At 39.0% G+C, this 128,741-nt stretch overlaps 4 protein-coding genes across 5 annotated transcripts; 3 read left to right on the top strand and 1 right to left on the bottom strand.

The window, feature by feature from the left end:
- The first annotated feature begins 20,475 nt into the window (after nucleotides 1–20,475).
- Nucleotides 20,476–37,158, top strand: pnoca (prepronociceptin a). The gene is made up of 3 exons (XM_063468416.1): nucleotides 20,476–20,615; nucleotides 33,399–33,529; nucleotides 35,545–37,158. The coding sequence occupies exons 2-3, from the start codon at nucleotides 33,410–33,412 to the stop codon at nucleotides 36,157–36,159; spliced, it is 735 nt and encodes a 244-aa protein (XP_063324486.1). The 5' UTR covers nucleotides 20,476–20,615; nucleotides 33,399–33,409; the 3' UTR covers nucleotides 36,160–37,158.
- A 2,879-nt stretch (nucleotides 37,159–40,037) lies between these two features.
- Nucleotides 40,038–51,298, top strand: pdpr (pyruvate dehydrogenase phosphatase regulatory subunit). Its single transcript, XM_063479755.1, has 18 exons — nucleotides 40,038–40,166; nucleotides 41,121–41,397; nucleotides 41,612–41,745; nucleotides 42,181–42,262; nucleotides 42,448–42,611; nucleotides 42,745–42,866; nucleotides 43,166–43,283; nucleotides 43,869–44,018; nucleotides 45,492–45,684; nucleotides 45,866–45,990; nucleotides 46,213–46,368; nucleotides 46,506–46,639; nucleotides 46,869–47,017; nucleotides 47,102–47,214; nucleotides 47,565–47,659; nucleotides 47,784–47,873; nucleotides 48,991–49,173; nucleotides 49,847–51,298. The coding sequence occupies exons 2-18, from the start codon at nucleotides 41,132–41,134 to the stop codon at nucleotides 50,252–50,254; spliced, it is 2,682 nt and encodes an 893-aa protein (XP_063335825.1). The 5' UTR covers nucleotides 40,038–40,166; nucleotides 41,121–41,131; the 3' UTR covers nucleotides 50,255–51,298.
- Nucleotides 51,299–54,845: 3,547 nt separating this feature from the next.
- mrps11 (mitochondrial ribosomal protein S11) lies at nucleotides 54,846–60,652 on the bottom strand. The gene is made up of 6 exons (XM_063468351.1): nucleotides 60,478–60,652; nucleotides 60,191–60,289; nucleotides 57,636–57,734; nucleotides 57,091–57,220; nucleotides 56,192–56,257; nucleotides 54,846–55,166 (listed from the first exon to the last, which is right to left on the bottom strand). Exons 1-6 carry the CDS (start codon nucleotides 60,564–60,566, stop codon nucleotides 55,059–55,061), a joined length of 591 nt encoding a protein of 196 aa, XP_063324421.1. The 5' UTR covers nucleotides 60,567–60,652; the 3' UTR covers nucleotides 54,846–55,058.
- Nucleotides 60,653–61,115: 463 nt separating this feature from the next.
- mrpl46 (mitochondrial ribosomal protein L46) lies at nucleotides 61,116–68,621 on the top strand. 2 transcript variants are annotated; one of them, XM_063468274.1, is made up of 4 exons: nucleotides 61,116–61,413; nucleotides 64,548–64,749; nucleotides 65,148–65,318; nucleotides 67,880–68,621. In XM_063468274.1, the coding sequence occupies exons 1-4, from the start codon at nucleotides 61,138–61,140 to the stop codon at nucleotides 68,122–68,124; spliced, it is 894 nt and encodes a 297-aa protein (XP_063324344.1). In that variant the 5' UTR covers nucleotides 61,116–61,137; the 3' UTR covers nucleotides 68,125–68,621. The 2 variants fall into 2 exon arrangements, with proteins under 2 accessions (XP_063324344.1, XP_063324297.1); XM_063468227.1 differs by having other exon boundaries at nucleotides 61,119–61,413; nucleotides 67,877–68,618.
- Nucleotides 68,622–128,741: the final 60,120 nt, after the last annotated feature.

The raw sequence follows: 128,741 nt of genomic DNA, 5'->3' as shown, positions 1-128,741 counted from the left end.
TTATAAGGATTGTACCTAATATAATACTGGTGGGGTTGTTGTCTTCATTTAGATGCACTCCTCTGGCCTACAGCTCCCATAGTAAGACACCCTGTTTTAAATGTTTTTAGATTTTAGTCAGTTGCTTAGGTTGCTCATGGGCATGGGGATAGTTGTTACTAAAAATCAGGAGGGCATTACACATTCTTTCTCCCTGTGCAGGGTGTGATAATGTGATGTATTAAATGGTTCACGTACTCTGGACATTAACCAGTTTTTCTTGTTTCCTGGGCTGTCTGCAGCAGACATCTAGCACTTGCAGCAGGTTACAGGAGCCAGCTGGTGATTGGAGTGCTGCTGGGTTGAATTCCCAAAAGAGTCCGGGAAGTCCAGGTGGGATAGAGACATCATTGAGTGGTACTACCCTCCAGCAGTGAACCACACACATGAGCACGCACTCTTTTCAGAGCTTTTTTTAAATGATGTTTCACATTGAAAACTGTTTGTACTTTTTAGCCCTGAGGCGAGCTCTAGACTCACTCAATTAAGGCCGAAATAAAGGCTGTGTGAGACTCTTGCTGCGTCAAAAACCACTCCCTCGTTAAAGTGCACTGCGTTTATCGATTTTATTTCAGTGTCTGGATCATTTATGTGTCAGTCATCTGCTATATAATGCCTTAAAAATTAAACTATTAAAAATCAAGTCATGTCCTACTTTCTGTGAATGCTATACAGTCCTCAATAATGACAGCACCAATTTTCAGTGATAATGAATGATAAATTTGCTAGCAGACTGTTTAGTGTTGTTATAAAGAAAGTAAGAATAGATGAAAAGCAATGATTTTGGATATAGCCATGTATACTATGTTGTCAGTGTTGATAAACGTCTGAATCATCTGACATTTTGGTTAACTCCATTCAGTGAACTAGTGAGAGTGGATTATATAGAGAATATAGCATATAGAGAGTGAACGAGTGGATGGTCTCAGACATCCTTACATAAAGGGCTTTAAGTCCACATTATTCTGACACAAACCAGTTTTGGCTGTCACGTCCAAGCTCAGGAAGCTCAGGAAGAGCATTCAATGACGTTTAACATCCGGACACGACCTGACCTGGAGTATGTCCATCTGCAGACAGTCACGACCTGAGAGATGTGATGTCAGTTACACGTGGCAGTGCATCAGAGCCTCCCACACTTTGCAAACCCAAACCAAAAGACTCTAGCCAACCAAAACTTAATAGGGTCTCAAATGGTCGCTTAATATAATTGTCTTTATTGCCTCTGTGGAGGCCACGGTGGATGGTAGGGATGCAGTTATTGCTGGATGTGACCTAATGGGTGGGATGGGTAGAGGTATGAAGCTAAAAGCCGAGTTCTGGCAGGAGACATCAGAGATTGCACTTTATGGCCTTGGTGGCGGGGATCCATGGCAGAAGATGGCCGTCCATTACAGTGAGCTCTATTAGGTTAATGACTTTAGCGGTTTTATGGGCATGAGCTCATTACTTAGACAGGCCAATCTAATCATCAGCCGCACCAATGACCATGGACATAGCAAACTGGTTTGTGGGTAAAAATGGACCCGAGGGTGTTCCCTGTACAGCCTGGGAGATATTGTGGTTTCTGTGTTGTAGCTCTAGCCATAATTAAGTTGATTCACCTGTACATACATACATACATACATCCTGTACTGCATTGCACTTGTATGAGGCTTTATAATATCTTTGATACCTGCATTCTAATTTTGATCAACTCAGAACCAGATTAAGCCAATAGATTTATTCCAATACACTGAGGTCAGTAAGTATTTGGACAATAAAACCATTTTTCCTCTGTTCGCCATTATAGCAGATGTGATGGGAGACCAGAACATAGATTAAATTAAAGGGATTTAATAAATGTATTGCATTAACTGTTTGGGGACGTTGTTTAGGACATTTTCTGAGGCTCAAAAGTTATTAGATATGCAGTTTCATGTTCAGGGCAGGGCTGTTTGCTCATTATTCCACCACAAATTAAGCAGATAAAAGATTAATTTCAGGTGTTGAATTTGTGTTTTGTTGTTGTTCGCTGGGAATCTTAAAGTTCCAAGGGGATGTCAATGCAAGTGAAGGAGGCCATCATTTGGCTGGAAAACATAAATAAATGAATAAATAAATATGAGAAATAGTAAATCCTCTAGGAGTTCCCAAATCAGCAGTCTGGTACCACCTTAAAACAAATGAATGCACTGGCCAGCTCAGCAACACAGAAAGACCTGAAAGGAATTTCTTTCTTTGGTTCATCTTGCCAAATGAAAAAAGCTGTCAATTAGGTAAGCACGGCATTGCCAAAGTCTACAATCAAGGCAAAGAAATAAGATACTGGTCAACAGTCAAGTCAGTCACCTGATCTCTAACCAACAAAAGATGCTTATGAGTTACTGAAGACAAACTGAAGACCCACAAAGAAACAGCAACTGAAGGTGGCCACAGTAAAAAGCATCAGTACAGCATTCGGTGGTGCTGCTGAGCCCTGGGCTTCAGGCAGCCTTTAACTGTAAATGATTTTCATCCAAGTATTAGAAAAAATTATTCCAGTTAAGAGTGTCTCTGGAGTACCCCTCTAAATATAAATTTGATTCAATTTGCATTTTAGACAATTCAATAACATAATGAAAAAAAACAACAACAACAAAAAAGACAGTTGGTTTATATGCACTGGCTTTGTGGGTCTTTTGGATGTATACATGTCTATAATTGTGAGTGGATGTGTTTTGCGTAGATGCCCATGAACAGGCAGGCAGACAGTGATGAAAAACAGCAGCAGTATCATGATCAGCTCTTCCTGCATTGACTCATCAGGCCGATGCTTCCTGGGTCTGCAGTGTTCAATAGGGAGCTGCAGGAGTTTGTTTGGTTCATCTCACACATCAACCACTGACAGGGTTATTTTAAACCCACGGTTTGATGGTACACAGTGGTCTAGAAGTTACGGAACACGCATGTGGTGGTCAGGGTAAGAGTAGAGCGTCACAGCAACTGATTTAATCTAGAACCACATAAAGTGGGCCATTTAGCGTTTTGGCACCTTGCATTAAAAAGTAATTAATAAATGTAATTGGCAGAATGTTCTGTTGTTTCTTATGCTGCAGCCTGTTGTTCTGTCCAGCTGATGCCATAGAAATACAAAGTGGCGGCTTGACAAATGATGCTAATGCATCAGTATCAAAAACTGCAGTTGATTGAATGGTGGCTAGAAGTATCACGGTTGACGCTGGCCAACCGTGGGGATGTGAGGAAGGAGGACCCAAATGCTGGACTCTGTGTGCTTAGCAGTGCGTTTATTTACAGTGAAATGGAAAATAACAATAAATCCTCAGTGCGTTTCCGACTCCCGTGACATGTCCTCTTCCCAGTGTCAGTGTTCCTTGTCCCCGCTCCTCAGTGTCTGAGCACCCTGTGCTCGCTGACCTCTCGTCTCCACGCTTCTCCTGGGGGAGATAACAAACAGGCAGCCGTAAGACACACACAATGCGGCAGAATAACGGTACTGACTGGCCGAGAGACTAACGTGAAGTCACGCAATGATCCAGCGTCGGAGAGAGCTCCACCGCACTCTTAAGAAGCTCCTCCGACGAGGCTTGATCAGCTGTGTGATGGTCTTCAGGTGTGGCCAACCACCTGGCAGGTGCTCTCAGAAACACCGGCATACAAACACACACACACACACACCTGCAAGCAGGGAGAACGAGAGACAACACATCAAAAACACACATGTCCATAATTGCTCAAGAGGCTAGTTCTGGAATAGAGTCCATCACCACTTCCATATTAAAATGATTAACTTTAGAGCCAAAAAACAAGCAAGAAAACAAACAAAACCTTTTTGCAACCATATACAAAAAAAGCTCAATAAGGATGACGTTTGGGTTTTTTTTTTTGAGTCAGTTACCTTTTTTCAGAGCTTAAAGTTATAAATCATTAGGGGGATGTCAGCTGTGAATGATGACTGTGGTGATTGTCTATCAAACCTCACCTCAGCAAAATCTTTTACCTGGAGTTATGTGACAAGCTATTAAGACTGCTGTGAGGTTAATTTCACTAGCAGTCCAAAAGTCTGCTTTATACAGTTCAGGGTCATAGGGAGCTGAAACCCATACCAGTGGTCATAGGTCAGGAGGTAGGGTACACCATTGGCAGGTCACCAGTATAGAGCTTCGATCCTATTCTGTTGTGGACACGGACACAAACAGCGAGACGTGGAGATTAAGTAGTCTTTCCTCTTATACTTATTTGAAGTTTCTTTTAAGTCCATTGCCTAGATGATGTGTCTGTATCTTCACAAAAACAGCCAGGCATGCAAACATCTGCACAGATATTTGCACTCATGCAATGATGAAATTTATGCCACTCACGTCCAAGAGGAATCACAAATGACAATAAAAGATTAACACACAAAAAGAAAGACAGCGTTCACAGTCACATTTAGACATTCGTTTAATTTGTAGTTAAAAAACACACGTTTTTGGACTGTAGAAGTAAACTAAACATGCACGGATCAATGCCCCCAGCTGGTTGATGAATTTGAATCAATGACCTTAACCTCCTAGGACCTGGCAACCACATATGTGGACATCACATTTGGGTTGTCTAAACCAAAATAGTAATTTTTGCTCTACAAGGGCCTGATATCCACTTACGAGGACATTATACTGCCTCTGTTCCATCGAAATTTAAAACAAATAACCTCATATGTGGATCTCATTTTTCTCAGAAACAAAAATCAGGTAAAAAAAAAATCACGTAATTCTTTGTTTTTACATTCATCAGGTCTCAATATGTCCAAATATCAAAGAGAAATTAAAAATGCATGCCATGGAAGAGTTTGGGTCTTAGGAGGTTAAAGCTGTGAGTGAAAAGTGCTAACCTCTACATCAATGTGCATCCTATTTCTAGCATTTACAGTTTAACTTTTTTTGCATTCTATTTCCCACCAATTATGTGCCTGTGCATGCAGCCCATGGATTCTACTTTGCAATTCAAATAGGGTCACTTTTGAAAGAAAAAAATGAACATGCTGATGGCTAAAACGCTAACGCTGAGGCTTTAAAACGAGTCCATGAACCAGTGGGTGATACCATGTTGTCTACATCGATCTTTCATTTACTTGACTTGCTGTCACATGTAAATTTATAAATATTTTAGCAGTAACTTCATATTGTGGAATATATGCGTAATATTTGAAGGCTGTGTGAGTTTGAACAGCATAAGGCAAAGTCGTTTACAGTACTGTTGTAACGTTTATAGTAATTTGACTGATTTGTCACTGTTAGATTAAGGGCAGTAGTCATTAATATGAATTTATCGATAATGTTGTCTTCATGTATTACTTGCTAAATTTCACTTTTATACTCTAGTGAGAAGTTGGAAAGCCATGACATCTCATACAACATTTTCTATAATGAGGCAGTTGGGTTGCGGGGGATGGCGCCTTGATGAGCTGTCACAGGGAAAGACAATGGGCACACCTTGGAAATAGACACAGAGACACAAATGGACTAGCTATATCCTCAGTCATCCACACCTACCACCAATTTAGAACCACCAGTTATCCCAACATGAATGTTTTTGCAGGTTTGTTTTGGTACAAAACTGGAGTAAGCCCACATGATCACCAATGTAATGTGCAAAAAACAAATTCTGACGCAAACTTTTAAACCCAGAATATTTCTGCTGTGAAGAAAAGGTGCTAACCATTGCACTATTGTCCAAATTAATGATTTTTACTACAATTACTTGAAGACATTGTTTGAGCTTTAAAATGCAAGTCAGTTTTTCATTTTAGACTGTTTTCATGCTTTAAAGAGGCTTTAACTGTAGATTAGGTGCTCAGTGCCGCTTACCAAACTCAGGCTGTGGCCGCTATGTGTGCGTGCATGTGGGAGTGTGCGTACTTGAATCTGTGCATGATTGCAAGTCAGTGAGTGTTTTGCGTGCGCGAGTGTGTTAGACAGCAGAGACATGACAGAAGTGAAGCTTCCAGGGAACACTGGTAGATAACAGAGTGTTTCTGTTCTCCGCTCTACTGAATACCAATCACTTTCCCTTTCAGATAAAACCCAGAGGAATGAAAACAGACTAGAGAATGTGTGAATGTGTGTGTGCACTTATAACTCCATGAAGGGATGTGTGACAAAGAAGCATTTACTATTTTAAAAGTATTAAATATTTCTAAAGTATTGCTGAACCAGCTGTCCTTGAGTCACTTTTCTCATTTTTATTTGGATTGACCCTCAGGTAGAAGTAAAACCCTGCAAACCACTAGGTTGTGTATCTCTAAGTCCCTGATGCTTTGGCCTTCTGTCCACATCCAGATTTCTTAGCTAATGGTTATGACCTCTATTAGTGCCCCTTTTCCTCACAGACTCACCTCTTCCATCCTTCTTCATGTTTCGCTCTCCTCCCGTTCTGTTCCCGGCTCTTCCTGCTTCTTGAACGAACACTTGCTTTTCAGCTATCTGCTCCTCCTTCAAGTGCATGAAGGATAACACTGAACCTCATTTTGCCAACATCAACACAGCATCGAGAGCTTATGACACAACAGTGAGGTGACAAATGGCACATAAGATTTTGTAGATATAACTTTAAAAATTGCAGCATATCATGATGTTGTTACAAGAAATACGCTTTTACTTTCTTGAGCTGTATCTGTAAAGCTGTAAAGTCCGCAAGATGTCATCTAGTAGGAAAAATAATTTACAATACTTATATAATATTATGATAATGGCTGGGAATAATAGAAAAAATGATGTGTAAGACTCTAGAATTGTTCCTCCTGGCAAATAATTCATGTAAGAGCATGTTTTTAACAGTTGGCCAAAAGACAGAGGTCAATTAGAAGCCTTACTGTTATGATTAAAATTGATTTGATTAATTTACTGAACCCAAATCTTCCCCAGTTCTATCAGTTAACATATCTAAACTTGAAAGAGTAGCCCTCTCATTATACTGTTTGGTGTGAAAGAGAAAAAGAAAACTAGAAGAGAGGAAAAAAGTAATTCATAGATATGGTCAAGGAAATGACTACAAGATCACTCTGAAACAGCCTCAAGTCCCTATTGCCAATTCTACAGGGTTCATGGTACCCTTCCTAACGTCTTTGTGTATGGCCAAAAGCCAGAAACTGATCCAAAGTGGCAAAAAATTGAGGAATAACAGTGGATCATGGTAGGATTTTTGCTTTCTGAACAAAATTGGTCACCGTGGAGAAACTGGACTCCAGAAGACCCCATTTTTGAGAGACACATATGACAAAGCCTGACTGGAGTTTGCTGAAATGCATCTTGACAAGTCGCAATGCTTCTGGGAGACAGCTTTCAAAGAAAGGAACATTGCCCTCAACATGAAATACTATGGAGGCAGCTCAAAAGACTGTTTTGAATATGTGAAGGGCTCAGTGAAATCAGACCATAGAGAGAGAAACATGCTCCCCAAAGCTCTGACCCAATCAACGACTGTGGGAACATGAACCAAAACATAAGTGTGAAAGGATCCAAGAACTGATGGGTAATGAATCGCCTCAGTAAATGACTTGCTATACATCCTGATCTGAAAATGCATAAAATGAAAAGATCAAACCTGAGAATTTTTGTAGTTCATTGAAAAACAACTACTGCTTCTGTCAATGGATACTTCATTTCACTTTTAAGAATGCAAAGTGCTGTACTGTAACTTTTCCCATAAAAAAAAAAAATCACTTTTTAAAAAAAATGTATCTTTTATTCCTTCCAAATTGTGCATTCATGTACAGAAATCATGTTTTCTTCTTTCTTCTCCTTTTTACATTTATATTTATGGCGAAATTAGTAAATATATTACCAAATAAACTAAAATGAATCATTTTCAGTTGTTTAAGAGGACATATTATTTAGTTATTTCCTCACTCTCTTGCTTAGACTTGCCTCCTGGGTTGAGAACTGCTGCTGGTCAGCACACCACCTCAAACTTCCACCTCAGCCTATTAATAGAGACCTTCAGCTCTATCACTGATCTGTCTCCATCCAGATAAGGAGCTCTTTGGCCGGGGAGGGAGCAAATCAAACCATTTGACGTAAATTTCCCGGTTGGGTCCCTCAAGCCGATTTATCTTGGAACTGAGGTGTGTGTTAAATTCCTTCTCTTTCTCTGACTAAGCTTCCTCCTTTTATTCATCTCATTTTCTGCATTACTCCTTAAATGAACAACCTCTGGCTAGATAATTGACACTCTGACCATTGACCAGCAGATGACTTTTTGCAATGAATTATGGGTCTTGCATTTTGTTTACAGCGCTATCACAGCTCTCAGTCATCTTTAATTTCTTAGATGCAATGGGCCATCACAAGACAATGATGGAGAAATATATTTATTCAACCATCTGCTCGTGAGTTCAACCCGATGTGGCCATTACGGTGTGGCTTTTAAAGGCTGATAAATCAGCCATTGCAGAGAAGTGAAATTGAACTCTAATTGGCCCCAACCCTAATATCTTCTGCTAAATAAAAGCCAGTCACCAAAGCTATAGGTGGAGTTTTCATTATCATTTGTCCGCTTGTCTGTTTGTTTGTCTGTCTGTCAGCCAAAACTACCACGACACGGTTGGTGAAAGTTAGTAGAGAGGCGGAGCTCACTAGCAGAGGCATTGTCAGAGCACCCTTTTAGTTCAGAATTACTCAGAAATTTGCAAAATTTCACTGAAAGCAGCTGAAATAAGTCTAGATGCCACGATTTGGCTACGTGGCAGGTTAGGCAGAACTCACACTAGAAAACACACTACCACACAGCGTGAGTGGACGACAAAACAATGAGCAGAGGAAGACTGACGACATAAATACACAGAGGATATGAGGGAACAGACCACAGGTGGAAACACAGCTTAAACTAGTCTGACTGATGAGAAAACTGAACACAACGCGCACAGGACGAAAGACTATGAAAGTAAGACAGGGCGTATACAGGGATATAGAGACATGGAGACAAACAACAGACTGGAGAGACAAAGAAATGAAGCGGAGAGAACACTCAGAGAAACCAGCCATACAGAACATTAACAGATGAGTGAGGCTCAATCACAAAACTCATGATAACCTAAAAAATAACATTCAGACATGATCATCTCCTCCTTTCAAAACAATACAAATCCAGACAAAAAACAATCATGACACTGGAATTATTTTAGCTAAGCAATGGTTGTTTTCTACTAAGAATTATTTAATAAATTATGTACACCAGAGGTTTTTGCAGTGAACAAACACTTGATCAGATGTAATGCTGGTAGTGGCAAGAGGACCATTAGGCCTAATAGAAAGTGTCTAAATTAGACATGAAAGAATAGCTGTGGTCTGCAGTGGACAGGAAAGGGGCAGTCTCGGTAACCTTTCTGACACATTGGAGGGTAGGAAAATGACATGGTCTGACGTCTTGCAGAATGAATCACCTCTGTGACATTTGGTCCACAGAGAGGTTTTTACATGTGCTGGCTAGAAACGCCCCCGGAGCGGCAACTGAACAAAATCATGGCTTGGAAAAGAAGAGAAGAAAAAGTTTAAGATTGTTTTTAACCTCCTAAAACACAACAGCTGCATATTTTACTGTTTGCTACTTTACCTGGTTTGGGAGCATAAAATCCATGTGCAGCCTGGTATTATGAAATGGTATACAAGTAGCTACTTAGCTACTGTCTTAGCTAAGCATTTTCCTATTGATGAACAACATGCTAACCAATTCCCTAGTGCAGCACAAACTGAAACTGAGCTGCGTTGCCAGGAAAAATCAGTAAAGTGTCATTTTATGGCTAATATGTGGGGCCTAAAAGAACACGCGCACACGTGTTGTTTTCATTTGGCTGGTTTTAATCTCTTTTAAATAGATTTAAAACTTTGCTCATTCTATACGCTGATGCCCTGTTCACCCTTCACCTAATCGATGCATTGTTCCTTCAAGACACAAATTTTTAACAAAAGAACGTCTCCCCTCCCTCATGAACCTATTTCCCACTGAGGCTTTTTGCGTAAAAGTCGATGAATTGTTTTAACCAGGTCTCGATTGGATTGGGTCTCTGAGCGTCTGGCGGGGAGAAGATAAGACCCGTTATCTCTTTCTGCAACCTCTCTCTGTCCTCCCCATGAGTGGACAGGTAGATGGGAAAAGTGAATAAAAGAGATGGAAGACAAAATCAACAGAGATGTAGTTAATAATGGTCTTAATATTAAAAAGCTCTCGGTCTTATGAGTGCTCCACTGGCTGAAGTTAAGATTGTGCTTTTTAGTGGCCTACTCAGTATAAGTGAACAAGAATGCAGACAACGTTGTTACCAAGACTTCCTGTTGCCACTTCCTGCAAGAGGTCAAAACATTCATTCCAAAAATGGACATTTAATAATTTATCCCAAGCATTTTTCTCTGTCACACCAACACTCTGCAGGTTCTCCTTGATGTGTCAATGCCATTATTTTTTGCTGATAATGTAACTAGCCTTGCAATGCATTCTGGTACTGTTGTATTTTATTTTGAGAACTGGATAGTCTAGTTGCCTACTTAAGTGGTTCGCTTGCATAAAGTGGAGTTTTAGGTAAATCAGAGTTATCAGGTGTGACTTGAATGAAAACAGATTTAGCAGTTGCACAGTTCACCTAACCTCACCTTTTGTTTTCAGAAGGAGGTTGGAGTTTGAATAGCAGGACTTAATGTAAGACAAAGTTTAGAAAGAAGCTTCTATCTTGGAGTTGATCTGAAATCCAGGGAGCAGAAAGCCTATGAGAGGCATTTGTCCAAGTGCAACAATGCGACGGAGAAGCCGTCTGTCAATCACCTATCATAAGCCTCTCTAGTGGCTTCCCTCCATTGGATGGTTGATCCAATGGAGGGAAGCAGTACAATCCATAGAGTGCAAAACACACCTGTGGACAAGTATCATTACTTACATGGCAGAAAACATCACATGCATTGATTTCCTTTGGAAGGGCGATGGTGGGGGAAGCAATTGGTCTATTATCTAACATAGAAGTAATAAAAAGATAAAATACCAAAGCTTGATACTACTAACACACTATATTGATCTAAATTTAAATCTGTTTATTTGCAGCATTAAAAAAAAAAAAAAATCACTATCTCCAGTAGATAAATACATTTTTTAAATTTTCATAAAATCCTATAACATAGACAGGTGAGGCACACAAGGTTTTTTTTAACAAGTAATTATGTGTTACTGCGGGCATGCTTACAGGTGATTAGCCTATTAGGTATGCTCTATATGACCTCACATGTCCTGTCGAAGAAATGCAAGTGAGCTTAGCACAGGAACTGGTCAATAAATAATCATTTCATTTCAGTCACAGCAAGACATGCTAATGTAAGTGACTGTTGTACTTTAAATGATTCCTTCCCTCTTGTTGTTTTGTAGCAGGCTAAAATAAGCATCTGTTGTGGTTCTGTCTAATTTACTGTTTAGCTATCAGCCATTTCCCTCAGGAAAAGTCTTAACGAGTATTTAATTAATGACATTGATTCATTTGGTGGAGGAAAATGTGCTTCATGATTTGGACACTGAGATCAGACACAATAGTGACTTTAATTGTTTCTCAGTCGTTGTCTTCATTTGCCACCTTGTGTTTGACAATACTCTACCTTTCTTTAAATCTCTCAGATTTCTTCCGCACAGACTCATTTGTTACCTTTCATCCTGTTTGGTTTAATTAGTGGTCAACTAGAGGCACTTGGCTCCACAAACAATCCAATTGCCCATTTAACGTTTTGTGTCTCCTTTCAGATTGTCAGAATACCAGAGTGTGTAATCAAGGGTGGGCAAATAAGTCGGCAATGTAGACCATCACTGTGTCGCAGAGGTTTATTTCCTCCATTTAGGTTAGACGAAGATGGACAAGAGTGTGACTTTGAAGTGAAGGAGATATGTATCTGTTGACTCTGTCTGCTCTCATTATTACATACTCTCTGCCCTCTGTTAATGTGATTTGTGTGTGAGCTGATTCAGTATTGATTTGATTTGAGCTAAGCTTGGCCGAGTTGAATCAAGTGAAATTATGTCATTCTTTCTGGCATTTTTCTGACAACCTAGCTAGCGCCGCAGCCTGCGTCAGCACTAATTACCACTCTGTCAGTTTTTTAAGACCATCTGGGGAAAATTTCATTCCCTTCTCTGTGATTACTTCAAAAAGTAATTATGCAGGTAATGACAAGGCATTAAAAAGTGCAGTATTTTGCAGTGAAGTCATGTCACTAATCTACAGTGAACTTTAGATGATCACGGTCTATATGAATGAAAGAAGAAAAATAATATTACAGAAATAAAATTGGTTATTTGGCACTTTGAAGTGTGTCATGATACAGTGCAGTACAGTGGATGGAAACATTAGGGGAGTTGGCACTGTAATTTGTGTTTTGATAAGAGAAAAGTCTTTGACCAAGCTGCTCTCTCTCCTCTGATGGCTATCTACTAATGAACCTCTGAGTAGAAGAGACAAACACAATAATGGCCTATTGACCTCCAGAAGACTGCATTTACTCCCGCAACAACCTCTGTCTGTCTGTTGGTTTGTTGGTACTCAGATTTTTGACTTCATGCTACAGAGCTGGGATTCTTGCATCAGTAGCAAAACAGCGTCATTCCCAAGTGATCCCACTGTCAAATGAGTTAAGGCAGCCTTTTAAAATGCGGGGTTAATGTTGGCATTTCAGCCCAAATTACAATCCTTTCCTAGTCACAACCAGCTCCTTGAAGGAACACAATGAAGCAGTGCGTGAAAGTTAAAGTGATCCCTGAGTGAAAACAAAATACAAAATAGAAGCCTCGTAAACTTGTGATTCACCCTTTACGCGTACTTTGTAGCTGCTGTTGCTGTCCAACATTGTGTCAGCTGGTGCATCAGTGCATGTCTGCGTGACGCCTGTAGCTTCTGATGAAATGTCACAATTGGGGATGAAAACTAGTTAATTAGAGACGGAAGCTGGAGCCAAGACTCAGTTATCTCTCTGGCAACTTTGACCAATACATTAGGCCACATCTACTTAATCCGTATAAACCTTTTTTTTCCACCTCAGACTGTTTCTTTTTGAGCTTCCAGAAAATCTGCATTTTATGGTATAATGCCTTGCCATTCATATTAATAAATAAATTAGATGCTATAGTATGTTTATTGTTGAGTTTTAGATGTACTTTAAGACTTTTTTGCATTTGGGCAGATTTGGCTTGGCTGTTTCATCATTCTTTATGCTAAGCTAAACTCAAAAATGAATGAAATGAAGGGTATTTTCTGCCTTTTAAGCTGTCCCTTTAATAACAAACAGAAATGTCTATCCATCAGAAAAGCGGGGTTTGAGCGCTGCAAAATCTGGATGCATACAAGGATTGACGAGACACACCCTGCTGTAGCTTTTAGATTCCATCTCACAGGGCATTTGTTGACTCAAGGAAACCAAACGCGATGGACCGGAGGCAGGAAACGTTCCAGAAACAGTAAACCAACCCACTAGGTTGACATGGATCCTCATAAGAAATGATCACTTGACAAAACCTATTTAAGCTGCTTCATTTCCACCCAAATTGACCTGAGCTCCTATTCGGTTCCATGATTGACCCTAGCTTTTGTTCAGTGTTAGATGGAGTACACTGTATCCTTTCATGACCCCTTAAAAGGACCGGTAGGCATATGCTTTATGGTACTTGAAAGTACACATATTGTTGAAACTCATGTTTTTGTTATTATTTTTTCTAATTTGAAGTTCATGTATTGACTGCAGTGTCGAATTTAAATATTGCACGTCTAATATAATGAGGTGAATGAATGTGTAAGTAATTCTTCTGAGCCAAAAACTGAGATTTCAGGCTGCTCTAAATACTCACATTCAGTTTATATTTCTACTCTTGGCTCTATGTGATGTCACTGAGATCAGACATCTCTTATATTGTCATCTTAGGTAGCTCTGGCTGGCTGGTTGAACAGCAGAAGCCTCATACATCTTCTGTTTGAGAGAGCCGTCCAATCCGACCAAAGTTTGCTTAAAATAAGTGTGTGGGAGCTAAAGATGAGTAAGGATTATTATAAATCAAGCAAAGCTATTTTAGTAGACTCAAAGAATAAAAGTTTGGTGGTGAAAAGGACCTTAATAGTCTACTCTTTAAGCTTTTGTGGCAACTTGCGGTAGAAAAATACCTTATTTGAAATCCTTATTTTTATTAATAACAATAATAGTGAGCATGGCTCAGCACTGAGTTAAAAGTAGTATTGTTAATTAAAAAAGTCAAACAGAAAAGTGCTACAAAAGGGATTAAGATAGTTCAAAAAGACAGGATTATAGGGCAGTTTTTTTCTGTTAAGGACACCAGTGTGTGAATGAGAGCGTCAATACATCACAGAAGAAGGTCCTAGCACTCATAGCTCTGAGGCTGCCACTAGATCTATTGATACAGACTGCAGGGAGCAGCAGGGAAGGTAAGTCTGGAGGAGGTCAGGGAGATATGTAGCACAAAGACTATGAAGAGCCTTAAATGTTAATGATAATTTAAAGTTAATTTGTTGCAGTTCAGAGAGTCAGTGTAATTGAATCAGCAGGGGTGTGATATCAGTTCTGTTCTGTTCTTCCTGTAATCATGCTGATCATAAAGAGTGTGTTTTTGATGGCTGCTGTCTGCTTTTTGTTGGTTTCTGGAAAATTGCGTATTTTTTAAACTCAAAATATTTGAAGCATACAGCTTTTCTGTTTCATGATGCTGGTTTTGCAATTGTAATTGTCATCCAGTGGAAGCAATTATACTGTATTTTATGTTTGGCATATTTATTATTATTGTTTGATTTTAGTTTAAATATTTTATATTTTGCATGATATTAATGAATGTATTTTATGCATTCCTTTATTGTACAAATTTCTTGTTTTGATATTGCTTTACTTCCTACTCATGACACTTTACATCTGCTTGGTCCAGTCCCACAACAGAATGTGATTTCCAGCCAATCAAGAAAAGCCTCCCTTAGGCTAGGACCATTAACATAGAAGACATTTACCTGTCCAAATTTATTAGATTGCCTGTTATAAAAACAAGAAAAACACAAATATTTTGGAATCTATCAAAATCTTGTTTATAATTTAAAATTATATGAAAAACATTATAATAATAAAAAAATTATACCCAAATTTAAGCCAGCACACTGGACTTGTCTGAAATGTAAGAAATAATTAAAACACATCATTCAAAAAACATTTTTTTTAAACAAGAATGCAAAAAAATTATGGTAATCTTAATGAAAAAAATACAAATGTGCTTCACTATTATTTCTGATTTTTTTTACTCAAAATTCATGAATAACAACAATAATTTTATTTTAACATTAAAAATAAGATAAGATACCTTTATTATTAGTCCCACGAGTGGGAAATTTCATGTTAAGGCTGCCGACCTATTGCACGCAATGGCAGCGCCATCTTACCCTCAGACCATACATACATTACACAAAAACATCACATGGGGAAGACAGGTCAGAGAGGTATAACAATGGAAAATGCACCACATGAGGAAAGATAAGGAGAAAAAAATAATTCCCCCCAGACTGAGCTCCAATAGGGAGATCAGTTTGAGAACAGAAAAAAACACCTCTGCACATAGCACATGAAAAACCTCTTAATACACCAAAGAAACACATGACAAGCAACAGGGGTGGGTAAAGGGTGAGAGACAGCCAGTGTAGACAGTGCATCCGGGCCTGCAGCCTATGCGCTGGTCTCCTTGATCCACCATCAGCATCGGAAGGGAATAAGCGTCTAAGGCGTTTGGAGGGGGGATGAGTATACATCTGCATGTGTATATATATGTCTGTGTGCGTGTGTGTGTGTGTATGTGTCCAGAGTTCAGCTGAGACAGTGTCCTTCGCCCTGCCAGGCTAAGTAAACAGTCTTCCAGCCAACCCAGGTGGCCTTGCATAGAATGGGAAGAACAGTCTAAGCACAGTCTGTTATCAGGGTGTTTTTGTTCAGCTCCAGCCTTGAGCCCACAGCTGGTGCCGAAGGGATAGCCGCATGAAGTGATGGTGGTTTTTACTTTAGTGCGAACAACTCATGAGAATTTCAAAGCTGTTCTAACAGTCCGACACTGGTCTCTCAATCTCCCGTTGGAGAGCCGTGAGCTTCTCCATGATGTTATCAAACTTACGCTCCGTGATGTTGTCATTCTTGTGCTCAAAGAGCAGATTCTGAGAACTCACGACCGCAGTGAGCTTCTCCAAGATGTGATCCAATTTGCGCTCAGAGGTCTTATTCTGAGTATTCATGGCAGCCGTGAGCTTCTCCAAGATCTTATCCGTGCTGCACTCAATGAGCCCATTTTGAGAACTCACGCCTCGTCCCATCATTTCAATCCCAGGGGGCAGCCTTGTGGGGGGTTTGAACAGCCGCTTCCGCTTTCTTAATTCTTCGATAAGCCAGGGCCAAGCCAGCTCCGATCAGCAAGAACCCTGTTATCATGGTTCCGAATAGGTAGATATCTTCAGCGTCTTCGATCGACAGTCCCACCAGGCACACGATCCTCCAGTTCTGCCACCTGTCCATCGTGTATCCGGCAGGGAAAGTACCTCCAGGACTCTCAGGCTCACCCGAGCCCAGACTTCTCGTTGAGAAAAGGGTGTCAATTGCATTCAGAGACCAGTTGATCAAATCCATAATATCATTCTGATTAAAGAGCGTGTTCATGCTGGTTGAGCAACCATTACAGAAACATGAAAAATGAGTTTGTAAACTACCTAGATTGTTAATTTAGGGCAACACTGGCATACACATTATATTCGGTGGTAGACTAATATGCTTTTTTAACCACAAGTGAAAAGAGATTGTGAAAAGCAAATATAGTTTGGAGGACAATAAAAGAGGTTGAACCAGAAGAAATGTCTTGGAAGCCACATAGATGTTTTTCCAAGCATCTGGCAGAATTAAGCATGTCCAGCGTGGAATCCATGAAAATCTACAATGTATCATGGCAAGAACTACATGTTCTTGATAGCCTACATTTTAAGAAAGGCCATTTTTAATTTATCTAAAAGCTCTATTTACCATTGGGACTCTGTAAGATTTTTGGCAGTTTTAATTGGTTTTATCTCCTGTATTGTTGTAGGCTTTAAGGATGTGTTTACCTGTTAAAATTATTTCTATACCTGAGGTTTCCAGCAGAACATTGCTGACTAAATAGCACTGTGATATTGGGAAACCAGGCATCAGAGAAAGTGAAAGAAGTAAAAGTTTTATTGTAAGTAAGGAGGTGCTTTCTCAGCATCAAATATTGGCTAGATTGAAGGTTTCCTACAGGGCAGCGCATGGCACCTTAAAATGCTTTGCAGAAACTGGATCAGTTGCATCCAAAGCACGATCAGGCAGTGCAAAAGTAACACACTACTGGAAGATCAATACGTCAAGCTTTGTTCTCTCAGAGATAGAAAAGTAGCTTCATCACAGGTACAGAATTTGATAAATTAAGAACATAAGACTTCGAGCAGCAAAAGTACTGAGAAAAGAAGAGGCTGTGTAGTAGTGTCTCAGAGGAAGAAAAGGTCCATGAACCACCTCACATTAGAGGAAACACTAGGGCTGCGTTAAGGTATACAAGTATTTCACAGGCTTTTGGTTCACACACAACCACAATCTTATAGGAAAATCCCTATCAGGGCGAAGAAATTCAAACGTCCACAGTATATTTGTGTGCGTCTGTGTGTCATCTAAAGTTCTTCAAGGGATGACTGCCTCATGCAGTTATTCATTACAAGTTATTACAAGAGAAACAAGGAACAAAACTTATATACAAATACAAAAATACAAATCAAAATCAAATAGGAATCATGAACCCATAAAAACCCAAAGTCCTGGGTACAAAACCTGGGGATGATGACAGAGAGCCACATTTTAATTTCTACACTTAATGTGGATAGTACAGTCCATTCTGATAAAACTACTTAAAAAGATTGCTTTTCCCTGAAAAATATGGTTGAAAATGTTTTTCACCTGTAAAGTTATACTTGATGATGAACATGTCCAGGCCCTGGGCTGTGCCTCTGAGTACAATTACCTACATCTTTACTAAAATGATGAGTATGTTGAAAATAATCATGAACCTCTACCGCACAACACACAACTGGCTCAGGTTTTTCACAAATTAGCTGCTGGTGGTCTCTTTGAGGGGCGAGACACAATACCCTCAGTGGGTTAGTATTCAGGATTCTTAGAGCGCTAACTCGCTAAAATGTTAGGGACAGCCCATGCTGTAGCAGCCTATCAGTCACAAGATAGGCCCAGCCTAAAGTAAAATGTGCTTTGGTAATTAGATCTGAACTTATATAGCAATTTTCTCAAAGCGCTTTTTACTACATTTTGTTTAAGTCTTAAATTGACATTTCTAATTTCCTCTAATTTGGCTTCCTGTGTTAATGTAAATCCTCACTCCCTGTGCTAATGCAATATTTTGATTTCATATTAGCTTAAAGGTAAAGCACAGCTTCGGTACTGCAACCTGCCTCTTTCCGTGTCCTGCATTTGATTGGTCCTTTCAGAACAGTAACCCTAACAGTATCTTGTTTCCTCACTTGTTTATTTCTTTATTGCGATACTGTGTTTCATTGTGTTCCATCCTCCATCGACAGGCGAACGCATGGCCAAAGCAGAGCAGCCCTAATCAGAGAAAAACAGGACACATCCTCCCCATAATGAAGGCCGGACAGACACATAATAAGTAACTCTCAAATACACGCTTGTCGTGATTCTTTTGTTTTCAGCCCAGAATATTTTTTCTTTTTTTGAGCAGAGTGACAGTAATGCAGTCCTGCCACTGCCTGAAGAGAGGTTGGAGGACATCTGACTGTCACTCCCACAACATAGTGGAGGAGTGACAGTCACATGTCCTCCAACCTCTCCTCAAAGCAGCTCTGCACATTAAATATGACGTTTTTTCTCTTTTTATAAGAAAGTAAGAGTACTTAGGTGGTGTATGAGTTCATTCATATAATTATAATAAACAACAAACAGCTCAAATGAAATATTAAGCAAGACTGTTTGGATCACTATTTCCCTGTGAATTACTTTCTTTGTATTTTATGTTATAGAAATAGTAACATGTTACAGATTTTTGGCTTTGGCTTAAATATTATATTTGCAGCATTGAAGTGAGATAGCTTGTTGGTCAGAAAATGAGACCTCTGATCCCTGCAGCTGTTGTAGCTGGGTTAAAATAGATCTAATATGCTCTTGACTAGCTTTGTATTTTTTACTCTTGCACCCTACTAGAGAAGCTTTGCATTATTCATACTTCCTTATTAACCCTATATTGGCCCTCAGTGCTGCCCCTCACTTCATGCTTTGTCTGAAACAAGCCATTTCTGCTCCAGTCCTTTTAAGGCTTTTCCCTTAAGTCAGGTTTCTTCTGACTGGCTGCTCCCTGCAAAACCAAAGATTTGAAAAGCAAGTGGGGCTTATGTTCTCACAGCCACAACTGTATGCCTGAGATAATTGGTTAATTAATATCACAGATCCAAGTCTATGGAGAAAAAACGTTTGAAACACAGTGTTTAAAGCAGCCTGAGCTGTTGGTTCACAGAGATTACTTTTACATATGTTATTTGAAACTGTGACTATGTTTAATACGAGAATCAGTTAATAGTAACAACTATATTGGAGGATGAAGTGCAACCTGTTGCACAGTGTGATCGGCATCTGTGCCCTAAAAGAAACACAAAATGACTAAAAAAATTGAAAAAATCTGAACCAGCTGAATATGTATGTGCGAAGACATCAGAATAAGAGACTTGGGGGCTGTGTCCACATTATTTCATTTGTTTAAGAGTTAAATATACACAGAGTATGTAAAAAAGATTTTTATTTGAAGCCACCATTTATGGAATTCATCTTGCAGAAGTGTGATGCAGGCATGGGAAGGATCACGTTCACATATACCAAGGATGAGCCCTCGGTCACACAAGATGCCTCAAGCATCCAGCAATTAAACTTTTGAAATTAACTTTTTATTCATTTATTTTTTTTAATGAAGCAGTAGTAGTTGTAATTATAGTATCAATTAACTGTAGAATACCTTTTGAAAGAAGAATATTATATCTTTTTAATCTCTGAGTTAAATTTATTAGTATTTTCTGTTTCATTAGTATTAAATGTATTGACGTCAATTTTCTGAAAATGACAACACAGCAGACATATGTCTTCTGTCCTTCCTCTTAACATCTTCCCTTCTTCTCAGCTTTGTTTGCCTCTCCATCTTCCCACACACGTTGTCCATTTGTTTTTTTTATCTACCATCTCTCGTCTATCTTCCTCTTCTCCTTGCAGCCCTGCTTCTACCTCCTGACTCCTCCTTGCTCCCCCATCTTCTGCCTCCTCCTCCCTTGTCCATCCCTCTCTCTCTCTAAGTAATGAAAGAGGGATTTCTGAAAGAAAGAGAGTGAGAGAGAAAGAGAGACAGCAGAAGGAGGAGGTTGAAGTGGAGGGGTGGGTCCCTATAAGAGCAGCTGCCTCCAGCCTCCACGTAGCCAGAAACACCACACTGAGACAGAAGAAAGGAATCATACGCTGACAAACTGCATTCACCCAAGGGACCTCCTATTGGCAGCCCCAGAACAGGTAAGGAATCCTTGGCGAGCAGGAGGGAGTAGTACAGGAGGAAAAGAAACTGCTTGACCTCTGACCTTTATATAAAGAATTTTTTCCTTTGTATTTGTCTCAGTATTGTCATGCACTAACTGTTTGTTGTGTGTATTGTTGAAGAAACCCCATAGAAACTATACATTTACATTCATTTGACTCGTCTTAGTTCCTTTAAGGGTGAGTGATGTTGCATTGCAAGCCCTGTTTAGACAGCCCAAAAGATAACAATGAAATCTAAATTTAGCAGAAAATACAAGATAAACAGGAGAAAGAAGAAACCAGACTCATATTTTCTTTTGTGAGTCCTTTTTAAGAGTAAAGCTTTATTATCCCAGTCAGTACGTGTCTTCATTGCTACTCTGTCACCCACACCTGCTGGAGTCTCCCAGGATAATTACTTTAATAATTACTGAGTAATAATTACTTCTGTGTCGTTACCTTCTGACATTTGAGCTTAATCTCACTGAAAAAAAAAATATAAAAAATATCTCAAACTATACGTGACAGTGTGAGTTAACACAGTGCCTCAGGTTAAACACTTTGTGTTCAATAGAGTCAATGCATCTGCTCTAAAAGAGCAGCTACAGACCTCAATGTTCCATAATATGTATGATTAAGAAGTTAGCTATTAGTGTTGATTAAAAAGCAGAAAGTTATGTACAGAACACAGAGCATGACGTGAAGAGACTGCATCTGAGGAGTACACATGCATTTTAATTTGTAAGCACATTGGCAGGTAGCAGATAGAAAGGTCATAAATTGCTGGTCATGATTTGTCATTAATCATCAAGCTCTGATTCACAGCTGATAGGATCCAGGAATGAAAGGGGAATCTTTGCAGGAATATGTTGTTCATCTGAAGTAATGATAGGTAATTTGGATGAGCGCATGTTGCCTAATGAGGGTAAGATTTTGCAGAACTCCCTTCATCAGAGGAATATTTTTAGATTTTTTTTGACGCAGTTGCCTGAAGGTTATGTTGTTTTTAATGACAGCTTCTGCCACATTCTTCATTAAAGTAAAAATACTTTGGGTTAATTATGACCAAAACAATTACATGAACATTAACCACTATGAGCTCTCATGTAGTAGATACTTATAGACTGCTCTCAGCTTATTTTGAGTCACTGGTGTAATTTGGAATGAACATTGCTACTTTAAAAGGTAGCGGCTCAGAAATCAAGGGTTTTACTGACAACAACTGTGAATAAGTCTCAAGCTTGTTTTGTTGTTGTCATTCAGAACCAGCTTTTCAGCTCCCTTTATAAAATATAGAGACATAAAAGGTTAAATGGAGTAATATAAATAGATTTTATTGACATGTAAGGCACCTGGACACATCTGGCCCATCGTTTTGCTCCAGACCTCAATGCTCTTTATAACCCTGTTCAAGAGCTGGAATAATGAATCAAGCTAAGTAGGATTGATGAGAATGGTTGGATCTTTTATCAAATTTATCAAATGACAATTTGATGACACATACATCATCCATTATAGTTTTTAATGTTTTTTAATTAATGAATCATGTTGTCTAAATAACAAATGTAATAATTCATTTATTATTAATCATTATAACGAATTAATTTATCAATTTTAAACGTGAATCTTATTTTTCTGTCATTTATTTGCATTAGTAGTACTAATACCTGTAGAAGTAGAAATAGCAGCAGCCTCCTTCTTACATAGTTTATTAATATTATTCTCCCTGTGCCTTTAGGCATTTAATAAACTCATTACTAAGAGCTGCATTTATTCAATCTCTTAAAAAAAACCCTTTATAAAGTCAATAACAAACTTGAATATATCTTTTTTTAATATTAATAATTAGCCTAAGGTTATATTTAGCCTGGGGCACACTTTTCCTTTGACCTTCAAAGAAATTGTTTAAACAAAGGCAACACTTATGATGGAATTTCCTGTAGTAAACTTTTGTTTAAAGACCTTTTAAACAACTGTTAATCCCTGGTCTTGTGTTAGTTTATATTCATCTCCAGGAATATTTCTACAGACAGTGCTTTTAAAAAGAATAAAACTAATAATAAAGAAGGGTCTGCTTTCTTACACTTCACAGCAAAATTTCCAGTGGGTACAACAGATCAGGGTACAAGATGTTCCTATAGCTGTCTCGTTGCAGGAATTTTGCATTGACTGAATAAAACCAGATAAGTAATATCTTTGGTGAGGCTGCATGAACACTAAATGACACTATGAAAGTTTAATGCTTAAATTTTGAGGAATACTTTGAAAAGAAGTTGAGGATTTGATGTGGGTGGTTTTAGGTAAACACGCTTTTGTATTCAGAGATACTGATGTATGCAAAATGAGGTTTATATTGTAGCTCAGTTGTACCATTGTGAAACACATAATCTTGTAGTGACGAACATCCTTTCATTTTGTGGGTGATTTCATTGTGTACCTGCAGACAACCTGACAAACACTGCCAAAGTGACAATGAGAGATAGTGAGAGAGATGGGATTTCAAAACAAACTGTAATTGCAAACAAAATGTTTGAAACGTGTAAGACAGCTATCTTAAACATTGTAGAATCAGTCCAAAGAGACAATAGAAGGATCACCCACGGAGCTCTGAGTTTTTTTGTTCATGACATAGCTTGTCTTGCAAGTTTAATTTCTCAGTTTTTTTTCAGACATGAAAATTTCTTAAATTTCTTATCCCTATTGGAACTATTTTCAACTCACGCCTTTAGCCAAATGCATCAAATATAATGCTTCTCCTGGCTTGTAAATCCCTTCTAATCCACAGTTCTCTTCGTATCACTAAATACATTCCACAATATCATTATTTTTATAGTGAGATATTTATATTTTATTCCAGCACAGTTTGCGTGAAGAACCTACAATTTCGTTGTACATTTTCTTTCCTAATTCTATTGTATTCTATTGTATTCTATTCTATATGGATAAACCTCGTTAACACTCACAAAACATTCTCATTTAGGGTAGAAGGGGAAAATGGAATGAGGAAATGATTGCTGGATCACAGGTCACACGGCATAGTGGCGGGGTACACATCTCTGACAGCAGCATTGAACTGCCTGTGAACGTGTGGACTTAATCCAAAGATACAATGTTCCTAACACAGCAGGATCTCCAGCCATCCTTTTATGCTTATCTATCCTTTCACAGACCCCTCTCCTTATCGTCTTGCTGTGTTCCACTTTTCCCCTCTGTTTCAACACCAAATAGAAATTATTCATGTCAGATACAGTCTGTTGAGCAAGAAAACCCTACTTAAGGTTACTTAATTTCTTCGATATCTACTCAAGAAAAACCTAGAAGTCATGATTATTGCTGTCTAGATACAGTCTCCATACTTTCCCTCTGTCTTAACACGTGGATATATTAAGAGACCTGGATGTGACCTTCTTAGTGGCAAATGATGAGCCTACTCCCTTGAAATTGCATGCTTCCTCAAACTAAATTGCAAGAGCAGAAAGGCATAAATGCAATTAGATTTTTTTTTTAAATCTATTACGGCAACGACAAAGCTTTGATCATTAGTGCATTTGGCAGGCAACAAATAATTGTTAATATATTTACTATTCAATCTTGCATTGCAATATTTACTTGTAGTTCCTGCTACATCTGTTACTGCTACATTTTGATATGGGGAAGATTTAAAACATGATACGTTTCTATGCTCTTATGCATGACGCTTGTACAAGCCTCAGGCAAAATAATTTATTTTTATATTTGTTGCCTAATACTAGCCAGTGATGGGAGGCAGGATGTGAAAAATGTTTTTTTACAAGAAAGCTGAGTGCTTTGTATGTCTCATATCCACCTCAATCACCTCCTGCAGCCTGTTATACCTTTTGAATCTGTCAGATTGTAATTAATCTTGTAATTAAATTAACGTAGTCATAATAATATAGAACAAGAAAAGATTAAAAATGAATAAATAAACAGGTAACCACTATACAGTAAAAAATGTTTATTATTAACAAATGATAAACATTTGTTAAACTTATTAACAAATCATTTTAACATTTAGATTTTTAAAACTTTTCAAACTACTACTACAAATTGCTGTGAAAGACATCATGCTGTAGTAAATCGGTAGGCAGTGAAAGAGGGAAAAAATCTGGTTTTGAAGGAACTTGATCTACAGCTTTGACTTTACAGATCAAAGTGTAAATTAAGTTCAAGGGAAATTATGTCTGGCATATCCATGTTCCAAATCAGGAGTTAGTAATTTACTGAAACTTAGTAATTTACTGAGGAAATTTGGTGATAGGGCGTGCAGTCTGAGCCACAACTTGACCTGTTCATTTCAGTCATCTGTCAGTGAATCTCTGTAATAACTTGAAAAAAGTGCAATAATATCAAGAAAAATCATTGGGAAACCAGTCTGGTGTGACCTCTGTGTAAGTATGTGTCAGTCACCTCTACAACGTCAATTGACTTCAGGTGATTAGATGCATTGAGAAAGGAAATTGATTTAGCTTAGCGTGTCTGCCGTTAATGGCTTTAGCTGCTACGTCGCACTCAGCCTGATTGACAGGGAACATGACCCCCTCCCCCCCAAAAACCAAATAAAACAAAACTTGAGGTCTTTTTCTAAATGTTTCCTCAAATCTGAGATTTATTGAATCACAGATGCATCAATCACAAAACTATATGAGTAATGGTGCAACTGACATGACCTCTGACCACGAAGGAGAAAGTTTAAAGAAATAACTTAATTTAGTGTTAAACCTTGTTTTTCACACAGATGAGTTATAGCTTTTGGAACATCGATACTGAGACATACATGCAGAAAAAGTAGAGGTTGTAGTAGAAATGTTGTCTTGTTTTGGTGGGAAACAAAACAGTGCAAGTGAAAAAAATAGCAGCATAAAGAGTGAAAAGAACAAAAGACACTGAAACTGCATCTTAAAAGAAAAGAAGAGTTGATAACAGGGGAGTATAAGAGTGCACGTAGGCATAAGGAAGAATCATGTATTGATGTGCAAGATTTATTTGCTCTCCTGAAACGTGTCACATCAATGACCACACTGCCATTTTGCCAGTTAGACATCAATATTACAAGAAAGAGCACAATGTATTTTGAGTGGGCCTGGGACAGGTTGTCACTCACAGTCTCTTTTCTGACAGAAACTGTACTCTGGCTGCAGGCAGAAGACTAAATAACATTTAATTACCTGTCAAATCGACTCATCAGCTTATAAAACCAACATCATGATTTCACTCCAGTTATTTAATATTTCTTTGAAATTGCTCGTCCTCACTCCTGCAAGAGTTGGAAGGATTTTACTCCTTATAAAGAAGTCATTTGAGCTGCCCATAAAACAATCTGTACATAACTAAGGATTCAGAAGAGTGTAAAAAAAATGCTGTAAGCAAATTTAACGTGACATATTACACCAGTTACTATTTTTAAAATGTACTTTATTGTCCCTTAGGAGAAATTCAACATTCCTCAGAGATTTTGGTCTATATTGACATAATAGTGTCACACAGTTGCTGTAGATTCATCAGCTTCACATCGAGGATGTGATAAGCCATCCATCCATGAATTAAGCCTCGTGACATGGCACGTTATCCTGCTGGAAGCAGCCATCAGAAGATGGGTGCACTGTGGCTGTAAAGGGATGAACCTGATACAAGGCAGGATGGTTCCATGCTTACTCCAAATTCTGACCGTACAATCCGAATGTTGCAGCAGAATTTAAGATTTATCAGCCCAGCTAACATTCTTCCAGTCTTCTGTTCTCCTGCTTTGCCTGTATGAACTGTAGCCTCAGTTGCCTCTTCTCAGCTGACAGTAATGGTACCTTCTGTGGTCTTCTGTTGCTCTCAGCTTCAAAGCTTGATGTGTTGTGGGCTTAGAGATGCTCTTTTGCTCTTGTGCTTGGTTGTAATGGCAAGTTATTTGAGTTTGTATTGCCTTCATCTCAGCTCAAAGCAGTCTGGCCATTCTCCTCTGACCTCTGACATCATCAATGCAATTTCACCCAGAGAATTGCTGCTCACTGGACAGTTTTGCTTTTTCACACCATTTTCTCAGTAGATCAGCAGTTCTAAGTTCAGCACATCCAGAATAATCTTTTTTCCTCATTCTTAACAAGAGTTTAAAATTCATCAGGTTATTTTCACTATGTCTACATGCCTAAGATTCATATATTTATAAACATAAATATAATAAATTTACATATGTAGAATGAAATAATAAAACATGATGAAACTATTCACTACAACTTTGTTTTGCACCTGTGTGCTTTTTTTTTTTTTTAACAATAAAAGCAGCCAGTGAAGTAGCAGAGTAAGTTAAAGAAAGATAAGACGGGGAAATTCAAGGCAGGCTAAGAAAATTATATTAGAGAGGTAGCTTGTGACACTTGGATTTGCACGAACTGTCTATGCACTGTCTTCCGGAGGATAGTAATCTGTTTTATACTCATACAATTTTGCTGCCCCTTTATACTTATGGTCCATCATCTTCCTCAAGTCAAATTTTTACGTTTAAAATCAAGTGGCGGTTGTCACATCAGTTTATAAAATGAGCATTGTCTCTAGTAGAGACTCAGAGCCAGTCATTACCACACAGCAGAGTCATTGCAATCATATCATCAGCATCGCATCATCATTTGGCAGACAACAGTTAAACTCACACAGCCTTGTAATGCCATTTGTGCATATGCACATCTACAGTGTGTCTGGCATCACAGAGGAAACAAAAAGTGAGGAAAGTTACAGCCGAGCGGAGGCCCTGACGTGGTGCACTGACGCAAATTTGGCAATACTGTGGTCTTTACATAAGTTACCCAATAATCTGCAGCTTTGCTTTTAAAAAAAGATGCACTCCAAGACGGATGCACATTGCCTCCCGATCAGCCACGCGTAAATAATCCGGCTTTAAGCCGTACTTCAGGCTGGGAGTAATTTATTTTTTATTTCCTATTCTTGATGAGAAAATGGCAATAATGGGGAGAAACACTGGTGGAAACAGTCGATAATACGATGTGAGACAGTTTGAGAATTTCTGAGGGCTGTCCTTATAGTGAGGTGTATGTGGCTGGATGACAAGACCAGAAATTAGACTGGAATGTACAGTTAAGCCTTTCTTTAACCTTAACAGCACTTATTTCTAGTTTCCTGGATGTAATTTCGAAGATTCTGAAGATTATAGATTTAAATAAATGTACACACAGATTTTCAAAGTACAAACTTATGTTCCTGTGTCAAAATATATTTATTGATTATAGAAAATGAAAGAAAATGCATACCATTACATTTTTAATTACATAGAGGTTGCTGAAACAACCACACAGTGTTTATTTCCTCCTAAAAATGTTTTAGCTTCACTTCATAATATTCCTAGCTCACCACACCCCAACCTTCATTGGCTTTATGACCCACAATTTGAGAACCAGTGAGAAATAACAGGTTTGGACACTAATGAGAAATGCATTTCGTTTCATCGGGGGGCTGGACTTATTCATTTTGACTGCAGACATCCATCAGTAGCGCCTCAGCACAGTGCCACACAGTAATGACTTAATTAACTGGTTTATTTAGTGGTTAATCAGTTAATTAAAAGCAGAATAATTGAGTCTTACAGGCACTCAAGAGAACATGGCAGACTTGAGAATAAATCCACACTGTGCTTCATTTTTACAGAGCTTTGAACAATTTAGAAAAGAAGACAGAGATATAGATAAACACTACCTTCAGGCCTCCTCTGTGTGCACACATATCTGTACTCCAATATCCTGAGTGAGTGCTATCAGGCTGTGTTCGTTCTCTTCTGGTATATTCTGGATAGCAAATCGGGCCTTAGTTCTTTGCCAATGAGAGAGTTAGCCCAGATAGGATAGTCATCTGTTCCCTAAAGTGTAGCACTATGGCTGCTCGTTACATCTCCAATGACGGCTGCCCAAGCATATTTGAATTTTTACAAAATTAAGAATACTCATCATATTATTCTGACAGGGCTAGCCAGTTGCCTTATTTTGTCTGAAACTTGTGAAAGAGGGAATCATCTGAACAAAAAGCTTTTAAACCTTTCCAAAACACAGACATTTGACTTAGTTGAAGTAGTAATGTATAGACGTATAACTCTGTGACTGTTCTGTTGGTCAGTCAGTCTAAAGTGAAATATTCTACCAGTAACTGGAAATTGTGATAAAAACATTTAATTGATCGATCTACGTTTAAACCCTCAACTGTGGTCATAGGTTCTAAGAAGTGACCAAACGAATGAAGTGGCAGATTTAAATGGGCAAAAGGAGTTTCCTCTTAGTGTGACTTGACTCAGCCTGAGAGATACGGTATGGTGAGGAGCTGAGACATCTAGAGCCTAAAGTAAAGCTGCTGCTATGATTTCAAAAGGATCCAATTGATCGGATTCAGGCTTCTCATCAGAATGCCTTCTGAATGCCTTTGGAAGTTTTCCAGGCACGTCAAACTGAAAAAAATCTCGTCTATCTAGACCCCAGAAGAGACACCGGGGCAGACCAAAAACTCACTGGAGGGATTATGTATCTAATCTAGACTGAATGTGTGAGAATCATCCAGAAGGACCTGGAAAATGGTGCTGGTTAGAAGGATATTTAATTAGCCTGTTACCACCATTGCCCAACCTAGAATAAGTGGAATAAAATAGACTGAGGCATAGATGGCTGGAAGCTCACCCTCTGACTTTCAATTTAACAAAATTAGAAAGTTGTGATTCATAAATAAAATAAAATTACAATAATATTAATCCTTAATTAAAACATGGAAAATTGGCTTGAAAAGCAATGCAGTCATTTGGTGCAAGGATAACTACTCATGTTTAGTAGTAGTATAGCGGTATAGTATACTAAAATATTAAAACTGAGATAGTAAAGGCTCAGCTCAGAAAGCAGCAGCATGGTTTCACCCTGATGAACATGATTTAACCAGATGTGATTTGTTTAAAGGTAAAAGCTCACTGTTTTCTTATTTAAATTATTCCATCTGGTAATATTAATCTGTGTGGTAGAGAAGATGGATTTGTCTGAATGCGACCATTTTACAAGCAAATAAAACATCATTTAAAATCCAGCATTACAAAAGGACATGCATTTGTATTCCTAAAACAGAGGCTAGATGTTGAAAGATGATGAAAGCTTTTTACCTGTTTGAGGTAAGAACATATCCACCACACCGTTACACCACCGCCAGCAGTTGGCAGGATGTATCCATACCTTCATGTTGTTTATACAAAACTATGACCCTGCCATCTGAATACCACAACAGAAATCGAGACTCATCAGAACCTTTTAAGAATTTTCTATTGTACAGATTTGGTGAGGCCATGTCAATTGTAGCCACAGTTTCTTGTTCCTATATGATAGGATGCCAGTTCTGTGTGGTCTTCTGCTGTAGCTCATCTGCTTCAAGTTGGACACACTCTGAGATGTTCTTGCACTGGCCTCTGGCATCAACAAAGCATTTTTGTCCAGAGAACCGCTGCTCACTGGATAGGTTTTCTTTCCTGACCATTCTCTGTAAACCCCAGAGATAGCTGTGTCAAATGTCAGTAGATCAAACACTTATGAAATAAACCAACAACCATGCCACGTTCAAGATCACTTTACTTTCCCTTTCTGATGCTCAGTTTGAACTTCAGCAGGTTGCACCGGTCATGTCTACATGCCTAAATGCACTGAGTTGCTTCCATGCAAATGGCTGAATAAATGAGATAACTGAGATAAAACCAGGTAATTAGATAAAACCAGTTTATCTAACAAAGAGTACGTCTTTAATTATCTTCACTCACTGCTAAATTAAGGATATGTGGCTCACCTGGGTTTTCCTCTTCTGACCACATCTCAGTAGAGAAATGTGGCCATCTTTGCACATTATCCTCTTGCTTTTGGAAAACAAGCAGGGACAGATTCAGTGACAGGAGGATGGAGAACGAGATGTATTGTGGCCACATGAATGCGCACAAGCTGTTTGTCTAAATCCAGTGCCATCTGTCTTACATTCCTGCCTAAAACAGCTGTGATGTTCTTTTGTCCTTCACTGACAAACCCGCCCTCTTTCCCATCAGATTAAAGACTTGACACACACTTTTATTGTTTGCATACGAGAAGGCTGATTAATTTTGCAGAGCTATTGTTTTTCATGGGTTGTTAGAGACTGGACTGAACTGTACTGCAATTACATTTCTATCATTTTTTAATTACCCTGAATAAATTCCAGATTTCTAAGACATTAAAAAAGTTTTTCACTGAAGACAAATTAGTTCAAAAATTTTTTAAGCTGTTTTAATAGATAATTTAAACCAGCCGTTAAAGTTGCATTTTAGTACTGTCTGTTTTAATGTACTGAAGTACAGATACAGTGTGGACATGTATGCTTGTGTGCCGTATAAGTGTGTGTGTGTTCCACTGTTTTGTGCATATGAGTTCAAATTTGTTTGTCATCAAGAAACAATGACTCAACAATGACTCAGTTTGTTGCCGGAGGCATTAATTGAGGCATCAATTAAAGGAGTTAACGAGTTTGTTTAATGAGACGAAAACCGTAATTGTGTTTCTGACGTCAGACTTGCCAGACTCTTCCTACCAAAATAAGGTCAAACTGTTTTATTTTGTTTTTGTCCCTGTCTGTATGCCGTTTCATTTATCGCTTAGACTCATTCAGTATTTCTTTTTTTCATGTGGCTGTGTTGTTTTTCCTCTTGAACTCTTGTCTGCCCTACATAGTATTTAGTGCAAATCACACATTGATGAGAAGCTAGTAAAAGTTTAAAACAGCCATCCATTGCTTATCCTTTTTCGGGGTCACGGGGGTGCTGGAGCCTATCCCAGCTGGCTTAGGGCGAGAGGCAGGGTACACCCCGGACAGGTCGCCAGTCTGCCGCAGGGCTAACACATAGACAAACTAACTGGAGTACCTGGGGTGAACCCACGCAAACTCCACACAGAAAGACCCCTGATGGTGAAATTGAACTCAGGATCTTCTTGCTGTGAGGCAGTAGTGCTAACCACCGTGCCACCGTGCTGTTAGTATCAGGTCAAGCTATTAGTATCAGTAATAATTAAAATGTTATTTAAAAAGTAATTTGTATTAAAAGTGACTTTCAGTTCTATGTATTATTACTGTGATATTAATCGAAAGTATTTAGCACACTAATGATTGAATAGTAGCTATATGTTTGTGTGACATAATGACACTAATTGCACAAATGGCTGGCTTAACCTCAGTTGATAGAACAGCAGTGGTGTGGTCAAGGACATCAAGGACATTCTAGTAATTCTTGAATGTTTATTTTAAAACTAATTGTCAAATGTAATGCATCCATGCAGTATGTGAATGCACCTTTCAATCCTTACAGGAGATAACTATCCTCTCATCCAAATATGATCATTTCTGGCTCAAAAATCAATACTGTCATTACCATAATGCCAAACTGACAAGAAATGCCAACATTATTATTGATATAATACATAGAAAGAAGTGTCACTATTAGAAAGAACACAGATTGTAATATAGAACAGACCAAGTGAAATGTGTGGGACTACAAGAAAAGGTGCATATATCTGTCTGCTACTTCAGCTCTATTGCTTTATATTGACTGGTATTTTACAGCTATGATGGGAACTACACATCCTAACTTAAAGAGTCAGTGAGGCAGGCTAACTTGTTCAACTAAACAAAACCACTTCTCCTGTACTTTTTCGGGGATGGGCAGAGGTGAAGGCAGGTTGACTGAGGGATGCAGTCAGTGCTCCCTCATCCCTCATCAACTGCCTACTGAGGTTTTTGTCAGTGTATTTAGCTGAATTTAGAATAATGAGCTTGGCAAGCTCAGTCCAAGGTCTCATCAAAAATATATTTGAAAGTAAAAAAGAAACCCCAACCTAAAACTCAATCTAATTTATAAAATATGACAGTAATAAACAGCTTTGTCTCATGCTAACTTCTCTTATTATACTATTATCAACTATAGCAGATATTTCCATAGAAAACCCTGTAAAAATGTGTTGGATACTTTGTACAATATCTGCGTCAGAGAGACACAGTTAGCACCTGAAGTTAGAGGGAAATTTCAAAGCTAGATATTTCCCCGAGGACTTTGTGAGAAAAAAAAACTACCATTGAGACAAAAAACAGAGCTAAATGAGACTGAATATTACAATTACATTTGCCTCGTGGCCAGAAACACGAGTCCAAATTTATGACAATGTTGCTCCCTAACTGTTACAGTAAAGACTCTGTAACAAGCTTGTCACATTAGCTTAAAACATGTGTTCATACTGCCACATACTATGCTGCTAATTGAAAATGACATTGTGGGCTTAACAAGCACAAAGTACTTTTTAAAGACTACACTGCATGCTTGATTTTGGATACCCTGATAGGTAATGTAGCAGGACACAACAAATAAACAAAACTTTGTTGATAGACATACAGTTATGATTTTAGCAGGGATTTGTTTCCTTGTCCCTTTCTTCAATTATTATTTGGCTCGCAGAAATTATTATTGGTGCCAAGAAAATAAGGCAAACGATGACATATCAGAAGATACGGACTTAATCACTGCACATTTAGCTGAAACTACTTTTCATAGCATTTTGACGTTATATTACATACAAGTGTTATATTACTCTGCTATTCTGCAAAGACGGATAGTGTTTGAAAATTACACACTCACCAAACACTACAGAATGTAAGTTACCCGAGGAGATATATGTAGTTAGTTCAGTATCAAAGTGTTGGACTGAACACGTGCCTTTGCTCTGTCCTGTTGTGCAACAGAAGGTGGGACCATGAAGACCTTGGTGGCTCTGCTTCTGCTCTGTCTCTGTGATCCTGGACAGAGTGACTGCCAGGCTGACTGCCTGTCTTGCAACAACATCCTGCCCAAACAGCTCAGTTTTAACACCATGGTAAGGGCTCAACACACATCAACACACACACGCTTGTGGTTATAAGAGTGGAGCATTTACCCATAGTCACAAAGGTGAAGGCAACAGAAGAGTCAACTGGGAGCAGTTAAAAGGTAGCTGCTATTCTTCACTTTCACATCAATAATTATTAATTATTTGCCATCAACCATATAATCAGTAGTTGATGGTATTATAATAATCATTTTTCAACAATATCTTATTATGAAACTACTATGAAGCTCAGTTTTGCTGCACATCAACTATGAAATATTAATAACGTAATAATACACAGCAGATATGTCATGAAGACAAAACTGGTCTTCTCTCACATTAATAAATAAGCTAACATATAGTGCCAAATAAATCTCTTCAGTTGTATTCTTTTCATTTAGTGAATAAAAACTGGAAACTCCTCACTCCACCTCCCTGTATTTATCTCATCCTCTTAACAGCTCCCTCACTGACTGACTCAACAAACTACCCTTTTGGCATTTGAGTTTTAATTTGTTGTGGCTAATTGATTCCTGGGGATAGATGTGTGTTTCTCTTCGTGTTTATGCCTGGTGGTTGTTTTTCTCCACTTAATGGCATGTCTGCTTCTAAGTCAATTTTGGCAGGGAGCACACTATAAGACATTCAAGTCCAAATGGCTTAAAACATAACCTTTTAAACTGTTAGTGTTAGGTACTTAGGTCAGGTGGGGTATTTAAAGGGACCTCAAGTGAGCCTAGTGCTTAAAGACAAATTGTTATTTAAAGCTATGCTGATCACCTTTTCCTCCTTTGCTAATTTAAATGTTCAATTTCTTTCAATTTCACTTGGAAATCTTGCAGCCCTCCAAGCACCTCAGTATTTCATGCATTACATGTTCGAATCCTCAATCTTATTTTGACAGATGCAGTCCAGTAACACAAACCAGCATACCAGTTACAGAATGGATCCGCTTCCATACTGCATCAACACATGTCATCTTTGGTGATGAAAAACAGGTTCCCTATTCAACGGTGAAGATGTGATTTAAGGCTTAGGGTTTGGGCTGAGGTGAGCATTAGTGCTTGACATGTAGTAGTTTAGGTTAGGGGTATCTTAGAAATTAGTGTATGTCAGTGTTCTTTGAGAGACAGACACCCAGGCAGGCAGGCAGGCAGACACATCACAAATGCCCACTGAACAGCTGAAGTGGAAGAAATAGGTGATAACAAGGGCAGAAATCCAATCAATGTCCTTTTGTCTTATTGATTTTGGCATTTTTTGAGTTAAGGACTTTCCACTCAAGCAGCCCTAGCAAATCAGGTGCTTTAATACTGCAGCACATGTGTAAATGTCTGCGCTTTTAATGCGTAGACGTGTTCAGGACTCAGATTACCCAATCACAATGCATTGCATTTTCCAGTTTCTCAGTCGTATGTAATAGTTATATTTCCTAATTTTGTGTGTCATGGATTTCTCAGGAGCCATAATGGGAGAGACACAGCTTCATCCAAAATGTATCAATTTAGTAATCAAATAGTCTATGTTAGTCAGTGTCATTAGCGCGTCAGCATGAGTAGGTGTATGGCTTTGTATGGCGCAAACCAATGACTATGATTAATTTTAATATTTGTTAAGAGCTGATATAAACAGCTCAGCCACAAATAAACAGATCTGGTCAAAAACCTTGTCCTTTCATTTTGTGGACATCAGCTGTGTTGTCAGTTGTATGTCTGGGAATCAGCATCAGTAAACTCAGATATCAAGTGGAAACTGGTAAATGATGTAAGTGTGTGACTGTCAGCCAAGAATACTGTGAGAATGCCTTCAGTCTTCACTGTAATTCATCTTTGGTTAATATTACATTGCCATCAAAACTAATACAAATTTGCTTCTATTTATCAATTTTTTAAATGCAGCAGCATTATTTATTTTGGTGTTTTTATCTGAGAGATTACCTTATGTGCAAACTTTTGTCTGTTACAAAGATCTCCTCTGTTGGGAGCTGGGAAATTAAGATTATCTCCTGTCTTTGTCTTTGTCAGGTGTGTTTCATTGAGTGCGAAAGCAGCGTTTCCCCATCCTCCTCATGGGACCTCTGTCGTGAAGCACTGCTGTCACCAATCTTGTCCCCAAGTGGTTCAGTGTGGAAACGATCTCAGGAGGAGGTGGAGGCTCTGTTTCCTGGGGAGGACGAGCAGATGAAAGGACGTTTGTTTCTTCCTATTGCACTACAGAGGGTTGATCATGTGACCCATGGACTTGATGCAGAGGAGAGGGATCTGGGTGGGAAGGGAAATCACCTCAACACTGCCTATAATTCCCAGAATGCGATGTCCCTGGAGGATGAGTATGCAGAGGAGGAGGAAGGTCAGGAAGGAGGAGACCCTGATGTGGCAGCAGGGCAGGGAGATGCAGCGCTAATCTCCAAAAGGTTTGGTGGCTTTGTCAAAGGGAGGCACGGCCACAGGAGACTCATGTCTCCAGGAAGATCATACCAGAAGAGGTATGGGGGCTTCGTTGGTATTCGGAAGTCAGCCCGCAAGTGGAACAACCAAAAACGTTTCAGTGAGTTCTTGAAGCAGTATCTGGGGATGAGCACTCGGGCCACTGAGTTCAACAGTGTGTCAGAAGACCTCACTCAACAGAATGAGGTCTGAAGTCTTTTCATTGATCTGTTTTGTAGTCCGGTCACTAACATGTCAATGTTTGTCTGACATCATCAAACCTATTAAATCTAAGTAACCAAAATGAAGCCCATAATTGGAGACTTCTGTTGGAGTTCCTTGATGTTCTGAGATATTTGAAGTGCTGATTCTGTTTTCCCATTCCTTGTATTTATGTTATCAAACTCTCCTTTGAACTCTCATACAGTTTGATCCTCCAGTGGAGGTTTTAGGCCCTTTGAAACTGCATATAACCTGGCATGTTTCCCACCTCTTGAAACTCTGCATTTTTCAGACTTCTCATTCTGTTCCCTTGATCGAATGTACCAGTTTCATTTGATTGGCATTTGACTTTTGAAGGAAGCTTTTAGTTTTAAAATCCATAGTAGTCCTGCAATGATTTACAGTAAAATGTAGATTTATTTTACTGTTTTATACAATCTGGCAGTCAGATTACCAACAAAGGTAGCATAATCTTTGCTGTTCTGCTACCAGGTATTATATGATTATTTTAACCAATAATTTTAGTATTATTTCAGTAATGCTTAAAAAGCGTGCATGCATCCTTAATGTTGAATATGTGTAAGTTCCTCTCGCTTAAATATACCACTATCTTGGAGCAGAATGCAAAAGTCAGTCTCTTTAAAATGACAACATCATTTATTTATTAATTTATGGTTTGGGTAATGTCAGCAGTAATGTAAAGTAATCTGTATGTAACTTGTGGAAAATAAATGGAAAAAAAAATCAGCTTAAATCTGTTGATTTATCACTGTGCCAAAATACACCTGAGACAGGGCTATTGCTATTTCATGTACAAGTGAGCAACATACATAACTGGCTCTTGAAGTGCCAGTGTGTACAAAAAGTGTTGGGTTCTTGAACTGTGCTAGTGTGGAATATTTTTCTTGCTCATTATTATAACTTGTAAATAGCTGGATTTAAACATGTCAATAAATATAGTTTAATATTTCCTTCGTGGCTTGTCATGGAGCAACTGATTCTGTGTCTTGAAGTGTTTTTTCCTTTGTTTTTATAAGACAGATGACTATTTGAAACTACATTTTTTTTGGAAGAGCAGAAAAAATTATTTGGTCTCTCTATTAAATTATCAAGTAGGCATACATGTAAGTAATCTAGTGGTAGCCCATGGCTTTAACCCATAAGCTTTAATGATAGAATCTTTATACTGATCCAACCAGGGAGGAGCTGTAAACAATATAGATGGATGGAAATGATTTAGACCTTCCAGAGTTTCATTGTGAGCTTTTCATAAAATCGAACTGGAATAAAAGCCCCATATTCAGGATGAATCTGCTATTGCTACATTTTTATTTTTAGGAACAGTTTATTGATTCCCTCCTCGGTCAATCACGGCACTTTCCCCCTAGCATATTAAATGGATTATTACACAAAGTTTTTTTACTTAAACTAAGCAGTATTTAAAATATGCGACTTATCTAATTATTAAGTGAATTAAAAACAGGGAAACACACAGAGATAAGCATGAATGTGTTTTATGAAGAAAAGATTACATGTAAATATACTATTAACAATTAATGGGAGTAATTTAGTCAGTTATTTTCCACTAAAAACTCAAAAAAGGTTCCTTTCTTTTAAAATTTAAAAGATAAGTACACAAATAAAATAAAAAGGCACTGGCTATTTTATATGTATTTAGATTAATTTGACACGTGACTGAAAATTCACCAATAAAGGGGATGTGGGGCATTTTACTTTGCAGTGCAACATGTTAAAAATACATTTAGAAAAGCTGATTACAAGAATGATTATTCTGTGTGACCCCCATACACAGTGGACATGGTTTCACCTATTTACAAATCCCAGTTTAACCTGATTACCTGTGAAATCTCAAAAGAACTTTGTTGCCATGCATTTAATTTTTCTCTCCCTTGTTTGTGTGAAAAAATGTGAAACTGAATGAGAAGGCTGGACTATTGTATAGACAATTTAAGGTAAAACAAATTAACAGTAAAATTAAACCTGCTGAAAAAGTTGAATTACTTATAGAATATTCTTAATTGCATTATAATATTGCATTTTGACCTTCTTGAAAATAGGGTAGCAGTAGTAACAGGTTTACTAACCCTCTGGGAGTTAATTTCACTAACATGAGGGAGTGCTTCCTGAGAGTAAGTTATATTTCTACCTTTTGTGAACATGAATATTAATTAGGACTAGAAATAGACTGGAACGCATATTTAGTACCCTTTGTTTTACTAGAACGCTGCAGCCACAGAAGCATGCAGACAATACTTACAAATCCTGTAAAGAAGGTTTTTGGCTCCCCTCAGTGGTTACCTCTGTGCAGGCCCAGCTCTATGCTATTGCAATATACACTTGCCAGCCCCTTCTTAAGTTTCCCAATTCAACTGCTCATCAACACAAATGTGTAATTAGCCAATCACATGGCAGCAACTCAGTCGTCCATTTAAGCATGTAGACACGGTCAAGATGACCTGCTGAAGTTCAAACTAAGCATCAGAATGTGGCAGAAAAGTGATTTACGTGACTTTGAATTTGGCATGGTCATTAGTGCTGGGCAGGCTAGTCTGAGCATTTTAGAAACTGTTGATCTACTGAGATCCCACACAACCATCTCTAGAATGCTTATTGTTGATATCAGAAGTCGGAGAAGAATGGCCCAACCTCTGGCCATTCTGGGCACACAAGTCAACTATTGAAGCAGAACTACACTAGCATAAGACCACACCGAGTGCCACTCCTGTCAGCAAAGAACAGGAAGCTGAGGCTACAATTCACATGGGCTCAGAAACATTTGACAATAGAAGACTGGAAAAATTACCTCTGGTCCGATGAATATAGAACTGCAACATTCTGTTAGGCTTAAACAGCGTGAAAGCATGAACCCATCTTGTCTTGTAACAGTTCAGGCTGCTGCTGCTGGTGTAATCATATTGAGGGTATTTTCTTTGCACAGTTTGGACCCCTTACCACCTGAGCATTGTTTAAACCCTACAACCTATCTGCGTATTGCTGGTGGCCATGTCCATGTTCCTTCAGAGTAGAGGCGGCTTCAAAAAGTTAATGCACTTGATGTTTCTTGAACATCACATTTAAGAAACATCTAGTGTATTACCTGTTGGAGTGAGTTCACTTTACTCAAATAGCCTCCACACAGTCTCAGATCTCACTGCAATAGAGCACCTTTGGGATGTGGTAGAACTGAAGATTTAGATCATGAATATGCAGCTGACAGATCTACAGCAACTGCGTGGTGCCATCATGTCAAAATGGACCAAAATCTCTGAGGAATGTTTCCAGCACCTTGTTAAACCAATAATAAGAAGATTTAAGGTCGTTTTCAAGGCAAAAGAGTGTCCAACCCTGTACAGAGTACCTAACACCGTAAGTATGCATAGACAGTTGTGTTGATAAATCCGACTTTGAGAAGTTGAAAAAAAAAACAACTTCGATAATGAGCTACATTTTTAAATATTCCTGATGCTGATATCTTTAAGAGAAGAATAATTGTGACCTTAACAATTGCAACACTTTTTGTGACATAATTCAGCAACCTAACATATTTAAAAAGTCACACTGCGAAATTTAGTATTAATCCCATATTGGGGAAATTAATTTGTTACAGCAGCACAAGGGGCAGGAAGAAAAGGTGAATTCGAGATATAAAACAAAACAAACAAACAATAAAAAACAAACAAACAATAAAAATAGAAAAAAATAAGTTTTAGAAAAAATAATTTGATTCATAATAAGTAGGTTTGCAACTTTCTAGATATATCCTAAGTATTTGAGTTGGATGAGTTGAATTTTTTCGCTGATAACCGCTCCACCGCTAATGGAGCCATTCTAAAAAGACGCAGACGTAATTTATTTTGAAGGGTTATACCGGAAGAGGTACCGCTTAACTAACGGGAGTCTCTGAATTCGGCTTTCAGTTACACCTTAGTGACTATCCTTCTGTTGAAATATCATAATCACTGGACTTGACTAAATCGGTGAGTTTAATGTAGTTGTGAAAAATAAATGTTATGATTAGAGAAGATTTTCTGCCTGGTTTAGCCGTCGTGTTAGCAAAAATAATAAACATTGGCTAGCTTTTCGATAGCCTAAGCTGTGCTATGTGACTAACATTATCAATAGTGCTAGCTTTAGTAGTACCAACACATACCCCCCAAATGTTAGGAACTTTGTGCGTGACTTTGGTCATCTACACGTCTGCTAGGTTTCTGCCACTAATCTAAATGTGTTAATCACAAAGATACCGACATGCTGTTAGCTAAAGCTAGCTGTGCTGCTAAGAATACAAGTAAAGCTGAAGCAGTGCTTCAAGGCTAACAGCAGTCTTTATAATACAAGCAAGACATTTGAAGGACTGTTGTAAGTTCACCTTGCTGATTTCCCAGGCCCTATTCAAAGTGTTTAATGTTGTATTTACTTTGGATTATGTCTGGTTAAGCTAAATGTAGCAACTTAAGTTTAGGAACAGCAGTGCATCTTTATGTAACCTTATGGAAACTAGCGACTTCCAGTGTTGACAATTTAATCTGGCTTATAGTAGACACTTTTAAAGGCCCTGACATAGCAACTTTAGAACGCAAACTAATCCATGCTGTTAGCAGAAAAGGTCAGCAGTACTGTCAGAGATGTATAGATTGTGGTGTAGTAATAATTTTATTAGTATCTACCTAACCAAATTAAAATGAAACTGTGACATTGACACAACCATATCTACAGCAAATATCAAATTATCTCAGATTAAAAAAATACAGCAACTTAAAATAATAAAAGAGGTCTATATCACACCCTGCACACTGTAGAAAACGATCATATGTTATTGAAATTATATCAGGATATTTGTAAAGTTAGGGTCATTGTTGCTGTATTCACTGTGGTACTGTCCTCTGTTTAAGGTTATAGAGTAACTTTAGATCCTGTGTCTCTTATTGCAGAAAGCACAGCTATGTCCAGCTGTGTGCGGAGCTCCAGGGCTCTGTCCCCTGTTATGCTCCCCCGGCTGCGGCTGCTTCACCAGACAGGGTATAGATTGGTAGGCAGGGGTCTCTGGACTTCCCCTCGGTGTTTGACTGTCAGTGGAGACTCCCAGCTGCTTCCATTGCCCAGGCAGGCCCGGGTTGTCATCTGTGGAGGAGGTATTGTGGGAACATCAGTGGCCTACCACCTGGCTAGACTGGGCTGGACTGATATTGTACTACTTGAGCAGGGCAGGTGAGTGTTTCAGCTCAACAAATTACAGATAAGCCGTTGTGTTTGTTGGCTTAAAATTAGCATGAAGAGAGAGATGTTCTTTATGTTATTGACTCAGACCACTGATATTATATGAGAGTGGGATAGCTTGAACATTAGGAGGTGATAGTGGAAAGAAATATTAGATTTGATATTGTTGTGTTAATACTTTCTTGGCCATTATTATCCTAACCAGACTTGGTGCAGGAACAACAAGACTGTGCGCTGGTATTGTCAGCGTGGCCAAGCCCATTTCCATCGAGTGTCAAATGGCCAACTACTCCAGTAGTCTTTACCATCAGCTGGAGGAGGAGACGGGGGTTAAAACAGGTGAGATGATTTACAGAATTTGGTTTTTGTCATATTTAACTTTTTTAGTTTTTTTTTAAAACTATTTTATTCTTAGAAGGGTTTGCTGTTTCACCATTTTACTATTGGTGCTGATAGTTAACAGTTCCCACATGCACATCACCACATATTTTTTAAAATGTTAATTATTAATTTAGATTATAGAACAGTTTGCATTTGTATCTTCCCAGATTATAGCTTCTAAAGCATAAAACAGACAAGAGAGCAAATTGTGACAGCATACTGCCTTCTGTCTCAATGCATTTAGAAACATTTGCATGTAACACAACCAGATATTTTTTGTTGAAGTCCGAGATATTATTTGATGTGCACCAGCAATAAGCAAGCTGCAAAGCTAGAATACTAATTCTAGATTTCACCGACTGAGTCATATGTGGTGTGTGGTATGTGTTGCAGGTTATGTGAAGACAGGGTCCTTGTGTCTGGCTCAAAATCAGGATCGCTTCATTTCTCTTAAGCGCCTCGCATCAAGGCTGAAGTAAGTCCTGTAGTTAGTATTTAGACCACAGCTATGTGGATTAAGCTGTAAAGCTCTAGTAGCTTTGTGAGGACAAGCTTTTGGGGACTCACAAGTTTTTGTTTGAAATAATAGTGCCAGCTGATTGTCCCTTTTCACTGATTTAAAAACATACATGACTTTTGACCCTTTCACTTCATTCACAGGGTAATGGGGATCAATTGTAATATTATTAAACCTAAAGAGGTGGCCAAACTCCACCCCCTTGTTAACATTCATGACCTGGTAGGCGCACTCCACCTTCCTGAAGATGCTGTCGTGTCTCCACCAGATGTTAACCATGCCCTTGCCGTGGCTTCAGCTGGACAAGGTAACACAAACTTGCAGTTTGGTTTGGTAGACCATAAATCGTGTATTCTGCTGTTGCTGGCCCACCCTATAATTGTAACCTACTCTTTTGTCCTTCGTTTCCTCTTTTTTTTTCCCCCTTTCTTCTCCTTCAGGGGTTCAGATCATGGAGCGAACCAGTGTTCAGCAGGTTCTGGTAGAGAAGGGATGTGTAACAGCTGTAGAGACTGACCGTGGTTCCATTAAGTGTGAATATTTTGTCAGCTGTGCTGGACAGGTAGATCGTTCTGTGGGAGATGCATTAATAAGACTGAAACTATGAGAAATGGAATCTGTGACAAAAAAAACCCTCTGTAAACATTTTGGAATTACTTTTGTTCTGTGGAAATTCAGTGTCATGCTTGGTCAAAAATATCTAAGCAATAATAATACTACTAATAATAATTTAATTCTATTTCATAATCTTTTTTCCCTCTGAAACTAGTTGAAGCAGTTGTTTCCTATGGTGACTATAAGTATCTTGTTTCTACACATTGTTCTAATTGTATTTGGTTGCTCTGACTGTTTCTGCTCCAGTGGGCTTATGAGCTTGGCCAGGCTAGTGAGACGAAGGTGTCAGTTCCCCTCCATGGATGTGAACACTTCTACCTCCTCACCAAACCTCTCCAGGAGCCACTTCCACCCAACACACCAGGTCTCACATATTAAAAAGCTAGGAAGTAACCTTTGCAGTAGACACTATTGAATTTCAAAGTCCAATTTGTGTAGCCAGCTGAATTCGTGTCTGTATTAAAGAACATTCACTTCATGATTTTTTTCTGTTTTTTGGCAAATGAATTAACTAATTGCAATTTATATCAGATCGACAATTATGTCTAGTCCATTTTTTTAGTCCCATAGTACAAAGAAAAAACTACGGCACAGGCTGGACCTTTTTACTTAGCCAAATAATGTACTTACCAATATGCAATAATGTAATGCAGGGGTCCCCAATCCCAGTCCACGAGGGCCGGTGTCCCCGCAGGTTTTAGATGTGTCCTTGATCCATCACAGCTGATTTTAATGGATAAATTACCTTCTCAGCATGTCTTGAAGTTCTCCAGAGGCCTGGTAATGAACTAATCATGTGATGCAGGTGTGTTGACCCAGGGTGAGATCTAAAACCTGCAGGGACACCGGCCCTCCTGGACTGGGATTGGGGACCCTGATGTAATGCCTGCTGAAAGGCTAAAAACAAGTCCAGCCAGGCGATGTTTCTAACTATGTGTCTCTTTGCTAGTGGTGATTGATATGGATGGCAGGATATATGCACGGCCGTGGCAGGGAGGCCTTCTGTCAGGAGGCTTTGAGAAAAACCCCAAACCCATCTTCACTGAGGGTCGCAACCAGCTGGAGATCCAGAACATGCAGGAGGACTGGGATCACTTTGGTAAAAAAAAAGGAAGGAAAAAAAAGTATTAATGTTGTATTTTTATTCATTAAAAATTGTCCCCCCCCCCCCCCCCCCCCCCCAAAAAAAAAATAAAAATAAATAAATAACCACAGCTTTAGGAACATGGTTTATCGACCTATGTTCAATGTCAGGTTCTAGTAACAGCTGTATCTACCGCTTTCATGTAGATTGCTGACCCACTATGAGCCTGGCTCTGCTGGTCTCAGCCTGTCAATTGGATGTTTTCCTACCAATCTTTACTGAATACTTGCACAAATTGAGTTACTATGTTGTTGGTGTTTTCTGTCTAATATTGCAGGACTTTAACCTTACAATACTAGTTGGGCACTTTACAATACTCTGCTGCTTGCCCAGCGACAGCTGAAATAGTCTTGCCTGCAGCACTGACTTGTATAATGTTAATGGCTGGAATAACTGAATAGGAAGGACACTTGATCAACTCTCCTGTCATTAATGTAGCACAAAGGCAAGGTGTGTTTAGTTTTTCTTAGCTGTAAAGTAGCCACAGTTGTAGACTGCGTCTTAAAATGTTGAAAATTATATATGAGGTTTGCCTCTCAAATAACGACACAAAGTCAAACCTTCATTGGTTTCATTTAACAGCTACAGAAGACTGAGGAAGCAAGCAAGACTGGCCATATCTATTTTTATCCACCTCTGTTTAAGGCTACCTTAAATGATTTTGACCCACCTCTCTGTACACATGTAAAAATACACCTGACTGTTTGCCTTGGCCTTAAACCAGTAATGTGAGATTTCTCATACCAGGCTGCCATAAAAACAAGAGTTTATTATAGCAGCACACATCGCCAAACCAGTCTGTGATCGACCGCTCTGAAGCCCTGTTATTTTTCCATTTATTTTATCTTATAAGTGTAGGGGTTGAAAAGGTTGTTGAAAGAATCCATCACAATATATAATGTTAGAATGTACTGTATTTTATGAATGTATATTATATTAATGTATTGTAATAGATATTGTTAGAACTGCAATTCATTTGATTATTTTGTTAATCCATTATTAAATTTTTAAAAATATGTCATCTTAATGGGCAAAAACACCTTGGTTATGGATTCTCGAATATATGAAGATTTGCTGCCTTTTTTCTTATGTGATACTAACCTGGATGTCTTTAGGTTTAGGTTTTTTTGTTGTTTTTTTTTTCATTTTCAGCATTTATTTTGGAATAACATGTTGGACTGTTGATGGAACAACATGGGTTAAGGTTGCAGCTGGAGCCTTTAGACTCTTAGATGATTTATGGTGAGAGGTGGTTCAGGGTTTTTCAGTAATTGTACAACAATAGAGGTGGGCAAAAGAACAAGAAACAGCACTGTAATATTTCTTGGTTACGGTGTGGTTGGTTGTTTAAGTTAATTAGAGTAACCTGTATTAAATCATCATCTGCATTTGCTACATTTTAGAGCACTTTTTGTTTTCTGCCTTCAGAGCCGATGCTCAGTGCTCTGCTGAGGAGAATGCCCAGTCTCGAGTCAGCTGAGATCCATCAGCTGGTCAACTGTCCGGAGTCCTTCACACCTGATATGCGCTGTCTGATGGGTGAGACCCCAGGTGTTTCTGGGTACTATGTGCTGGCAGGGATGAACTCCTCAGGCCTGGCCTTTGCTGGAGGGGCTGGAAAGTAAGAACAAATATAAGTGTATCTGTTAAGACTAGACGTAAGCACGTGATCAATATTGGGTCACCTGAAATAATTCAGCCATGGTTTATCAGTTGCAGCGATCAAGACTGTGTTGTGGACGTGCTTTTTTTTTTGCATTACAAGAAGGGATAAATGGCCTGTTGTGTGGTTTGGTATCCAGGTACCTGGCAGAGTGGATGACCTATGGCTACCCCACCGCCAATGTCTGGCCACTGGACATCAAACGCTTTGGCAACCTGCAGAGCAGCCGAACCTTCCTGAGACACAGAGTGATGGAAGTCATGCGTGAGTAGTGAGCCCTGTTGGGTGTTTGGTTCATGTTTTTAAGTAGACAAAGGCTGTATAGTCATCTGAACCTTGGTGTACTGTTTAAATAATTAATTTCTGCTGTTGCTTTAGTTAAATTACTATAAATCCTATAGGTGTTGGATATTTATTATAATGTGTAGTATATTCTAATTCTTGCTCTGCTGTCTCTCCTTCTAATATTTGTGTGTCAATGTTCAGCCCTGCTGTATGAGCTGAAGGTTCCCCGGTGGGACTTCCAGACCGGACGCCAGCTGAGGACCAGTCCTCTGTACGACCGCCTGGACACTCAGGGGGCTCGGTGGATGGAGAAACATGGCTTTGAAAGGCCCAAGTACTTTGTTCCTCCAGGAAAAGGTTTGTCCTAGTGAGAAGCAGTGGTACAAAAATACTTTAGTCAAAGTCTTGGAGTGCAAATGATTTTGATGGATTTTAAGGCAGTTTTGTCTAATGAATTAAATTACTTGGTTGAATTGGACTGTTTCTCTCTGTAGATCTGCTGTCCCTGGACCAGAGTAAGACTTTTTATAAGCCAGACTGGTTTGACATAGTTGGAGCAGAAGTGAAATGCTGCAAAGAGGCCGTCTGTGTCATTGACATGTCCTCCTTCACCAAATTCGAACTGACTGTGAGTCATGAATCACTTTGGAAAACTTAGAATTAGAACTGGGTTACAGAGAGGGGAAAATTTTTTGTTGTTGTTGGTTTTTTTGTTTTTTTCTTTAAATTATGCAGGTCTTTGTCAGCTGGAAAAAACCTGTGCAGTTACTTTCCCTTTTAAATAAATCAATTTTAATTAATGCACTTAGCTTTAAAAGTATTCAGGTTAAATCCTGTGCTCTGTCCTGATGGCTCAGTCAACAGGTGACCAAGCCTTGGAACTGCTGCAACATCTCTGTGCCAATGACCTGGATGTTCCCGTTGGACACATTGTCCACACCGGCATGCTGAATGAGAGAGGTGGCTATGAGAACGACTGCAGTGTGGTCCGCCTCAGCAAGAACAGGTTTGAAACATCTGTGCAGTGGCACTGTAGATACTAGTACATGGCAGATTTTTAAAATTGCTTACTTTCTCATTTGCTGTCCAGCTTCTTCATCATCTCTCCGACGGACCAGCAGGTCCACTGTTGGTCCTGGATAAAGAAGCACATGCCTAATGACCCACACCTCCACCTAGAGGATGTCAGCTGGAAGTACACTGGTACGCATGCAGCAACTGGGGTTTCTGCTCTGATATCGCCATCTAGTGCTCATATAACATTTAAAAGGAGAAACAATGCAAAAAGTCAAAACAATCCACTGTCGACTCGTAACCCAGTTATTTAAATAACCTTAAAAATCAGACACCAGAGGGATGAAGTCTGTGGAGGGATGGCATTAATTACATGTCTGAAAGTAGATCTTGTGGATTTTTAATGCAGTCATCTTAATTGTGTAAAATGTGAGCAACAGTTGTACCAGATTCTGTTTTTGCATGTGTAATATAACATCAGATGTGGGCTTTGTTAACCAGAAAGTCTGTTAAGTGTTTATAACTCTTATTCTTCTCAGCTTTAAATCTGATTGGACCTCGAGCTATGGATGTTCTTGCTGAACTGTCATATGTTTCCATGACACCTGACCATTTCCCCTCCATGTTCTGTAAGGTAGGGAAAGCTAGATACAGCAAAGCTGATGGCTTGTTTTTTTAAATTACCTTTTCATCAGTCTGTCTCTTCACCCTGCCAAGAGGAGTAAACTGACCATGTTTATGTGCATGTGTGTTTACAGGAGATGAGTGTGGGCTATGCCAACGGGATCAGAGTCATGAGCATGACTCACACTGGGGAACCAGGTTTCATGCTCTACATCCCCATTGAGGTGCAGTCCTACACACACACAGATATTTAATAGATACCTCGTCACAAGATGGTTGATAAAATAACAACAACCCATGAGTATGTTACATGAGTTGTTATTATATATATATATATATATATATATATATATATATATATTTTACAATTAAGCACACAACTCCCTGATATTCTTCAACATTTAGTTTTTCTATAACTTGGGTTTTATCTTGAAATGCCAAAGATGGAAATAAGTATTGTTTTTCTATTGTTGTTTTCCAAAGTGTGGGTGACAACAAGTCATTTACAAAAAACAACACTTCTTGTTTGTTTTTTTTTACTTTCACAGGAAATTAAGCATAGCCATGGGATTAAAAAAATGAAACATTATTCAAAATTTTCTGACAATATCTTTTGATTCTGATCTTTTTCTTGTAATACATCATTACTGGGAAAGAACTGAAAAAAAGCTTTATTAGTTGGTAGAAGTAAAAGTGTATTAATAAAGAATCAACCTTAGACTGTGAGAAGATAAGGATGAATAAATGAAAAACACAAACAATCAAGGGTTTAACTTGTCCTTTTATGAGGATCAGAGTTGTGGCTGAAAGTTTTGGTGGACCAGAGAAGAGTTTCAAATTTCAAAATGGATGATTGCAGTGTAAAGTTCAGGAATGGCTGAAAGAGGAGTTTTTTTTATACTACAACGATCATTTAAAAGCAGAAAAATGGTGTAAGGATGGATAAAACATTTATTACACAATTATACTGTCAAATTATGTCCCAAGAGAATCAAAGTGTCCTTAGCTGCCTTGACTCTGTTGTTATAAAATACAAGTATCTTCACAGGACAAACTTCCAGAGGAAAATCCTAGAAAATATCCAGTTTCTTGTAGCAATGGTAGGAAAGAGTCACCAGGACTCTAGGACTTAAAATTGTGATAATTCAGTGTCACACATGTGTTGTTGTGTTTTTATTGTTTATGGTTAAAAGTGATATGATTTTTGCATGGCTTATTCTGTCTGATTACTGAGAACCTGGCATGTATGATGGTGTTTAAAAAACAAAAAGCACTCTCACATTTCAGTGTACAGGAAATGCCATATAGAGTATAAGACACCTGTTCCTCTGCTCTCCACAGTACGCACTGCACGTGTACAATGAGGTGATGTCAGTGGGTCAGAAGTACGGGATCCGTAACGCAGGGTACTACGCATTGCGAAGTCTACGCATAGAGAAATTCTTCGCCTTCTGGGGTCAGGACCTCGACGCATTCACCACCCCGCTGGAGTGTGGACGAGAGTTCAGGGTCAAGTTTGACAAGGTCTGTTGACAGTTTTAAACGTATAATATCTGATCCTACCCATAGTGGAGACTTTGTTTTTCATTGTACATCGAACTGCCTCATCCTAATAGACTGATCAGTTAGTCAGCTACATTTTTACTTTGCCAACATGATAGAAATGCATAAGATGCTTTATTTGACTCTACTTATTAAGTTTCAAACCTTCCCTCTTTTGCTTTAAAATGGTTGAAAGATATGAGATGAAGAGTAGAATAATTAAAGCACTCAACATCTTGGTGCAGTCTTTGTCATGATGCAGCAGGGAATTTGTCACCGGGCTGCACCTGCAGGCACAACAGGTGGCACTTTAAAGTAGCAGGTGTAAAGTTTACTGTCTGTCTCATTTTGAAAGGGTGGAACATCAGGTGAGCTGTCTGCTGCTTAGAGCAGTGTCAGCGCGGTGCTGATTAAAGGCATCTACAGTTTAACGCTGGTTTCACAGACTGTTTTAAGTTTTATAGTGTTGTTAAAAAAAAGGTGGGTGACTTTAAAACATGGTGGTCTTATGCTACTCCAGCAGAGCTGCACATAGCAGGGCCATTGTGTTGTTTACTCAAGTTGATCTTCACTAATTTAGTGAAGGTTCTTAGGGCCTAATTTCCTCTATTTATCCTCATCTTCTTCACACCCCCTGCCTTTTTCTCTCCATCAGGACACAGATTTCATCGGCCGTGAGGCATTGCTTCAGCAGCGTCAGGACGGTGTGACACGACGGTTTGTCATGCTGGTTCTGGAGGACCATGACACCGAGCTCGACTTGTGGCCGTGGTGGGGTGAGCCCGTCTATCGTAATGGTCAACTAGCGGGGACGACCACCAGCAGCGCCTACAGCTACACCCTGGAGCGCCATGTTTGCCTGGGCTTTGTGTCTCCACCCCTTGGCCCTGAGGGGCTCCCTACACCCATCACTCCTGACTTCATCAACCGCGGGGACTACGAGGTGGACATTGCTGGTCAGCGCTATCCGGCCAAAGCCAAGCTCTACCCGTTCAGCTCCCTCTTCACCCAACAAAAGCGCCGCAAGGATGACATGGAGCTCAGCAACCTGCAGGGGAAGTGATGCAGAGTAACGCAAAACTTTCCTGTGACACTCCTCCACCAAATCCACTCCTGCTCTTACCTTGCAGTGCCAACCTTTCTTTCCTTTTATATCTCCTAATGAGAGGGCTTTATGCACAATCACTCCTCGTAACTCTAATATTTAATCTCCCTGTTGCATCTCTCTCTTTCAAAGTGCAATATTTAATACGCTCCAGATGCTTTTGCTGCATTAAATACAAAGCTCTTGTCTCATCAAATTCTGCCGTTGTTTCTCAGCCCTGCCCAGCTTCACTCTTAAACACAGTCTCATGGCTGACTGAGACACTCTCTGGTTAAGTGCCTTTGTTAAGGCAACATCAGCAGAAGATGCTGAAGACTTTTTCCAATTTGTTCTCTGTAACCTATCCAGAATGGATTTGACCGACAATCTTCTCCAGTACTGTTGTAAACTTCCCACTCTGCAGATGGCTACAGTCCATGTAGTTGTTGACTCTACTGTCATTTTACAAACCATATATTTGCTGCTGTAAAGATATGAGTGATGTGATGTAAAGAGTGGCTTAATTCAGACACTTTACAACTTTGTCAGCATTACACCTGACGATGAAAGAAATGGTATTTTCCTGAATAGAGGAAAGCCCTGGGAAGCATAAAAAATCCTGGGATAATCATTAGTCTTTTGCCCATTACTAAACTTCCACTCCTGTTAAAAGGATTCCCAGGATTTCCCAGAATTCCTTCATTTCCCTTGAAAGTGTCGTTGTCATCAGTTGTGAGCTTATTTTGCGGTGTGTGTGGAACCTGTTGTAATGTACTTTCAATCTGTTATTTATGTTCTGTCGTTATGAAGCATTGTTGCACTCTTTGATGTTTATGCTTAGTTTTGTTGATGTTTTGCTGAATGTGTGGCTGGTGAGAGAAGCCAAGATGGGACAGGAACTCTGCGACTGGAGTCTATAATATCTAATATCTTACATTTGTGGTTTGACTTTTGCCTGGTTCAGAGTTTAGATGTTTGTGTAAAGAAACTGCGACTCAAAATAAATTGTATTTTTGTATAACTAGTGTGTACAAAATCTCTATTTTTAGTCATGCTTTTTAAAAATATGATTTATAATTAAATATTTGATCTCTAAATCTGACCTTCTGATTGAGACATAATTTCGGATGTTTTTCCAAAACCGTATTTCTTTCTTTCGTTACTCAGAACTATAAAGCACCGGGTCCAGGGCTAATAGGGATTTAGTTTGTCATTCAGTGATACTTCAGCTGTAGTGTTGATTGTAAAAAGGAAAGCAAAGCATTTATGGACTCACCTTTAGTACAGCATAGCATTCATTATGTAAATTATTGTCTCTTGTAGGGTAAAACAGAAAGCAAGGTAGGGTATGCTTTAGAGTGGGCCTAACTGACACGTCATTGCTGTATGAGCATCCAGTGTCCTTTGTTTCTCAGTCAAAATTCCAACGTTTTGAGCCTATGAGCAACAGCTCATAGGCTCAAAACTTTTTTAATCAACTGATGACATCATGGTGAATACAACCTTTTAAGACTTTTTATTTGATCGCATACAAGGTCTTGAATAATCAGGCCTCATTTTATCTTAAAGAACTCGTAGTTCTGTATCACCCCAATAGAGAGCTTGTGGTTTAAAAGTAGAATGGGAGGCAGAGCCTTTAGCTTCCAGGCCCCTCTTCACTGGAACCAGCTCCCAGTTTGGATTCAGGAGGCAGACAACCTCTCTACTCTACTTTTAAAAAAGCATATAGTCAGGGCTAGGTCAGGTGATGCCTTGAGGAAAAAACACTTCGAGGCAAATGTTATGATTTGGTGTCATAAATAAAGATGAATAGAATAAAGAATTTACACTGTTGTTTCTGGTATTCAGCAGAGCTAAAATCCGAGGTCATGCAAGCAGAGCCCCGTAGAGACAAAATCCACTGCTGGACTCAAATGTTCCTTTCTTTCCTTTGTGTCACAAAATTACTTTAATCAAATTAGAAAATGTGTGATAACCAGCATATGTATCCCTAATTTTATTAATAGATTTGGTAGTGTCTTGGTTTTGGAAGATCAGCCTAATTACAAGATTTATTCATTTATGCGTTCTAAAATACATGCAGTGTAATATAGTTGGGGGCTCTTGCAGTACCTTCCAGTTTGGATACTGCAGCTGCTCTCTTTATAAAAGAAAAATCTAGAAAGTCATGTTTTATCAGTTTGGTAACACCTCTAGCGTGTATGAAATACCATGTGAAGGCAGATGAATAAAATATTTAGCTTGCAGATGGCATTTTAAGAGACCTCTAGGTGGAGTCTGTATTAACAGCAGGACAATAAGTCTCAGTTCTGTTCCACATTTTACAAAATGGCTCCCATTGTGTTGTTTGAAATATGCAGCGATGAGGTTTTTAACCTGAGGCAGAGCGGGAGATTGTTGGTAAAAGCCAAGTTTTCTTCATCCATCTATTTTCTTAAATACGTACCCAATTCAGGGTCACCAGGGGTCAGAGGTGGCATAACAGGCAGGAAGCCACATGTTATAGTAGTTTTTCTTTTAATGAAATACAATATTTGTAGGTCAAAAGCATCAGATTAGTCTTCGTGTATCTACTTTTATTTGTGATACTGTATTTTTTTTCATCACCACTGTATCAGTGAGGCCTTTAAAAAGCTTTGAAGCATTTAGACTGGAAACCCACAAACACATAACCCTTGTAAGTCATTTCATCTGTTGCAATCTATTTTTGTCAAAACCGTGCACTGACTATATGTGCACTTATATGGTAAAACTGACTAACTGACTAAGTTAAAAACATTTCCACTTAATTAAGGGAGTCTGTTAAGGTGTAAAAAATTTTCTGGGTGTGTCTCAAATGTTAAAAATATCCAGAAAGGTTAAAAGAAAATCTTGAAGAGATGTTGAAACACAATAAAATTGATGGTACTTGGTATATACTTGCTTCCATTTCAACATTTCCCCACTCAGGATTGATCTTTCAAGTCGATATCTTGGCTTTTGCAGAGACCTACACTGATGTGCAACACTGTGCAAAAGTCTCAAGCTACCCCACGCATACATTTCACTTTCAGTTCGCCAGAATTTTGTCATTTTTAAAGTGGTCTTGAGCAACACTTCTCCAGGCGTTCTGAAAGGCTCTAAAGAATTTTCTTTGAACATTGGGTGCCTTTTCATTCATTTTAAGTCCAGTCCTTGTATTTGAACATTTTCAGATCAATTTTTTATTTTGTTAAGGCACCTAACACTGATCTATGAATAATTCAAGCATAAAAATGCACCTAATTCAAGGGTGAACCAGTGTTCTATCTAAGCATAACTCAGAAAAAGAAATTAATTACATATTTAGGCACTTTGTTGCTAGTAGCTTGTTGCAAAAACATAATTTGTTCCCATTTATTTATCAAAATCTACAAAATAAATGCCAAAGACTGTTTAAGAGGAGTAAAAAATAATATTTGTACTTTAAGGGGAACTGAACTAAAGATGAAGTGGGAGGAGTTAAAATACTATGTAGAGCAAATGAACAGATCTGAAAGTGAATCCCTTAAGAAATACGACAAAGCTCAGCAAAGACCTGACACAGGACCAAAGACGTCTATCTGGCCTCGAATTGATCCATCTACTGTTCACTGAAGTCTCATCGTGGTCTCAGTGAGCGTGTGGATGTTACAGAGCCATTCTAAAGGAAATGGAAACAGATACAAAAAGGCAGAGGTATGCCAAATTACACAAGAACTGGACTGGCAGCAGGTCTTATGGAATGACCAAAATAAATTTGAACTTTTTGGTTCAAATCACTGTCAGCATGTATGCAGAATGCTACGGTCAGATTTCTATCCAGCATTTAAGCCATCTGGAAAGCATCTGACTGGCAACGGCTCCATTTTTGCAGAATGACAATGACCTCAAACACACTGCCAATGCAGTAAAAGCCATACATGCATGGAAAAAACACAGCGGAGAACTATGAGTCATGGACTGGCCTCCCAGAGCCTGGGTCTCAACACTGTTCAAGCAATGTGGGATCATCTTGACAGAGAAGGAAACAAAAGGCAGCCATCAAAGGAAAAATGTTGGCTGTCATTCAAGATGCCTGGGGAACTGTTCCTGACGGCTGTTTAAAGAAATGACAAGGTTGGCTTGGAGAGTTCAGGTTAGGTTGAAGAATAAAGGCCGTCATATCAAATATTGACTTTCAAGCTCATTAGAATGATAGAAACTGTTTGTGCCTTAAATCCTGCATTCACATGTATACTTGCATGTTTTAAAAAAATCCATGCATTTCTTTCCCATTTTCCTAGCAAAATGTAAAGAAAAGAAGAATGGAGGGGGGAAGAGAGGAGACTTTTGTACTGATATCATGTTAAATAGATGTGGGGCTGTCTAATGTGCTGAAAGTTGACAATATAAAAAGGCACACAAGAAGGTTAAACTTGGGCAATCTTGCATCAATCTGCAGTCCTGTAGGTTCAGTTGTGTAGCATAGTCAGGATCAAGGGTTCCTGTGGCTACTAGTTGTTCCCACGCAGAGCCGTTTCTGTGCTGTGTACAAACATCAGTCTACTAATGAACATAAAAGCGCCTGCAGTGAGAATGAAGGTTTATTCATCTGCCAACAGTAGCAGCAGAGGACTGAGAAGCCTGTTCTCTGCTCATTAATAACACCCATCTGCAATTATTTCCCCAAAACGCTTTTTGTAAGGTCAGCTCAGAGCCAGAAAAGCTACACAACAAAACTCTTTATTAGCATAATTCAACACAAAAGCTTCCTCCTGTCGCAGTGCATTCTGGCACACAAAGATCACATCCTTCTGGCTTTCCGTGGGCGGCATCCATTGTGTGGCACGGGGGTGTTGTCAGTGATAGATACCACTTCCAGGCCTCCCATTGTCAGGCCTTTGATTGCAGACTGCAGAGCAGAGAAAAATGCATTCATTCATTAAGAAAGCTAATGGGAACAGATCAACATGTCTGCAGCTCCTTAAATTATCCTCATTATGACAAGTCTGGAAATAATTAGAGGACCACTTCTTCATGCTGTGACAGGTTTGCTGGTATTGACCGCCCACTCGCATATCGGCACAGAGCAGGGTCAGCGGAACAAAACACAAAACTAGTTTCATTTTCATCCTGTTATCCTGCAGTAAATTTTCCTTCTTCATACAAATGGTTCCTTGATTTTTTTTTATCCTTCTTCAAACAGTGCAGATAGGGTAACATAATAAACAGGTAACACAAATAAAAGACATTTTATTTTAAAATGAGATTAATGAAAAGGAAAAAGTCAATCTCGTGCACATTTAAACAAAATGCACTCGTACCATTAACTTTAACATGATGTCTTTGAAGGCTGCTGTACTAAAGGCTGCTCCTCCGATTGCAAAAAACAATAGATGGGTCCTGGTGAACTGTCAGTGTAGCATTTTTCTACTTGTGAAAATAACATCAGCAATTTCTCACCCCAATGAGAAAGCAGACAGATGGGAGCATACTGACCAAACAACCAATGTTTTCCCAGAGTACAGCCATCAGAGAATTTGCTTCAGATGTTAAGGATCTATGTAATGTTACAGTATGTTGGTAAAATTACATATAATATTAAGAAGTTTCAGTTTCACATGTTTGCCTGTCCAACCGTCTGAAAATAAGCCACTCTTTTCATTGGTTGTCTTATTGGGTTATGACTGTATGCTTGCCTTTAACAGAAATATGACAAATTTCGATACCAAACTAAAGTACGAGTACAAGTTTATCATCTACTAAGCCAAAACTATTTTTTAAATAGGCTGTTTTAATGAGGCTTCCATCCCTGTTAACTGTCTTCAGTCTGAAGACAGACCAAACAACAAGCTACAAAAATAATAACACTAATTAAAAATAAATCGTAGTTTTATCTGGAATAGTTTTAAAAATTTCTTTATAGAAACTACTCACCAAACGCCCAGGACCAAGACCTTTGACCACAACACGCACAAAGCTAACTCCTTTGGCTGTGGCTTTCTGTGCAGATGGACAGAAGAAAAATCTGAGATGAGTGGCATCCCTTTGACTCTGGTGTTCAGAAAAGTCCAATAAAGCCAACAAATGAAATCCTCTCCTGGTTCTGAGGCTAATAGATGTGATTAGTAATCTTGACTAAAAACACAGTTGAGGAGCTTTAGAGCTTTAGACACACCATTGCTCTGAGTCTATGGCTTTTTCTCTGCTTTGCCACTTCTAACATGTTCAGAATAAGCAGGTCTCCAATTAATGTCATTCACTAGAGTCTTAAGATCGACTTCAACAAACAGTAACTGCAGCTTTCATTACTTTGTGACAGTTTCGCGGCTTAGCAGCCATTACAAGAGAAAGTAACCAGAGGTATTCAACTGTTAGTTTTAGGTATGTATACAAAGAGGCTTAATTGACAAAGAGGTAAACAAGAATTATTCTTTAAGATTTCCACCCCTCAAAACCAGTAGAAAAGACTCTTAATAAAAGTGTACAGCTACTTTTAATTTTCAATTGTAGCAAAAACATTTAAAAACTGATGAGAGGAAAGTATAATTTAACTCTACTGAATATGGCAGCATTATAATAAAACTTAATTTATCAACTATGCTGATTACAACAAATGAAAAAGAAAATCTGACCATAACTTTGTTAGCCTGCAGCCTTTATAAAATCCTCAGAGAAGCCAGTTTGTTTCCAGCAAACATTTAATATTCATGAATTAAGTGTTGCTGCACAAAGTGGAGAAGCAGCAGATGCTGTAGTCTCTAATTTTAATTTAATTGGAACAATCTTCTGCAGGGATAACGAGGTGGCCCAGCGTTGTGTTGTATCGAACTCACCGCAGCAGCAGAGATGCCCGCAGTCTGAGCAGCGATCGGCGTCGACTTCTTGATATTTTTGAAACCTTCTGTTCCGCAGGATGTCCTCACCACGGACTGCCCTGCGCTGTCTGTTAGCTGGATGTGAGTGCTGGTAGAGAACACAGCGAGTTACTGGGTCGCAAACTGCCGGGCATTTTTACAGTGAGGACAAATCAGCAGTCGCGAACTCTAACTAATATGTGGCTTTTAGCAATGGCCACCATGACTGTTAACAGGAAATTGAAATCATAGCAGAACATCTGATTTCACTGAATTATGATAACAGATCCAAGCAACAATTTTCCCTCTGAAAGCAGGTTTCATGGTTACTTAATAAAATCAGAACACTACGGCAAATGGGTCTGAAATTACAAAGAGGAAAGACTAAAATAATGAAAGTGCTGACTGAATCTTGAATATTCTTTAAGAGATATTTTCTGACACTTACATTGCAACAAAGACAATTTGCTCCTGTCAAAATATGACTATTAAAAAGCCAAATGTAAGAGTTTGCTTTCACTTACTTGTTGTATGTGGCTTTAATGTGAACAATTGGTAAGTCTTCAAACTTCTTCCCACCCCATCCCAGTGCGCTGTCATGTCCAGGCAGTGGAGGTAAATAGCTGTAGGATTAAAACAAAGATTAGCCATTAATCATAATACTGCAGCAGGCTGTGCTTCTATTTAATGGAGCTTAGTCTGCTGACAGTAGACAGTGAAACATGATGCTGACAGGTGTTAAATTAAAGAGAAAACATGAATAAATGAATGAAGACAAGCATCCTTTCACATCAATCCACCACATGATAAAGGTAAGCAATACAGTCATGCTCTGGGACATGTATGAAAAACCCTGTTAATTTGGGGTTTGTATTAAGATGGTGGAAGGAAAAGATTAAGTACACATCACTGAAGCTTCAGTCATAAAGACTGCTCAAGCAGACAATGAACATTTAAATCTACGTGAAAGCCATCAGTAAACAGTGTTGGAAATTGTGGTTGACAGGGCGCAGATTTGATGACTGTGGTGCACATGTGTTAGGAATAACAATGAGAAAGGAAAATAAAAAAATAAAGACAACTTTTTTATGTGACTGGAAATGTCAATACAGGCCACATTAGCAAGAACAAGCAGCTGATATTTTTTTTTAGTGCTGCAGGAGATAAAGTAGTAGTGAATGCATTAAAAAAATGAAACAAAAACATACCACTGAACCTCCTAATAGATGCAGCTATGAAAATCCTAGGTAACATCCTTCTCAATTTGTTGTGTTCATAAGATTTTCAGAAAACTTGACCTTTGACCTTGATTTGGACCTTAGCCACTATGCCTATGGTATCAGTTTGAAATTTCTAGGTGACTTTCTTTTTGAATTATGACATTCACAAACAACACCCAATCAGCCTCTTACAGCTGTGCCCCCTCCATCCCCCGCTATACATGATTTGTGCCAATTCGTCCGTACCCCATTAGCAGTAAGTTTAGGTTCTTATTTTGATGTCAAATATTCAAACTGAAAAATTATTTCATATATCTATAATATATTACTGAGTATTCAAAATAGATTGTGACATTTTACTAGTCACAATCTATTTTGTGACACTGGGATATTAAATTAAAGATAAAACCTGAACTGCTGACTGCTGAACAGTGAGGACATCCAGGGGGGCTTTGTTATATTATCACGATTTGATTTAACTCTCCTTTTGCTCAGATTGTCAAATTACAGACCCCGGAAAACAGTGTGACACACACACAAAAAAACTCAAAAAACATCGAAACTGATTTTATATTTTATAACCAACTAACAAAATAACTTTCAAATGGCAGTTTCCATTAAGTGACAGGTGAGGAATGTCTCCCTCTCATTTTTTCCTCTTTCATTTGCCAAACCAATTTCCAACTGGCCCCATTCCATTAACATATTCACCTTACACGTGAAAGCTCCCCAGTTCAATTCCATGAGGAGACGCATGTTGTGCTGCAGGAGACCAAAAGTTTGCATAAATGGCAGGGTTGTGTCATAAAGGGCATCCAGCATAAAAATCTGTGCCAAATCAAATATGTGGATCCATCTGCCGTAGCGACTCCTTGGGAAATAAGGGAGCAGCTGAATGTACCATTTGCTAAACAAACTTCCATTTGTTTACTTCATTTTGGAAGTACTTTAGCAAGGATACCCAGCTGAATTTCGGAGAGACTAAAAGCCACAGCAGCATAAGGGGAAGGAGTGAGTGTGACTACTGTACTATTTGCTACCAATTACATTTAAATTTTTTTTTACATATATAGCGAGACCAAGAGTGCATTCCATCAATTCAACTGGAGATCCAGAGGCCATAGCACAATGCCAAAAAGTGAACAGTACAGACACAATGATATATATATATATATATATATATATATATATATATATATATATATATATATATATATATATATATATATATATATCTATCTATCTATCTATCTATCTATCTATCTATATATATATATATATATATATATATGTGTGTATGTATGTGTGGGTATAGATAGATACATACTCTCATACATACATACAAATGGGTTCAATACCAAAAATTTCAGAAAATAATATTGTGGTCAGTTATTTAATGTATACTTTATTGATCCCCGTGGGGAAATTCCTCTGTGCATTTAACCCATTCACTCTGTGAAGCAGTGGGCAGCCAGTGGGCGCCCGGGGAGCGGTGTGTAGGGACGGTACCTTGCTCAGGGGTACCCCTGAGGGCTACCTGGATGGGCCACCTGGAGACAGAGTTACTGCAAATCAGTATATAAACTTCTTTCCATCCTAATGGTACCAGTTTCTTCCAGGATGTCAAAATGCCCCATCCACAATATATTTTGCAGTCAACCCAGACGCCTGTGAACTTTTCTGGCGTTCTTCGTTGCTCTCAAATAAACTAATTGCGCAATATCTTTCTGGAAAATGATGGTGCATCCCTCCAGAAGAGTTCAAGAAGCGCGTTGGGGCGGTTTGAGCTGTACATTTTGGCACACCTTGCTAAGACTTTATGTTGTTTCATTTCATTTGCATGTACATTTGTGCCTGACCTGAAGTCCTTCGCAGTCTCTGCGCTGGAGGATGCTTCTTTCTCCTGATGCCTGATAGCACTGCTGCATATTGTCCGCTGCAACGCTCTGCTTCCACATCTGTACACACGCAATTTAATTAGCAACAACTTTATGAACCTGTCATATTAAACATAATCTGCTATTGATATTTTAATCATAATTATAAAGGTGTCATCTAAAATAATATTTGTTATCCAAATGCTACAGCCTAGAACTAGCCGTCAGCTAACATAAATGCTAAGAAAACATAGCCATAAAGCACTTACAGAGAGGCCGTATTTCCGTACAGAGGGGCAGACAACTGTCGACATACGGTACTCAGTGAGCTAAACAATATACAGCTAAATTTATTCATGTTCCACACACTTATAAAAAATCTTGCAGCCAGACGTTAAATAATTTTACACACAACAAACGTGACATTGAAGGAGCAATCCAGACCAGACCAGTAACACCCCCGGAGGTGTGCGGGGGTGGCGTCACGTTCAAAAAAATAATATATGTAGAAGCTTCACTTATACATTGCTTATAAACCGTTTTCATTTAATTAAAATATAATGATAATATTTTAATATGGCTGTATAAGTGGCGTGTTATTGTTTTTTTAAATATATTAATTTCATTTCACACCCACAGTTATGGGTAAATAGATCGTCCGTTTTCCCGCATAGAATTGTGGGTCGAGAACGGAAATGGTGCTTTCAAGTACTTAAAAAACCCTCGATATTATGCCATTTTGTGTTTAATAAAAACGTATCTTCGTCAACAAAACATTGTAGCGTTTTACTTAAAAACAATAAATAATATAATTGCTCTATAAACTACTATCCGCAGAGAAATTACGTAAAGAATCCTACTTCCATTTTGTTTTAATTTGCATTTTCTAATGTTAGGATTTATTTATTATTTTTTTGCTTGTACGTTGAATGCAACAGAAAAAGATGGCTGCGCCCTGTGGAAGAATGGCAAGTCGGCCTCTCCTACAGTTTATGTCTCGTTTCAGCAGATCTCCCGTCGGAAACACGGGCTTCCGTCAGTTTTCCAGCGCTACTATTTGCCGTGCGGCTTTTCAGATCAATGAAGCGGCGGAAAGAGCGAATTCACCGTGGACTCTGATGGCAGCGGTGTGTCTGCAAAGGCTGCCGGTCATCTCAGCGGACTGCATCCCTATCGAGCAACAGTTCAAACAGATGCTTCACCAGGTGAGTCTTCGTATCATGGAAGGGCTGAAGACTATGAGTGAAAAGAATAAACTGTTTTTGTTTTGTTTTTCTTAGCGTTCACATTTGAAAAGAAAACACACATTTTGGTTCTAGGCAGAAATATATGATGCTTGGGGGATGTTACAATTTATATTTCACAGCTATCACTATATCAAGGCTAGCAGTGAGAATATAGAATCCAGTGATTTTGTGATACACGATGCAGTGCAAGACAGTCCTCCAAGATGAAAACTGGGCTGTCCCAACAAAATATTTATATAAATATGTTTGTGGATATCAGAAAATAAGTATTTGGAGAAGAGAGTGCAGGCAGGGTGGATTGGATGGAGACGAGTGTCAGGGGTGATTTATAAGAAGTTAGCAGCAAGAGTGAAAGGTAAGGTGAGACCTGATATGATGTATGTTTTGGAGGTGGTGGATTTTCATTGGGATTGAACAGGATGGACAAGATTAGAAATGAATACATCAGAGGGACAGCTCAGGCTGAGGAGTTTGGAGGCAAAAGATAGAAAGGTAAGGTGGGGATGGTTTAGCCATTTTCAGAGGAGGAATAGTGGGTACTATGGGCAAAGGATTTTGACGACGGAGCTGGCAGGCAGGAGGGAAAGAGGAAGAACTCAGAGGAGGTTCATGAATGTAGTGAAAGAGGACAGCCATATAGATGGCTGGTGTGACAGAGGAGGCTGCAAGGGATCGGGTGAGATGGGAGCTGATGATCCATTGTGGCAACCCCTGAAGGCAGCAGCTGAAAGAAAAAAAATAAAAGTATTGGATAAATTGGATGAGGAAAAGAAAATGGATGTATGGATATTAAAATCTGAAAAATGGTCAGGCCACTCACTCACATGTTATTTGGCATTTTGAAAACTGAGGCAATATTTGAACATGAGTATCTCAAAAACTATTAAAGGTAAAAGCCTGAAGTTTTCATTTTATATCCGGACTCTGTGCAGGCCAGTCAAGTTCTTCCACACCAGCCATATTCTTCTATGTCTTTATGGACCTTGCTTTGTGTACTGGTGCACAGTCATGTTGGAACAGTAAGTGGGCATCCCCAAATTGTTGCTACAAAGTTGGGAGTGTGAAATTGCCCAAAATATCTTGGTATGCTGAAGTCAAGGCCCACACCATAATCGCCCAAACTGTACACTTGGCACAATGCAGTCAGACGAATACCATTCTCTTGTCAGCGGACAAACATATCACACTAACACGCTTCACTGAGCTCCTAAGAACGACCTGTTCTTTTACAAATGTTAGTAGAAGCAGTCTGCATGCCTAAGTGCTTTATTTTCGGTCAAACAGAAAATTTTATGATTTGAGATGGAATGATCCACCAACCAGTTTATAACCACCAATTAACCTAACATCCATGTCTTTGGATTATGAGAGGAAGCTGGAAAGAACCCAAACATGGATATGGAGAACATGCAAATTCCATGCAGAACATCCCCAGCTGGGCGGTAGATTCTTCTCTGCTGTGCGGCAAAAGCACTAAACACTGCAGTGTGCTCCCCATTTTTTTGTCATAAAAATATTTTAGCACATTTTATTCACTCTATTGTGGCACTTGAGGTGGCAAGAATCGTCACCGTTATGTTTCGTCAGTATTGAAGTCATTATTATTTAACAGAATTACTCATAGATTTATATATATATATATAACATAACATATATAACACGTATGTTTATTTAAGTGTTCTTTCTGGAATTATAACTGATAACTAATATTCAGATCTGCCACAGTTGTGTGAATTAATTGAAATGTATGCACAAAGCAAGAAAATTATTGCAGAACACGGTGGTATTCATTTTTATCTCTATTATCTTGCTGTAATAATTGTTGGAGGCCAAATTATATCTAGACAAATCAAAGAGCTGCACAGCTCTCATTTAAAAAAAGTTATATGTCAAGTATAGACTTAAAACAGAGGCAATGGCAAAGTTTTAAGCAGAAGTAATGTAACTTGTTAATCAGTGGTTAATCAGTTCAAACCAACTCAAGAAGTCCTGACCTCAAAATTCTTCTCACTTTGTTTGCTGTCAAATGCATGAGGAAGCAGAGATGCAGATGGAGGTTTACTGTGTGGTGTTGTGTGCTGTCTGAATAACAGATGGTTTTATAAAGAAATGTTGGAAAAAATGTTCAGAGTAGTCTAAAGCCTCAACCTTTGGGCTGCTGAGATTATTTTAACTCAGATTTACTTCATTATTTCAAACTTTGGCCAAATTTGATGTGAACCTTCAGCTTTGTAATATTATATACACGCACCAGGCAGTTTACTTTACTGGTACTCTTTTTTCCCTTCGGAGCTGCTTAAATTCTTTGTGGCAGCAAAGGTGCTTTATTCCAAAATTCCTCTACATCCCTGAGGTGCTGTATTGGATTGATGTCTGGTGACTGTGCAGGTCATTTGAGTAAAGAAAATTCATTGTGAAGTTCAAGAAACAAGGTTGAGATGATTTGAGCTTTGTGATGGTGTGTTATCCTGCTGGAAGCACCCATCAGAAGATGGCTATATTGTTGTTATAATGGGATGGATGTGGTCAGCAGCAATGCTCAAAAACAATGCTCCCACACTATTGCACCACGACTATGAACCTGAACTGCTGATTCAAAGCTGCATGGATCCATATTTGATGTTGTGTTTGCCAAATTTTGACCCTGCAATCCAAATGTTGCATTTTTGAAGACCAGGCAATTTTGGTGAGCATGTGCAAATTGTAGCTTCAGTTTGTTGTTGTTAGCTGACAGAAGTGACACCCTGTGTGGTCCTTTGCTGCTGTAGCTCTGCTTCATACTTTTGTTGTAACAAACATTTGTTCAAGTTATAGTTGCCTTGAAGAAGTCTTTTTGTACGTCCATGAAACAGGAAAAGTTGGTAAATTATAGCTAAATCCCCATGTCTTTAAAAAGTACTAATTTCTGTTGTAAAATATCAATTCTGAATAATGAAAAAAAAAGTTGAATTTTTCAGCTCTAGTATAATGTTCATCTGGGGTTTGGGGATGGTTAAAGGGTTGCTCGCCACAGTGACAACATGAGACTCGGCAGCAATGCCCAGACTGAAAGATGTCCTTTTGAGACACAGGCCTCTTCTGGATTCTTTCAGATCGAGCTGGAAAAGAGCGTTCTGTCGGACCACGAGCTGCGCCTGCTGGAAGATGCAGAGAGGATGAGTCGTAAGCAGGCGGACGACTACGATTCAGATGAAGAGGACAGCCACGGGGACCAGGAGATAATGATGGCTCAGGACTTGGAAGACATCTGGGAGCAGAAAATGAAGAGCTTTCAACCAGCGCTAAGGGTCAGAGGTCAGTTTAGGCAGTGTATGATCAGTAAAGGAGTAGACCAGCATGCACACAGTATGAAAATATACTCAAGCACTGCAAATGCGCCTGATGAAATGTCTATAATTTAATGTGATGTATTGTAGTATTCAGCCTTTAGTGGTGCTCCAATCATTAATCAAGTAAAACAGAATGAGAATGAAAATTAGATTATCTGAAGGAGTCTCACAGAGCTGGATTTAAATGAAATTACCAGAGAGCGAATAGCCTTTAATGTATTTTTTGATATTCAGAAAATCTATTTGCTCCGGAATTCTAAATTAGCATTTTGCTCCCTGTGACATTTGAAAAGTTAGTGTGAGTTTTGCAGACAATGACAGAGCTGTTGTGAAGCTGCTGACTGCCTCCTGTCTCTGGTTTAGCTGATGTAGATAAGGACTTGACCTCAGCAGAGCGCTGCTTGGCCGACTCCCTGGTTCTTCTGGCCGAGCAGGAAGTGGGTGATGAGAAGCTCTGGCTGCTGCCTCAGACTCGGTGGCAGGAGGGGGAAACGCTGCGACAGACGGCTGAGAGAGCTCTCACCTCCCTGCCAGGTAACTTAAGTTTTCAGGCTGCTAAGCACCAGAATTATTTAACAAATTTAGTTTCCTAACAGCTTCTTATGGATTTTATAAATTAATTCAGGTGTACTTCAAACTTGAATGGGTCTGTGACTACTTTTTTTTTTTTGATTAATCTGCCCTTATTTTCCTGATTAAATCATTTTTCTCTAAACTGTAATTAGTGCTGGTTTAAATCAGAGAATTACTAAGGCATCAGCACTACGAACACAGTGTTAGTAGATAAATTTCCCATTAATAAACGAGGATGTAAACTGCGGTTAATTCCCTTCATATTTGATGCTTTATGATGGAAAATACTTTATTTTCATGATTTTTGGAAAGCCTTCATATTTTGGCTAATTGCAGCCCACTTTAATATGAAATGAATTGTAAATTCTAAATATCTGAACAAATAGTACTTATTTTAACCCCCAAATATTTTCAGATTTTGTACAGCCTAATCAAACTACACTAATTATACATAGAGCATGTCCCAGTACCCACATCCTGTCTAATTCATTATTTCTTGTTCAGTTTTCTGGGATTTGAAACATTTGTCTCTTTAGTAGTATTCTCATGTTAAGAAGGATGAAAAGAATTTTTAGATCATATTTTATTCAAAAAATGCTGTGAACAAGGCTTTGCCCCATTTCTGATTTCAAGGTCAAAGCCTTAATTATGCCAAAGCTGATTTTACTCTGGACTTTGACTAGACTGCTCTAAAACCTTTATTTTTTTGAGGCATTTAGAGGTGGACCTGCTGAAGTGTTCCCAATCACTGTGCTGCTGCATAATCCAAGTGGGGCTGAGCTTCATGGCATAAACTGATGGTCGAACGTTCTCTGGAATTTCTGGCAGAGAGCAGAATTCATGGTTGCATCAGTTTCAGCAAGTCTTCCACAGACCCATCATACTGCTACCACCATGTTTGTTGATATGTCATTTTTATGAAATGCATTTCACGACATAGCAATGGGATGCAAACCTTTCAAAAAGTTCAACTTTTGTCTCATCAGTCCAGGGAGTATTTTCCCAAAAGTCTTGGGGTTCAACAATGGGGTTTATTTTTTGGCAAATGTGAGACGAGCCTTTGTGGGGTTTTTCTGGTCAGCAGTGGTTTTCTCCTTGGAACTCTCCCATGAATGACATTTTTCCCCAGTCTCTTTCTTGTTGTTAAATAATCAATTCTGACCTTAATTGAGGCAAGTGAGGCCTGCAGATCTTTAGATGTTGTTCTGGTTTCTTTTGTGATCTTGTGGATGAATCCTGGGAAGGTTCACCATTGTTCTAGGGTTTCTCCATTTGTGGATAATGGCACTCACAGTGGTTCACTGCAGTCCTAATGTCTCAGACATGGGTTTGTAAGATTTTATAGACTGATGACTTTGTCAGGAAGGAGGCACATACTTTTTCATAGCATTGTACATGGGTATTAAGACAGATCCAGTCTTTGGACAGCCTTATGTAGCAAGTGAAGCAAAAACAAATTAATCTGCTGATATTTGTTAAATATGTTTTTATCAGCTAAGAACTTCCCACATTTAAACAAGTACCCCAAAGTGCAAGTGTGTGTTGGATATTTAAGCACATTTTAAAATAAGTGTTAAGGGCAGGATTTGAGGTACTGTTAATATCCAAAATTATTGTCCACATGCTTCATTTGCTGCATTCTTACTGTATTAGCATCCTGATCTCTTTTGTTATAATGATCCAGCTTTATCCTAAGGATCTTTAAAGTCTGATGTGATCATTCATAAATTCATTATCCACAACAAGAGGTTTACTGTAAATCCCCTCTGAAACCCGTCTCCGACAACTCATTTGCATACACCTCGTAGAGCAGTGCTTGGCCCCGAGCTGTCATCTCCGCTAAGACGTCCACTGATCTCAGCCGTAGATTAGAGCCTGTTTCGGAAATAATAAGCAGACGATTTAACCAAAGTTAGGGGTGAGAGGTGAAAGCTGATGACTAATGGCAGAAATATTCCCAGTCACCCAGTAATGAGCCCTCACATTAAATATATTAACTGTCTGATTCTCAACTTGTTTCCAAGCTTTAAAGCATTTAAATAAGAGTCCACAGACTGACTGTACTAAACCATTTCACAACATTTCTCAAGCTATTAATGTGTCAGCTCCATCAATCACTTCCTAAGCCATTCCCCTGACAATAACATTTGGTAGAGGATTTTATTTAAGGTGTCTTAGAGGAGCAGAAGTTGATCCATTTTTAATATAGCTGGACTCGGTGAGAATCTCTAACATGGCCGTGTTGTGCCTCACTCTGCACATTGAGCCAGCAGGGACCGTGGGGATTTACACGACATGACATTAGATTAAAAAGTGGGTTGTTGTCGCAGCACAGAAGAGAAACAGAATATGAGGGTGATGTAACACTTTAATTAGAGGAGTCAAACACTGATGATCAACAGGAATGCGACAACATAAAGCGGCACCATTAGAAAGTGTTAAAAGCTGCATAAAGGTTAGCAACATCTGCACTTTTGTTTCCATCTGTATGAACTCACAGCCTGTTTTCCTACCTGCAGCAGCTGGTTTCAAGGCGACTTTCCTTGGCAACGCCCCCTGCGGAGTGTACAAGTACAAACTGCCCAAAGCCATTCGGACGGAGAACTCAATCGGGACAAAAGTATTCTTCTTCAAAGCCGTCCTGGCAGATGGTGCCCCTCCCAAAACCAAAAAAGCTCCTTTTCTGTGGGTGAAGAAGAGTGAACTGCAGAAATACCTCAAACCAGCGTACATGATGAAGGTCGAACGCTTCATCCTAGACTTGTGACACTTAAAGTTATACAGGAACACTGACTTACATTTATGAGCCCCAGAAAGTTACCTTTATTGCTTATCTGTCATCTTGTATATCAAAATATCTTGTGACATGTCTGTATATTTCATTCTACAAATAAAGTGTTTTCTCACACCTGAACCAAAGTAATATCTACTTGACTGTAATGTTGTCCTGAGACTGTGTGATATTTTTGTCTGTTAGGAGTATCTGCCTGGGACAAGTTTCAAGAAGTTTAGGGTAGATGTTACTTAAGTTAATTTTCACTAGATATACTACCTGATCAGGAATGTCATGGGAATGGAGGTGCTAGGTGGCAATTTACTGGAAAAGTAATGTAAATTTACCCGCATGGAAACTGACGCTATGTGTATGATATTGGCTGTCTTCATGGTTCACCTCGCTGCACACTAGCATCATCTGTGGGTTGTCAGTGCCTACAGTGCCTATACATCATGCCATCACCAAGAATTTTTTTTTCTTGTATTGGTCATTCTCACAAAAGTAAATCATGTACGCCCCAGACAAATCTGAATGTGTTTTCTGTCGGAACATGGTGAGATGTCCCGGATGCAGTATTTGAGATGAATCTAATATGGTTGTCTTGCAATCACCAGTTATCTTCCAAACCCAAACTGTCACTAGTACTCATCTGGATTGGCTCATTTTGTGCTCAAAGAAATGCTCTTAAGAACGGACCTAAACATAGACCAATGAGATGAAAATATCCTTTTCTTGGTTTGATTCCTGCCCTACAGATCACAACCTTCTAACCATCCCTCTAAGTAATACTATGAAATCAAGGCAAAAATGAAACTTAGGGGAAAAAAACAATCAAAAAAGCTCGAAAGTAACACCTGAAAGCAACTTTCAAAACAAAGTGCAATTCTTAAATGCTGATGCAAGTATTAAAATGAGGGCTATGATCTACCCACAGTGTCCTCCCTTAAGTACTATATTAGCCAATAGTAGGCCTCCAGAGATGATGTGTCATATCATTTATCACAGCTTGATAGCCTACACAGCTACAGACTGTCCTAATTAAGATTGCCCGTCATTCAATATGAAGAAGAGGATAGACACGGATTTCGTGGGTGCTGCAGGGAATATTTAGAGGCCAAACATTTGTCTAATAAATAAGCATGAATGCAGTAGAAGACTTAGTAGAAAGTCTTTAATTTTCACACTGCCACAAAGTTTGTCAAAGAAGCAAGAAATTCTCACATGGGGCCCTTTCCTGTTTTTCAGCAATGTGTTTATTATTTTTAAACTTGAATATGAAATACGATTTCATACAACCACTAAATCTTTTGGGGCAAATGTAATTATCCCCGCTACAAATACACAGACATGCATGCACACATAGTGCTGTGCAAACGTAGACAGGTGTGTGGAAAAAAAAAAAAATGGAGTTCAAGAAGGACATTTATCTCAAACAGTCTCAAACCAATAATTTCTTTCAACCATTGGGTGAAATTTTCAACTTTAGAAGTGTTGTTTGCTTGGCTGCTAAATCATTTCAATGCAAGCTTGCCTCTTTTTCTAGTTTAGAGCTTTCTCAATAACACAGTTTGGATATTTTTTCTTTCAAAATCCATCCCAAAACACACTCGTGGGATTCAGTCTTGTGCAGAAAGTTTTGAACGTGAGCAGAAATAATGCTGAAACACATCTGAGCTATTTAAGTCCAGAGGGTTATAAATTAATTAAAATGAATTTATCAATAGTGTGAACATGTGCCCCATGCATATTTAAAGAGGTGACTTCTCCAGACAAAAGACACAAAAGAGGACAGAAGATTAAATCATGCATGCATGTGTGTTGACTCATTAGTGATAATATTAAATGAGATTTTTTTTAATCAGCAAGAGAACAAATATTTGAAAAAGAGAGCAAAACAGGAGCCTTTCTTTAATATATTCCTTTACAACAGGGGTGTCCAACTCCAGCCCTCGAGAGCTACTGTCCTGCAGATTTTAGATGTATCCCTACTCCAACACAGCTGAATCAAATGACTGGATTACTTCTTCAGCATGCCATCAAGTCTGGCAAAGGCCTTGTAACAAGCAGTTCATTTGATTCAGGTGTGTCGGAACAGGGATGCAAGCTGCAGGACAGTAGCTCTCGAGGACTGGAGTTGGACATGCCTGCTTTACATAAATGATAACGTGCACCACAAAATTTACCAGGATGCACAAACTGAAATGAACTTCCTTGCAGAAGGTTTCTCAGACGCTCCACTTAATGTTTCCTCCTAATGTTAAAAAGAAACCTAAGCCAACTCTTCCAAGTGAAAACTTTCCTTTCATTGTGAAGGTTCTCAGTTATCCAGGTCATCGTAGTCTAAGTAGTCTATGAATTTTCCTTTCATTCGTTTTTATACAGACTACATTTTTAAAATATTTAGACTCATTGTTATTTTCCAATTGTGAATTTTACTACTCATCAACTTCCATCAATCTGGGCCGTGCTATAGCTGAGATTCAGCCTTTGATTATAACATGTAAAACCATTTAGAACATAATTTTAATATTTCATATATACATTATACATACTCACTTAAAGTTTGACTTTAATCAACTTCACCCAGTGCGTATCATGACTTATTCTGTATATAAGCATACTGATATTGAACACTGATATAAGACAATATTCAAATCATGACATTTTTTGCATTGCATCTACCACAACTAGTCAGAGTGGTAATTAAAGATAGCATACAATCAGACAGTCAAAGAAGTTTTATTTTAGGTTACGCATGACTTTAGTTTTAATGGTCAAACCTAAATTTAAGATGCTCAGAACCCCTTAACTGTAAAAGTGCTATTTTCAACATTTAGTAGTCACAGATGATTTGTAATTCAATCCCTTCTTCCTTCAAATTGGCAAGACAAACATTCAAGATAGCCACAAAGAAATTCTTCCTAGTACAAATCCTGACACTTTGTCATTCACATGTGTTCAGCTTCCAATTTCAGATGTCCATAATTTCATTTTTGATATCCAGAATGTTCATTCTGACTCATCATTAATGGGAACAACTCTCATTTCAGATATCTACAAAGTTTCACTTGACATTTTACTTCATATATCAAAAACGAAACATTTCTCCAGATATCTGTAATGTAATCTTGAATGTTGATAATAGACAATGACTAGTTAAAATGACATTAAAAGGGAAAACCTAAACCCTGTGAGGGGGATCCAGTGGCTCTGTTATGCTGTCATGGTTTTGGTTCACCCATCCCCTGAGTGGAAAGGGAAAGGGGCTGCAAATCAATACAAAGTGGTTCAGACTGATTACCTTTATCTTATAATGAAGCATTTCTATCCTGCTGCGAGTGGTTTCCAGGACAACCATACTCTCAGCCATAGATCCACTGATGAATATAAACACGATAAAAGCACATGCTTTGTTCTTCAAAGTCACTAGATCACAACTCAGCTGAACATCAAGAAATTTTGGATTGATATTATAGACAGCACTCTTCACCATCATCATCATCATGAAAACACCATATGAGGGAATATGTTTTGGAAGAATGGTCTTGGAGAATCAGTGCCAAAACTTACTTATGTAGCACATGGAGGTCCAAAACCTTATTAGGACACTTTATGCTGCTCTTTCCTTTAATTTCTCATTTGTCTGTACTTGGTTCCTGTGTCTTTGTGTTCTAGGGATGATGTATTGTTGCAATCCCATTCGAACTAATAATTACATAGTTATCTTTTTGGTCATGTCTGCACTGCCTGGACACTTTGCTAGTTACAACTTGCTAGTATCAGGTTGGACTTTGGATAAGCATGCTTGGGGTTTCCATGATGCACTGAGTGTTTCTTCTTCAATTAATAAACGAAATTACATTTAATTAATTCATTATTCATATATTTAATTAATTGATTGTTGTTTTAATTTTGATTATTAATTAAGTACACATTTAATGAATTATTTAATGACATGTTTATTTGATTAATTTTGGCACTTGAGGCCCTCCTTATCCCACAGCGTTCTTTTGTCCTGTCTTTGTCACAGATTTGGCACCATATAAATAAAGTTTTGCCTTCAGAATGGCTTTAATTCTTCATGGCATTGACTCAACAAGATTCTGGAAATACTCCTCAGTGATTTTGATCCTTATTGACATGATAGCGTCACACAGTTGCTGCATTAATGTCTCCTTCCACTACACCCAAAAGGTGGTGCCTTGTACGTACAGGGAACTGTCATCTTCAAATAGCCATCAGAAGATGTGCACACTGTTGTCAGGAAAGGATGGGCATGGCCAATAAAAAATTATGTTTAATTGGTTCTGTGGGGCCCAAAGTGTGTCAAGAAAATATCCCCCCACACTATTATGTCCCCACCAGCAACCTGAACCATTGATACAAAGCAGGGTGGATCCATGCTTTCTTGTTGTTTACGTCAAATTCTAACCCTACAATCTGAATTTTGCAACAGAAATTAAACTGATCAAAAAGAGGAACTTTTTTACAATCTTCTCTTATCCATTTTTTAAAAACCTGTGCAAACTGTAGCCTTGGTTTTTGGTCTTTAGGTGAAAAGAGTGACAACCAGGTTTGGCCTTCTATTGCTGCAGCCCATCTGCTTCAAGGTTCAGTGCTGTTCTGCATGCCTTCATTGTAACCCTTTCAGCTTGAAGCAGTTTGGGGATTCTCTTTTGACCTCTGACATCAACAAAGCATTGAGAGCATAGAGAAGTGCCTATCCCTGGATATTTTGTCTCTCTTTTTTTTTTTTTTTACCGTTCTCTGTAAACTATAGAGATGGTTATGTGGGAAATCCCACAGATCAGCAGGTCCTGAAATACTCAGACCAGTCTTTATGGCACCATCAACCATGCCATGCTCAAAGTCACTTAAATCACCTTTCTTCCCCATTTTTGATACTCAGTTTGAACTTTAACAGGTCATCTCCACGATGTCTCCATGCTTAAAAAAGTGGCCAGTGAGCGTAATTTGATTAGGCTGGGGTTTTGGTGCCAATCCCATATTATTGAACTGTGAGTAGCTTCTCTCTCAGCTGGGTATCCTAACCTTGTTAGGAAGCTACTGGAGCAATATCACATCAGGTTCTAAGTCCCTTAAGGATTCCACATTCTAAGTTGTAAAAATAAGTGTAAAAGCCGGTGGGAGTGACTTGCAGTTGGCCGTTTTGCAGAGGTGGACACACATTTCCCAACAAAGACAAAATGTTTTGGAAAGATATGATCAAAACACCCACACAACATGAAAAAGCCATGACATAACAGATTCAGTTTAAATCAGTTTAAATGCCTACTCACATCGGTAATTTGTTCTAATGTTCACTTTTACTGCATTCATGGCACCTATTTTTAAAAAAGGGTTTGACATGACACACTAAAGACCTGCTACTGGCTGACTCATGCTGTGTTCAATTCAACTCAGAGGTCACAAATTCCAAAGTTAGACATGCCAAATTTTGAGCTCAAAGCTTTTCACCGCTTATTATGCCAGATGAAAAAATACAAAAAAAAAATTAAAAATTAACTGCAAGCAGCTTAATATTAGTTGAGCTACATCAGTAGATTTTATGCATCAACAAAACAGAAGAGATTATATAATAGCTCTAAGAGGCTGTAACACACTGCAAACACCATATTTGTTTCAGATATGCAGTATACTTATAAAGCTTAGCAAAAGTTCATGTTTGGCATGTGGATGCTGTCTGCTTTTTGAAAAAGTGCAGATGCATCAAATTGGCCTTTAATTATTGGGGTCTGACTTGAAGAGCTGTTTCATTGCATTTTCTCAAGAGGAGTTCAGAAATTTCCAAGTTGAATTGAGCACAGAAACATTACTTAATTACAGGGTATGATTCATGATTTAGTCCTGCTGTGTTCACAGTATTTTTTAGACCTTTTTTTGTCAGGCCCAGCCATCATTCAGAAATTCACTCATATGTTTCATAAATGCTTAAAAACGGGTCCTTGAAAATTGAGCACTGATTTGTGTTGCTGCAGTGTTGAGTGCACTCTTGATGCTGAACTGTGTGGGTCTGAAAGGCCTGCTGGAGATAAACTGATGAGCTTCAGATGCAACCAGGCTGTTCTGTCTAGCAGTAGATGGCAGTATTTGCACATCAGCCTCTGAGATGACTGTGAGAAGCAGTGTAATTAGGCCTGTGTGGTGACCTCAGAGGGGGACTGCAGAGTTTTTCTGATCAGTTTGGCTTCCTCTAAAACATACTGAAAATATCCATCATATCAGGCTAATGTTCCTTTGGAATAGCTAGAACAATTCATCTTAGGTAAGAGCATTCTGATGTTCCCGACCCATTCACTGCCTGCAACCAGCCTGTTCTTTCTATTTGTGTCTACTAGGACGGGATGTTATTAATGTTGTAGACATTGCCATTAGATTTTTCCATCTTTATTTTCAGGATTTGTTGAAAGCCAGCGGCCTGAGCTGTTTGTGAGAGTGCCTGAGTGCTATGTGAACCCGCTCTGACAGTCGAGATGAGGGATGCGAAGGTCAGGGCACACTAAACAAGGCCGTTTCTAACTGTTGGACAATTCAGTTTGCACACAGAACCTTAGTGTTCTGAAGGACTGACAATAGCCCACTGCTAGCCTCAACCCAGTTGTAGTATTTGATGTCATATCAATCACAGGCACAAAAAGAGAAACAGTGGATGCTTTAATCTCTAAGGGGAGTCACATGAAAGATCTTTATGCTTTTTGTATTGAAAAGCCCTTAGAGATCAGGAAAAGCTGACTTGGGAATCAAAAATTGCCAGTCTGAATCCAGAAACCATCAAAGCATTGCTAGTGACCATAAAAATCTTTTAGTCACTTATGAGTCATTTTTGTTCCCCAAACAATGTCAAGGTGCCCCCAGACTAAAGCAGTAAACTACCACTTGCTGTTGAGGCAGTCTGGGACATGGATGAACTCTGAATTCAAAACAAGTTGGGAATAAAGGGCCAGCCCATCAGTTCGTAACCATAACTGTAGGACTGAAAACCAGGATGTGCCTTCTCCTTCAATTTTAGAGATCCCCAGCTGTATGGAGGTGTAGAAGAACACTTCTAGGGGGCACTTCTTTCATTTTACACTAGCCTGAGTTTGCAAAGTGCTACTGAGCACAGTGAAAACAGCTGCATGATGTCTTCCATGTTACTGGAACAATCACTGGAATTAGGGTGATTGCTGAATTAGGAGGGCCTGGGAGGATCTAACTAAAATGTAGAACAGAGGTGCATTATTTAAAGTGTACAAATAAAAGTCTGAGTATTTCCACCTCGCAGAATCTTTATGGAAGCATAAAAAAGCTTGGGAGCTTCAGGAAAAGGATTTGAATATTGATCAATAATTAATCAATAAAAGGAATGATTAATAATACATTTTCCAACCTCTCACAGGTATTATTAAAAGGGTACTCCAATATGTAACACTGAAGCTGCCAGTATTGTGTTGAGCCCTGTCATGCTATGGACATTGACCCTCTGAGGTTATCATATAAATTTGTAACACTGTTAAGTTGGTAGTGGATACTTTGGGGCCTGCAGGTTATGATGTGGGCCCTCTGTGGGTCCACCTGGTGCATCAAGCAGATGGGGATGAACTAAGAACTGGGGTGTCGAGGGTCACTCAACATTTTTGGCTGTAGTCAGGTTTCTTGAGCCATTCCTGATTAGTCTTTGAAGGGTGAATGGCACGTTGTCCAGCTCGAGGAGAAAGCTGCCGTGTGTATGTGTGGTTGATGAAAAATGTTTAACTGATAGATCAGATCCACATGAATACCGATGACCAATGTTATTCATGTCACCAGATTTCAAAATGATAAACAATGAAGAAAATGATTTTTAACAGTACATTAGGTTTCCCAAAACTTTACATTCCCACTTGCACATTTTCCTTGCCTGGTTAATAACCATTTTTCTCACCTGCCACACCTCAGTTCGTAGGTTACTTGTTCTAATTTGTAGTCTTTAAAACTAATTTTACAATCCTGTTCACCAGCATCACTTAAAAATTCCTCCAGACACAAAAGAGACATTATGTAACTGCTTTCTAAGGAAGTGAGTGTAGTAGTTTCCACATTAATTAATTGTCTTGTATCGTATGAGACATGCAAATGTCAGAACACCTAGAGAGGCAGAGGTGGAGGATCATAACTTTCCTCCACTAAAGAGTCTCACTTCCTCATCTTGCCAGAGGCTAGCCAACAGTCTTGCTCTTCATCCAGACACAAAGATAGCACCGGGATAACAAAAATCAAAGAAAAGGTCTTGCAGTTTTTCACCACTGGAAATGGAAAAAGAGAAGCAGAAAATGTAGAGGATGAGGTTCGCATCTCAGAGGTGGCCGATGGCAGCTTTTCAACCTCTGCTGCAGGTTTTGAAACTGCTGCACACAGAGCAGGAGATGTTACTACTGCCGCTACACTGTTATATTCACACTGGCCTCGTTCTGACTGGGGATTTCAAACTGATTCTAAAGCAGCCGCTGAATTTTTTAACCTTATTCTTTTGGTCCTTTGAAGTTCAATGCACAGAGCGAAGCACTGCCAGGCTGAGGGGCTCAGATCCATTGGGGTGACCTGGTCTAATAATAGTACACTTACTTGTGGCACTTTCAAGCACTATCAGGGGTAAAAGCCTCCACAAAATGACATACTTCATCTTTATCTTCAGTGACACCCGTGGCAGATTGGATGTGACATTATGCTTACGTGTTGCACAACAATACTTATTTAAATAACTGTGAAAAAAAAACCATGTGCAGATAAACTGCCAGCAGTTTGGCAGGGCAGTAAAAATGTGCTCACAGCAAATAGCACACAGTCAAACTTCTCCACTCTGACTCGTCAGTGTCATCTCTAGTTATAAACAATGCCTGGCTCCAGAAGACAGCAGCCATCTGCGGAAAACAGAGCAGCTCTGGAGTCAACCTGACTTAGTGAGGATAAAGGGCAGCTTCACATCTCCACTCAAATAAAATAACAGCAACCCTCAGCTGTGTTTACACACTGCCGCCTTTTTTCTATTTTATGCAAATCTCTTGTGACTGAGTGGGATGTAAGCAGACCAGTCATTCACAGCAGCTTACCAAAACATTTGATAAAGAAGCTTATTAAGACTCTTTATTTAACACACAATAAAGGCACAGAAACATGAAGGTAAAGGAGTGTTGCCCTGAGCAGGGCTTCTGGATCCCGACTGAGATGGACCACCTTAAGCGTCTTAACCACCACCCTCCTTCATTCCGCTCTCCCAGCATGCACCTCTACCAGCACTGCACTGTATTTCTTACCCTTAATCATTAAGTGACAGTCAGCTAAGCACACACTTCTAGCCCCATCCTGCTTTGCCTTTATGCAGCTGCAAACAGTGAATCAGGCGTCTGCTGAGGGAGTTTTTCCTTTTTGTTAACCACCATTAAAGTGCATTCACTCACCACTGCTTACCTAAGCATCTTATTGAGTGGTGCAAGGCATACAGACATAAAGATAAATAAACTGACAGAACTTATACATTAGTCCTCCACTGGAGCCAGCCAGGCCACTTACTGCCCTGAGAACAATCCACTATGAACAAGTGCGATAATGTGTAATTTAAAGAAATACACTGCTATTGAACTAAAAAACCTCCCAGGTGGAGAGAAAAATGACCTGATAACATTTCTTGAAGCCAGTATGAAACGTGGTCAGGGTAAAACAATATCTGACCTTGAAACTAACAAATGTCAAGGTCCCAGCTTCTTTTTTAGGGTTTGTGAAGTTGTGGTTCCTGTTTTGATTTTATTCTTATTCTTTCTTGTGCTTCCGGCGTCCTCCGATCCTCCTCTCCGTGTTGTTTATGTGTTTTCATCTTCCTGCGCTTCCTGTGCACTCTGTCTTTATCTCCTCTCCTTTGTGATTGCTTGTCCTGCATTAATTGTCTCCAACTGGGCCCCGTTCATGCCTGTCTCCCCTCCTGTTATCAGTCCTTTCTGTTATTATAGTTCTGTCTTCTACTTTGTCAAGATGTCTGTTTATTCTCCCTGCGTGTGATCTGGATTCCAGGGCTCTGTACTATAAAACAAATTCAACATACCCAGGGTATCTTTTCATTATCTGTGATAATCTTAACACTGGATATTAACTTGATAAGTCAACCCAGGGTTTTCCCTGTGTGTTCCCATGGAAGGGGTAGTGTTAACAGCATCTAACCAATCACAGGCATTAATGAAAATACTGCAGCTAATTTTTCAAAGATACAATAACTATAATATTACAGAAATATGAAGACGTTAAACACACAATGCAGACTAAAAGCAACAAAGCAGCAACACTACAAACAAAGGAGTGTGCATTAAAAACGCTTTCTGAAAGTTTGAGCTTGAAATGTTTTAGCCAGTAAGATTAGAGACAAGCCACCATACTAATAGTTTAGTATATTTGAAGCTAGCAAGAAAAGCCAGCAAAAATGCTGACTGTAAGTTGACAGACTTGCCAATATCACAGCTTTCACATTCAGACAAAAGAGAGACTGGAAGATAATTTAATCAAGAATTTCATTAAATAAATGTTTAAAAGACAGTTTTAAACTTTATTCCTTCAGCTTTAACCTCAGTAATGTTTAATGATCTCAGAGTAGAGAATAAACTTAAAAACAAACTCAAAACATAGACTTGGACTAGGCTACATGTTAATTTGAAGTCCACAAGTTCAAAAAGGTGTCCTGCCTTGGGGTCATGTATTAATACTTAGCTTATGGAACAATACAACTGTTGTGAAACTTGTTTGCAGCCAACCGAAGTAAAGTTACATATAAGAATCTATATATATTACTGTTGCTCATTGGGGAAAGACAAAGACATTAGATGTTATTAGAAAATGTTATTAAAAAAATGCCATGAACATAACCTGCTCTGGAGCAGTTACCATGGCGATCTATGCTGGTAAAAAGTGATCCAACTTCGTCATCCTGAAAACCCAGGGTTAACCCTGAAGTTACCTGGACAAGATGAAATCCTGCTTCGTAGTACAGGCATACTAGTACATTGCTTCCTTATTCCCTGTTTGTTTACCTGTTTGTGGAATTTGTGTTTCCTTTTTTTTTTTTTTTTTTTTGCTACAGGCCAGTAAAAGCTCATTTTTTAAATTTACTTTGCCTGCCTCTGTGTCCTGCATGTGGATCCTCTCATCACCTCATTTCAAATGAGGTGAAAATCCATGAATGAAAATTCATGGAGCTGCACTAAAAGAAGGATGATAAAAGGGAGACTGGGTTTCAAAGTTTTGATGATGCAGAACCAGTTTAGCAAGCTGGCGTATGATTTAGGGCAGCATGAATCAAGCAGTTTTAGTCTGTGCTTGTAATGTGTCTGATCAGAGGTTGGCGTATTTACAGAGTGCAGATTTCTAGTAGCAGCAATATTTATCAGTGTTGGGAAGGTTTAGTAAGCTGTTCTAACCAGAACAAAAGACATGGAATTGAAGAGAATTGCTCCCCTCATCCTGTTATTATGCTGCTCATAAACTGTTGATAAATGAAAGATTTGGTTGAACACTTTTTTCCCTTGTTGTGTTTGCAGGCGACAACATGTTTCTAGGGGCCATCACTGGCCTCTAGGCCACACTTTGAGAACCCTAGCTCTGAAAAATTGATTTAACTATTTTTCTTTGATCACATTGCATATTCCAACCCTTTACAAGTTAAAATGAATTCATGTATTTGTTAATAAAAGAATAACACTTGCAGGTATAGTTTGATCAGACTTGATTCACAGTGACTTTGGGAGTACGTGACATCTCTGTTCTTCTACCTGTAATCCATTCACTTCAAACCAGTGAGTGAAGGCTTAAATCTTTCCTGTGAAAGAAGTGAAGCTGGTCTAACTTTGGCAGAAAATGTCATGTCATAGCTTACAGTATGAAGCTGATTAAGAGAGTATGTAGGAACACCATAAATCTGGACTAAAGGTTTAGACAACCTTGACAAAAGACAAATACAATACACAATAAAGCACTTGTGTCATTAAAATTATGAGACGGCATGCTTTAATTTCCTCTTTTTTTCCCCATTTTAAACGGTCATTTTTGTCAGGTGTTTCTACTTCAGCTGTCAGCTGACAGCCTCAGCTATTGACTGCAGCTCAATTTAGACAATATGAAACGAATGCAGTAAGCACTGTACTTTTTTTAACTGCCAGAATGGCAGACTGGGGGAGGAGGAGGAAGAGGTGGGGCGGGGTGTTGTAGACTGTGATGGCTAGAATCTGTGAGCGAACGGGAGGTGATGTGAGCCATCTGAACCTTTAGTCTACCATCCATCAGAGCCAGAGAGACACCAACAAGGGCAAGCAAACAGAGATAAACAAAGAAATGTATTGTGCGCCGACCCTTTGCTCTCTCTACGGTCTGTCCTGACGCAGAGATGTGATTTCTCTCCATCCAGTGGCTGGGAAAGCATCTTCATCTCCAATCACACACATGCCGTCAAAGTAGAGTATGCTTTCCTGGATGAAAAGTCGTGGTGTTCTTCAGTGTGGCATAAGTGATTGTGCGGCTAGTCACAGCTTTCATCCCTGAAACAGACCTTTACAGGATTTGATGTATATTTGAATAACACACTGAAGCCCTATCTTCTTCTTTGTTCTGTGTAAATTATATCCCCATTTTGCAATAGTACAAAGAAAATGCATTTTAGAATAGTATTCAATAAGATGAACTGTTTGATACTGGGACAACATAATTTTCCTACGAAAAAAGATTTATATTTTCATATTTTATAATATCAGATTGCAGATCAGGGACTGGAAAGGATCATGCATCCAAATCAAAAAACAGGTTTTTGCTAACATGTGCACCATTTATGTTTAATAATGTTAGCTAGATAGTGTGTAACTGACATTAATCAATGCAACCGCACAGAGATTTCATTCATTTGTAACTGTTATGCCTCTTCCTAGAGTGGCTGAGATTCAACATGAAAGTAACCCACCTCCCCTAAGAAGCAGAGCAAATATAACCCCAACCAAAATCATGAAAAATACAACTTGTCTCTCCGCATAAAATCAAAAAGAAATGGCAGCTCACCCTACAAATTCCTGAAAGCTAACAAAATCCCTTTTCATACATGCACACCTTTTGTTAATGTGACAGCATCTGATCCTGTCAGGTTTGCGCCTAAATGTGCACCCTTGTTACTTTTCGCAGTGGAAAATCTCCCCAGGTCAGACCAAGCAACAATTACGTATCACTTTAAGCACAATGCAAGTCTGAATGCATGCAGTGACATTAACAGATGGGCATGTACAAGATTACGAATATGCGCGTCCCTTCTGCATCATTATTTGTTCAGCTTACTAAGCCAGCTGTATGAAAAATATACAGGTGGACACAGAAAACACAAATTACACAGGTACCATGATACAGCTATATCTGTCGCAATAGGAACAGTTGCTTTTCCAGGTGTAAGGAAAATTGTTGGCAAAAATAAAGAATAAATGAATGAAAAGCTACATTTATGAGAGGCATCTGAGTCAACAGGAGGCGGCTTGGATGGTGGGTGTAAGAACACAATGATTCTCACACCAGAGGCTGGTGTTTGCAGCCATAGATCTTTTTACGGTTTGGCTTAGACAATAACAATCAAGGTAATGCTGAGGTCATTACAGTTTTGCAAGAAAACATAATTGTTAGTGATCACTGCTGAATCAGTATCTGTGTATTTACACGTATCATTATGTTGATAGTAAACAGAATCTGGCTGCAGTTATGTGTCTTTCTTTTCTCCTACACAAATATTCTTCATTGTAAAAAAGTACAGAGGACACTAGAACTATGAAACAGCTTAAGTAGAAATATGTTTTGGGAAAAGACAAAGTATGTTTTATATTTTAAATTTGGCAAAGTAGCCACTGTGTGCCTTTACGACAGCTTTGCACACTCTAGTCGAAAGTACACAGCTGGAAGTGTGCCGAGGTATTGTTGGCATGAAACAAAAACACCCCGATGCTGTAATAAGACATATAATAGTGGTGCTCAGCTGAGTAAAATGAAAAGCCAGTTGAAAATATTCAATAACTTTAGTTTTATTTTTTTGCAACTACACTTGAAGAAACTTCAAATGTAGAACTATGTGATGAAACTGCCCGAGGAAAGGAAGTTTCAGAAGTTAATCAGAATTAGGGGCCCCAGAAATAATTAACACCAACTCAGCCTTCCTAGGGTTCAAGCAGCAGGCGCATCTCAGTATTCGATGTAGGAAACAGTAAAGAGGTTTGTTTTATGCCTAAGGTTCCAAAAAAGGAAGAGCTCAGCAGGTGGGACCTCTGTGGACAGGGGTTGTTCTGCTGCATCAGATGCTTGAATGATTTGGGATTCACAGAGTTTGGAGGCTAAATCACTTTGTTGTAGGTGTTTTTTTTGTCTTCCTCAAGCCAGTTCTGAGCAGTTTTTGCAGGGTGTTGGATGCTACTTTAGTCTGTGTCATTGCCAACGATGTTTGGGTGGGTGGTAAATGTCAATGTAAAATCTTTGTTTCCCAGAAGAACATTGCAACACTGCAACTAGGTGCACAGTGTTGTTCACCTTAGCTGTCACTGGTATTAATGTGGTTCCGGATCAGTCTCTATAATCATAGATCATATGAGGATCAAAAATAAGCATAAATTTGGTTTTCTTCCAGACCATATTTCTTAAGCTATAAAGTGCTTGTTTTTTTAAATGAGGTGAGCTTAATATTGAAAAATGCAAATGTGCGAACATAAATTTATGAGAAACGATTTAAATGCCACAGAGTTAGTGTACTGTGATGCCTTTCCTCTAGTTGAAGCAATGCATTAAATTATCAGATTAAATGTTTCATATTTCACTTTTGGCTGTTCCTGCTTTGTATAAGTCCAGCTCGAGTGAGTCTGCATGTATCAGGAAAGAGTGAGAGATTGTCGGAATTGAACAGTTGGAGACGGCAGACGCTCCTCCTGCTTCCTCCTGTCCCAGTCTCCACTCTGCAGGAGGAAGCTTTAGTCCTCCACACCTTCGTCTCTCTTTCCTTCTCGCCCTCCCTCTTCCCATGCCTTCATCTAAAGCTGTGTTTTTGTCCCTTATTTGCAATACAAATATTGTCTCCTCTGCTGTGACTTTGTTAACCCTGCACATGTCATGTCATTTGTCTTTTCATATATATGTTGCCATTCATACATCTGAACAACTGTTGCTGTAAAATGGATACATATTTGATAAAATATTAGCATCTTTTCCACTTTCCATTTTTTTTCTTCTGTGATTCCTTATTCATTTCTTCCCTCTCATCCCTCTCTGCCTCATCCCCTATACACATACACAGAGATCCGTTCAAACTGTGTCTGGCAGGCAGACCTCCGGCCCGCAGGGCGAGTCCTCCTCCCCTCTTCCGACTGTCTGGATCTGCCGCCTCCTTCGTATTGCCCAGATCCTTCCCCTTCTTCCTGGGAGCTGTCACTCCAAAACAGACTGTAGAGTAGTTTTGGTAGTGTGGGGGTGGCAGTAGAGGATGGATGGACGGATGACAAATGGGGTGTTGGGTTTGGAGGCGGGGTGAGGAAAAAGAGAGTGTGAATGGACAGCAGGAGGTTTAAGGTCACATCCTGCTGTTCGGTAAAGATGGCATCGTGTCAGGGAGGATGACCCCTTTCGCTGACTTCCTCCATCACATCATCCGCTCACAGCACATGTCCTCCTCCCCTTTTCCAGCCTGCAGGCCCTTTGATTGGCTGGTCGGGTTAGCGGTTCACTACCACCCACCAGCTGGATGAGCGTCATCTCACACCCAGGTCACTGGTAGCATATGGAAAGAAGGCTGGAACAAGTTCATGGGTTCGGTGCTGTATAATAGTGTATAAAGAGAGGAGGAGACGGCAGTTGATCAAAAAGCTACAAATGTAGAACAACTGCCAAAACAAAATCAAATGAAACCCAATCAGATAAGTGGTTTACAGTTTAAATATTAATATGTGTATGTGCATATCTGAAGGTTTTCACACATACACCGACATGCACTATGTTCATTGATTTGTGTGGGTATTTTGTTGGCAGTGGCCTGTGAAGGGGCGAGTCCCCTTCTAAAGACCTTTCTGATGACGATCAATGGTCCCTGAGGAATTTCTGAGCCAATCTTATTTGGCAGCAGCAACCATCCCAAGTCCCCTGAGATTGGGGGGACAACAGCTGTTGCAGCAGGGCCAAACATCTGGCAGAGAAAGGTAGGAAAGTCAAAGCCTTGTCCCAAAGGTTGTTAGGAGAGTTGGTGGCACTGCGGATCATGTAAAATGGAGCTGTCATTGTTAACATAGACTGCAAACAGCAAGGCGCACTACTCCCCAGACGGAGGAGTCATCTGCATCTTTCCTTCAAAGTGCTGTTGAACATTTCTGCAATGATGAAAGACACAGCAGATTTGATAGGAAGGCCTGAGGGACTATGTTGGACTGCATTGCATAGTGCATGCATAGTGGCAGCCGGTGTATAAGACCCATTTTTTAAACTGTCTGTCTGCTGCACTTGAGCTACAATACCGTTTCTCAGTTTCTTTCCCAAGAGTAATCAGGTAATCAGGAAGAACAGTTATGTACTATTCATATGTTTTAACTTCAGTAAGGCATCTATGCCTTTCAGATCCTTTCCGAGTCAATTAGGTCACGTGAGAGTCATCACAGTTACAAGAAGAAAGGCGTGATTTGTTGTGAATAAAACCTGTGATGGCATGAAAGAGGACTTTTATGATACACTTGATCGTTGAGAGAAGCACAGTCTCTGATTGTGATTCAGTCCCTTGAGGAGTTTTGATTAGGATGCATGCTAATTCAGCTTGTCCTCACAATATCTGCCTGAATCTTTCCCATTTCTACAAAATACTGCAATTTTTCAAATCAAACATAAAGTGTGAGATAATAAACAAATGCACAAGCTGGTAGTTCAAATACAACCACATGTAGAAAAGAGCTTTGAGAACACTTACACATCAGCGACAGAAATGCAATGAGTAAAATGCTGCAGGTCATGCATAGAACTAACTTAAAATAGAACAACATCATTTCTTCAGTAACAGCTGAAGTGGGAACTTCAGGAGTTCAAAAACGAACACAACATTAACTCATGTTATGATTTGAGTCGTCTAATGCAAGCCTCTATGCTTCACCTTAGGTAACTGCAGTCATTGAGCATTGAGCAGAACTTGTCCACCTTTTGTTTGTGATGCAGGTGCCTTTTGTAGCATTTATAATGGAATTATGACAGTTAACATTGCTTAATCTTCAGTTTGGACAGGGACTAAAAAGAGAGATCATATTTGGTTCTCTTTATTGACTACCTGTTAAATTCAGAATCAAATTCAAGATTCTGTTCATCTGGACATCGGATTTTCAGTGGGAAGAACGTTTTGTCACTCATCAAAGTGACTTCTTTAGTGTGAAGAAGACTGCTGTCTTAGACTGTCTTAGATACTGTCTCCATGACCCTGATCGAGATAAGCAGCAGAAAATGGATCGATGGATGGTTTAATTTAGTGAATACATGCCTTAATTTTTCTTTAGTTTTTAATTTACTTTCTATTAGTGTAACCAGTGGAGACTTTAATAGCGTTTTGTCTGTTGGCATGTTTTCTTAAGATGTAGGCCATTAAACTCTGGATATAAATGTTTAATTGGATTGTTACATCACAGAAAATCAAAAGCATTTCAGCAGCTAAAGCCAAATAAAAATCAAGCACAAATCAAATGATTTTTGAACTAGAGTGGAAAAGATTGAGTTTTTTCTTTTCTTGCCCGCAAGCTATGTATCTCAGTTGACTTAATTTCAAGTGACCACAAGTGAACCAGTTCTAATTTAATATCTAAACTAACCATCTTTATTCACATTATTTGTAAAATTGCACGGCATGAAATTACAAAGTTACCTTAGAGACCAAGTTCCATTTATTTGAGCTAACTGTAATACAATACAGTTAGTAATAATAATAATAGATAATAGTCTTCTAAGATCTATAATTGTTTGCCTGGCATTACAGTTTTTATGACAGTATTTTATAAACAAAAAAAAAATGCTATAAATTCCCTCACTCTGGGCATCTTCACGAAACTCCTTTGTGAGATCCTGAAGGGATTAATACTTGTTTCTTGGCTTCGCAGAACTTTAAATGCTCTGAGGTGAAGCAACACCTCTTGCAACACCTCTGCTGGCAAAAACAGCCTGGACCAACTCAAGACATCAACTTTACACTTTGATGAGGGTTTCAAATCCCCTTTGTGGTGATGTCAGTGTCTTTTAGCTTCCATCCTATCATGCTCTGTGCATTATTATAGCTAGTCAATACTTCTCCAGTCATTTTTATTTCATTTAGTCTTGTCAGTACTTACTCCTTCTTACTCTGATGGAGAAGTTCCACAGGAGGTTGCTGAGCTTACATTCCTAACAGAATCCCTTTTCAAATTAAATTTAAATGACCCCCTCAGCTCATAAGCAGAGGCTCTCCTGACAACTTAATTCATAATTCAGTGCTGAGCCAGGGCCTTGAGGGCCATAATGACGGCCTAAATGGAGGAGAGATGCTACTAAATGGGCTGTTTGTTTGCACCTAAACCTCTTTACAGGCCACAAGTCCACAGCTCAGCAATGTGGTGAGGAGGAGAAAGCGAGGTGGGGGGTTGAGTCAGTTTGCTGACCAGTCACTTCCATGTCTCGGGTCGCCTTTCACAGCTTGACCACACTGAGGTTTGAGGTGGTTTAAGGAGCATCTTGACAAGGCCAACAGGTAGAAGAATGAGTTAATGTGAGGGAAAGCCTCAGTCTGTCGCACAGTACTCAACCTGTACCTGCGCAGTATGAGAGGAGGGTGAGAAACATCGGGAAGAGAAGGGCATTTTGTGAAGAAGGTTATGGAGGAAGCTCATAGTTGGGTACAAACAAATCAAGGCTTAGAAAAAAACTAAACCCTTCTGAGTCAGAATTCTGTACCCTAATGAGGCCGTCCAACAGAAAAAAAAACATATAATGCAATATATGCAATGCAATAGTGTAATATATATACATATATATGCACATATATACATATACATATACATAGACACACATATATGTATACACATATACATATACAGACAGTAATGAAAAAGCCAATTACATAAGCACCTTGTCAAATCTGAGGGAAAACCTGACTCTCAGCATCCACTAGTCTCAGAATAAATGCCTCCAGCTACCTTCAAGGCCACATAGGCGAGGTTGTTGCCCAAGGCCTGACTGAGGCACTGACATCCCGCGGCTGGGTCTCGACACATTAGTCTGCAGTGTAGTTGACAGTTCTACAAATACTGTGAAGAACACTTAACTAAACAACTGAACCCACGTTCAATGCTTTAGGAAGTGGCCAAACTCCACAGCTGGTAATTTGTTTCCCGTTTTACTGTTTAATTGCCTGTTTACCAAATGTGGAGAAACAATAATCAAATATATAACAAGGAATCAGTGCAGTCTTTAAAAACTAAGTACAGTTCAGTGGGCATATTAAATGCCATTTAAAGTTATGTGTAATCTCCAAATTCTTTTCATTTTAATAATTTTGACTTGTTATTTTATATTTTTACTGAACTCTCTTTTTCAAGGAACATGCAAAGGTAAAAGGATGACAATAGTTTTTGTTTTAAAAATGTTTGCCTTTTTCCTAGAAAGAGAAGACCGATCTGGCTGAAGCTCAGGAAGAACTTCACATGCTCCTTCTCACGCACGTGGCAGATCACCAACTAGGTGGGACACTCATCAAAAGGACAACATAAACACAACACAAGGCCACCTCAGTCAGTGTTGACAAGAGCCCTTGAATCTATGGCTGGAGTTCACTGTTCTCTGTCTGGTGAATCAGACCTAAGCGGTGTGTACTAACCTCAAGCCAGAGCAAATCTCTTTAAAACACAGACTCCTGTTGTGTACAACACACGCACACACACACAAAACAAACAAACAAAATAACAAAGACATCAGTCACAGCATATCTCGATGCTGTGACCCGCGAAAGCACAGCCCTCTTGGTGTTGCAACAAGGGGCGATCCACAATTTAAGACACAATACATCAGCTCAGATAACACAGAGGCCAGCAAAACAAGAGCAGTCACTGAAAATATGGAGGCAAAACAAGACATCCTCACCTCATAGGATTCAATCAGAATTGAACTGTTTCAACACTAAGCACACTGAACAGGAGATCAGTCACTGCGCAGTCCCCTGCACTTATTTTAAACCACTAACCGCAAAACACAGCATCATATACAATGCATCAATTGGCAGAGTTTTTGATCAAATAAATGCTGAAGGATCTTTTTATCCAAATAGAAAACGTTTAAAAGCCTAACATAGAAACAGGTGAAAAATCAAATGAAAAATTTGAATAAATGCGGGGGAGAAACGCAATTATTCTAAATGCTTCTACACAGGGGCACAGGTTTCAGGCTTTCAGATTCACACCATTACCTGTCTGAACATCCCCAAATTTCTGTACGGAGTCAACTACAAGCCAATATCTACTTTAAGCTTGAATATTTTTTTCAGAGTCATTGCATTTGTTCCCACGTTCCACAGAAGCCTTGAACATCTCCAACAACCAAGCTGAGAATCATTAATGCTATTAAGTTTAGGTTTTAGTCTAGTGAAACTACACATAAGTTAGAGACTAAATCGGAAAACCATTCTTAAATATCACGATCCCATCAGGCCTTCTCCTTTCTACCTCCCTCTTTCTCTCACTTTCTGTCTGCTCTCAGGTGGATTTGGGCAGGGTTGGTGCCTTGCCCCACCTTTGGGTGGTACTTCCTTGCCTTTGATCCAGCCAACACACTGGCCACTAACTCATTACTTCCCAGGAATAAAAGGCCAGCTGAAACCTCCACTCTTTGCCAAATTGTAGTTACCTTTATGGTGGAAATAAGGCTCTCAGCCTGTGCCTTCTGTTACCTGACCCTGATCTCAATGTCTTGTAGTACATGCCTTGGTTTGCTTCAAGTTATCTGCAACTTGAAAGATTTCATTTGTTGTTCACCTGTAAAGGAAAGACTGACCTGCAAATCAAAGCTAGCCATCTCTTGCCATTACTCACCTGCCTGCCAATTTTCCACTAACACTGCCTTCTGGAACCTTCTCCTGCCTCCCCCACTTTCAAAATCATAAAGGAAACACAAGTAAAGATTCAAGTCAAATATTTCACAAGCAATTTACCCGAGTTAAACCTACCTGTCTCCTTCCCTTTGAGCCCTATCAAAATAAAAGCAATTTAAACTTGGTTAGGTCTTGCAGGTTCTGTTTTAGTCTATTTATTACTTACTTTCTTTTTGATTATTTGCCTTATTGCTGTCTCCTCTTCTGCTCTTTTAATTCCAAAACTGACAAAGGTTTCATTTTGATTTTTACATTAGAGAGCAAGTGCTAATGCTTATTTGTGGTAAACTAAATTTAGCCTGCACTATACCTCTAAATTCTCTGGGGTGCATGACTTGGGAGCTTCCATCCCAAATGATCAGTGGAGTGATACACTGTGCCCAGTGCAGTCATTACTGGCATATGCTAAGTTTGGCTGTCTGTTCCTACTTATATAATTTTTGCACTAGCTCGCTCAAGATCCCACTGCTAAATTTGCAGGGGTATTTTCTGATAAGGATGATGTCTGTAAAAATGATGGGCAATTGATGCAAAAAATACATTTTGATATTAACTGAAAACTGCTGCTGTTCAACTCAGATCTTTGAAATGGCTTCAGTGGTTTTTGGCTTAGTCTTTGGCTCCTTGGCTTATGCTAGCATTTAATCTCAGTGTCCAACTACCAAACAAATTTTAGCCATTCGATGCATAGGAGTTAGGTGCTCTTAATCAATTCTTGTGAATGGTAATTGCCAAACAGTTAAATGTGCCATTGAAAATGAGAGAGAATTAATACTTGAAGACAAGAAGCACTCACGCAAACTGTTCCATTTTAAAAAAATCTTTTAATAGCCGTTCAAAAGTTTAAAAATCACAATCATGCATTGCAACAGTTATCTGTAATCTCCAGCTAAATGCCCACATATTTTGTACCTGTCTATGCCTGAATGACTTTTGGTGCAACACATTGTGTTTACAACACTCAGATGGACCCTCAACACAGCTATGAACCAAGTTCCTCTAACAGCCTTTTTCTTTTTATAATTTAATCAGACAACACCATCTGCAGTACAGCTTGTGTTGAGTTGTTCTGTTTAATAGAGAATCCAATAAAACACAATGAAAAACATATTCTGCAAAGTACATTTTATATGGAGTTTTTGTGAAAAGTTTTTTTGCACATTTGGAAAAATAGCTGATGTTGTAGTCTCAGCCTAATTCACTCTATACAATTACAGCTTTTCAAAGGCTGCTGCAATAGAAACCTTAGTCAGCAATGCAGGCAATCGACATTTTTATTTTTCTACTGAAGAAAAATATCAAGAGTGACAAGGTAGAGACTGCACTGGAACAGTTTACTGAGAGACGTATTGGCTCTCACAGGGACTGAAAATGAGTTCACAGATACTCAAATCTCGGTGTCACTTTATTCACTGCCCTGCTGTCTCCTACTGGTAATGAAAAAGTGTTGGTGACAAGCTCTAATCGTGTCCCAATTTCATTTTATGCTATTGCGTGAACATTTTGAATATGTAAGAATAAAAATCATCTTTACTTGTCAAATACATTACACCTGTACTGCATGACAAATATCCTTGTGTAGATTTGTTTCAGCTGAGCTTATTGATGCTGCCTACTCACACATTGGTTGTGCTGATCATTAATCTCTGGTAGGCAATAAACAGTCAGTGTGGATGTGAATGCACTTGTTATAGGACACTTTGACTCATTCCAACTTCTAAGTTAAAATTGAGATTTATCTTTTGGGATATTCTTTCAGATTTCGATTACGTAGAGTATGTTCACTAGCACTCTTCCATATACTTGATGCACTGTCAACTATTTTTGTTGTTTACTGATTTTATTCTTTTCTGGTCTGTTTTTCTGACATGCTCTCGTGTGATCATCAGTTTGACAAGCTGAATATTTTAACTAGACAAATTATCATGAAATTTGGGTGTGTTTGTAGTATAGATAGGATGAATCCTAAAAAAACAAAACAAACTAATGACCTTGTTTTTTTTTTTAATCAGACTGGGCTTATTAGCTCTAAATATTCCAATTTGCATGTTAACATGCCAAGGGATCGCCACAGTAGATAGATCTCATGTTGGATTTGGCACAGATTTTATGCCAAAAACCCTGACAATAAAATTTCTAAACTTTAAATCCACTTTACATGTCAGGCACATGAGCTCTTACACACAATAGTCGAATTACCAAGTTGTCAAAAACAGACAGTTGGCTAGGACCCCCTGGTGTCACATATTAATGCATGCTGTAGCCCAGAGATATTTGGGGGCTGAATTTTATTTCTAATGTACATGTATAGATGAATAGCTCTGTTTACTTATTCTCTGTATATCCATATTAGTGGAGATAAAGGTTATTTGCAAAAGTGCTTATTTATTTTGGAGGGAGAGGTCAAACGAGGGAGGAAGGAGAAAGCTGAGGCACAAGGGAAAGGACGGAGATGGAAGAGCATGTGGTTGGATGTAGCTAGCATTAACCAGGACATTGGTGAGGGACTGCGTGGATAAGACATCCAGCGTTCACAGCCAAAGAACAGAGCAAAGAGAGAGGTGGGTTAGTGCAGCTCAGCCATTACATCTCTGCCTAGAAAACCAGTTACCGGCTAGCTAACTAAGCAATCAGAGTAAGCTCCAGCTGCGAACTTCACGTATTTCAGCAAGGACTGCATAGGACTGGCGAGGCTGGAGACTCGGCCAGTTAGATTGCAGCTCCGTTGGAGTATACTTGCTGCTCTTGACAGTGTGATGGGGCAGAGAAGGACTCCTCTTGCACTTGACCAGGTTCCTCCATAGAAGAGAGGCGCCTTTTTTTTCCTATAGTAATCACAAACAGCAATCCAGGCCTGCAACGATTCAACTTGGTGATTCAAGGCAGGTGTGAGTGTGTGTGAGTGGGGCACATTAAGGTAAAGTAGTGAATCAAATCAAAAGTTACTTTGGGACATTAAGTTACTTTTTTTTTTATTCTACTGAGTTTTCAACACTGCAAGTGACTGTGTAAATAAATTTAATTTTGTTTCTCGTACGTGAACAAGTTTACTTCAACTTGTCTTGCTGCATTTTAATGTTCCCTATTTCCAGATAAGTATATAGTAAGTAGTTATTTGTGTGACTAGAGTTGACTGAATTTATAATTAAAGTGTGAAACTGTAGAGAAATTTTATTAGAATATTTCAACATAGACAAAAACAGACACCTTCAAACACGCAGTTAACGTTGTCTTCTTCTTCTTTTGACTTCTCCCTTTAGATGTCAACACAGTGGAACTTCTACCTCCATCTCACCCAATCCTTAGCATCCTCTTCTCTCACATCAATCCTCTACACCATTACATCCATGAACATTCAGTTCCTCTTTTCCTCCTGCTTGGGAGCTTCACATTTAACATTGTTTGTCCAGTATATCCACTCTCTCTCCTCTGCATGTCTAAACCATACAAGCCTTGTATGACTCATCCTGAGTGGTTTAATCTTGTGCATCCTGTTCACTTCAATGAAAAATCTTAGCATCTTCATCTTTGCTACCTTCAGCCCTGCTTCCTGTTTGTTAGTGCCACCATCTCTAAATTGTACATCTTGTAAACCATCCCGTTGACTCAGCTGTTGTTGAACAGCCATCGTATTTATTATTGTATGTGAACACAACCACTCTCAATGCCTGAAATATAAATGGAGGCATAAGGTTGAGTTTCAATGCCAGCCCATTTCATTTCTTACATATATATTCACATTATTATCTTCTCAAGGAACCTTTCCGGTGGAAATGACAGTTTTTTGAATGGTGACGAAAGGCCAAGGTTGATTTTTCAGAGTCGCCAAACACAGTTTTACTGATATCTACTGCAGATCTGTGCTTTGCATGAGAAAGATACCCATACTATGTGGTTATGGGGTAATAATCCAGTAAAAAATCATGGAATAATTTGGAGAGACAAAACCTGCGTTCCCATATCCAAGAAAAGGCACATCACTGACATGTAGCTGTCTTCACTCTAGCTCATATTTGTCACCTGGACCTTCATTTATTTTGGATATACTCATAGAAAAAAGGACCAGCGCTCAGGAGAAGCCTTGCCATCCCCTTTCTTTGACAAGAGTTCATCATTATCAGTGTATATTTTCTTATAAAGTTCTTCTCCATAAATCTTTATTGATTTTTGAAGATCTCATCCCTAGTTAGCCTGAGGACTGTAAAATGCAGTACTTAAAAAACACATTGGCTCAAGTTTCATGTGATAATTCAGACTGCTTTCTTTTTAATTTAAAAAGATTTAATACAAAAAAAGCTCCTCAGGTTGGTTGTTCTAAAGGAGACCAACTGATTGGGGACCCAGCAGCAGAGAATAGCAGATCACATGTACAGAGAGCTGCTGCTACCTAAGGGGGGCAGTTGCTTTTAAAGAGGCCGGGCCACCCATGTCCTGCTGTGCCATTACCTGCTTTAACAGCAGTGATTTGTCGGTGACTCTCACTGGCGCACCGTGATGTTGGTTTGGGAGTGAGCTCTATTAAAAAGTCATTAAAGCTGAGAGAAAGCATGGTGGGCTCAACCCTCTTGGCGAAAGGCGCCTCTGGAAATTACTCCATCCATCATAATTACACCAACTGGACACTGCTTCACAGAGGCCAAGGGACACAGATCCCTCCATGACCTCACTGAACCAGAGTGTTAGGTTATAGGGGGAAGAAAAGAAGGAACAAATGTATAAAAAGAGAGAAGGTGTGAAGAATGAAAACTCAAAAAGATGGAGGGAAGTATTGGAAAGATAGAGGAAGTGAAAGAAGCAGAAGGAAATGAGGAGGGTTTCATGAAATGGAGAAATAAAGATGTGACCCTGTTTTAGTGCAGCTTAACTGTGAAGAAAGGCTGCTGTCAAAAATAGATAATAAAAAAAGAACAATATTTCCTTAGTGTCTGACTGTGGGTTCTGTTTCGGTGAATCAGTGAATGTACAGGGAGTGGCGAGTGATTTTTGGTAATTTTGAGGCCAGAGGCAAACAGTACAGCCGGAAATTGGTTTGGATTTAGAGAAACACATTATCTGTGGGTCTGGCATCAGTCATGACCAATCAGATAAGTACTTTTCTTCCTTTGATACTTAGAAAATTGTATGATGTAATCATCCAGAGCATCACAAATGCTTCTCTTGAAAGAAAGCTAACATCCTTGTGTGCAGAATTGCCACAAGTGAATATACTGTTGGGTACCTTAAATAAACTACTTACGGCTGTTGATTGTATTTGTTTTTGTGGCCATAGGGGAACAGTTGCCCAGCACAGGAAATGATATTAGGAGAAAAAAAAAACAATCAAAGTTTGGCAACAAATCACAGTGTTAGCCCACACTATTGACTGCAGACTGCACATTGTTTAGAGGAAATAAAAGAAGCTGTGATGACCTGTCAGTCCTTTATGAAGCTAACAGAGATAAACCCATGCATATTTAAATTTCACTGTCCACCGTAGAGCTGGTATTTGAGTAGATCAAATTTAAAGTCCAATCACTTATTGAATCCAATTAATTCAGAATTTGCAAGCAACTAAAGAGCCAATAACTCAAACTCGATGAAGTGTAATCAGGTGTTATTGGTTTAGATGCCACTACAGTTCTGCTACAGTGCTCACCAAATTAATGTACTTTGCTGTAACTGCAACCCAAATTCAGGTGGACAGCGCCAGTGTTTGTCCAGTATTTGCTTCTGATTCACATGTATGAGGTTGATGTCTTAAAACACTGAAATAACCATAACAGTTAACGGAGTCCCAGAAATTGCCCAGACATAGGTCTGAAATACTATCTGCTATACCAGCAGACAATAGCCAATAGGTTCCCTGACTGATTGCCAACCAACTAATAATAAAGGATACTTTTGGCTGCTACCTTGTCACAAGGGATCCCCACAGTGGGTAGTATAGGTAGCCTTGGGAGTTTTACATCAGTTGCCCTTCCTGACTAAATAAGATCCCTTTTTAATTGCTAGCAAGTAAAGGGGACACAATGAAGGAAGATCATCTTGGATGGACTCACAGTGCTGGGTCTGACATGACAAACTAGGGTTTTTAAAAATTTCCGACTGTTTGGCAGCTGAGAAAGGGATCCAAAAATCCAACAGTGAAAATAGTAATCACACTCCGAGCCCCAGTGTGTAGAGCAAAAGAGACTCAAAGGAAAATGAGACAAATGGGAAAAGCACACAGAGAAGATAAAGATGCTTAAACCAACCCAGTCAGTGCATACAGTTGAAGACAGCCCACTAGCAATCAAGTTTACACTCACTATCAGGATTTATGTATTTGTTTTACATGGTAATATAGCCAGAACCAGATATTGTCAAAACTTCATGAGGGGGCCAGGGAAATCTTTTCAAGGGCCCCCTCATACACTTCCTGGTGGTGTGCTGAGTGGCAGCTTCTGTGGAACCAATAAAGATGATTTTCCTTGCTCCCTGTGTTGTATGCAAAGTTGCTTTTGTTTTTCAAGTCTTGTTTGTTCAAGTCAAATCTTGAAGTCTTCTCCTCTCATTTTCTTTGCATTACACTCTTGGCACCAGAGAATCTTCCCAAGCTGATCTACAGCTTGCATTTTTATGGCCTGGAGTGAAGCCTGTAATCTTAGAGGAGCTACAGAGATTTCAGTGTTGCAGACCTGGAGCAAAGAGCAGGGTGAAAAGAAGAAAGTGTTCACTGTGTATGCCAGTCATCATCATGGGGAATGTGAGGTCCTTGGACAATAAGATGGGTGGAACACTTTGTGAAATTTTGGTTTCAGCTCTGCTGCACAAGGATATCTTTCTTGCTTGATATCATAAAACCTGCATTTATTTGTTATATTTTACTTTTTATTGTGTTACAGTAAGACGTTGATATATTGAACTTTTCACGTTTTTCTGTTTGACTAAGCTTGATTTTCCTTTTTTGTGAAATTGTATTTTTTTTTTTAAGAGTTATGCTGTTTTTTCATGTTTGGTTGATGTGACACAATAATTTAGTCTCATCTATAAAAAAAAAAATCACTAGTTACTGTGGACAAACAATTTCCCCATGGCTGCCAGCTAACTAGCTTGCTTATAAGTACAGCTGTCATGAAACCAGGTATGATAAGGACTCCCTCGCTGGACACAAGGACTCTTGATGCAATGATCTGGCAGTGACTGAGGGATTTCTTAAGCCATAGCAGCAGGTGATTGCGGTTTGAATCACAGGTGAGTTAATCAGTTAACAGCTCCCAGGTGTGTTTCGTCAGGAGGGCAGCGCAACAAAAAGAAGGACCAACTTTGGAACACACACACATGCATATAGACAGAGTAGAGGGAGAAAGAGAGCGCACATGATAGAGCGAGAGGGAAAGGCAGACCAGCACAGAGATACCAGGTGACAATGACACAAATGTGTGACTGTGTTGTTGTCCTGTGTTTTCATAAACCACAAATTACCTCTCATTATATCTACAGGAGCTACTCAGCTGTGCAAACCCATGCCACGAAGCTCCTTGTGCACAGCTTTTATGCTGGTGTTAATGCTAAAGAATGTCTAAAGCTCTGTATTCACTGAGTCTGCATTGCGTTGGCAGTTTTATGCACTATCCACCTTAGCACTTGGCATTCCTATTCTGTACTTGGCAACCCCACTATGCAACTTTACATGGTTTGCCATTTCATCACTGAGTTGCTGTTGTTTCTAAACACTTGCACTTTGCAGTAATACCACTTACAGCTCATTGTGGAACATCTAGGAGGGAAGAAATTTCCCAAACTGACTTGTTGCATTGTGTTACAATAGCACCCGTAAATTCAGTGAGCTCTTTAGAACAACCCATTCTTTCACAAATGGAAAACCAGACTGCATAGGTATAAATGTGTGGCATTGAGACTGAAAACACTTGAATTCAAAGATTAAAAGGTGCGCAACAATACTTTTGTGTATTTGCTGTATTTTGGTCAGTAACATTTGCTTGTTTCTATTATTATGTTTGGAGATAGTGAATATATTGGACAAAGGATGTTAAAGAGGGTGCTGCCAGGCAGGAGGAAAGAAGAATGACCACAGAGGAGATTCATTCAGAAGGAGGTCATGCAGAGGGTTTGTGTGACAGAGGAGGAAAATGCTAGAAATAGGGTGGGATGGTGACTATCTGGTGTGGTGAGAAACTGAAAGAAGAACAAGAAGATTGTGTTTGTTGTTAGTCTTTAGCTAGTTCACTTATGTCTTACTTCCTGTATTTTCCACCCTCATCAGTTTTACCTGAGTGTTATTGTTTCCACCTGTGTTTCCTTCCCATGTGTGCTAGCCCCAACAGGGTTTATCTGTTTGGATTCTGTTTGAGCTTATTTTGTCTCGTGTGCCCTTACTTGCCTTCTGGACTTTTTGTTTTTGTTTTTTTTATTTGCATTGGTCAAAAAATGTTTCCCACCATAAAGCTGTCATAATAATATCAGAGTTTCTATTGACCTAGAGATAATAAAGGAGGGAGTAAAGGGGACCATATGTATGATGTATTAGTAAAAATGGTCTGCAACTGGATATATGCACTTTTTAACAACACATTACAAATTTATGATTTATAGCAAATTATTTTGTGGATCCCTTGCCTACAGGTCGTTTCATAAAACTGCAGTATAACTAATGGAGTTTTGCCTGAACTATTCAGTGGCAACATATTGTAACTGACAACAAGTTTAAACCAATGATGAAAACAACAGGAAGAGCAGATACTGTCTTTCTATTAATAGTGACAGGCAGTGTTTGATTTCTAATGAGACACTTGAAAAGTGTCCCATTCAGGTCATGTATTTACTGCCTTTTGGTAGTTTATACCAAAAAATTTGTTTTTTTTTGTTTTTTGTTTTTTTGTTTAAAAACCATAACATAATGTAAAACTGTTACTAACATGTGTGCTTTCTATCTGATCTTTATTGTCTTCTTCAGTAATCTCAGAACATACATGATGTGTTGCAGTGTGCAGTTTTCTGTCTGAATTCAGCTACCTGTGTGTCTGGGCTGAGCCAAGTCCACACTCTCTCTGCGTACTGGAGCCTGAGCCTGGCAGCACTGCCAGAAGACTGGAGGAAACATCAGCTTAGAGACACAGAACACAGGCAGCAAGAGGGACTAGGGTTATTAATGATGACTGCTGGAGCTTGGTAGAATGACAAAACAAGGGAACAAATAGCGTGTGAAATGCACACCTGTCTGCTGTACTGACATGAGCCTCAGAGGTAGAGGTGAGGGAGAAGGTGAATACTATTAAGATGGACGAGAAGGTGTGCTGCACTCTAGAGGAGGAGGACAAGGAGTTGCAAAGGCCAAAGGAAGAGTAGGTGGTGAAGGATGCATCACAGAAGGTGCTTTAAAGCAGGAGGTGCAAAATGGAGGAGTGCAGAATGCCGTGGAAACAAAGGAAAATCAGTTCAAAAGAAGGTGTAAGTGTCTGCAGAGAAAGAGGATGGTGTGTACAATACTAGAGAGAAAAAGGGAGAGGGAGGTACAGAATACAGAAGAAAGGAGGAGATGTATAATAGTGTTGCAGAGCAGGAGTAGGTGGAGGAAGAGAGCTGCAGAGGAAGCTCATTCAGCTGTATTTGAGTCTGGAATAGAGTCACGTCTGCTAGGTCTGACAGAAAAAAATAGGGGAGAGGAAGAGACAGGAAAAGGAAAAAGAGAGAGAGTGCGATGCTAACCCATATTTCTATCACGATGTGGTGTCAGTGGTCAGTGTGTGAGGTTTCCTGTTGCTAAGTTACTGTATTGCAACAGCAGCACCAGTGTCTGTGTTTGTATGTGTCATCCTCCCAGTGGTGGGTGTCTGCACGACTCTCCCACTGCTGCCGCCAGGTCTGCTGCTTTGAAACTTTACAGCTGTTAACAAGAATCAGTCTGCTGGCAGACAATTTTCACCCCCAGCAGTTCGTACGTATAGGCGCCAGACCACCTTGCTACGTATTCTGCTCTATACTGCCGATACTGGGGAGGGAATAGCAGTGCCCAGCTGGCACTGAGGAGCCAACATGCACTCCCTGGACGAGGCGTGTGCACTGGCCCAGGTGCCCTGTCATAACCCCGACCATCAATCAACACTGGCTGACAGCCCCGGCTATGGCTCCCGCCCTAAGGAAACGTGAATCGCCTTTTTCCCCCTTCAGGATGATGAATGAGGATGGAGCACTGGGCCCTAAAGGCTAGGACTCTATGGAGTGTGAAGCAGCATGGAGATAGAAGTAAGCAGAAGAAGGAACCCAGGGAGAAGTTACTAAAGAACAAATTGAATCTTATTGTAAGCCTTGAAAATCAGATTTCTCAAAATAATTGAAAAATGCCTCAGAGTGTGATATTAGCAGCAGTGCTACAATGAAAAAAAAAACATCCACTATGTCAGGTTTATTTCACTTGTTTGAGGGAGAAAAAAAACTCAAATGAGAGGAGACAGTAGGAGATGAAACAAATTCTTGAGATGGAAAGTTTACATAACAAGGCTGTCTCTAACTAAGGATGAGAAAAAAGAGGGTAAAGGTGCAGCACAGTAGTAACCAGTGTAGAAGTCCACCACCAGCTGTGACACAGCACTTTGGTGCCTTTAATATGAATGGTTGAAGGCCGTTCCAAGTTTGACTTTTAATATCAGAGAGCGAGAGAGAGAAAATATACTGTGCTCAAGAGAACAAAACAACCAACTAAATTCAGAAATGTGAAAAGAATACTTAATAAATACACACAACATAAAGAGTACATCCCTAATACTTCCTCTGGGAGTTCCTGTGCCACTGAAATAGCCTTGAACCAGACATAGAACCTCTGGGTGTGGTGTCTGGCACCAGTATGTTGACAGTAGATCCTTTGGGTCCTGTTGGATGGAAGAAGGTTGGGGCCTCTGTGGATCACTGTATCTCGCAAACGCTCAGCTGCACTGGGATCAGGGGAGACTGGGTAAAATCCTCAGTAAATGAGCTGTTTCTGAGCAAGTTTGAAGGTGTGACAACACTGTTACCATTAAGAGGGAGTGGGAGATTGACTGATTAGGTAGGGTGGTACATGGCAAGAGCTAAATAAATGCCAGTTCCCATGGTTTTTTAGGAGAACATTGCATTATATTGGCTGATCATAGAATAATGCAGTGTATACCATAGATATGCCAACAGTACAAAATAGTCCATCATCGATGGTTCAAATTGAAGAGGCCAACAATATTACAGTCATAACTGTGGACTTGTATAACCAGACCTGTGGCTTGTGAGCTGATTTTTAACCAGGATGTGTGCAGACATGACTGAAAGGTGGAGTCTCAGTATTGATATGTGAGCCAAATGGCTCAAATGTGACATCCTTTAAGTTGCCCCAGGTCTGTCATGTAAGCTTTCTGTATGCTTAGTATTTTTTAGATAAGTTAGCAAAATTCTTTGCCTTTTAAATTGTTTTTATTCCCAGGCTTTGCTAACTATAATATTAACATCAACTTCCTAATTGATTTAGTCTTTAAAACACAAATTCAGCTTTATAGTTTACTGCTTTAGTTCTTTCAAATAATCAATCTCCTAGTTAAGGAAAGCCACAGCGGCTCAGTTCTTAGCACTGTTACTTGGATGTTCCTCTGGGATTTCCATTCTCTCTTGCCATGAAAAACTCCAGTCCCATAACAATTGTAACACTGAAATTTAATTTTGTGCTTAACGATAGTCTTATCTTAATAAACCCATCCAGACAGCTCTAATGGATCCCAGAATTTATCCAGGCTGCATTACTACAAACAGTTCCACCATTTCAAACTGAAACCTGTGAGTAAAAGCTGAACATGCCTCATTTATTGGGAGGAATATGAGCTCTGCGACTTGGATCAGAAGATGTTTACTATAGCAAGGGCAGGACAACCAGTCTGGCAAAAGTGGATGAGGTCATTTATTCCTTGTCTCTGGTCAGTGCAAGTGACTCAATACTATTTCAGCAACAAGGATCAAATCACACCAGAATCTCAGGCTGAACTGTTGCATTGTGGGACATTGTCCAATATTGTGCTGACCCCTTCCTCTCTGCACGTTTCTTCCTTCCTTTGTTTTCCTGTTTGTGTGTAGGAGGTAGGCAAAGCCAGTCCTAAAAGGTAATAGCTTTATTTTCTATACCCTGCAGGAGCACATTCATTTCGGTTTAGTTTTAGTTTTGTTTATCCTAATTTGTTGGAGACAAGGCAACTTGCATGCTTAGGTGTTTTAGAGAAAACAGGGAGCCCCAAATGTCCTCACAAAGCCGGGTCAGCATCTTGCATGGCAACTCCAACACTCTAGGTGTGTGCAAGGTAAAAGGAAGAACAGATAGTAAAGCCATTTGTAGAACCTAGTTATAATTAAATGGTGACATTTACCATCTTCTCTTTTATTACATCTGGGTCTTTCCTAATATTTGGTGCCATTTGAGTCCCATACTTTCCATGTCAAGTAGTAAAATAACTGTAAAACTAGGAAAAATGTTAGCTTATCATAAAAAAACTTTATTTCATTTCAAAATTGTGTGTGTTTGCATTTTTTACTGTGTCCTCTCAGTTACAAAAGTCATGTGGTACTGCTGCAGGAAATGTCACTTCATGAACTGAATGATATTAAAAACCTCTCAAAATATACATCTATTTTCTAAAATAGCTATTCTTTTGATTTCATAGTTTCAAATTGTTTTTAAAAAATTTCATTATAATTTTCTTTAATTTTTTACAAGATTATAATTGTCTTAATCAGGTACAGTTGGGAATCACCAGACACCTGATGATATGATATTATCACAATATTTCACCCAAAGTACAACACTATTGCAATTTTTATATAAGGTTTTGCGAAATTCTGATTATTGCAATAACACATTGCAAATTTTCTCCATTTTCATCTTCAAATTTGTGTCTTCAAAGTTAGACTTTGTCAATGTCAGTTTTATCCAATAAGATAAAATGTTCTCACTTCAACTGTTTTTGCTGCCAAATGAGATTGTGAAAAATACCAACACCATCACTAAAGGCTGCCATAAATGTCATCATAAGATGAAGTCAGTCTGATATTAGTCAGCAGTTGAATGGAGGAAAGTTGGCAATTACATGGGATCTGTTTCTGATAATGCAGCAATTAACTGTGATAAATCCTCAAAAATCACATATGTATTAAGCCATGTTTTGAGGAAATTGCTGTCCTATGTAACCCTTTAATGCCCTTTGCATCATATTTGATACATGAGTTTCTGAGACCTCTATCTCATCAACATGATCAGTACTTGCCATCATTTCAAAATGTTATGGACAAAACTCTTTTGTCTAAAATTAACATCGTTGTTAACAAAAAGTTGCCAAAAACACCCAATGTATCAAATGTGATACAAAAACTATATAATAAATATATAATAAAATATATCATACACAACATGATATAACAAAAACAAACAAACAAACAAACACACAAACAAAACTGTGTGGTTTTTAAAAAAATTTTTTTTTTTATAAGGGTTAATAAACATCTCATTTCCAAAAAAATCAGAATTTTCTGGTTATGTTTTGATGGGTTGGGTCTTACAGGGTTAAATTTACAATAATGGATTAGACAGCAATGAAAAATACATTTCATTACAGTAGATGTCTTTCTGAGATTGCTATAACTTTCACATTTATGCTATAATTAAATTTAAGGATATAATTTCTCCACTGTTACCTTCATCAATTCAGTTTGCCACCACAGTGAAGAGGAACTATCTATTACTGTAGGGTCTCTACCTTACAATATAAAGTGCCTTGAGTTGACTGCTGTTATGGTTTCACGCTACGTACATCTGAATTGAAATCAAACAGAATTTTTGCTCATGTGAGCCATTAGCTTGCTTTAAATTAGGAGGTGGCTTTGCCAAGCTAAGCATTTTCAGTGTTAGATGGCTTTTCGGCTCAGCTGTTTGAATACAGTTTTTTTCTGCTAATGTTATTTCACAATGGTAATGGAGGGGATAAACCCTCTTGTTTATAATATTCTCTCTCATGTAGTACTGTGTGGCAGGCAGAGATAGGACCCACACACAAGAAGCAAAATACAAAAACACTAACAAAGAAAAGGTAAACTACTGATAGGGAACTATAAATGGTAAATGGTCTGGTTCTTATATAGCGCTTTTCTACTCATCTGAGCACTCAAAGCGCTTTACACAACTTGTGCATTCACCCATTCGCACAAGCACATCTTTCTAAGTGCTTTATAGCTAACATTCACACACATTCATACTCCGATAGATGCATCGGAGAGCAATTTGGGGTTAGTATCTTGCCCAAGAATATTTGGCATGCAGACTAGGAGAAGCCAGGAATCTAACCACCAACCTTCCAATCAGTGGATGACCTGCTCTACCACCTGAGCTACAGCCACCCCATAGGCAACTCAGCCACTACAAGGGAAGCTACAGGAACAACAAGCAGCAGGAGACTGAGGACTTAAATACACACAGGATAATGAGAGGATGAGAAGAGTAAAAACATTGTTAACTTTGTTAACTTTTTGTTAACAACGATGTTAATGGGACCAAGAAGTAGGAATGACCCATCTGCATTTCCAAATATCATTGGATGTATAATAAATCTCTGCCTTACCTTATCCAGGTAGCCCACTAAACGCAGAGTTGACAGTTCACTCACCTAAGCCTCCACATCCCGCAGTGGTGCTGGCAGGATAAATAACAGTACGCACATAACCTCATTTAGCAAAGGCATGCATCATAAAAATCAAGTAGGCACAAAGACAGTATCAACTAAATGCAACAGCAAGACCAAACCGAGCTTCTACAATACAAAATCAGGTAGATGAGAAAAAAAGTGAAATAGCATTCATACCAATTTGAATTTCATTCTGCTCTCCCCATTGTCAAACTAGTAAAATGGCCTCGACATCATTTCCAATGTCAGGATAGATATTCATCACTTAGTTCTTTGTCAGTCATGATATTCTTGAGATATGCATTGAAGTGTCATAAACAGCTGAAGGAGCTCTCAGTCCTGAAAGTAGATATGGGCACCATTAAGAGAGTGGCAGATGTGCATATTACATTGCTGGCAGCACTAACTTTTTATAAACAGGGTCTTGGCTGATGAGGATAGTTTCTGATTTTAGAAGCTTAAAAATGAAGATTTATTTCTGTATATTTCTGCATTATTAATTTCTAAGTTATTCGTTTTCTTACTAACACACATCTATCCATTTTCTTCCACTTATCCAAGGGTCACGGAGGTGCTGGAGCCTATCCCAACTGTCTGGGAGCAAGAGGCAGAGGTGTATCCTGCCTCTCGCTCTGGACAACCCTGGATGGGTTTCCAGTTTATTATAGAGAGACAGCCAACCATTCACGCTCAGAATCACCAGTAAACCTAGCACACATGTTTTTGGACAGTGGGAAGAAGCCAGAGTACCCAGAGAAAATCTATGCAAACACAAACATCCAGGAAAACATGCAGACTCCACAGAGAAAGCCCCGAACCAACCAATCTGAAACAGGACCTTCTTGCTATGATGTTACTCTGCCCTTACACACCAGATAAGTAAAATAAATAAAGAAAGTGCCATGCAGATGACTATATTGAGTTAACACCAATTACTGGTGTCAAATGTGCATCAAATGTGCATTTTTGTGCACATTAATCAATTAAAGAATACAAAGAACAGATCAAAAAAGTGCACACAGGAGCTGCTGATGACAGGTGTGTGAAAAAACACATTGTAAAACGATTTGTAGATTAAAAGGCACTACACAAGTGCAGATTATTTACCATCTGCACTTTTATTGCATCTGCATTTCCAAATGCCAGCATATACACAGATCTGTCCACACAAAATAACTGCCCTTGGTCATCGAGATCACTTCCTTTTTTTCTTGTGTATACCTTGTGTTAATGTGTCTCTGAAAGATAAGAGGCGTCTGTAAAAACACAAGCACTCGTGAGGGCACTGTCTCACCTTATCTAAATGGAAACCTCTACAGTATATGTCTGTGCATTTTCACGGTTGCTTCTTTTTAACGCACTCATAAAACAACATATGATATCTCTCCCAGAAGACACTTTGTCCAAATGAACAGTGACAGCTGAGAGACTCAGTCATGCTAATAAATGTGAAAGAGATGAATAGCTGATTTTTGCTGCTGCTCCTCTGTTAGTAGAGAAAATGATGAGAGTGAAATTAGGGCCGTATGAGTTGATACCATTGCGGGCCATCTGCAGCACTGCTCAGATTATGCAAATACATTTAATGCCCTATCCTCCAAATAAATAGTTGCCACCAATATTTTTCCCAACTCATGTTGAGCTGTGCTCAGATATCCACTTTGCTCCATAGACTCCCGCAAAGTGGAGTGAAGAAGATTTTCCCTGTAGCATGTTGAAAAATGAGAAACATTGTCTTGAACAGCGTAATGGCTATAAACACAGGCCTTCTACTGGAGTTCTGCTGAACATTAACTGCTTCATAAATGAGCTGACTTTATTTGGACCCTATTAGGCGCGTCAGTGGAATGATTTAGATGGAGAGAAACTCTTAGTAGCGTAATGAGATCCTCTTACAATGGCCTGCTTTGCATCTCAACTGTCCAAGTCTATGTTAAATATGGAGGACCTCATCACAAAATTAGAGCTAATTGCTGTAGATTTATATGTAATATTTTAAGCTTTTATGTGAGACATTTTCAGGCTCTGTATTATTTTGTCTAACAGGGTAAAAATGTCAAAAATAGAGTGCTTTTAGAGCATTTAATAAATTATTTAAAAAAGGGGGCAGGGTGAAACTGGAGCATTACTATAAGTTTTACAGTGGATGGCATGTAAAATGAGCTTTGGCACCAAAGAAACCAAAAAAATAAACCAAAAAGTCCCCTTTGAGGTATAATGCAAATCACTTGAACGCAATGTGTCATTGAGCAAATTGCTAACACCCAACATGCTCACTGACATTTTAAGTTGCTAATGGGACTTTTTTTTTCTTTTTACTAGACCCTGTGTCTGGTACAGCTGTCGTTTTACTTTTTACAGTAAAACACATTTATTTTTCTGTATGCTTTACCAAAAAATTTTTTTATTTGCTAAATGTGCATATTACAAAAACAAAATGCAATTGTGGAAGGGTGTGGTCTATGGCCCGGCTGTGGGGGGAGGTGGACACACCTGAGCAGCATCAGCTCAAAGTCTGTACATGGTCCTGTTGTTGTGGTTGTTATGTGCAGGACACTGCTGAAAACCTGTGTTTTAAGATGACAACCAGAAATAAAAATGCTGAAAAGTGGTGAAACGTGGTCCGTCCTATATCTTCTACAGCAATGTAATGGAAAATTTAAAACCTACTGTCATGGCCCGTGGTCTGGTCCCAGTGTTTTGAGTTGCTTTAGTTTTTGCATTCATGTTTATTCTTAAGTGTTTTCTTTTTGGTTTTACTTTTTTTAACTGTACAGTGAGCCTTAGGGTGCAGTCACACAGAACTAGACAGTGGTTTGTGACCAAATGGCAACCAGTAGTTTCAAGGAAAAGCGATTTGATACCAACCAGTTAGCAAGCGGTTGCTGCAGGTCTAGAGATGGATCAATGACTCTTGGAAACCAGTTGCTAAGTAAAAGTGTGCATTTTGCAGGTGGTGAACAAGGCTGCTGGTAGTCAATAGAAAAGAGTTCGAAAAGAGGTATGTGGTGCTGCTCACACTCCCCTCCATAAAATAGGGTTCTAACCACAAATCAGTGATCTTAAATACAGTAGGTTATATAACTATAATAGACATCGAAATGTTACTATATTCATTGCAAGAATACCTTGCTCAACTGGGAAATTATTTGCAAACACAATATATTCTGTTACCCACCTCCATTGCTGCTTTGCCTCCACCCCTTCAGTAACCTGGAAGTAAAGAAATCAAATTAAGAGGGAAAATGAGACAAAGCTGGAACCAAATAGGTAACACGCATAAGCGTTTGGCACCATTACTGATTAGGAGTGCTAGACAATGGATCTGAGCCTTTGATTTATCCATTATCTAATCAATACAACTACAATAACAATGACCATCTTGCCAAACTCTGGTAAGATGGTCATTGCGTTCTGACAATGCAGAGAGTTTAGAAAAATTAAAGAATTGTGGTTCGTGTAGACCATGACAGATGCAATACCTGCGCTTATATAAACATCAAAATATCTTAGGCTCAATATCAATGCCAGCACTTTTTATATGCTTCAATAATTTAAGTGTTAAGTGCTAATTATTTTTGAGAAGAAGCATACTGGTCTATCAACATCAATGTCATGAGCTTACTCAAGGATATCTCCTGCTCCCAAAGGGTAGATCAAACTGTGGGGCTGCCAATACTAGAATAGTGCACAACAGCTTCTTTCAAAAGCTTGCTAACAAGCAGGAGACTGAACAAAAGTCATCTTTCTTTTTAGTTAACAACCAGTTAGTGGTGGTGCCACAAAAAAGTTTCTGCAGAAACTCCTGTAGTATCCCAATAAAACTAGGAACTGCATGAGCACCGTTTTTAGGGCAGTGTTCTATAGTTTCAACTTTTCTTACATTGGAGAAACTGTACCTTTCCAAACCACCTAACCCAGGTATGGCACTGTGAGATGTGTATCCACCAGATAACTGAAATTAACATGGATATTCTCTAAATGTGTGGATCAGGGACTTGAATAAACCACATCATTATCTACATAGACTATATATCACTCCAGATCCCCAGTATTTTAGTCATGAGCCTCTGAAACTTTGCTGGCAGTAATGGTAAGATTTGGTCTCCAGCAGTAAATATTTTAGTACTGAGCATGTTGATCAAATAGCCTATCCATCTTACTCTAGCAGAAGATAAATTTTTCTTCACCATTTCCCAGGCTGCAAACAGTCTATACTTAAAGCCATTGAATAAGATTTTTAGGGGATTCCGGTCCTTTCAACTGCTCATGCGATAAGTCCAGTGGCCTACGCATTGTATGCCCAAACACTAACTCATTAGGACTGAATACAGCTCTCTCCTCTTTGACCTCCCTAGCAGCCAGCATCAACCACAGCAAACCCTCCTCCCAGTCTCCCTCCATTTGAGTGCAATAAGCATAGGACTTCTGTGTTTGATGGAAATGCTCCTAAGCCCCCTGAGCATGACAGGCTGAAGCCATGTATTGCTGGACGTGAAGTTGTTTAAGTGAAATCAGATCAGAAGAAAGTTTGAACCTTGGTCAATCTAGATGATTTCAGGACTTTTACTAAAAAAAATGGAAATGAACTGTGTAGGACCAGACATGATAGATCTAGCAGTTACTGTGTGCAACAGGTACGCAGCTGGATAACCCGTACTCTGAGGAGATAAGTAGCTCCAGACCTAGAATGAAGTAGTTGACCTACACAATCAATTATCAAATGTTCAAAAGGCTAACACTACTCGATGATATGGGAAACCAAGGAGAACGGCTGAGGTTCTGTTTAGACTTATGAGTGAGTTGGCACATGTGATATGTCTTAATATAAACAACATTATTCTTTTTCAACTGTGGCCAGAAAGAAATATGCAGAATCTGATCACAAGTTTGTTTTGTTTTTAGCATTCCAGTATCCCCAATGTACTACAGGTACAAAAATTCCCCCAAATCATGCTTATGTGTCGACATATAGTCATCTGTCAAAGCTGCAGCTTCAGCAGCAGTTTTTACTTTTTGATTGTTGACATGTGTTATAATAAACTTAAAGATTTAATTTTTCAACTGCTCCAAGACTATTAGGCCACACGGCTTTTCAAAATTGGCAAACTTAAGGGTTGAAATCCCTTCACATTTCTGTGACTGAATGTGGTGAAACAACTCAATAATAGTTCTTAAAGAATTAAGAAAGACTAAAAAAATATATAGGAATATTGCTATCTGCAGTGCATAATGTCAAAAAGAAATTTTGGTCTACAATAGACTGAAAACCAAAAATAAATACCAGTGATCTTTGAGCCCTCAGGTGGCATAGAATAAAAAAAAGACACAGTCACAATCACTGCACAGGACCACAGACACTTCTGAAAAGCATTGTCATTCAACACAGTTTGCAGTTGCATCCATAAATGCATGTTTAAATTCTACCATGCAAAGACAAATAGAAACAAGATTTAGAAATACTGCTGTCATATCCGGTGCATTTAAAATGAGCTGAAGTGAAGCAGAAATCTGTTCTTTTGTCTGACAAACCACAATTTGAAATACCTTTTCAACCCTGAACTCTATGTAATCTAACTCAGAGACTTGCTGGTAGAAAAGACTCCTTTATGTGATGCAGATAGAGAAAATGTGGTCTCTTGGACACGCTGCTGCTCGCCACAGAGAGAGGAATATGGGAAAATTGAAAGTGACAACGGCCTCCTGACAGAAAACATGCTGGTTATGATTTCATAGTATATTGCCTTAGTGCGCTAGTCCCACAGATTCCTGGCTCAGCAGCACTGGTGTGACATGTAGTAAGTATTCTCTGTTAAGATTTTCAGCATAGTTTTTTTTAATTATATATCAATTTCAATTATTTAAGCTCGTAACGCCTCACAAGAGTGAACTTTTTAAACTTCTTGGTACTGAGCTGCAGGACTGCAAAAAACACATTTATATCAGGGAAATGATGAGAAAATAGCCATTGTAAAGAAAAGAACTACTGCATAATAGTACAGGGATGAAATACATGGATATGGTTGAACAACTCTTTTAGTGCAGTGCCTAATGTTTTAAACCAATACCCCCCTCAAACCTGACCGTTTGAGGGGGGTATTGGCAGTAGGGTGTAACCCTGTGACAGTTAATGACTACACTTCACTTCTGGTTCAGGTTAGAAGCGAGCAAGCCATTTGCCATTAGCTGTTGGTGTCCTGACAACTGTTTTGTAGATGTCTACGAATATAGACGTTTTGTCATTGCAATAAGTGGCCACAGGCAAAGGTAAGCAGCAAGACTGCAGTCACATGTGGGAAAAAAAAAAAAAGTTTTCTGGGAGTGGGTGTCCAAGCAAATTCACCCCAAGGTCAGGCTGTGCGGTGCTTAGAGAATCTGCACACAAAACAAAAAAAACCAAAACAAAAAATCCAAGAACTTCATTCCAGATACTACCAGCCTCATTTAGGATGTTCAAGCAAGTTCACTGCAGCACAGTCAGAAAAAAAAACTGTACGACTTGTTTGGAAGGGTTGCCAAAAGAAAGCCTCTTCTATCTAAAAAGAACATGGAAGCACAGCTTAGGTTAGCAAAATTGGATCTGAAAAAACCCCAAAAGACTTCTGGAACAATGTGCTTTGGACATTTGTCCTAAAAATTCCCTGAAAACCTTCAGTTGATCCAAAATCTCATCAGGTTGCTGACTGCTTGTTGACAGGGAGTGGAAAGATATCACCCCAATAGAGCACTTTAATCTCAGACTCCTGGCTTAGTTGTTGTTCCTAGAATATTTAAAAGTAGAAGTAGAGCTTTCAACTTTCCAGCCCCTCTTCTGTGGAACCTGCTCCTGGTTGGTAGACAGACACCCTCTCTACTTTTAAGACTATAACTTTCTTTTTTGACAAAGCATATATTTAGGGCTGCATCAGTTGACCCTGAATCCTCCCTTAATCGTCCAGTGCTTTTAACACGATCAGACCATCACTGCTGGGGAATAAGCTCATGGAAATGCAGGTGGACGCCCCACTGGTAGGTTGGATTACAGACTATTTAACAAATCGACCACAGCATGTCCGACTGAAGAGCTGCCGCTCAGATAACATCCTGAGCAGCACAGGGGCGCCGCAGGGGACAGTCCTATCACCCTTCCTCTTCCCTCTCTACACATCTGACTTCAGGTACAAGTCTCAGTCATGTCATCTGCAGAAATTCTCGGATGACTCTGCCATCGTGGGCTGTATCAGGGATGGACAGGAGGAGGAGTACAGGAGTGTGGTGGACAGCTTTGTCGAGTGGTGTGAGCTTAACCATCTACAACTTAACATCACAAAGACAAAAGAACTGATTATGGACTTTAGAAAGCAGGCTCCTCCTCCTACCCCTGTCACCATCAGAGGGGCTGATGTGGAGATCGTTGAGGACTACCGGTACCTGGGGGTACACTTGGACTGTAAACTGGACTGGACCAAGAACACCAATGGTGTCTTCAAAAAAGGGCAGAGTCGGCTTTTCCTACTGAGGCGGCTCAGGTCCTTCAATGTTGGTAGGAAAATGTTGACCATGTTCTATCACTCGGTGTTGGAGAGCGTCGTGTTCTTTGCAGCGGTGTGCTGGGGAAGTGGGGTGAAGACAGCTGATGCCAACAGGCTGAACAAACTGATCAGAAAGGCTGGTTCTGTCCTGGGTGTCAGACTTGAGAACCTGGAGGAGGTGTCTGAGAGGAGAATGCTAAAAAAGCTTCTTTCTATCATGGACAACCCCTCCCACCCCGTGCACGCCCCCATGATGGACCATCGGAGCAAACGCAGCAAAAGACTCATTGCCCCGAAATGCAGAACTGACCGCCACAGGAAATCCTTTGTATCGGTGGCAATAAGACTCCTCCTCACTCTGTAGGTGATTTTTCCTGAGACTATTACCAATGTTATTCTGTTCCCTTCCAGACCGTGCAATATTACCCAAGAGTACTTATTGAATATTTGTTTCATCCCCCCATCATACGCTGCTACTCCCTTTTATTCTATTGCACAATACTTTGTCACTTTCTAGAATTGCCTGCACTGACAGTTAAGTTATTTATTCACCAGGATATAGCTATGTATATTACTTCGTTAGAGTTATCCGATACTATGTCTTGCACTATCCTACTGTATATTACTGTACACTACTATTCTTATTGTATATATTGTATATCTTATTTATCTGTTCCTCTGTCTCTCCTGCTGCTTTGAGCATGTACATGACAAAAGAATTTCCCTCGGGATAAATAAAGTTGTTCTTAATTCTTAATTCTTAAAATTATAGTTACACTGCAATAGGCCTGCTGGCAGCTTCCCATGATACGCAGTATTTCTTCTTCACTTGCATTTTTTCACTCACTATGTGTTTATAAATGATTTTGTATTAATCGATAGTTATTATTAATTTCTGGCTCTATTCACACCATCCCATCCTTCCCGCTCTTCTGGTTTTGTGCAATAAAAGTGAAAGTAATCTCCATGGTGTCGACCGCATCGCTATTCACTTCCTCCAGAACTGAAATCAGTGGACTGTTGTGCAAATGCACATAGAGCCAATAAGCAGAAACGATAGGCAAGAAGACTAGAAATTCGAGGGAACTGAACTACTACGAACTGGTTTCTCTACAAGAACCAGTTCTTGATTCCCTTCTCTGTTACTTTGACCACAAAAATTCTTCCTGTTGTATGGAAATTCATTTGAAAATGGCCCTTAGCTACTTTGCTCTCTGTCATAGCAAACACTTCAGTGTTTGGGCTTGATTGCTACTTTCAGTTCATATTCCATAAAATACAAAGTGCATTTTAGAAATTATGGTTAGCTAACAACTTGTCAGTCACAAGTCATTAGCCAGAAAGCATGAAGCGTTCTCAGTTTCACAGTCAGAGCCACCCCTTATTTGTCAGGTCTCCTTTCAAAAAAACTAAGCAAACATTAAGTCACAGCTTGAAACTTTATGTTTGCTATGTTAACATTTTACACAGAGCACTGATTAGAGCATGCATCAGTGACTACTGACATCAGAGTGATGTCATGGCAGAAATGAACTAATAGCACAAAGGAGATGGTGTGGGTATGAAACACAGCTTACAGAGGAGGAAGTAACTGTGAGAAGGCTGAATCAGCTTCAGTAGTGTGCCCTGTATGAGATTTGTCAATAGAATACACAAAAGAGCATCAGTATCTGCCAGGATCAGTGGCTGAGGTTGACTCCATGGCATCGTAAAGCTATGCCCATTTCGATACCACTGAAGTTTGTATCACCACTGTTAGTGCTCTTTGACTCTCTTCCTAAAAATGTCTGCTACATCAGTGGTTCACACATAAAGCAGGTCAACACATCACACCATTTGGCAAAAATACATTTTTATTGACATGAATGTTTAGCACATTTACTTTAAAAATAAGTAATCTGGGAAGCATTGGGTATTACTGGCTGGAAGCGTCATGGTAGTAATAACATTCTACTTTATATAGCTTAGAGTGAGGTCAGTGTAAACCAAGTGCAAAGTGAACTAGGCTAGATGAGATTGAAATGAAAAGGTCAGTCTGACCTTATCTTAGGCCTAGGACTGAACCTGCAAATGCTTTAGTGCTCCCAACAAGATTAAAATAAAAGTAGATGCCTTTTACACTTTTGAACCTTAAACAATTTCTTTGTTCACCTAAATTGTGACAATTCTACAAGGCAAATTATTATAATGACATGAGTGTCAGGGTAATAGAAAAAAGTCTCCCTTTAAAACAAATAGAAACGACATCACTGGAGACCCCCAAGACCTAATTAGCAAAATTAGGTCTTGAAGTATTTTAAACTGCTGTCAGAATGAAGCTGAACACCAACAGTTTGAAAGCACTGCATGGTCTAGAGAAGAAATCTAATCTGCTTTAGGTCTGTACTAACAATATTGATATTTCCACATACTGTTAATTATAGAATGGACTTCAAGAAATCTAGAAAAGGAAAAACAAAACACAACATGAGCTTCATATAAACTATTCTGTCAAAAGTATTCACTCATCCACGCAAATCTTTGAATTTAGGTGTTTGAGTAACTTCCATGGCCACAGGTGTATAAAATTAAACACGCTGGCATGCAGATTGCTTCTGCATACATTTGTGAAAGAAGACCTCAAACATAAAGAGTTCAAAGAGCACAGCTCCAGCATGGTACCGTAATTGGATGCCAAACTATGCAACAAGTCCAGTCATTAAATTTCCTCATTACTAAATATAAATAAACAACTGTTAGTGTTATTATAACAAAGTATAACACTTTATAAAAGTCAGCCATGAAGTGGTAGGCCATATAAAATCACAGAGCCGGATCAATGGGTGCATAGTGCGCAGAGATGACCAACATTTTGCATGCTTAGTTGCTACAGATCTCCAGACTTCACGTGTCCTTCAGATTAGCTCAAGAACAGTGTGTAGAGAAGTTCATGGAATGGGCTTAGATGGCCAAGCAGATGCATCCAAGCCTTATATTACCAAGTGCAAGGCAAAGTGCCAGATGTAATGGTGTAAAGTGTAATCTGATGGACAAGTGTGTGTTTGATGGTTTCCAAGAAAAACAGTACTTTTCTGATTGCATTGTGCCAAGTATAAAGTTTGGTGGAGGGGTTTTTATCATGTGGGCTGTTTCTCAGGAGTTGGACCTGGCTCCTCAGTTCTAGTGAGAAGAACTCTCAATGCTTCAAAACACCAAGACATTTTTTTTTAGAAAATTTCATAATCTCAGCTTTCTGAAAACATTGAAGGGATGGCCTCTTCCTGACTACGCACCAGTGCACAATGGAAGGTCCATAAAGACATGACTGAGTGAGTGGAAGAACTTGACTGGCACACAGTCAAGTTCTGAACTCAACCCAAAAGAACACCTTTGGGAGCAATTAGAGCAGGGACTCCGAGCTAGGACTTCTCGTCTAACATCAGTTTCTGACCTCACAAATGGTCTTCTGAAAGAATGGTCAAATCTTTTTACTTCATTACAATACTTTTTCATGCTCTATATTACTTCATACTAATGATTCCTGAACTGTTTTTCGGATTAGATATGGGTCCAATAGTCACTCACAAAATTAGACTGGCTGTCAGTGAAGCCAGGCTGTCAATATTATTCTATGTTGTACTATGTTTACAACACTACGGGTCAGCAGTGATGCATCAGTCAGTAGTGGTACAGAAAACATGGCATGGAGGGCGCAACAGCAAAGAGTCAGCAGGTTGCAGGTATTTCACACCTGCGCCTCCAACTGCTTATTTTTTGGGTTTTGGGTTGTTTTTTTTTTTTTTTTGCAGTAGTTTCTGAGTTAACCTGACTGTGATCAAAATATTTGGAATGACTGAAAAGCACTGACAATGATGCTGTCTGAGGCAAGTTAACACAAACAAGGTTTTTATTTTCACTTTACTTGTCTCTTGTCCACTCCACTCTGGATATGTTTGATTGTTGCATTCCTACTTTCATACTACTCACCTAATGTGCCCTGAAAAGATTGGAGATTAGCTTAAGTCTCCTGTGAGAATTTAGACTTTTAAAGCCTAAAAACAGAGCCCAGATTAGTTGCAGTAGCTTAGCCCTTTCAAACCACTTGAATACTCATATGTTAAAAGGCTATTGCGGATCCCAAACAATTGTTCCTTTTCCCATCTTTTTCATGTCCAATGAGTATTTATTATTGCCAGAGTTTATTATTTTGAGGTTACATCAGCATACAGTCTCCATTTTTTTCTCCTGCTGTGCACCATTCATATAATGTATGTATGTATCTGATTGGCCCACCTGCAGATGCATGAAAATCCTCTTATTTCGCCACTTATTTCTTGGCGTAATATCTCATCCATCTTCAGCATCTGTCAGTTACAGTTTAGCCATGGTCCAACATTTCTTCCCAGAGGAATGAGAGTGAAGGGGATCTGTTTCTAGCCTAGGGTTCCATAAACATAGCACATGTCTGTTTATAGAAACACTGGCTGCTGGTCAGACCTGTGATATCACAATTATATCCATTTGGTCATCCTTTAGCCAAAATAAAGATATCAGTATGCAGAACTGACAGAGCACTTTTTTTTTTTTAACTTTCCGGTGCAGTAACGTATTTGGGAATGTCCACCTAACTCAGACGACTCAATCGCAGCATGCCGGCTCTGCTTCATTGCCTCATCTCATATCTCATCCCAACCAGCCCTTCCACTGCCTTTTTTTCCTCCCTCTGCTAGTTTTCTCATTACATTCCTGGCACTCCCAAGGAAATAATACAGAGCTTTACTATTGGTCTCCGTGGAAAAATGCATTTCCTTTCATCTAGCCCGGTGTGAGTGTGTGTGTGTGCGCACATGTGTGTGCGTGTAGACTTCACATACAGTACCTATCCTATGAAAATGTGCATGCAGCCCCCCTTTCCCACTCTTCAGGTTCCTTAAATAGGCTATTTTCTCCTCTAATGTTGTTTCCCCGTTTCTCTTCTTTTATATTGATTGGACAAGCTCGGCAGATCAATAGATTGCTGTAGATCAGAGCGACTGCTGCTCAGGCGGCCTACCATCTACTAGCGTTCAACACGTTCTCCCTATAAACCGCTCAGAGAGGCTCTCATTTCTGTGTCAAGGTTATGAAATAAAGGGCTGATAAAAGCTGACGGTGAGGCTTGTTTGTTTTGACCGATGAATAGGTTAACTGTTCCGGCATTGTAGCAAGCCTTCTGCGAGCACTCTGGGTCTCACCTCATTGTGGAGCAAATTACCTTGAATCTATGGTCTCTTTATTGCACTCACAAATCCTGAAAGTTGTTAGTGCCACAGGGCTGAGGAACATAGGGGAAGATTGTATACTAATGGCCCCATGATGCTTGTGGTTTTTTTGTTTCATTTGATATATCGAACCATCAATCATTGTGCTGCACTATTAAACCAGTCCTTTCCCAATATCATTTAACTTGTTTTTTCTTTTATTTCCCTATTTTGACATTTGGCTGACACTGCATTCTAGGCAGGCCTTTCAAGTTAAATAAAAAATCTGAACTTTACTTCTAAATTCACTCTCTACGTATCAGTAAATTGATTTGGTATGCCATACAGCTTTTTTTAGTCATGTTTAGTCACAGTTTAGTCACCTACTAAACTGTGACTAAATGTACATCACTAGTCAGTAGGGTTTGATTTAAAAAAAGACCCCAGGGCAGTGGCACAATTTTTATGCATTCTCTCTGCTCTGCCTGTTTTTCTTCAGTTATCTTTCCCGTCTTGGCACTCTCACCTGCCCCGCATTCCTGGCAGTCAGATCACATGAGGAATGTTCAATGTAAAAATAGTGTGCACCATTTGACAATGGTTTCTAGGCTGAATGGGTTGCTTGAAATTGTGTGAAACAGTGTGTATGCAACAAGCTTTGAGGTGTAATTTTGTCTTGTTGCCTGTTTCCGCTTTTGTCTTTTGTAAGGCTCAGTTTGTTGGTACTTATAATGCTTATGAAGACCAGTTTAAAAAAGTCTAGCAGACCACTGATTTAGGCAAGCTCACCTGGAATCCTAGTAGTTCAGCTGGCCCATATCAGCAGGTTATGCTATTTAATCTGCTTTAGCCAGCTCACATCCTGTGCGCATGTGTAAGATGCTTTACAAGCTATTTCTACCCCAGCAGCTCCTTTCATGGTGTATCTAAATTAACCGATATTCTTATCTATTGTCATTGAGGCCTGCTCGTTTCTCTGCTGGTGGTCTATCTGCTGCTTTCTCTGCCTTTGGCTTTACACTTACAAACAGAACAGATCAGAACAGAGCCATACTGCCAAATACAATTTGGAAATATACTCCCCAGCCACTATTACTGGGTTGCTCTTCTTTATACCCTGGGAGTATAAGTCATTATTTGGGTTACTGTTACCTTCCTATCGGTTTGAGGCAGTCTGGTCAACCTGACCTGTGACATCAACAAGGCATTTTTGCTCAGAGAACTGTCCCTCATCAGATGCTTTCTTTTTTTTCCTGACCATTCTCTATAAACCCTAGCGATGGTTTTGAGGGAAAATCCTAGTAGACCAGGGGCGGGCAATTCCAGGCCTCGAGGGCCGGTGTCCTGCAGGTTTTAGATCTCACCTTGGGTCAACACACTTGAATCACATGATTAGTTCGTTACCAGGCCTCTGGAGAACTGCAGGACATGTTGAGGAGCTAATTTAGCCATTTAAATCAGCTGTGTTGGTTCAAGGACACATCTAAAACCTGCAGGGACACCGGCCCTCGAGGCCTGGAGTTGCCCACCCCTGTAGTAGACCATCACTTTCTGAAATACAACAGGTTGTCTGGCAGCAATAACTATGCCATGTTCAAAGTCACTTAAATCACCTCTTTTTGCCAATCAGATGCTCTGTTTGAATTTCTGCTCATCATTTTGATCATGTCTACATCCCTGAATTAATTGTTTCTGCCATGTGATTGACTGATTATCTATTAGCATTAATAAGTAGTTGACCGAAAAAAATATCCAGGGAGTGTAGCTGAACCAGTCTTCTTTTCAACGATAGTGGTCCTTACTGAACTTAGCTCTGGATTTTGCCCTCTTGGTGCATCCCATTACATTGCAGTTTTTAGGTATTGATTGTGTTTTTGCTGGTAGATAGAAATGAAATAGATGTGTCTTCATGCAACACAGAGTGAAAGAGAGCAATTAATTATTTTCTACTCCAGTGTGGGCGGAATTAAATGTGCTCTGTCTCACCAAAAGGATCAGCTGCTGTAGGCACAATGCTTGAGTAATATAACAGAGTGTTTAGTGCATCACATTTTATATTTAACAAAACATTTTGGTATATTTTGTCTGGGCTGATCATGACGCCCACCTCACCTTTTCCTACTCACGTCATTAGCTCCCCAGCAGGTATACTGCTGCTCCATATTGACTTTGACTTTGTGCATTTGCCAGACCTCTGATCATCAACCTGATCTTATCTATTTTTAAAAAAAAAATTACAATCACTACCTAAACCATTGGCTTTGTTTTCCTGTCAAACTATGATACACGATAGCTCTTTGTAGTAAGAGTAATTGTGCTGGATTTATGGCAAATTTGGACCTTCTAAAAGGTTACTGACATTTCCCATTGACTCCCATTGCAGTTCTGCTATAAACCATCTTTCCTTTTTGTAATGTACCTGCTACATTTCAAAGTTAGCAAACAGTTCTGGTTGGGATTGTGGTGTGTAAAAACTGTGCTGTTTATTCAAGCTCTTTGGATGAGCACATTTGGCAGTAAATCACAGTTAAATCAAAGCTGAGATAACTCTATTGTTTCCTTATCTACCTATTCATGTGAGCTTTATATTCTTCTGGTGATGGCAGATAAGTCCTGAATCTTTTAGTTAGGAAGTCTCAGCTGTTGCTGCTCCATTGCCTAAACTGTTAACCCCAAAAGCCAAGCGTAATTAGTCCCCTGACTCTAGTCATGGATTTAAGTGCATTAAGGCTTTTTGCCAAATGCTCCCATCTTGCAGCACTGCCCCTTGTTTTACCTTTCAAACTGGTCAAAGATGCAAGTGATGCAGATGGCACAGTTCTCTTATAGCACATTCCTGATGAGATGAAGAACCTGATGAAATGGAACCTGGTTCAAATGAGTCTAAAATGTCTACTAAACCTTTACAAATGAGGTTCTTGTATTAGTATTGGTATCAATGAACATCTTTGCTTATGTGAGGTCAAGCTTGTGTGTTGATTAATAGTCACGGACTCCCATAATGATCATTTAGAGCCTCTGTCGCTTCCTTTACCAGCTCTAGCTCGATATTTGTGTTGAAGTTCACTTTCTTTTATGACTAGTGATTTATTTTTTTTTGTGAGTCGCCAGAAGTCAAATAGTAATGCTCTTTGATTTGTTTCATTACTTTAAAAGTGCTATGACAGTATTTATTTTGAATGTTACGTCTCTGCTAATGAGCTCCAACCCATTTGATGTTCTGTTTCCCTATCTGCTCACAGGCTAGGTCAGTGTTCTAGTTTTCCTCTGTGTTGTTCAGCTTCCTTTCCAGCGAGTATTTTGTTCTGACTGTGGGTTTCAACTCCATCCTGCTGGACAGCAGCTGGTTGGAGCAGACCTTGTTCTGTTCCCCAGCCTTGGTGAGCTTGGATCTGGTCGGGACGAAGCAATCTCATGATATTACAAGGATTACTGTAAACTGTTTACTCAACTTTACTTAGTGTTTCTGCATTGGATCACACCTTAGAGCTCAACTTTCATTTTTTATCTCAAAATCTGTACCTGTAAAGCTTTGTGTATTTGTCTTATATTGTATTGAAATGATTGTACTGATGAAATCTGTGCAGACAGACATATAAACATCTTTTATTATACTTAAAACCACTTTTGAACTAGCTCCTGTGTCACTGGGACTATATTTTGTCATGATGACACACACAAAGATTCACATGGTGAAAATGGTGCCACCCATGCTGTCACAGCTAGTAATACTGTACCATTATTAACATCCCTGCAGTCTTGTTCAAATTTAAATACTTCCTTGATCACATCAATTGAAAGTCAATTTTTCACATTTTAAATCAAAGCTTTGGGGAAAATTTCAGTTTTTCCAATTATTCCACATAACTCTTCCTGAAAAGGGGGTTTTAGGTAGCCTAGGTTTTAAAACCTCGTCATTCCACATAACACAGAAAGTACTTTTTCATTCTTATCTTGCAAAAATAACTTTTTCTGTAGCTTTAGAAAATGCCTCTTCATCTTTACTTTCTAAAAGCAATTCCCTAAGAAACAATTCATGACCCCATTTCTTTCTGTACTGCATAACAGACTTCCTGTGGCAGCAACATTTGTAAACATATCATCATCTTCTTTGCAGTGGACAAGTAAGCAAGCACACAAAAAACAAGAAATGGAACAAACCGTCTTTTAACACCATAGTGTCTCAACAAAAGTGTCCTTGTGATAAAAAGAAAATACACATATCAGCTCCTCTTTCAAGTAAACACGATTGTTCAGCCGTATTTTCTGCATCTGGAGGTATTGATGAAATAATGTCTTTGGAGTCATTTATCCATACTTTTATTTGATCTTGTTAGTGCTAGAAAATACTGTGTATAAAATGACGATTCCAATAAGCTTATTCTTGTTTTCAGTCTTTCTTTGGCTGCTGACATCTTTAGACCCAGTATTACTTTAAAACCCAGGTTATTTCACAGTGTCCCTCTAATTGTTGTTGTGAAGTTACACTCTGCATATAAAATTACATTTTATTATTCCTTCTGCCGTGCTAAGTATTATTTCATAAATAGTTTCCTTGTTTTCTTAATGGGAACCTATTATGTTTAGTTTCAGTTCTATACTTTCATTCTAGTATTCCCCTGTAGTAGCTTTGCATGATTCTCACGGTTAAAATAAATACTTATAAATGCTTTCATGTATCCTGTAGTTAAAATAAGCCATTTTAGGTCAGAATTCTATAATAACTCCTGCCTAAAAGACCACTTTCTTTAGATTTGTTTGGGTGCTCGCAGAAAGCCTGCCAAACTGTAAACCTGTGAAGTAACACAATTTCTTGTTCTTGACAGAAAATGACCGTTTTTCAAATCCATCCATGCGTTTCCAAGCCAAAAGACACCCTTTTGAGTTCTTTGAATTTATACACATATACTGTATGTAAAATGTACTCCATTAGTCTCCCCCCCCCCCCTTTTTTTCAGGCAATACTCCAAACTCAAGCCAACACTGAAAGAAACGGAATGGCTGTGGGGGAATTATTTGGCCCAAGTACTTTTGTTTGTATTATGACAGGAAAATGGTTTATTTATTATGGTAGCTGGCATATAAAAGCTAAGCTCTTAATGAAGCTTCATCCATCGTTCTTGCTATGCAGCCTGGAACCATGGCATCCAAAGGAACGAACTGCTACTCTGTCCATTTTAAATGACTGGCTTCTTCACCTGTGCTACACGCTCTGGGACATTATGCAAATGTGCAATCCCCTGGCTAGCAGACCTCACTGCTCTCTGCCTATAATCAGACATGATTATGCACTGTTGCCTGCAAAGGCTGCCTCAGCAAATAAATTCACAATGACCATTATCATATTCAGACCTAGTGGGGCAGGGTCAGGGCACGGGGCGGACAGGTGTAGTATATCCAAAGACGTCCACGTCACAATAGCTTCAAGTTTGGTGGTGGTGTGTAAAGGTTAACTGAAGTATTTAAGCTAATGAATCGATTTGATCACAATCATGAAATAATAATGATAAGAACTGTTGATACAATGGAACAAAATTCAACCTGAATTAGTGGACACTATTTCAGAACACTACAGAGAGTTTCAGCAACACAGCACAAGAGTTAGTAAAGATGAACACACCTGCAAAGAGCAGGAGCAGCTAGCTTACAATACAGAACACCGATACACTCAGTGTAGCTCCATATGTCTTGTGTTCCTGTCTTCATCTCTCCATAGGAGAACTAGCTCTTGCCTCATTACAGTGAACAGATTTTGCACCAGTTAAAAGCCTTTCGGCTATGCAAAATATCTGGTTCAATATTTCAATATTTTATCATGCCCTTACGGCAGAGAGAATAAACAGCACCCTGCAATTCCCCTGAACTTCAATGCTCAATGCTTTCTTTTTCTATACTCGCATATCTGTATTTTGTCCCATTTGGTCTCATCTAATATTTCTCTCCTTATTTTGCTTTGTTTCTTTCCTTTTTCTTTGTGGTTGAAATCAGGACGTTTAAAATCGAATAGTCTGTTTATCTGATATATCAATGACTCCAGCTTAAACAGCCTTTACATATATTTCTTGATCTGAATATCAGATAAGTTACCCTTTAAGTCACAAAAGACATGGATCTTCAATCTAACAGATATATCTATAAACAAAAACTCTTACTTACTTTGTTGCTTAAAAATAATGCTCTATTTTTAAGCCATATTAACTTTAAGTTGTCTAATTTACTTTTCCCATTTTTCTTTCAATTAGAAGCTCATCTTTTTAATTTCCTTTTACTACACCTTCGTAGATCCTGTAGATCTGCATGCAGTGTATTGCAACAGCTGGAACATTTAAAAAGTGAAGGCTGCAGTAGTGACACCAGCATTTGTTCAGATAAATGAACAAAAACCTTATTTTAAAAAAAGTATTTCAATTGGAATATGTTTTGTGCTTGTTCCACATATTTTTGTTGGTGCACAACAATTTGGTAAACATTTTCACTGGTCAAACTGAAATAAGCAAATAAGTGTAAGGATGGTTCATAACTCAACTGAGAACTCTGACTGAGATACTGATGACCTTTCAGTGTCAAACTTTCCTTTTTGCTAAAGCATGGTGACCCTGAATCCTCCCCATGCTGCAATAGATGTAGGCTGCTGGGGGATTCCCATGATGCATTGAGTATTTCTTCTTGATTCACCTTTTACACTCGCTATGTGCTAATAGACCTCTCTGCACTGAATCATACTTGTTATTAATCTCTGGCTCTCTTCCACAGCACGTCTTTTGTCCTGTCTTTCATCTCTCACACCAAACGGTCGTGGCGGATGGCTGACCCTCCCTGAGCCTGGGTCTACTGGTCTTCTTGTTAGAAGGGAGTTTTTCCTTTCCACTGTCACCAGAGTACTTGCTCATAGTGGGTCATATGATTGTTGAGTTTTCTCTGTATCTATTATTGTAGGATTTACCTTACAATACAAAGTGCCTTGTGGCAACTGTTGTTGTGACTTGGCACTGTATAAATAAAATTGAACTGAACTGAATTCATATGGTAACAACTTCCAATCATGGACAGTCATGGACAAGCATGCACTGAAATTCTCTTGCACTCTTAATGGGACCATAATTTATTAGACAAAGATACTTTATTTTTTGTAGTTTTGCCTCTGTACACCACACCAATTTTTGAAATTAAAGCAATTTTTTTTAATTCACAGTACCACATTTTCAGAGTCTCAAAACTGATTGCTTAATTGACTGACAAGCAGCTTTATGGTCAGGTGAGGCCAGTTCTCTTGTTGTTTTATGACAAAGCCTAATGTCTGAAGTTGATTTCAAATCAGTGCAAGCGAGGAACGCCTTGTTAGGCTGAAAAAACAAAACAAAATAACAAAAAATGAACAAAGAAAAACAAAATAAACCTATTAGAGAGACAGATCAGTGACACACATTCTAAAAAAAAATCTTTAGGAAGATGAAACCAAGTTTAACTTGTACCAGAATGACAAAAAAGAGAATATGTATGGGGAAGAAGAGAAACAACTCATGATCTGAAGCATAGTGTATCATTTGTTAAACATGATGGTGGCAGTATTATGTATGACTGCCAAAAGAACCGGGTCACTAGTGTTTATTGATGACATGACTGCTGATAGAAGCAGCAAGATGAATTGTGGAGTGTACAGTGCTATTCTTTCTGCTTAGAGTCATATAAATGCTGCAAAACTGATCTGATTGAGCTTCACAGTGCAAATTAATAACGACCCAAAGCATACTGCACAAGCAATCAAAGGCAAAGAAATGGGATTTTCTTCAATGGCCAAATCATTCACCTCATCTCAGCCCAATAGAACATCATTTTTAGTTATTAAATACAAACCTGAATGTAGAAAGAGCTAACCCATTTAAGTGATGTCCATGGTTTCTAGACTTCACGCAGTCATTGAGTTCAAATGATTTTGCTAAAAGTATTAAACCATTACATTTATGTTACTTTGTCCTATTACCTCAGAAAAATGGGGCTTGTGTATAACAATCACTGTAATTCTCAAACAGTTAATAATATTTTTAAAACAAAATCCCTTGTCATGAAGATGAAAGTCTGCACTTCACAATTACATATTGATTGTTTCATTAAAAAATTCACTGCAGTTGTGCACAGGAGCAAAACTGCAAAAAATCCATCTTTGTCCAACAAATTATCAACCTGATCTGTATATTCAGAAGGTAGAAACTAACAACTTTTATTGTTTAGATTAGCAGACTTAAAACTCTAAGCAGTGGGATTCACTAATACACAGTCAAGCAGGTGATAAACAAGCAGCAACATTCTGCTCCCTTGCTGGATTTTTGCTACAGCAAACGCAGTGTGACAGAAAAGTCAATTCTTATTGGATTGACAAGAGTGTTACTAACAAAAAACTGGACTTTCAGATTTTCCCGATTGACTGTTTAATGACTGCTAATAAAACCTTGTGTGAGGATGTGTATATACTTTTTGTGTGCTTTGCGCCATCCATCATATCCCAGAGACACAGAACGTTATTATTCTCACAATCCTGACAACCAGCTCTACAGTATGACCATTTTGGAGCTGGTCATATTGTGGGCTGTCAGGGTGAATTGTTGAAACACATGCTGAAGTTCTTCCAAACTGGGTCAGCAAACCAGTGAATCACTACAGTGCATCTCATCCCCCCACCCACATCTTCCTCCTTGTTCTAACTCACTGAAGAAATAGCCTAACTACCTTTCTCTATTACTCTGTTTCTTTATGTATTTATAGAACATCTGTCACAGAAAGTATTGTCAGACCACTAATGTGCTGCATTTCTTACTACTTGTAACATTTGTTGGTTTTAAGTTTGAAACTTATTCTGTTTTGTACTCATTGTAATTCAATAAGGGCTAAATGCATAATTCCCAAACACAAACTCACGGCTCTAGCAGTAAGACTTTCAGACAAGTGAGGCGAAATCGGGAGAAGACTAAGCCCTCGTCTTTCGGTTTTATTTATGTAGTTTTCAATTACCCCGAAGGCTCTAACTGCTTATCCGAAAGTGTGTAACAAAAGTTTCACTAAACCTGAATTAAAGTCAAATACAAATTGCCTTTGGGGAAGAGGGGTTGGGGGTGCATAACAGGTGTGTAATCTACATAATGCAATCACCACATAATCACAGCAATTACATGCACACTAAATTGTGGCTTGCCTTAAAATCCACTGAGCATGTTGCTTGTTTCAGCCCCTGTGAGCCAGCACTTTGCTGTGTTCCTTCATTTTTACATTCACATGTAAAATATTCAGCTACATCTCTTAACCCGAGCAACAGTACGTCAGCTGAAAAAACTGTCTCTATAATTCCAAGCAAGCGATAGTAAGGCGGTCAGGTTCATGATCCCAATGCAGTGTCAGTGAAGTAGTGTTAATGGATAACAAAAGTGACAAACAGTAGTGTTAGATCAAATTAATTGATTGTATGAGCTACATGATAACAGTAAGAAGTGCAGCCCAGAGGACAAGTTTTAATTAATTGGTTTAATTGTTTTAAACCAAATTGCTAATTTGAATCTTTGCACTCGGCTTTACTTTTTATGCACGATTCAATTTAAGAGCTGTTCTTTTTCCTGCTTTCTTCTGTTTTATTGGAATGTTACACTCAGCAGTATAATCTGACATATCCCAGAGATCAAAAGTCAAATGAGCAGTGTGGGTTGTATTGTGAGGCCTATTAGTGGATTTTGCTTGGATGGACTTCTGCAGGTGACACTATTGTTACTGTGTCACTATGACTGGCAGTGAAGAAGAGTAGATGTGGTTGAAAATGTTGGACAATCTCCTCATTTGCTATTCTTTGTGTGGTTTCACATGTTGGGGATAGCATTTTATTCTCTATATCTGTTAAATAAATACAATGGAAAGACCAAACTATAGATACAAGTGCTGCTATCAAAACCAAGTTACTATAAATTGGAATTTATAACAGGAAATATTCAGACCACTTCATGTTTTTCAACTTTAGACTGTGGATTTAATTTTGAATGCGTATAAATTACATTTTTGGTCGTTATCTTCACCCAACAACTCAATAACACAATAAAAAAGTGAATACAAGCTTTTAGATTTTTTAAATAAATATTGTAAAATATGCATTGCTTAGTAAAAGAATTCAGAACCTTTGTAGTGACATTACAGGTGTATCCCATTTCTGTTAATTTACCTTGAAATGTGTCTAAAGCTTGACTGGAGTCTGCCTGTGGCAAACTGAATGAACTGGGCATAGTTTAGAAAGACATGCGCCAGTGTGTATATGTGAGGTCTAAAGCTGCAATTCATATTCCAAGAGAGGAAGTCCAAACTTTTGTCAGAAAAAAAAGAAACAAATAAATGTAGCTCAACAGAGATTAGACAAGCTACACATTTCATTGCTTTATGTGTTTCCAAGAGCATAGAAGTCTAAATAATTTTGAAAAGGATGCTTGGAGGAACCAGGACTCCTTGAATATGATGATGGCCCAAGAACACATCAGTCACTCTAAATGAAGTTCTCTGCAGGGAGAACCTGCCAGAAGAATGACCATCGCAGTAGTACTTCATGAGTCACACCGTTATGCATCTGGACAGAAGCCACTCTGAGTAAGGTAAAGGTAAAGGCATATGACAGCCTGCATGGAGTCTGCCAAATGGCATTTAAAAACACTGAGCATGAGGAAAAAGATGAAACAAAAGTTGACAGATTTTGGCAAAACTCCAAGCACTATGTCTGTTGAACACAGCCTGGCTTACATCTTTGCAGTAATACATGACAGTGGCAGCATCAGGATCGTGACAGGAACAGGAAGACTGGTCAGAATTAAGGGAAAAATAAAGGCAAAATCAGAAAGGGCTCACTTTAGAGTTACAGAGTGACACTTTGGAGTAAGCCCTTTCTGACTCACTTCATTCCAGAGTGACACTTACAGCACGACAATAGCCTTGCATACAAAACAAAGATGAGACAACAGTGATGTGGCTTCTCAACAAAAAGCTAAGACTTAATCCAGATAGAATATCTTTAGAGAAGTCAGGACAGCAATTCTGAAACTAAATTTAGGGGAAAAACATGTTTGGATTCATTATGGTAACTAAGTGTAGATAGACAGGGAAAGTGTCAGTTTATCCAATTAACATCAACTCCATAACACAGAGTGCAAAATATTATCTTCAGTTTTGAGGGACTATGGGAGAAATACTACCTCACAAAATATGTGAGCTAGTATTTTCATATTTGTTTTTCTTTATAACAATAACTAATACACATTTTAGTTCTGTTGTCTAAAACCTGCAATTCCCGAGTGTTTTTAGTATTTTGTTTTAAATCAATATAGATATGTGAGCAGATTTTAAAGAGTTTAAAGAGTCTCCAGCCTATTTGTTCCTGCTGAACAAATAGGCTGGAGACTACGAGCTGCAAATAGAGAGGGAAATCTTTAAAACATTGAGAAATGGACTTACACAAAATTGGTTTATTTGCAAAACTGACCGAGTTTGTGTGTTATTAAAGCACATTAATAACCGACAAATTTCTAGTGAAAAAATGTAAAGAGTAAAAGTAGAAAATGTCCATGCGATGTACAGTACATTCAGTTATTTTGAATCCTAAGTGGTTCGTAAACCTCTATCTCGTGCTCTGTAGAACAAACTAGTGGGTGTCAAATACATATTGTTATATAAAATTTCGAGTAGTGAATACACAGTCCTTTACAAAGGACAGAGCGCTTCAGCGTTATACTTAACAGTGGTTTAAGAAAAGGAAGGTTTGGGAATAAACGGAACAGGAAGAAAGGTGAAGTAGATGAAGAGGAGGGGGTCGGGCCTGCTAATTACATCCACTGGTAGTTTTAAACAGCAGGTCTTCAGGTTAAACAGCAACCTCACTCTGGAGCTTGTCAGGGCTTTGAAGCAGGGCTGCAGATGATAGATGAACCACCGCACTGAAACAAATAAAGGAAGCTCATCTACAGCACATACAGTATAGGCTCATACCCGTTCTCTCGCTTGTACAGATGATACAGCTTGTAGGAATGGACAGTAGCCTCAAACATTTGTGCCCATT

This window comes from Pelmatolapia mariae, linkage group LG1, assembly GCF_036321145.2.
Source record: "Pelmatolapia mariae isolate MD_Pm_ZW linkage group LG1, Pm_UMD_F_2, whole genome shotgun sequence".
Taxonomy (NCBI): Eukaryota; Metazoa; Chordata; class Actinopteri; order Cichliformes; family Cichlidae; genus Pelmatolapia; species Pelmatolapia mariae.
The sequence above is the reverse complement of the archived record's forward strand: the minus strand, read 5'-3'. Positions and strand labels throughout refer to the sequence as shown.

Excerpts from the sequence above, each read along its gene's own strand:
- pnoca (XM_063468416.1), top strand. The coding sequence starts at position 33,410 with ATGAAGACCTTGGTGGCTCTGCTTCTGCTCTGTCTCTGTGATCCTGGA. Across the intron at positions 33,530-35,544 it reads AGCTCAGTTTTAACACCATG|GTGTGTTTCATTGAGTGCGA; the intron begins GTAAGGGCTCAA and ends TGTCTTTGTCAG.
- pdpr (XM_063479755.1), top strand. The coding sequence starts at position 41,132 with ATGTCCAGCTGTGTGCGGAGCTCCAGGGCTCTGTCCCCTGTTATGCTC. Across the intron at positions 45,991-46,212 it reads CAGAGTGATGGAAGTCATGC|CCCTGCTGTATGAGCTGAAG; the intron begins GTGAGTAGTGAG and ends GTCAATGTTCAG. Across the intron at positions 47,660-47,783 it reads TCCCCTCCATGTTCTGTAAG|GAGATGAGTGTGGGCTATGC; the intron begins GTAGGGAAAGCT and ends GTGTGTTTACAG.
- mrps11 (XM_063468351.1), bottom strand. The coding sequence starts at position 60,566 with ATGAATAAATTTAGCTGTATATTGTTTAGCTCACTGAGTACCGTATGT. Across the intron at positions 57,735-60,190 it reads GAGACTGCGAAGGACTTCAG|CTATTTACCTCCACTGCCTG; the intron begins GTCAGGCACAAA and ends TTAATCCTACAG. Across the intron at positions 57,221-57,635 it reads ATTAAAGCCACATACAACAA|CACTCACATCCAGCTAACAG; the intron begins GTAAGTGAAAGC and ends GTTCTCTACCAG.
- mrpl46 (XM_063468227.1), top strand. The coding sequence starts at position 61,138 with ATGCAACAGAAAAAGATGGCTGCGCCCTGTGGAAGAATGGCAAGTCGG. Across the intron at positions 61,414-64,547 it reads TCAAACAGATGCTTCACCAG|ATCGAGCTGGAAAAGAGCGT; the intron begins GTGAGTCTTCGT and ends GGATTCTTTCAG. Across the intron at positions 64,750-65,147 it reads ACCAGCGCTAAGGGTCAGAG|CTGATGTAGATAAGGACTTG; the intron begins GTCAGTTTAGGC and ends TCTCTGGTTTAG.